We start from the raw sequence: 144,179 nt of genomic DNA on the forward strand, positions 1-144,179 counted from the left end.
GCATCCCTGACACTTACAGGGCCAGAAAGCCTTTTCCTGCTTTTTTGTGATCACCCAGTCTCTTCGTCGTCCTCTGGCCTGGCACTGATGGGATCACGGTACGAAGTCCTGCTATGTTGGCACTGGTAAGGTCAGGGAACCACCTCTTCCTTTCCTGGTGCAGCTAACATTACCGGGCATTCTACTGAACCGGCACAAATATCTCCATCACTTTCTGTTGTTCCAGCATCAATCGGTCCAAAGATGTATTCCTTGTCTGCTGCCGTCAGGCAACCGCCTTAGCGTGCTGAGACTTGTGACCGAGCGCCCCACTAGAAGCACAGAGCGCCCTGTTCCTCTTCTGGCATGTGTGAGGTCCCAGGTGTGTGCCACTCACCCTGGAGTCACGCTGCCTGCCATAGCACAGTGGGCGCGCTGCAGTCTTCCTCTGGTGGTTCACTTTTTGCGTCAGGCAAAGCCTTGATCTGACATTTTTATGGTGACCTTGCTTTCATGCCGGCACATGCCTTACAACAGCTTCGCCTCTGGCAGTGTCGAGGCCTTGCCTGGTTCCTCTGGGGTCACACGTCTGCTCCCTGCATTGCCACGGGTTAAAAAGGCACCTCCTACCCTGCAACAAAGGCAAGTGTTGCCTTCTCCTTCCTTGGCACAGGTTGGTGTCTTCACTTCGCTTTTCCTCGACACAGACTGGTGTGGTGTCCTGTCCTCTGTCAAGTGTGCAGCATGTCTTCGTTGTCGTGGTAGAAGTTCAGTTCAGGCTCCATGCTTAGCGTTGCTTCGTGTATTGCTTTATACCCTGGCACAGGTAGGAGAGGTGTCTCTTCCTGTCCTTGCACGAGTTATGTTGCCTTTTACTGCCCTAGCACATGTACGTGCGGCGCTTCTTGCTGTCCTGGAATGCGTCTTGCTGTCTCCTACTGCCCTGGCATAGGTGGGTGCAGTGTCGCTTCCAGTTCTGGTACAAGTCGGTGTGTTGTCTCCTTCTGTCCCGGCAAAGGATGGTGTCTTCTTGCGCCCCCCTGGCAAAGGATGCAGTTTGGGCTCGCTCCGCCCTGGCACACAAGAGTTTCCCCTCGCGGCTCTGGCACAGTTACTATTGCATTTCTTGCACTGAAATCCTTCTGTATTTTCTTTTGCCAGTCTGGTCCGGACAACATCACTGCTGTCCTCTCGTGCCGCAGTCGGGTGTTTGCTACTTCTCCGTGCTCTGGCACTGTTAGGGGAGTTGTCTCGTGCTTGCGGGATCCTCCTCTTGCTGAAGTCTTGACCTGCTCTGCCAGCACCCCAGTGTAAAGTCTATGAGCGCCTTCACTACAACAGCTGCTACCCCCCCCCCCCCCCCCCCGGTTTGCCCACCGCTGGCTCTCCGCTGCTGCCGGACCCTGGGCGGGCACAGAGAACGACCAACCAGAGGGAACGAGGGCTCCACGAACCGGCTGCTGAGGAGGCTCCCGCGGGGGAGGAGCTCGGGCTCTTTCCCGACTCTACAGGATGTGTAAGTGACATGGGAGGTCTGTGGATCGTCAGGAGCCGACTCTGCCCCTATGTCCTGCCCCCTCAGGCGTTCTCTCGGATTCTTCTGCCCCTCCCGGAATACAGCCCGAGTCCCCCCTTCTGCCTGTAATACAGCCTGCTCTTTATTTCTGCAGCCCCCTCCCCTTCTGCTGCCGTCCAGCTCCGAGACTGTTCTCTACTCACTCTCAGCATTCTGACTGTCCCACCTGCCTAAACCCCCCCACCCCCCCTTCTCCCCTCCCAGCAGCCCCCGCTTCCTCCTTCCCTGCGCCCAGCCCTCCACCGGAAGACTTTTTACTCTCATAATAAAGAAGCTTCACTTTTACACACACAGCGGACCGACCCTCGCGTCTCTGTCCCGTTCTCACTTCCTTCACTTTCTGCTTCCCCCTCTGATACCACCCGCCTCCTTACCCGCTTCCAGAACCCTCCTCTCCTTCCCCACCCTCCCCACCACCCTCATTCGCTGCTCCTTTTCCCCTTCATTCTCTCTCTTCCCTAACATCTTCCCCATCTCCTTCTTCACCCACAATGTAGCCATTTACTTTATGGCGCTCTGTGTTCCCTCACTCAACCCCCCACCCCCTTTCTTCCCTGCTCTCCCATTACCATTAGGGGTCTCTGCAGTTCACCCCCTCCTATTTCTGTAACAACCCCCTTTTGTCTCCCCTGACCCCGTTGCCACTGCCCTTACACCGCCCTCTCCAGTTTCTCTAGGTGCAGGCTCTCTCTCCTACCACTCTCTGGGAGCTCACCTTGCTGCTAACCTACCCCGTTCTTTCTCAAAAGTCACTCCCTTCGTTCACCGCCTCTTCCTCACATCCCGTCCTACCCATTCCCCTCTTTCTCACCATTCGAAGACAGCCCCTCTTTTTATGCCTCTTTCTTAGCCTAGCTTCGTTTCTCTTCCTTCGACTACCCCACCACCCCCCAGTGTCAGATTCCCATTCACACTCGCTGAAATGCATCGAATCCGTTCTCAGCACATTCGCCTGTCCCCTGAGATGCCCCCGTTCTCCCGCGTCTCTCAGAGGGACCGGCGCAAACTTTGCCTCAGCATCATTCTATTTTCTAAAAAAGTAGATTGAATACGAAATGAGTGCCGAGAACAGAGGCGGGCTCTTAAAGCGGGGTACTTTAAGTATGTCCGCAAAACGTTAAAAGTTGGCCATCACTAAATCTGAAGGAAAAGACTAAACTTTAGTCTTTTCCTTCAGATTTAGTGATGGCCAACTTTTAACGTTTTGCGGACATACTTCCCAACACTGTACCTGGAAACACACCGATTCAATGACGTGTTTAAACAATCACAAAACTCCGAAGCTTATCAGCCGGCCCAGCATTTCCCCATGTTTCCCCAACCGATCCTACCTGTGTGTCCTCAGTCCTCAGCCACCGTCCAGTCCACGAGTCACGACGACCACGAGGCTCAGGCGACGCGCACGAAGTGAACCCGACCGTTACCGGATCCAAGCAGCACGCTTACCTTACGTCAAGCTCGGCATCCAATCAGGATTGCCCCTGCTCATGCTGCGCGGTGACCGGCCAATCCTGGCGCAGTGGCGCTGCATGCAGCGCCAGGATTGGCTTGGAGGGCACAGTGACTGCTCGCCCTGTCGCCCTTTTGCTGCCAGCGCTGCCGCCAGCAGGTCCTGCACCCCCCCCCCCCCTACTAGCTAATGGGGCCGGCCTGGGTGCGCATGCTCGGGCAAGTTGCTGCCCGAAGCATACATGCGGGGAAAGGGGGGAAAAAAAACGTTTTTTAGACCTGTCAATCATCCGGCTTCAAATCAATCACCACACCAGCCAGCCCGCCCCCCTGCACACTCCCGATAAAGTCGGGTGCTGCCCGGCGCCGCCGGAATAATGTGCGCAGTAAATGGTAATTTGGACATATTTTAATTATTTAACGCGGGTATTATTTAACGCGGGTCCAAGCAGCAGGGCTGGTGGGGCTACGCCCCTACGCCCCAATGGACGCACCGCGGCTGGGAGATACCACCAGTGTAGGACATACGATTTGAGACGTTGAAGGGGCCCCAGCAGATTATGTTCATAGATTAGGCTAGTATCCGGGGTCACAAAAATACCCAAGTATCGAAATCCCTGAGACGCCACCAGTACATTGTAGCCCCGAGGACTGGAGGGCGGTCGCCCCATAGCACATACATCTGGGATTTAGACCAATTAATCTTGTATCCAGAATGGGCACCAAATATGTGGAATAAGTACACACCGCAAGGATCGCGAAGGGGAGGCCAGATAGAGAAGAATGTCATCCACGTATAGCGAGATGCGGTTTTTGTGATCTACCGTCCATTTCAGTCCCCGTAGTTCTGGTTCACCCCTAACCCCAGACGGCCAGTGGTTCTAACACAAGGGCGAAGAGCAGCGGCGACAGCGAACAACCTTGCCTCGTGCCCCGCCGGAGGGAAAGGTAGCTGAACGGTGGTTATTGACGGTGCCATGCGCAGTAGGTTGCGTGTAAAGCAGCCTGATCCATTTTTTTTTTTTTTTAACTATAGGTCCAAAGCCCATACGAGCCAATACAGCAAAGAGGAAATCCCATTCAATTGTGTCAAATGCCATGGTGGCATCTAATGACAGCCTCTACCCCAATAGTTCCGAGTCTACCAAGGGCCCCATTCAACCGCCACAGATTCCGGGCTGTGTTCCTCCCCGGCATAAATCCGGACTGGTCCGGGTGAATCAGTCCGGTGATTTATGGAAGGAGTCTGTTGGCCAGCAGCTTGGCCAGGATCTTTGCCTCGACGGTGAGGAGGGAAATAAGACAGGATTTGCAGTCGTCCGCCGGCTTATTTGGTTTGTGTATGACCACGATGGAGGCGGTCCGGATGTCAGCCAGAAGAAGAACCGATTCAAAACATTCAGTGTACATGTTTAACAGGTGAGGCGCTAACTTGGAAGCCATGGGTTTAAAAAGCTCGATAGGGAGGCCATTGGGGCTCATCGCTTTGCCAGAGCAGACATCCTGTATGGCCTTCTGAATCTCCGTTTTGAGTATGTCCACTTCCAGGGCGCCCCTAGCCTGTGGGGAGAGGCTCACTACATTTATAGTGACCAGGAGGTCAGCTGACAATGGGGCCTGAGATGTAGCCGATTTATTGTAAACCGCTTCGAAATGGGCAGCAAAGGTATCGGCAATTCATTGGGGGTCAGTGAGGAGTGTACCGTCGGGGCTAGAAATTGCATGGACCCATTTCGAGTCTTGCTCCCTCCGTTCCTGCCACACCAGGAGTTTACCCGTGCGTTCACCTTGCTCGTAGATTCTGTGACTGGTAGCCAGGGAGCGCGCTGTGGCACCTTCTGAGAGACGTTGCCTGTAGTCCTTCAGTAACATGTTTAAGGCATGTTGTGCTTCCGGATCAAGGGCACGCGCAATGGGCTCTTTCCCAATTAAAATATCTTCCATCTCGACCACTTTCTTGTAACGATTTATTTATTTTTACAGTATTTAGAGAGCGCAACACTCGGCCCAATGGGATATTACAACACTAGTATTACTCACAGCCGTTTGAGGGCATTCATTAGTGAGGACCCAAAAAGCATTATGTCGTAAACAGCCATGTATTTAGCTTCTTCCTTAACCCCAAATCATCTTTAGTGAGGCATAGGTCTAATGGTAATTTATGCTAACTACTCAGTCAGGAGTTCTCTACCTAGATTGATTAAATGCGCAACACGTCATTAATGTATAAACACCCATGAAGCTGGCCTAAAGACAAAGGCATGTCACAATCAGAAATTTAGAGCATGTCAAAATGTATTTATAGTTAATTCACATATTAGAGTTTAAATAGTCAATAAAAAGAAGAAACATAGCACATCCCACACCACACTCACGCATTCAAACCAACAAACTCATACCCACACATACTTGTACATCCTGGAAATCAGGAGTCCATGCATACTCACAGCAACAAAGGCAAAACATATGGACCACAGTGACTAAACAATAGTGACATTGATGATAATATTTTGCAAGTACATCAATACTTTTTCAAAATGGCACCAAGTGTATCAATAGCCTTCAAATTCAATTTAGTCTGTGATAGCAACCAAAAGCAATCGAACTTAATATGGTCCATGAAAGTGTAACAACGCGAACGCGCGTTTTGGTGTTAGACCGGATGTGGGTCTCACCTTTCTCAGGGCGAGTAGATCCGAGGAAGTGGCTGCGGGATGTGCCTAGAATAGACAACAGCAAAATGCAGAACATATCAAGATTGGGACGATACCAAACAACAATAATAAAATTAATTAAGTGCATGCTCATTGAGTCGAAAGGCACAGCTTCTTAATGGGTTGATTCAAAGAAAAGAAGCAAGGTACCCATGTGCACAAAGCAAACATGGAGCATAGGATTCACAACATGACAAAAGGAAAGTGCAAAATGATAGTAAAGCCAACACCTAGTCTCACAACATAGACAATGGAAGAAGGAAATACCGAAAGTGTGACAAGATGAAGAAAGAATGAAATGAGATTGTAATGTTGGGCCTGATGCCCACGTTGCATAAGGACTAGACACAAAGACCAAGTGAAGGTAGAACAGTAACTGGCCACGAGCACGTGCACCCGGGCCCTTTTATTGGCGGGGCCACGTCACTCGTGGCACCCGTGATGGATGGGTGTGGGGTGCAGTAGTGTCCAGCCCTCGAGGGAGTGGCTGGAAGTACAGCTTCCTGCGGGACACTAGAACGTGTCTCGCAGGACACTACATTCCTCCCCAACTTTATTGAAGGACAAACAAAGTGTCAGTCCAACCTGTGGGGAAGAAACAAACGGTTAACTAAATACCACAGGGTCCATCAGTCTCTCGAGTCAGGTGGCAGGACGACATCAGACATGGGCTGGTGAACTTGGCTAGCAGCCGGACCTTCTCGGCGGACACCCGTACTTTAACCTGTAGGACTCAGGACACGACTGCTGGCTTGGAGACGCCCGCTGCATACCGTCAGTTCGCTGACAATGACATGTCTTCCATTTTGCTGACGTCAGTGATGGTCTGTGGTGAGTTCTAACAGTTCTTTTTAGTGTGCTGCGTCGTGACCATGGATGGAGTCTCACGTGAGATTTCACGGAGGTGTTGCTGGACAGACTGTCCCTGTTGAACTACTTGGCTGTGACCGGTAACCTACCGATGGGGCAATGTCTCTCCTCGCTCTCCAGCCTGGGGAGGCCCGTCGTCTGGGTTGCTGCGAGACTGTAGGAAGGCTGTGCTGGAGCCGCTGCTTGTGTGCCGTCTGGGGGCAGCTGCAGGACCGCTGAGGAGCCGTTGCTTGGTCGCACGCACAACCCTTACAGGTGGATAAGTCTTGGTCAAGACTTGCACTCACTGTCGCGGTTCCGGTGTAGGACAGGTTCACAGGTGGCTTCTGAGTTCGTTTAGTCGGCTTGCGTGGCAACGGTTTCGGACTCCAGTCCATCGGTACCGTCTCGGGATGCAGAACAGGAGGCAGCTAAGGGAAACGGGAGGAAAAAGATAAATAATGGAGCACCACGCAATATAGAAGCGGCATGCGGGCAATGAAGCCATTGGATCGGGAGTCTCATCTGTAGCAGTGGGCCAACGCTCAGGCGGGGGCCAGTCACGAACGCCAGGTCGGTAACGCCACAAGTGTTGGAGATGCAGTATTTAAATGCTCAGCGAATCAAGGTAGAGACGAGGCCACACCTACAAGAGTAGAGGCCGGCAAGTTACACGGGTGAATCGAAAGAGCCTAAGGGCTCCTCCCAAAATTACAGGCTCAAGCAAATGAGAAGAAAAGACAAAAGGTGTAAATGCTATCAAGAGCTCACACAAAGAGTGGGAAACGTGAAGAGGGGGCGCGAGGGGAGCAGATCCTATCTCAGAAGCAAGATTCCAGTAGGCACAGGAGTGTCAATGCGGGCGGAGCCCCACACCGCAGATAGATTTCCGATTCATATAATGGCGTTCCCATGGAAGGTTCTCGTTCAGTCCCTTGTCTTTCGTATTGAGGGTGTAAATCCAATGCACCTCGTTTTTTAGGTCTCGCCTGAGCCAGCGCTTTAGAGCTGCTCTGGCGAGAGCTATAGAGAACAGGGATTTGGAAGTGCAAACGAGTGCTTTTCAGGCCCCCAACTTCAGTGCAATGCTCGCCGGGCGCACGCACCATTTGGCAGCCTGCGTGTACATTTCGCGGGAGCTTTGATGTTCTCAGTGAGCCGCGCAGCCACTGAGAACATCAAAGCGCCCGCGAAATGATTACTTTCACTTTGCGTGCGTTCTTGTTGTTCTGCCGTGGCTGCCTGGTGAGCACTTGTTTCTCTCTCTTATTCTGTCAGCGTCATGCAAATTTTCTCCATATTCCTGACTCTTGTCCTCCTTCTCTCTTTCTCATGCTCTTTCCTCTTCTTGGTACGTCTAATATTCTTGCCCAATTTACCGCTCCCGTTTTCCCGGTTTCTCTCTAATTTCCCATTTTTCGGACTCCTTTTTCATTCTTTCTACGTTTTTGATTCTCCTTTATTCCTCAGTTTTTTAATTATCTTTCTCTTTCCTCTTTCGGCATTGTTAGGATTTAAAGAAACACAACACTAAATAGTTGTCTTCAGTCTAAACTGTCACCAACTCATACCGAACAGGTGACTAGCGGGCATTAGCAGCACAGCACGACGCAATGCCTTTAAAATACGAGGCTGCTGGTATGACTCTACTTTATGTGATAAAAATGTATTTTCTACGAGTTTTCAAACATCTTCAATGTTATAAGAAGCCCTGTTTCTCTCATGTTATAAATGTCTTTGTGCGTTAACTCCTCAACCCCTAGTACAAGATGCAGAACTACAATTGCGCCTGGGGCTTTAGTTTCAGTCTCCGGCCTTTGCAGTTTTGATTCCGTATCCGAGAAAATAACTTTATCCCCCTGAGAAATGACAAACAATGAGCAGTTTTCCTCAAAACGAATGTGCGAGCAGCATAACACCGAAGAGGACAAGGAAAGATGTAGTCTAACTGCCAGCGCTGCAGACTTTAGAGCTTGGGAATCAGGTTCGAGTCTCGGCATCGACTTAAAATCATGCGATTCTGGGCAAATCACTTAATCTGCCCGTGCCTACCCAAACAAGCATTTACAATGCAATAGGTCTCGCATTTACGCGACTTTGAGCTATTCACATTGCAAATAACAATGCCTTTTATTTGGGTTTTCGTTTTTCAAACATAAATAAAAGGCATCGTCATTTACAATGCCAATAGCTTAAACTCGCGTAAATGCGAGACCTATTGCATTGCAAATGCTTGTTGTGTATGGCAGTACCATCAGTGCCATTGGGGGCATACATTTTCTCCAGTATGGTCCAACAGAGTTCGCCTTCTGTGTGTTGCGCCTCGATCCAATGATTGACTAGGGGAAGGCGGCTTGTTTCCGCAGCCTTATGTTGGATTTGTGTTCCCCAATACGTTTTCTGCATTCCCTGCTGGTTTCCCCGACATATGCTAGATCGCAGGGGCAAAGAATCATATAGATAATATTGGACGATCTGCAGTTGGTCATATCTGCAAGGAATACCATGCCAACATTGAAAAAAATCTGATAATTAACTATAGCGTTGGGTCAGGCTTGGCAAGTCCCACATTTGTGGTTGCCCTTGACATGTGCGTTCCCTGTGATGGATTTCTGGGTGAAACCATTTTCATTAGGCCTTTTGGCCCTCACTAGAAGATTAAGGTTCTTGTTCCTTTTAAATGCAAATAAGGGCTTCTGGATCATCGGTGTCTGTGGGCCCAAATTTAAGATATGCCATTGAGAATTAATAATTTGGCGTATTTTATGGTCATAGTTCGAATGTTTGGTAACGCATACAACTCGATCAGTCGGTTTCTTGTTTCTGGGTTGAAACATAGTCTCGCAATCGTAATACTTGGCTCTTTTGAGGGCATCTTTAATAAGCTTAGTTGGGGATCCCCTCAGCATAAGCTTATTTTTCAGGGTTTCAGCATGTATCAAATAGTTTTTGATAGTAGTACAGTTTCTGCTGACTACCTTTACCTGTTGGTAGAAGTCACCATCAAATTCGAAGAAGTTCGCCTAGAACAAGATCGAGGCATTGGAGAATAAACTGAATTGTTGCAGGCATCTTCAGCTTCAATATACTCCTCAATGGCACTAAGTGCTTCTGATTGTGTAATGTTAGTATACAAGGACTCTAGGTCGATAGTTACCAACAATTCGCTATTCTGGTCGCATGGAAGGCCTTCAATTTTAGATATAAAATGGCCGGTGTCTTTAACATACGAGGGCAGTTTAGCTACCAATGGTTGCAGGAATTGATCCACGTATTTGGATAATGGTTCGGTGGCAGCCCCTATGGTGGAGACGATGGGTCTCAGGAGGGGAGGGGGAATTTGTCTCATCTTTGTCACACCATAAGTGATGGGTATATGGGTATGGCTGGGAGTAAAGAAACTCCGTTATTTCTGGCAGATATCGCCTCTTTTGGCCGCTGCCTCTACCATCCTCAGGATTCGGTGTTTGAGATTAGGTTCAGGATTGGACAAAATCTTTCTATAATGACTCGGTGAAATTAAAAGGTCATACATCTTACTAACATAGGTGCTGGTGTCAAACAGGACAATGGTATTTGTATTAATGGTAATTTATTCCATTGTGCGCCTGCCTGATATTAGCGAGAGCGACCTCTTCCTCGGACTTTCAATATTGGCCTAGTTTTCGCTAATGCAAGATTACGGGCTCTCAGTTCTCCTGAAGGCAAATAGAATCCTACTTTGTCTTGCAAGATTATAGACCAGTCTTATGTAGTGATCTATGCCCATGGCACAGTAACTGAACATGTAACATCTCCATACATACTAATGCAGAAACTAAACTTGTCCTGGTTACCGATTAACTTGGCTGCTGCATTTTGAGTAACCTGCAGTCGTGAAAACAAGTAATCTGCCATACCTCCATACAAGGCATTCCCGTAGTCCAGTCTACTGGTTATTAGAGCCTGAACTATGGTTTTTCTCCAGTTGTCCAGACAACACTTAAAAAGTCTCCTTAACAATTTTAAAATGACAAAACACTTGCCACACGTTGCCTTTACTTTATCTTGCATGGATAATCGATTATCTACCAGGACGCCTGGCTTTTTGCTACCAGTTTGGGCTCTGGTGCAGGTCCCAATAGGGTAAGCCACCAAGATGAGTCCGAGATTAGGTTTGCTTCCCCAAATAATAGTATTTCTGATTTCTCAGAGTTTAGTTTGATACAATGCTTTGTCATCCACTTTGTGGCCTATGATAGATATTTAAACAATTTGTCTCTAGTGTCCTCATGTCCTTCCCCTATTGCTATCATCAACTGCATATCATCCTCATAAGAGCAGATGTTGAATGCCCATTTTTTCACAATCCTGACTAATGAAGACACATGCACATTAAAAAGTGTTGGGCTCAGCGATGAGCACTATGGGACTCCACAATTGACTTATTGGGCAAAATTTTAAAGTACCCAGTAGTACTGTCTGAGTTCCGCTTTCTAAAAAGGAGCTGTACCCTTGTAGAGTATTAGAGTGAAGTCCATTTTTGTGCAGTTTTTTCATCAGAAGACTATACAACAGTATCAAATGCTGCTGACATGTCTAGTAGGATCAGGGCAGCAGCTTTGCCCTGGTCCACTAACAGTCTGATGTCGGTACAGTACTTTAGAGTGCCTTTATTTCAGGAACTGAATGACAACTGGTCTTTGTCCTTTCAACCGATAATCAATCAGGGGGTTGTATAGCTCGCCTACTCACCTGTGAGGGTCTCAAGGCGTTGGGGGCTGCTGGTTGTACTGGGTGGAAGATCATTCGAAGCACCAGGTCTTGAGGTCCTTCTTGAATTGGGTCAGGGACTCGGATTGCCTGGGGCAGGGTGTTCCAGGTATTGGCGACAAGGTAGGAAAACAAACTTCTTCTGGATCTGGTCTTGTGGATCCTGGGAACGGAGGCTAGGGCGAGTTGTGAGCAGCGGAGTTGTCTGGCGGGTACTTGGAATGCACCGGTGGTTCAGGTATGCTGTTCCTTCATCGATTAGACCTTTCTAGGTGTGAGGAGCTTGGAGATTCTTATGTTGACTGGGTGCCAGTGGAGTGGTCGAAGGTGTTGCGTGATGTGGCTCCAGCAGGGGATGTTGAGGACCTGTCTGCCTGGGGCATTTTGAACCCTGTAGTTTGAGCTGTTTCCGGGCAACCCCAACATAAAATACATTGCTGCAGTAGAGTCTGCTGGTGATGCATGTGTGGGTGACAGTCTTTCTGGATTCTGTGGGTATCCATCAGAAAGTTTTTCGAAGCAGGCTGAGCGTGTGGAAGGAGGCTGAGGAAACTGCGTTGATTTGGCGGTTCACTGTGAGGGATTAGTGCAGTATAATGTAGAGCATGGTCCGTCAGGGGAAGGGTTGGGGGGATCCCAGAGCGGATGGCCAACAGGAGTCATCCCAGGCTGAAAGGGTGGGTCCCAGGAGGAGTACTTCGGTCTTGTCCGAGTAGAGTTTGAGGCAGCTGCCTTTCATTCAGGTAGCAACGTCTGTCATTCCACTGTGGAAGTTGGTTCCGACGGATGTGGGTTCGTTGGTGAGGGAGAGAATCAGCTAGGAGTCATCGGCATAGGAGACAATGGCTGCGAGTGGGGCCATGTAGACGTTGATGAGGGTGGGGCTCAGAAAGGAACCCTGGGACACTCCACAGTGGATCTTTGTGTTCTGCGCGGAGCAGTGGTAGTCTAACTTGCAGAGTCTGACCGGTGAGGAAGGAGTGGATCCAGTCCAGTGCCTTGTAGTGGGAGTCTCATGATTAAGGTGCAGTGGGAGATGGTGCAACTTATATGGTTACACTGCCAGCTGGCACACCATCAGCAACTTCTGACCAGGCTGGATATGACCAGGTTTATTCTTTGGAACTTGCAGTCCGGGCCACTGTGGAAACATCTACGGATGCGGGTTCCTTTATGCTTTCTATTGACTCTCTGAACACGGAAAACATTTCAGGAGCCTCCTAGATTTTACATCAGCACCAGGTTTTTGATTTCTCATTCTTTAACAATTGTTATTTTGATTGCCATTTTTATTGCATTATGGCTTTAATTCACTTTTATTATTAAAGTGCATTTTATAATAAATAAGCTTATATATTAAGTTTGATTGTTTTTAGACTAGCTTTTGCATCTTTAGTTTGAAGTAAAGTCTCCCTCTGGCCAGGGAATGGGTGCTGTGGGGTTCAACACGGCCCACGCACAAGTCTCCATTTTAGCTACACTAGACATTGTTGTCTAATGGGGACTTTTTACATGCCTGCACTTGCATGCATAATTTCTCAGTATATTATCCTGTAACACATTTCTTAGTAAGCATTTTATCCTGAGGTTCGGATGTCTGTCCAAAGCCAAGGAACAATGAACCCTTGCATTTGGTTGTTCCGTTTGGAGACAGCTCTGAGACTCAAGACAATCAATCACATTAGTACTGCACGTTTAGCACAGTGCAATTGGAGCAGAGCATTTATTATATAAACTGCCTCAAAGCCAAATTCAGCAGAGAACTACTTTGAATCATCCTGGAACACTGTGACCTAGATGTAGCCTTGCGGACTCTAGCCCTCATCCCGCTAAGGGCGGTACCCTGCTGTACACCAGATCGGCTTCCTGACACATCATACACAGGTATGTGGGGGTGGGGGGGGGGGGGGGGGTTTGGTTGGCTCAAAAGATCTGGCAGAGGGTACTCCCACTATGCTCTCGCTAGTGTAGGTATTAGATTGGAGAATAAATATTATATAATAAAACATCAATGTTTTAATGGTTGAACTGTTAACATTTTTCATTATTCTTGTAATGCTGGTTACAATGCTATGTTTCATTCTACTAATTGCAGCAAACACTTTTTACACAAGATTACAATTGTTTCAATGTTTGAAATCTAATTTGTGTCTCTTATGTCTCCTTTGGGCATGTCTGTGTAACAAAATGGTAGATCTTTTTCCTGGATTTCTTTGGGGGAATTAGAGCAGTCATGTTCTGAGGTTGCAGATACCATCTGGTACCCTGGAAGGTTGGGGGTTCAGGTAGTGAACTGTGAGCTAGCTTGGAAAAGGGCCAACATTCTTTGATGATGTGTGGACTCAGTTCCCATATTCTGACATGAATGTTGTCCCGACACAAAGTCCTACTAAATTCATAGGAACCGTATGACAGGGGTATTAGTAGGCCTGGGTGGGGAACTTCGCTCCGTTCAGAGTTTACTGCCCTCCGCGGAGTACAGAAAACTCTGCTTCGCGGTGTGCAGCGGAGTTTTTTCCCCGCTCGCGAAGGGTAAGTTTGCGAGCTGCCGGTCTGGTAGAGTTTCTACCCAAGTGGCAGAAATACCAGCACAAACTGCAGTTCGCACTGCACTCCACCACTCGTGGAACTTCGCGGAGTTTTTTTTGTAACTTTGCGGAGTTCCGCATAGCAAAACTCTGCGAACTAGGTATTAGACATTGGGGGGTGGGGGGTATATAATGAAAGTGCATGTGGTAGCAAAGATGCTTTAAAACTTTTCATCCTACCTTAGCCACTCTGCTAGCGTGGATATCCACTCAGTTTTGTGACAGTAAGGGTTGATGACCATGTGGCAGCCAAGCATATGTCATTGATGGAGACATTCACTAAGACAGCAAATGTAGCCCCTTTTTCCTGGTGGAATGTGCTCTTTGCTTGTTATCCAGTCTTTCTCGCTAGTATGTAGCAGGTTTGGATGGTTTATACTATCCATCCTGCAATAATAGTTCCTTTTGACATTAATATCCCCCCCCACCAAAAGAATTCTCTGAATGGGAGCCCAAAATCAGAACTGCCATCCTCACATTCTATGTGTGCAGTGCCTATTCTGTCTCTTTTTTCCAGAGCTGAAAATGTACTAGTAGTTGTAGTGATTAGTTCACATGGAAATGTGATACCACCTTTGGAGTGAAGTGGGGATTATTTCCATTACTACTCTATCCTTGTGTATCTGCTGGTATGGGCCCTGCAATTTGCTCACTGTGTGTAGGGATGTGATTGTAATTACGTTCATACTCACAGGTGTCATTTGACTTCAACCCCTGGGAGGTCTATGGTGACCCATCAATTGCAAGCTGAAAACGCCGTTTCAGGATCTTACATTTGAAAAATCTGTGGCTCAGTCCTACACAACCACTGTCACTGTGGTGTAAGCTGATTCGGTGCAGTTCCTTTAAATGCCTTTCCAGGGCACATCTGTCTCCAATGAAATGATCTGCAACAGCCCCCCCCCAACCCTCTATACTGGCCAGACCACCCCTCGCGCCCCCCCCCCCCCATCCCTTCCTAAACACTCTCTACTTGCTCAAGGACATCATCTACGTCAGACAACCTCAGGACCATTTGCTCCGATTTTCCATCTGCTTTTAAAGTACTGCTCATTTTTATCATAAATTGATAATGATGGCTAAAGGACTCCCATCTTTAGAGAAAGGGGGAGTCACAATGGGAAGTGGAGAAGACCACATTACTGGAAACCTGTTTGCCTTTTAGAGACTCATCTCTGTCCTATCTAGATAATTGACCTGGAGAGGGATTGTGTATGCAGGATTTACTTTCAGAATCTATAGTATTTGGCTGCTAAGGAAAACTTTCTCCTGTTGATGCCTATGGGTTCCCCCTCCAAATGTTTTTGCTAAAGCCATTCGAGAATAAACCACTTCATTTCAACACAAGTCAGCATGAAAATATACAGCTCTACACTAATAACCTATGAGAGAAAAGTACAAATTCAAAGTACTGGTGCTTATTCACACAGCAAGAATGCTCATGTGAATTTTATACTTCTTCACTCCTATCCAGACTGAGTCACAGATATCCTCAACCATTAACCAGTCACATCAGACAGGTCATAAAATCTCATCCAGCGAACCACAACTTTTTTCAAAGATTTTAGGGCAACACTTTGCTTTATTGATAGATTTTTCAGCGAGCAGCTACTAGTCCATTTTAGAATAACATTGCGAGCATCACTGAGATATTTAATTCACATTTTTGGGGTTGGGGCAAGCGGTCCTTGAAACGAAAGTAAACTAAAAATTGGAATAAAAACACAACTTTGTTAAAGGAGAAGTAAAAAGAAAAGCAATTTACCATTTGGGGAAAGGGGGTGGGATGTATGCACTGAAAATTACCACTGCACATCATAATTCTTTTATTTTACTGGTTGAAGAGCCATGTATCACTAGGAAAATGAATGACCAATATGAGCATTTTGGACCATTAGGGTGCTGTATCAAGCAGCCTTGTCCCAATAAAATAAAAAAAAGTATTGGTTGCCTGGAAAGTGTACAAGGGTGTGCATTTCCTTTTATGTTTAAATCTGTTTTTACTGTTGCGTAGTTGAATCAAAACAAGAGCATACATTGAGAGAGAACATCTTTCTAATTTGCACTATAATAATTCAACTTTTAAATCCTAATAAAAGGACAAAAAGAATGAATAATCTAACACCCTCCCCCCAACCCCCCCCCCCAACCCCCCCCCAAATACCTCCCCCACCCATCCTAGTACCATCAGCTATGTGAACTGTATTATCAGGGGAGATGTAGGACTCATTTATAAATGTACTGCTATTTAAGGTGTCAAGTTCAGCTAAGCAAAGTAGTCGCATATAACTGGAACATGTCAATTCTCTGAATTCCTTGGTCAACAAGGCTATGAAGGGCTGCCTGATTGTTCGGAAAGTTTTGTCCAGTGGCGTCAGTGACAGGGTGAGCTTTTCCATCCCCAGTATGACCCATAAGCGTCTAAGCCATGCCAGGTGAGTCAGGACAGTGGGAGAACCCCAGAGCGCCAAAATAGTTTGATGGGCAGCCCCCAGAGCTATGCTTATCTGCCGTCCCTTACGGGAGGCGAGTGTAAAGGTGAGTGGGTTAGGTAATCCCAGTAATGTATACGATGGGAATCTGGGAAGCTGAGTAGAGAAGTGGGTATCAATATCCTCCAAGACTGTGGTCCACAATGTAGCCAGTCCTGGGCAGTCCCAGAGCAGGTGTTTTAGCATGCCTTTAGCCCTACACTGTCGCCAACATGGGTCGCTGCATGCCGGGTTCCCCTTGAGTAATTGCACCAGGGTTAAGTACCAATAGGAGGTCATTTTGACCGCTGTTTCGTTGCTTGCCATGTTATATGTGGTGTGCCGAGCTCGATGGTAAATATCACACCATTCCTTTGAGGTGAGAGAACGGCAGAACTCAGACTCCCAACGCTTTTGCGAGGGGGATTTTTCATTGGTCTGAGGCGGCTGAAGGAGGACAAATAGCTCAGAAATTAGGCGAATATCTGTGTTTTTACCCACGAGCCACCTCTCGTACGGTGTCAGCAGCCTCTCCGCCCCTGGGCGGACCAACCGGTGTGTCACCCAATGCCTAAACTGGAGGTATCTGAACCGCTCTGCTCGGGGATGGAAAAGTCCTTTCTAAGGGTAGCGAAGGGTACTGGTCCTTCTTGGACAAAGAAGTGGCCTATCGCCCTGCAGGGGTGACTCCCGCCAGACCTGATACGAGGATCCCAGGACCAGGGTAAAATCTGAATTATCAGCAATTTGAGTCAAGGGGGAGGGCAGAGAGGTCAGTTTCCCTTTGCGAACACACCCATCCCAGAGTGCATTGCCTTTTAGGTATCTCTACAGCATGCTTCAGGTGCAAAACCTACACAAGACAAAACACAACCTCTGCAAACATTTATAGTAATACCAAAAGGGAAAATAGGGAATTCTTCAATATTCATGTGGTAATAAAGGCCTCAAATGTGTAGGTTCCAAACAATCTAGTAATAATGCAAATTGTTGAAAGATCAACTCACATGAACATTTTATTACATTAAAATAAATAGGAGCAATACAGTTCAAGACAAAGTAATGCAATATTTCAGATCATTGTATATAATTAACCTGTACGAAACATTACAAAGTAATCTTAAAACAGTGGTCATTCTTTTTCTGGTTTGCTATGACCATCACTCCTAGGTCACCGCAACTGGTGTAGTGGAAGGGGATCAAACAACTCATTGTCAACAAAAAATTACACAAAAATAAAAAGCACAATGTACAAAAATGTGCAGGTTTCAGTTTACACTATACAAAAATAGTTAAAATACATTCCAGGTAAACATGTTACATTGAGAATTAAATCTATTACAAAGTTGGCACGCAAGAAGAGGAGCAACTAAGTATTTTCAACATGAAAACACAAGACAGTGAACAGGAACCATTAAGGAAAAAAACTTCATGTAGCTTTGCTTTACTCATTTTACGCATCAAGTAGTTTAGTTGTAGGCTCATCCCAGCAACAGTACAGTAGGCCTTATGGTAGGTTTGTGCCTGTGCAATTATAATCAATCAGTCCTGAAGTAAACGATAAAAAAAACGGACAGCTGGTATGTCAAACATTGAAGGACTTCAGCATAAACAGGCTAAGATATGGCGCCCAGAATAAAAGGCATTTCACCATTCAATGATTACTGTACTTTCAAATACATAACATTACTCATAGAAGGGGCAGCCAAGCAGATGTCATTGATGGACATTCACAATGAATTTCACAAGTTACTTATGCTACCAGGACTTTAGCTTTGTGTATGAGCAAAACGTGGTGTATCAAAGTTTGTAAAAAATCGTTCCAAATACAGACAAAATAACATAGATCAAACTGTGCAATCAGTTTTAGCATGCCTCACAACTAATAAATAATAATGCAAATCTGCACTAAGCGTTGTGAAAGAGTTTAAACGGTGTGTTTGTGAATTGATTAGACACTACTATAGTACTTACTGTTGGTGCATATGAGAGCTTAAAGAAATGTGCATTGTAGACTCTGCATCATTTTTTCACCTTCTGTGATCTGATTATGTAGCTAACTTAAAAAGCCCCCTCCTCTTCTAATTACTAATCAAACCCTCTTACCCCACCAAAGAATGCTTTTTTTTTTTTACACACTGTCCTCCATACATTTTATTCCACGTTTCATGCACATACTATCTCTACTCCCTACCAAAGTGTCCGCTTTAACCAGATCCTGCTCCCCAGAACACAAAATACATGCTGTAATGGAATAACGAGGGTAGAGCTCCACAACTTTGCCGATGTTTAAACTCCTGTTTCAAGCAAAATACATTAAAAAAGGCACGACTGATTGTGGGAAAAAAAAGGAGTAAAGGTCAGTGTTTTATGCAGAGATAATCACTCCTTTATATTTTAGTCTAGCTGGTTGATCTGAAGAGGGCAGCGATCAGGAGCAAATACGCGTGTGTTTTCTTTGCGGTATCCGCCAAGTATTTAAAGCTACCAGCCACGAGGATAGCTTTTAATGTTAATAAATACAAATGGGAAATGGATAGGAGCGCGATCACCTCGTCCCTGAGACTGCACACACTACAAGCAGCATGTGCTTTAATTTACCTATGAATCAACGTTTTTTTTTTACTAAACTTATTTGTTTAAGCTCCTTTAATCAGGCTAAAGTGTCATTGGCCAATTGAGTGACTAGAAACTTCACTAAAACTATTAGAAAAACGATATTTTGGGCAACAATTAAAGGGACCTTGCCTTTCAAGGTCAATTAATCTAATGTTCAAAAACAGAAATCCCAGTCTGCAGTCACTCGAGAATGTGTCAGTGATGGCATTACAATCAGCTAGCCATTGAAATTCTTAAATGCGATTCTTGCAACACGGTGGTAACTGCAGTAGGACACCGTCTGCATTGCTCAGATCGCTGGACAGATGCCATCTTTAGGTACTCGAGTGCAAGTTACTAAAGGAAAAACAAGTACAACTTGTTTATAAAATACTTGGCAGAACTTTCAAAAAGCAGAATGTGAAATAGGCATTTAAACACTATGCAAACCTTTTCATATAGCTGTGTAATACAGATTTGAGCAATTTGCTAATTTTCTTTATTTCAAATGGCATCAATGGAGATGCCAGTGAGATGTTCAATGATTGAGTTATACCAACCCAGATTCAACATTTACACAGATTAATTTTTAGCGAAAAACAGGATGCTCACTGCTCTGTTCTGTGACTGCGGATTTCTAGTTTGCCACACTGCTTCATTAAAAATGTACATTTTTCCAAACAGATGGTGGTGATGTTAACATTAGAGGTGGGCTTAAAGGTAATAAGCAAATATTTGTCAATAATGGAGGACTGATGTAAAATATCTGGATAGTCCACATATTCGGAAACTAGGTTTGTGGGTGTTAGAAAGAAAAAACACTTTATTAAGGTAAGACTACCTTTGTATTGTCATTTTACATAACTTTTGTCAGTCAAATAGTACAGTAATTCTTTAAATTTCACTAGGGTGGGGCACTGAGACGGAGAAATGGTGTTTGAGTTTTTGTGTTTCCGAACATAATCATAGCTTTATCAGGTACTAAAGTATGCCTTTTTTACCTCTCCTGCGATGGAGAATGTGTATGTGTATGTATGTATGTATATATATATATATATATATATATATATATTAAAGGTGGCAGTTTGCATGTACAACTCATCTCAAGAGTGAGTGGCAAAATCAGCAATACACAACTGTAGCCTTATTAAAGGGAATTTAATAATCTTTTATCACTATGCAATAATAACATTAAAATATATATTAATGTGCCATAAGAAATAGGAGTCAATTCCTGCATACAATAACCTTAAAAGTCTCATTTGTGCCTTCTAACAGTCAAGATGGTCAAGCGATACCACGGAAGTGCCAAGTTTGTGTGAGCCAACGACAAACACGCAAAAATCCTTCTGGTTGACATTGCACCACTGCTACTAACTTGGAAAGTCAAACATTACGGACAGAATGCAGACGCCATGAGCAAAGGAAATAACCGAGCTTAGTTGTGCAGCATCACCTAACCTACATAAAGGCTAAAGAGAGACGGACTCTGCAACACTCTGGAACCATGCTATTCTACTTTATCTTCCCTTCCTTTCCACTAGGAGCTTGCATTTTTCACCTTTATGACCCAAGGGTACTATCTTTTTTCACATTTATTCTACTTTAAGAGTGTCATAAAAGAAACAGAAAACAGAGTTAAAGATTGGGTTATTTTAAACTCAGTCACAACTTCATGCAAAAGAAATGTGCAAAGCGCTGTGTGTGCACTTTGACTGTCATAAAAGTGCTATATCAGATATCCAGGGACACTCACTCCCAGAATCAACATCATATGGGAAGACTGTAAGGACTCTTAAACTACATACAAAGCTATCAGATCATAACAAACCCTGAATTCAGAATGGGAGTACTCTGGTACCAACTAATAATCCTTTCACTAGGCCATGGGCCGTAGTAAAGGGATATATACTTATATATATTTTTCTGTGTATAAAAGTTAGAGAAGTACTTTTGTTTATATACAGACAAAAGACATATTGTAAGTTAGCAACTGTGCATGCACCAACAAGACCCAAGAAAAAAACCTCAGGTATTTAGATTTATTCACAGGAGTTGCTAGTTTAGAAACCAACACGAAACGAATACTGGCACTTCTAGAGGAATACTGTTCTCAATGTTATCTTAAAGGAAGCACTGAGATAGAATTAACATTTCCCCAAGAAGCAGAAAGAAAATTAAGTAATGTTTAAAACAAAAGCTAATAATTTAGTGTAATGTACAAACAAAGTATCGATTTCACTTATGCAGGTCTAAGGTGAAGGATCAACAGTATTCACATAAGGAGACACTTGGGCTTAGACTTCTTTTTCTTCTTTTTGCCATCTTTGCTCATCTTCTCTTTGTGTTTCCGGATTTCTCGCACCAATGTATAGAAGGCATCATCAACACCCTGAAAAAAAAAATTCAAAACACCTTCATCATATGGAGTGTTCTTATTAAGATACTCAATTGTGTATAGTTCAACACATCATCAAGCTGATGAAAACCACCTTCTACTACTATTCTTAAAAAACAAACACCGCACCTTCACACTACTAAGGTCCATGTCCATTCGCACCTACATAATGGTCTACCATCTGCCCTGGCACCTCTTCAGTCCCTTCTACTTGCTCAAGCACTTCTCAAAAGAGCAAGGAAATCAAATCACTGCCCCCTCCCCCCACCCGTCCCCACACAACTTATCCCCCTTAATCTGAGATATTTTCATTGGCTTGCTCAGAAGTCAAAATCAACTCATCCTAACCAGAATTCATCCTTCAAATATACATATTCCTTATTCTTTTAAGTTGTAAAACTTGCCACTGCTTATGTTGTATGCCCTCATTTTTAAAAGAAAACCGAATAAATAAGTACGTTATTTGCTTCATGCTGAAATATCTTGACAAATCAGTTCCTTCGAATCAAGTATGACCCAACAGAAACTTTGAATATTGTTTTCTGTAATGCACTTGTTGCACCTTGATACTGATAACATGCATGGTCAAGCATAGTTAGCGATGACACAACTTTAGAAGGTGCTATGGTTACTGGTAATATGTTCTGAAAAAGAGGGCTTGTGTACCCTTTGCCTATCTTTCCATTCTGTCCACAACTAGAACTTGTTTCCTGTTAAATGGCAAGCATCTTCAAATAAAGGAAGCATTTGTAGTCTTCTTATAAGTTACTAATCTTTTTTTCTAATAAAACAGGTTTCCATGTACTATAAGAAATCTTACTTTTCACACTTTGTGCTGCATTGTTTCTTGTGCCCATTGTGCAACACCTGCAGCCATGCAGACACAGTAGTTAGCTAACAGCTACACATTTTCTGCTGGTCCTTCTGCTGATTGTGCTGTGATAAATGCTTTATCTGATAGGAATTTTTGCTAAATGTAATTTTTCGTTTTTCACACAATAACTGATTTGCTCCGGATCACTGAGGTGTTGTATGGGGACCTAGCACGCATTGGCAAGGCCAATAGGTCCCGCATTTTAGACTATTGGCTCTACCATGGCCTTCTGTTCATGCAGTACAGCATGGGCATTACCGACTTTTCCAAAGACTTGTAGTCATGCAGTATAGCAGTGTGAGCTATCACACTGCTATACTGCATGACTACAAGACTTTGGAAAAGTGCAGCATTGCTAAAAAAAAAAAAAGTAAAAAAAGGACTTTGATGCATCCAGTGCTCATGCACTGTAGAAAACAAAAAGCATTAGCCCTGGCCGTTTAGTATGAGCTACACTGCAAAGCACTGCCAAAGCAAATAACTCATGGGCAAGACCTACTGGCTTTGCCAATGCTTGTTTTGCATGACTTCAGCAAACTAATGTAGCAAGGATAGTGGGGTCAGGAGTTGTATGTTGAGCATTACCTGTGGTTTCCTGGTTAAAATATTCACATAAAACGTACAGGAGAGGAAAGTAAAAAAAGGGCCACCATGGGTTCTCATTTAATTTAAAAAAAACACTTAAACAAGATGAAAATTGAAGGAGTGGGAAAAAAGACGGAGAAAAAAAATAACATGAAGCACAATCCAATAAATGGTGCAACATAGCCAACAACAAATACACAATTTACAGATGCAGCACAAAATATTTATCCGAAATAAAATGCAACCCATATTAAAAATTGACACCAAAAAATAATTACTTTGATAATAATCTCCTGAGATTAAAGTTAAATAAATTTGCTCCAAATTAATCAAATTTAAAAGAATGGAGAGTGTCATAAGTTTGTTTTTGATTTTCCTAAAAAAGAGCTGATTTGCCTCTTGTATTTCTTCCATTCAGCCCAGAGTCATTTAATGTTTTGTTTTCATATAGGTGGGTGATCCGAAGCATTGTTTTATGCACCACACGGGCCATATTAAAGGTAATTTAAATTTCAAGCTGACGCAAAAAGGGTCCTTTTAGATTTCTTTACTTCTGGTATGAGTTAAGGTGAGCCATCATAGATACAGGAGGGAGGATGAGCTAGCATACAATCAATTACCTTTTTCTAGGTATGAAAGCACTAAAGATTGTACTAACTACTCTTCTTAAATCTGAGGAAGAAGTAGATAGATGCCTGAGATTTTTTTGTTAAAAAAAACGGCATCCTTTTACACTGGTTTATATTTTCAAAATATGTGGAATATATAGTTGGGTTCCGATCAATACTGATCCCTAGCAGTTTGACAAAGGCCTAGTGACAGACATTACCAGTCACATTACCATTTAATATTTTTGTATGTCTTTAGAGTAGAATAGACTAGCAGGAATTCTGTCTTAGCTAGCTAGGTTCAGACTGCAAGAAAAGGGACTCAACCAATTAATTCGTTTTTTAGGAGGTTTATTGGGGCCGAAATGCTTGCTGTGTCTGCTACTTTGAGATAGATTAGTTTATCATTAGCAGTTTGATTAATATAAACTTCATCCTGTAGCATACTGCCAAGTAATTCCATGGAACGATTAAATAGAATGACCATTCTGCCAAACTGGAGTTTAAGGGTATTGCTGCAGATCAGTAAAAGTCAATTTGTTTTATAAATTGGGACCTTAACTTTAAGAACAATAATTTGCAAAGCTGTCTTTTTCAATGGTTTTAGACCGGTTGCAAACAACACGACTTAAAGTAAATAAGCCTTCTGACATTATTGCGTTTTTTTCCTGACGGGCAGGGATAAAAAAAACAAAGGGGCAGGAGGGAAGGGCCAAGCAACAAAAGAAATGTTATAATGCAATTAGTGCTGGCTGCACGATAGCGCTTTTATTCTTGATGTCAGGGAGGCAAGGAAAAAGAAAGGAGATGGAAGGGACAGGGCAAGCACCAAGATAGCGAGAGACAGGGCAAGCAAAGACGAAGCAGGAGGTGGTGGAAGGAATAGGAGCCAGCAAGGACAGGAGAGTGTGGGGAGAGAAGGGCAGAGAGCATGCACTCCTATGGAGTGGTAGGTTAAATGGAAAAAAAGTAATATATATATATATATATATATATATATATATATATATATATATATATACACACACACACATATATACATATACACACACACACACACATTTGTAAAGGATTTAACTTTGTGCGCTGTTATTTGCAGAAACCAAACGTCCTTGGGCTCAAAGATTCAGCTCAAATGCCAGGATTGTGCGTGTGTGTATATATATATATTTTTTTTTATACACACACCTCTGCTAACGTGCAGCCATTGGAAGGACACTGGCTGCTAACAGGAAACTGTCCTTGGTCGCAAACAAAGTGGAAGCAGGAGGTGCTGACTAATGAGAAGCAAGGCAATAAGTGACATCGAAGTCAACAAATGGTCTGTAACAGTAAGTAAGGGGCAGGCTGCAAGCTCATTTTAAGATGTTTTTTGTTTACAAGAGATTTTGCAACAGCGCATGTGCCGTCTCATGCGAAACCTAAAATATATCAGTTAAAACGTTGCCTTCTTTTCCTTTGGCGGGAGAGAGGGTACTTTGAAAGAATGACAGGACCCTGGTAATTACTCCATCTTCCACCAAACGTGATACATACCATATGGCATTTGTTTCAGTGATGCAGACTTTGAAGAATATTAAGTAGCACTTATGTATTACAGGATACAGTGCTTCATCTGGGTTGTAAATCTTATATAATTATGGAAGTTTTGTAACTTGTCTTAAATTCTGGAAGTTTTTGGACCTAGCTTAGGTCCTGTTGAAATGTGATACATGGGCACATTCTTGCATAATTTCAAATTACTCTGGTTACACAAAATTCGGCTATTATGCCTTGCCATGTAATAACGTGAGACTGGTTGCAAAAAAGTTAGAACGTGTGCACAGGAACAACACGAAAGACTAGAACAAGGGTGGCTGCTGTATACGGCACTTCTGCTTTGGTGGCTTTTTTGGCGCAAAATGAGCTGACCTATCCAAAATGGTACAAAGACACTTCATGCTAACAGTGCCAAATGCCGATGTTATATTTTGGTGTACAATTATGCTAAATTTCACAAAATTGCAGAAGTTTTAAGGAATTAAGCAAAAATAATGGAAATTTTGCACAATGCTTATGAAAATCCGGGTTCTTTTTGTAAAACAAATAAAAATGGATGACGTGGGCAGATAAATTAAAAAAAAAAAAAAATTGTATGGTTTGCGATATTATGGACTAACCAAAATCAATTTGAAAAAATGAACAAAGGAAAAGGAGGATAAGAAAATACCTTCAACTGCGGAGCCGACTATTCTTTAAATTAGTGGGATCATGTTTTAGCACAAGATTTCATTAGGGCTGCCAATCTTTACTCATCAGCATATGTTGAGTGATTGGCAAAATATATTTTCAGTAGGTCTAAAGTATAGATGGTGACATGATGCTTATATCGGATGGTTGTTATCTGAATGCAAGGTGAAGTGGTATGTTGGAGACGTATTTTTTGAGCACTGACATTGTGCCAGAATGCAATTTAGGAATATTGCTAAAAATATCGGATGGTCGGGATATTTTTTAATTGTTGTGTGGGCTAGCGAGGCCTGGTTCCACTGATTGCCAAACATCCAGGGCTACTGGCCTTCTTTTGCGACTACTGGACCACAGTGTGTAGTATCAAGTACTCTCCTTTAGGCAGAGCAGTCCAAAACTTACTCTAGGAGGTGACAAGGGTTAGACTCTAAACACAGCAGAACATGCAATTGGATTATCAGTGCTTCACTGTTCAATACACATAAAACAAAACACTGTATATAAAATGAGGATTGGATAGGAAGCCAGGATATAAAGCTCTTTTTAAGCAAGAAATTATATTGCAAGCCATCAGTCCTATATTTTCCCATAAAACGGACGGACAAACTTAATTTATAGGAATGTTAGCCACCGCCTTCCTAATTTGAGAGCTCATAACCAACAATCACAGATTGGAGACAATTTACTTCAACGTAGGGGAGTTTACAGTATGCTCATGGGCTCCAAACTAGAGCAGTCAAAAGCACAATCTCAAGTCTTTCAGAAGAGTTCAATTGGCTGTGACCTCAGGTTGCTACACTTCGTACAATGCGAGGGGTGCACATGCTTCAAGGCCTAGGACTCCCTACAGCTTTCTCTCTCCTTTAGAGATAGCTGGTGACAACTGACAATACAGAAATCTCTGGAACCACCTGATAGATTTTCACAGGGTCCACACTAGAGGAGCAGAGGTGATCATGCATAGCTACTCAGCTGAATCTCTAACCATGTGGCGCCCTCTACAGCTACTCTTCCAATTACTCTAGGCCGGGATGCATGGTGCAGGTGGTAGGAAGGGTAGGTACGGAAATAGATCTTCAAGTCCCGACACCGGGTACCCTGCAGGATGGATGTGTCGGGTACTAGGCAAGCTCCCAACAAACATGGCAGAAGACCACTCTTCCCATGGGTCCTGGATGACAGAGAATGATTATGTAGGATTCTTCTACTAACACACAAATGATGATGGGAGAATTGCTTGCAATAAGGTTAACCACAGGTAATCACTCGGGTAGCATTCCAACCAATCATTTTGTGCCTGCCATGCCTACTCAGTTTGGACCCAGCATATGCAAATCAGTTTGCACTCTGCTCCAATAGAAACAGTCCTGCCTGAAATACTAGGACAAATCCTTACCGATCCAGAACAAAATCAAGCCAAGACAGGTTTTGTCCTGGTAAAAATCCACTGCTAGCAACTGGAGCGCAAATGAAGAACCAGACCAGACACCATGGATAAAGAGATTAAATCCAGCACAAGATGCCACCACAAGCAGATACGGAACACCCAGTGCACAGCTCCTGCTGACTGTATGGATGCTACGGGAGGAGCACCAAAACCTGTGCTAAACATTTCCAATCACATTCCAGGACACCAGAAATCATGCCAGTAACTCCCCTGCTGGAAAAACCATCCACGGACTTAGCCACACTCTCCAACTATGGCCCAATTTCCCACCCATCATACTCAGCCAAGGTCTTAGAGCAGCTAATCTACTGATGCCTCATGAGTTCCTCAGCAACCACCAGGTCCTCGACCAGCTGAGGCCGGTGCAGGTAAGAGCGGTGGGACATTTTGACAGACGACGGAAAATGTATTATGTATTTAATATTTCCCCATCGTCCCCCTCCTCCCCCAAATGCGGTTACCTGCACGGGCTGCAGCTGTCCTCGACACCACACAGTCCAGATTGAGGCACAACCACAGTACAGAAACACTACTCAGCGCGGCCACAGCAAACATCCACATGATCTTTGACTGAAAAGATATGGCAGCATTTGACATGGTCTCACACCTCATTCTAATCAAGGGCTGCTAGAGGGCTGCTCGAATTAGCATCCAAGGACCCGCTGAATGATGGATCTTCTTAACCGATGCAACACAAGCTTTCTGGAACCTTATTCTTCCGTAGGCCAAACTTATCTGCAGAGTGTGTCAAGGTTCATCGCTTAACCTTCCTAAACGCAAACATGAGCCCAGTGCCCTACGTTATCCACACACATCAACATCCTCTTACACCAACGACATGCATCGTCCTCTCCCATCTCAGACAAGGCCCCCAACAGAGGAAACAAGTTCACATCCTGCATGACCGATGTCACTAACCGAATGAAAGCCAACTCTCTCAACCTCAACACAGACAAGACAGAAGTAATGATCTTTGGCAAGAACACCTAGCCATGGGACTCCAACTGGTGACCAGCTGAACAGACCCAGGCCAGAAACCTCAGAATCATTATCAACAGCAAGCGGGACATGACCACACAAGTCAAACGTTCACAGCATCCTGGAGACGCTATAGAAGATCTTCAAATACCTCCCAAGCAACACCAGAAAAACTGCCACTTATGCCCTAGCCCCCAGCATGTTGGGCTACAGGAAAATACTCTAGGCCAGAATGACTAAGCAGTTCACCACAAGGCTAAAACCCATACAGAACTCAGCAGCCACTCATCCTCCCGCACAAAAATCGAGTGACATCTTAGGGTGCTTCACTGGCTCCTGATACACAAACCTACTCATTCTCACATGCATTCAAGGCTCTACACAACTTAAGCCCCAACCAAGCTGAACAGTCGCATCTCCTAACAACCACTGAGACACCGCCACTCTGCAGGATTCCAAAACGCACACATCCTACGCATAAACAGAATCAGATTAAGAGGACAGGAATTCTTACATTGCTACTAAAATGTGGAACGACCTTTCACTCTACATAAGTCTCCTCCTCTTTTCTTGAATTCTACAAGAAGCTGAAGAACTAGAATTTCAATTAAACAACCTACCCTACGCAGGGTTAGGGGCACACCTGCTCAGTGCCATGATACCCTCTCAGGTGACAGTGCACTATACAAATACACAACGCAACAGACTTTTTGTCAGCATTCCTACCATCAACTTTTGTTGGTTTAATGTACAACCCTATGGGGCAAGGGTATGCCCAGACATTGAATATCCTGTTCACTGTAACACTGGAACCAAGCTCACCTCAAATGACATGCCAAAATCAGGGAGAAAACGGTCTTGATTTGCTTGTGTTCCGGTTCGGGGAAGGAATGGCCCAGCAGTTCAGGTTGGACTGTTCAGTTTAGAGCAGGGTCAAGACAGATTTGAATATGGCTGTATCCAAGCTTAAGTGGCCTGGTGGCCAAAACAATACTGGAATGTTGGAAAGCTACCGAGCGATTGCCATTAGCTAGATTTATTGCATTCATTTAATAACCTTTTGGGTGCTGAATTTTTTTCTCCTAGACAGCAGCTCTGTGACCACATGTCCTGGAGTGAGACAGAACTCAGAGCAGGTACTAACAGGCTGCTCAACTGTTTAAGTTAGGCCCGCACACAAGTTCCCCACTGAAGTGTGGTGTACATCATCCTCTTCCTCAGGCTAGGTGCTCTAACAAGGAAACTCAGTAGAAATCCTGGTCCATGCTTAATCCCAGTCTTGCATGATGCAGCAGTTAGGCAGACTACCTCTGGATCTCAGTTCAACAGTAATGTGGTTCATCTCAGTCCTTGATTGATAAGAGATCCTGAACAAGGCATTGGTCAATGGTACCAGTAGGTACAGACCTGGCTCTCCTACAGTATTCATATATTGGAGTCCTGCCGATAAACTGCATAGACCTAGGGCTGATTTCATCCCACCCTGGTGAGATGTTTATTGGATCCGAAATAGGAGGCCACATTTCACAGAGTGGTAGATCAGGCTGGAATAGGGAAGGAAACCTGGGACCATTCTGACAGAGGTACTGGAAACATTTCAAACTGACTTACCTCCCCCACTAGACAATTAAACTTTACAATTTGGTTGTGGTGTGAAGAAAAGGTGGGGGAAGAGGCAAATTTTCAGACTCACAATTGAGAGAAAATAATGTATGAAAGTGGAATCTTATTGCACCCAGACTCGAGCAAAACTCTTCTTTCACAGGAACTTGGAAATGCACCTATTTAAATGTTTTCCTTCCATTCTACTCTCGCCAAAAAGGACGTGCTCCTAGTCTAGTGATATACATGTTCATAGTATATTAGGAAATGGTGCAGCTCTCTTGTTGAATGTTTAAATATTTAGGAATAGCAATACAAGAACTTTTAAATCAAATGCACACAGGAAGAGCAAGATCAAGAAATAATATGCTTCACAGACATATCCAGACTGAATAAGTTTGACAATTGTTGAATTCTGTATTTTGAGTACCTTGCAGAACTTACCTGGCTACATTACAATGCATTTTTTTATTTTCACGCATCCAGGGGTCTTTTCTTCTTTGCAGATTTTTTTCAATCTGTATTGCCGAATTTCTCTCACCAATGTATAAAAAGCATCCTCCACTCTCTGCATTGTAAAACATAACTCTTTAAAGTTTGTTTCATTACGAAATATGATGGGACGAGCCAAGGGCAAAACAGAATTAGTGTCATTTATTGTAAGGCGATAGAACATGTTCAGTTTGGCAACTTTTCCTAATGTATTTTGTGAAAGCGTGCTTACTCGCCATAGTAGAAAATTCTCTGTATGCCCTTTTTCAGGGATATTCTACTAAATGACTAACAATTTTTTACACTGTCAAGAATCAAATATTATATTAAGCAGACCTTTATCGATGTGTTTGTGTCTGATCCCTAACGTTCTTCTGTCATTTGAATGAAAATTTGAATCTCATGCATAGTTCTTGAAAAGGTGTGACAATGCCCGAGCCCGATTTTTAGAGTGATAGAGTGAGGCCACACGGCTTGTGCTTTTATTACTTAGCTAAAGTCCCAAAAGAAAGCATAAAACCATGTTCAGTTAACACTTCAGTTCACTTTTAAGACACAAGGAAGCATTCACATGGTCAATGACTTCAATAGGAGGCAAGAATCAGGTTCATCCATACCTAGAGAGTTTAGAGGACAAGTACATTCCTTCAGATTACTCAGTTCTTTGAGACTATGAATTTCCTCACATCAAGGAAAAGCAGTAGCTGAAGCATATTTAGTCTGTGTGCTGGGGTAAACCAGGTCACCTTTTCACTTTAGGGAAGAGAGCAACTTTCATACCTGGCTGTCCCTTCTGGAAGTGCCTTGCGGCATCTGCATGTATAGGCTAAGGGGGACATACAAACATGGAAGCAGGCTCAGAGGTGGTGTCTTTGTCTCTACTGAAATTACAACAGCATTACCGCCATATACTTCAGAATGGATACTAGTCCTCTCTGACCTACATGCAATGGATGCCACTATCATACTGTTTTTTTTTAACCTTTTTTTTTAAATTAAATATAAGGCGCACTGTGGCCTAAAGGGGAACTAGAAACTAAAACAGGCACAATTTGTAGCTTTTGCAATCAGCCTAGCTTTGTTTTTGGGAGGCGCTGGTCAAGAGAATTCTAGTAGTCTGGCTTTGGGTTTACCAGTCCTTTTCCCTTACCACTAACCTATGACCACAAAACAATGCAAAGTTGAAGAATTGTAAATCAACCATTCTTGGCAAAACTGCTAATGTAGGTTTTATGATCATATGTTCATCCCGGTAAAGCCAAGGCTATTCATATGATCTGCAAAGTGTGAGGGGAAGCCCAAAAAGGGTTAAGCGAAGTCCATAATAAAAAGGGGCTGCAAATATGCCTTGAACAAGTAAGAATCTTTGTTCACGGTGCTGAGTTTCAAACCACTGGATCCTAACCAGCCAGCAATCTTATTTAGGGTTTAGTCCCTTAAAAGGGGTCAGTTGGCCCTTCCATCTATTGTGTAAAAGGTGCTAGCATAACCTTGTAGCCTAGCCTCCAAGAAGGCTCTCTCGGAACCATTGTAAAATAGGTCTGTAACACCAGTCGTTGATCTAAGATGTCGGAGGAAAATGAAGTGAAAAGTGTTCAACCCTACCAAAATGTCCAACACCACCTCTCCCGAGGTTTCACAATCAATCAATTGTGCAAGTTGATGGTGATTTGTCATATATTGTCTCTTCTTCTGGTAGATCCTCTGATCCTACAAATGGATACCAATGTAAGTGGTTAATGGACACTGCAACTTCCAGTACCACTCATGTGCATTAGCTGCAGCAAAGACAGTGGAGTACTCGAACTGGAGCGAGTTCTCACGCAATGATCTTACAGATTTTGCTGTTCAGTTGGACAATAACAAAACTTTGGGCATATTATCAGTTGAGCATGACTATGTGAAACAGCAAAGGTCTCCAGATCGCATTACTTACATTATTCAAACATCTCTAAGATGCGGAGCTACCATGCCACAAACGTTTACATCACTTGACACTGTATTCAGGCCACTGGCAGTGGGTGACACTTTGTGGCCTTTAATGGATCACCTGCAAATGACCATTTTGGCACAGCTGGTTTTCAGGTTCACCTTTCCCAGCCAGACTGCCTTGTTTTGTTAATGTTTGGAAAACACAGGTCTTTCAATAAAAACAAATAAAAAAATAGAATCGGATTTAACACTTAGTCCATAATACCATGCTAGGACATCAGAGAAAAACAAAAATTCCAGACTTTCAATTTGCCATAATGTTAGGCTGTGCTAAATAAGATTTATTTCAAGGTTTCTGGCTTCGTTAGCTTAGAGAAAAATAAGTAGCTTAACAAAATTTAAGTTAGATTTGTAAATAAAAGAACAATTTTAAAAATCAGACAAAATTCCTATATACAGCTTCCAAACTGAAGATGATCTGCCAAAGCCTTTACACAAATCAGATGCAGTGTGGTTATCTTTGGTTGTCCCCGCCTTCACCCCATTGTGATTACATCTACTGAAAGTAAAATTAAGAATGAAGGTGTTACAGCATGTCAAGCACACGAATGATCATTTTATTGTTTGGCCATGATCATTTGATTTTATAATTTAATCTCAACCACCATCAACTGGAAGAGATTGTTTTAGCAATGCAGAGGAGGAGGGAAATGGTAACCATCACCAAAATCATAGGCCGTGCAGTGCAAGTCCATAAAATGTATTCCACCACAAGATTATGTAATTCAATAAACACACAGAAGGACCATAAGGAACATTTTATAAATTACAGTTTCTTTATTTTAATAAGAGATTTATCTTTCCAGACAATATTATTTGGTGGCTCTTGCAATGCAGGGCAGAGCGAGGTTTTTAAATGAAATAAGACATTATTAAGCATCATTGTAGATTTGAAGTTTCTAGAACCACCATAAATTTGAGTAAGCAGATAACAATATCAGTATTAAAACATGTATTCAAACAAAGCCAAATAGAGACTTTCTAAACATTTAAAACGGTCCAAATTAAAGTAAACCTGTTGTGACTGAAAAACTAGGTTCTCTTTATCTTTACTCTTTCCATTGTTCTTAAACAGAATGTTATCGTATTCCCAAAGGTCATCAAAATACCACCAAGTTTGCTACCGAATTAGAATTGTGATAAAAGCCAAGTAAGAAATTATATCGTAATACTGTGGATGGGCTAGGGCTCTACACAGAGTGGCATAGCTGCTAATTGACCAGGTAATCGTGTGTAAAATTCTGGGTAATTGCAACATCTAGCTTGCTAGCCAAATATCAGATGGAGGGTATACTCTGTGCATTTCAAATACTAATCGTCAAATGCTATTTAGGCTGCCATAATATATTTAGGGCCAGAAAAGTAAACTGCGTGGCTAATCCACGAGAAAAAAGTATGATACTGAACATAAATAGTAGTGCAAAATTAAGTTTTAAAATCTCAATTTGGATTCTTTGGAGGTGAGAAGTATCCAAAGCCCATGAAGATGGCAGAAAAATGATAGCAGATAAAGGAAAATGTGTCCTTGGATTGACTTTGTTGTACTCACTAGCCTGCTTGTGGTGCATCTCACTAGTGGCTTTTGGGGTGCTCTGCTTACTTAATTCCATGTTTTTCACACCCCAAGTTTAAATCTTCCGTTATCAGGTCTTCTAGTTCCTGGAAAGGGTGGGCGTGGAGGGTAAGGAGGTGGCGGTAAAGGGGGATACTCTTCACTGTAGCTCCGCAATTAGCTTTTTACTTTAAAATTCCACTAGACTTGTCGTTGCATAATTTAAAAAATAAAAGTTTTTGTTGTTGTTGGTTACACTGAACTCTGACCTCTTCTGCTTCTCCCCAAAAATGTACATGGATTTATCGGCTCTCTGCTTTCTCTTACCTGTCTTGTCTTTGCTGATGTTTCTATGAAAGGAATGCCATAACTTCGTGCCAAGTCCTGAGCTTGTTTGGTATCTACTGTTCTTGAAGGCAAGTCACATTTGTTTCCTACCAAGACCATGGGGACATCTTCAGAATCCTTCACTCTCTTTATTTGCTCTCTGTGGGAAATAAATAAAAGGTGGTAATGATTCCATTTTCATATTCAGAAAAAGATATGCAACAAAAGGATATCAGACAACAAAAATGGAGAAATAAAATTAACGCCCACCTATAGTGATGAATATCTTCAAATGATTTAGTATTGTTTATGGCAAACACACAAAGAAAACCCTCTCCTGTTCGCATATACTGGTCTCGCATTGCACTGTACTCTTCTTGACCTGCTGTGTCGAGAATGTCTAAAAGACATGTTTCGCCATCAATTACAACTTGTTTTCTGTAGGAGTCCTGGAAAAAAGAGAACATCACTGTGAACCTCTACACAATTATCTTTCGACTTTTAGAATATTTAGCAGTGCTCAGTTACTGATATTGCACAATTAACTTGTTGAAACATAACCTAGATATGATGATATGGCAGAGAGTCCATTTGCATCTCTATATTAATACCAGAGTTACACAGGAAAGGCTCTCTGCACTATCCCACCTTGACCATTCATCACCAAACACATTTAACCAGGCTCTCGTAAAAGTAGAGTGCACACTTGGATGCTCACAAATTTGTTGGAGAATTGGGGTGCAGTGGATTGGATCTTAAGTAACCTGTGTAAAGAATTTGCTCTGTGTCTAAATTAAAATCCACCAAATTCTGAATGCACACAGGGATTGGCCTCATATCGTGAAAGCAGCATACCCAATCTCCAGAGCTAGTTCTACTGTGGTAAAGTGCTCAGAAGATACCAGAGGCCATGGAGTTCCAGTACCACCAGGGAGTAGCAGTATAGGCTACCTCTTCTCTCTCTTCCTTTGCTACCAAACCTGAACACTTGCCTGTGTAAACGGAGGGCGTTCTGGAACACTAGCCTTCACCAACTCACTCATGAAAATAGTTCTAAAGCATCATCCACTCCTTTTTCTACCAGATGTTCATCAGTGGACACAATTATTTAGCTCTGTGAATAGACCTGAAACCAATATCTGAGTGCTGCAGGTGAAACATTCCAGTAGTTGACTACCTACTTGGTGTTTCGGATTAATTTGAAGCCTCAAAGCAGGTGCTTGATTACAGGTTTCCAGGCACTAGGATTCGGCGAGCCTCGGTCTGATGGCCTTGATAGTCCAAAATTCAAGCCTTGAGCTTGTTCCTAAAGTCCTCCACAGATGGGGTGGTGCATAGGTGTGGTGTATGTGGGAGGGGGGGGGGGGGGGGGGAGTGAATGGGTGGCGGCATAGTAGGAAATGGAGTGACATCTGCAGCTTCTTTGCATGATGAGAGAGAGCGAGGGTGGAGTAGCGGAGCTCCCGGTTTGATGGTTGTTGATGTAGGTGGGTCCAGATTTGTGGAGTGCTTTCTAGGCGTGAGACATCTTTCCCAGATGGGGAGCCAGTGGAGTGCCCAGAGGCAAGAAAATATGCTGGTTTTTCTGGGGAGGTCAAAGATGAGCCTTGCTGCAGAGTTCTGAATAGTCTGGAGGCTGTTCAGGAGATGTTTGGAGGTTCCAACGTAGAGTGTTGCCGTAGTCTAATCAGCTGGAGACAAGGATCCATCGGAAGAGCTTGAGGAGCATGCCGAGGGCATGGAAACAAGCAGATGAGACAGTGTTGATCTGCTACATGGTCAGTTGGCTGATCAGGACGGTTCCAAGGTTGAGTGCGTGACAGGAGGGGGGGGGGCGAGGATCAGAGTGTGATGGGCTACCAAGTGTCGTCCCAAGGGCAGGGTTGGTTTCTAAAGAGGAGGACCTCGTTTTGCCAGAGTTGGGTGTTAAGCAGTTGACCTTCATCTAGGTGGTGATGCCAGTCATGGTGTTCTCCAAGAGAGAGAATCGAAGTTGCTGTAAATGTCCGTGATCTTGAGGTGAAAGTAGTCTGCCAGAATGTCGGAGGGCTTGGGAGGGGTGGGTCGTGTTCTCGGGGGCAGAGGTGCAACCAAGAGTTCCTTGGTGTAGTTGGCGATCACTTTGATGCGGTTGGTGAGGGCTTCCTTCTTGGCTTCCCTGAGACTGTGATGGTAGCTGCTAAGGGCAGCTCCGAAGGTGGTGAGGGTCTTGCTGGAATGCCAGTGTCTCTAGATTCTTACAGTGTCGTTTGAGGGTCAGTATCGAAAGGAGTGAGCAAACTGGTGTGCTTGGCGGGTCTGCTTCAGGTGGTGTTCAAGGGTGGGATGGCATCGGCTGCTGTGAAGAGCCAGTTGGATAAATTCTGGACGCAGAGTTAGAGGGTGTCTGAGGGGATGGATCTTGTTTCTTGGAGGGCAGAGATCCAGAGGGGTGTGCGACTGCTCCAGTTACAGCGTGGGTGGGAGGTCTAGTCAGCGCTTCAAGTGGGCCATTGATGGTGAAGTGGATGATGCTGTGGTCTGTCCAGGTCAGCTCGTTGTGTGGGAGAACTGAACTGTCACTGGTGGAGAAGATGGAGCCTAATGTGCGTCTTGCGCTGCGCGTGGTCGTGGTGACCAGCTGTGAGAGGCCGATGTTGCTCATGTACTCTAGGAGGGTGGTGGCGTTGCGGTCGTTGGGGGTCTTCCAAGTCTTCTTGGTGTACGTTCAGGTCTCCAGGAAAGGTACTTAACTTACCAGACACTACACTGGTTTTTCGATGATTAGGACCCCAAAGAAACCTCTATTAAATGTTAATGGCGGACTTGAAGATGGTGATGTGGAAAACAAACAGACAAGATGAAACCAAGGCATGCAATGGACACATCTGAAATTAGGTATCTGGCAAGTGTGTCAAGAAAGTTCTTCAACATCAGAGCTGTTCACTAGCGTCTGGTTCTATCCGGGTATGAGCAAAAAAAAAATTCAAAATAAAGGCAGGTCTGCATATTTACATGTTTCTCATACATAAACACTACAGGTATAAAATATATATATGTTGCACTATAGCAAGGAACTTGTCACAGCTATTCTGTGAGAGATGAACAGGATGCTCAGTGTTTGCTGAGGCAAAGGAGGTTTTTTTGAACTATGCAGTTACTTCAGCCTGAATTTTTCCACACATCAGAATTCAGTCTCTTCCACGGTAAAGACACAATTAGGAGGTCAGAATATATCAAGGGAATACTAAATGAGCATTATTTTTCTCCCATTTAGGATATTCAGGGAGGTGGGGATATTCACAACTAACTTGCATTTGTGGGAGAATGAGAGCAGAAAAACGGCTTTGTAGGGTACAAAAGTATGTCCTTAACTTCTGTCCTTGAGTAAACTACTACAAATATTGGCATACTGGGTGCAGGGACAGGGCTTGCAGATTGTGATGGGGGGAGAGGGGGTGGGGAGGCAGTAAAGTGAGCCTACGTGAGTTGCACTGTTGAACAAAGTGAAATGGCTCAGAAGCAGGGTATTCTAGAAAGTGTGAGGCCATGAAAGTACAACTGAAATGTTAATTGCGAATGAGAAGACATGCTCAGTCGTGAGTGAATAAAGGCAAGGCTCATACTGGTGGTCTTCCACAAACCAAGGCCACAGGTGAAGATTAATAACCAGGGAGGAAGAAAAACCCTCTGCTTGTATTTACAGAATTATCAGACAGCAGAAGATGAAGATATAGTTATTGGTTACAGGGGAGAAGTAAAGCCTAAAAGCTCAATGAGAGAAAAGAAAGTGAAGTCTTGGACATTCCTTTTGAGCTGCAGGTACATACGATGCAGCACATGAAAATGTCACAAGAGCAGAGTACAGATGCAAAGCTCCATTCCACGAGTAGTGACCCTGGATTCAAAATTAAACTGCAAAAAAAAAAAGAAAAAAAAAAAAAAAAAGAAATGCAAGACTCTAGGATTGGTGCAAGAGTGAAGACCACCTACAAAAAGCAGTTTTCATAGGTGGAAATCGACCCAGCATTACTACCTTGAAACCGAATGCTCCATTCCAATACGCGGGTGAAAATTCAGACAAACAAAAAGAGTATCTTCAATGAAAATATAATTGAAGCAAATGACCTGAAGCAAGGGTGAATACTTACACCTTGCTTATTCGACCTAACATTATTCAGGTCCACTACTTAAAAGGCCCTACCACTTACTCTTGCATGTTTAAACTTGGAACCTACTAAAAGCATCAGGTTGGCGCAAGTGACAATAAGGACATCAACACTTGAACCGGTTAGACAGTGGGGTTAGTCTAAGGCTATGAATGGTTTTGTAGACCAAGTATATGTCCTTAACCAAGATATGCTGTTCCATTGGCAGTCAGTGAACAGTGGTCAACACAGTGGAAATATGGTCACCACTAGGTAGACCAAGATCATTCTGGCTGCAGCATTCCGAAGAAAGTGGAGAATGTAGGACTCGATGAGAAGCAAGTATCAGGCATTGTAATAATTTCAGGATGATTTGAAAACATTTCTGTTGCAGATTCTATGCCGAAAGGAAAAACAATGGAAAATCCTTTTAAATATTGACCGATGCAATAGCATTTTAGTGTTTTAATTTGTGCTATGAAGGTCGGCCGTTCCATTTCCACAGGATTTAGGATGGTTCATTGTCAGAAGGCACCTATTAGATTGTCTTAAGAGGAAACTAGGCCTCCGGTAATTTAACTGAATTTGTATCTCCTGCATACATGAAAAACCAAAAAGCCAAAAGAGAATCAGTGGGGCCACAAAGATTAAACAATAGAGTTGATATAATTGACACTGTGGACATTGTGCAGAAGAAGTTGAACCCCAAGCATCACATTAAGGGAGACACTGGGTTTGATCAGTAAAAAAACATAATTGCTTAACTAAATAAGCTCCACGCCATAGAAGTCTTGGTCTTTCAGTCTGTAAATAAAGACCAGGTAGACAAAGATTTCAAATGCCACAGACCGCTAATAAAATTAGGTCCGCTGGTATCAGAAAATGTTCTCGTATCAGTGTATTTTTTTTTTTTAAACCGGAATTTCGTTTCACAGGAATTGTTTTACACTATTCAATTTCGTATCACTGCTTATTCAAACATTTGAGACTAATGATATTGTACATAAAAGAAAGAAAGACCTTCAGCAACTTTTAGGAAAATAGTCTTGTGGAAAGAAATGGAGCCTGCGAAAGTGTACAGGCAGTTGGATGAATACACGTGAGGTCCTATTGCACCCACATAGAACTAGTGCTCTCTTCCTTTGAAATGCTGTATGAAGAGGGTTCCTTTGCCCAGCTTAATCTGGGGATATAAAAAATTAAAGAAAGGCGTTAAAGCAGCTCTAGGATACTCGCAGTAAAGCGGAGGTGGGGATGAAAGAGAGCGAAGCAGTTTATGGGGACAGGAGAAGGAATCCCCCCTTCTCAAACCCAAGTGATCTCGGAAATTAAAAATACAAACAAAAAAAATTAGAGAGCAGGACTATTTAAATGTAGGAAATACAGGGCGCACTTTAGGGTCTGCATGTGGAGGCTAACTGGCGATGGGGATGCGCTGCCCTGACCGCTGCTGCTCTGGTGGCTGGGCTGCGATATGACTGGATGGGCTGCCTGGTGTTTCCGCGGCTGCGGCACCGCGTTGGTAACGTGTTGGAGACTGCAGGAGTACTGATGATTAGCGTGTGCTACTGTTCCTCGACTGTCGCTTTCTGGTTGTTTGTTGTTATAAATCATGTATATTCTTATTTTGGATATTTTGCCCAGATGTACGATGTGGATAAGCTTTGGCGGCGCGCCGCCACGTCACTATGCTGCCTGCCTCCGGGTTGTTGGCTAAATAGCGGTGTACATTTTGAAGTGACAATAAAGGTTTTTAAAAACAAAAAAAAAAAAAAAGTAGGAAATACAGCCAGGATAAACTCTTATTATTCCCAGATAAATGTTTATCACAATTGTTTAGACATGGAGTACATCGGTATGCTATCGAAGGAACTGCCAAATCAAACAGTTGAAGGGAAAACAGAAGATTCAGATGTTCGGGGAAGATGAAGTGCAAGTGGAAACCCAACACATGTGATTTAAGCATGCGTGAACGAATTGGTATTAATCATTCCTGGTTCATGGTATCTGCCAATAGGCATCAATGGGAGAGAGTCATAGGCAAGACTAACAATTGATTCACAAACATTTTGGTACTACTTTCAAAGCCTCCAAATTCTACAATAGATGTTAGTGTAATGTATAGATGTAATGTTTAGAGATTTATATAGCGCTCCGACACCCTACGGGTATCCTGGCGCTGGAGATTATCCTGCATAAACTTATCCTGCCGGTAAGAGTGCGATAACTAGGTCAACTTAGTCCCTAGGAAAGAGCCAGGTTTTTAGCTTCTTCCTGAATTCTAACAAGTTCTCGGTTTGTCTGATAGCTGGCGGGAGTTTATTCCACAGACGTGATGCTGCAGTGCTAAAATGCCCTGTCTCCTAGTCGGGCTTTCTTGAATCTGGTTGTGCACACCAGTTTGGCAGACGATGAGCTGAGGTTTCTAGCTGGTGCATAACAGGAGAATTTGTTTTGTAGCGGTATAGGTCCCAGTCTGTGGACTGCTTTATGGACAATACAAAGTGATTTAAACTGAAATCATTGTGTGAAAGGCAGCCAGTGAAGGTCTTTCAATCATGAGGATGCAGAGGATCAGCAATGTCTTTTCAAGGCTAACTTGGCCGCTATTGTTCGAATCCTCTGCAATTTTTTTTTTATCATAGTCATTGGTGCTTCTAACAACAAGGAGTTACAGTAATCTAGTCTACTCATGACGCTTCTCACTACCTGTGCTCTAGTAGACAGTAGTAGCAATGGAATAATCTTTTGTAAGGCTCTAAACAGGGACCAGCAGGTACTGATTGTTCGGTTTACTTGCGAGTCTAGCTCAAATTGCTGTCAAAATGTACTCCAAGGATGCGTACGGTCTTTGATGGAATTAGTGGACTATTAGTTGGAAGAGGCCAGAAGTTAGCGGGGAGGTGGCAAGGTGTCTTATGAGGTGTAGCGTGTACAATCTCAGTTTTGCCTCCACTGAATTGCAGAGAGGTGTCTCCATGCCATTTTGTGGTTATTTGCATGCATTCATGGAATTCTGCCAAAGATACTGCCTGAGAGCCTTCTAGTGAGAAAATAAGCTGTGTATCATCGGCGTAGTTCACCACTTTAATTCTAAAAGATTTTATAATAGAAATGAGAGGGCGCATGTAAATATTAAATAGGATTGGGCTTATTGCTGATCCATGTGGGACTCCGTGTATCATGGCTTTGTTTTTGGAGAGAAACGGGGGAATTGCCACGGATTGCTGTATCTGACAGATATGATTGAAACCAGTTGAGGGCCGTCCCTCGGATTAGTTAATGTTTTGTTCAACACATCCTCCTGCCCACCATTTACACTAATTTCAATGTGACGAATAACCACGAGTTACAGTCAAAACATTAAAGAAGGGACTAAAATCGCTTTTAACAGGTGACTTCCAGCTAGAAAATTCATATTCCATGCCTTATATTTCTGGCCTCTTCTATGAAAAAAAGAAAGTTCATGATCATCTGCAATAGCTGGTTTACATATACAGCCTTGGCTAAGATTTATCCCTTCAACAGAATGCTACAATGTATTCCTTCACTTGTTGAAGGTTTCCTAAAACTCAACCTACCTACATGTTCAACCATGCCTGAAAGCGGAAGATAACTCCCTAGTTCTTCCTTTTTAGGTCTCACCTGGCGAACGCAGCACGAAAGTGCTGTCGCCAGCGAGATCTATTGTTGCTGACTTGCCTCGGAAGTGGGACAGGAGATGGGCACGCGCAGGGCGATTGGAGCCTGTGTACACGGTGTGCACATCTCCTGTCCCCCTTCCGTCCTCAGCAGCCTCATGCACTTTCACTTTCCATTCCCCCCGTCGGCTCCACGGAGACAGCTTGTTAAATGTCTAACCAGCAAACTATTGACTACTGAAAGTAAGTGATTGTTTAGCATCGGGAATTCCGGGACGATAGACTATACTAAGTTAATTAAGCATTCAGATATACGCGACCTAGTAGTCGCAGCGATCCAGAGGTTTGCCTCACAGCTCGGGCGGCCCGCAGTCTAGAACTGTCCAGAAGTGGACCACAAGCTCCCTCCCGGTACTCCTGGCCACTTGCATGAATCGCCCCCACTTCCCCCTAGGGATCTGTGTTTAACTTACCGAACCCGCACGCCGCCGCCATGTTGAAAACACTTCGGTCTACAGTACCCTGCGCGTGGACCCGCCTCCAGTGACGTCACTGGCTACCTGCAACCGTAGCACCGCCTCTACAAAAACATCACTGCGAGACGGCTGCACCCGTCCTCCCCTAGGACTGCACGTGCTCAATGGCATGCCCAGAGGCGTCCATGCTGTGGCCAGGCAATCGATTCTTGTTCATTAGGAGGGACATAAAGGCAGTGCTTTAAGTGTAATGAAAAACTTGGGGGGGGGGGGGGGGGGGGGATCTCTCAATGGGGCGTGGCTAATCTAATTAAGGGTGTACCTTAAAAACACGTAAACTAAAAATATGTGCTTTGCATTAGTGTGCTGCCCTACTGGTATTTTGTTGTTTCTGTCCTTGCATCCAGACAAGTGACATACCTACAAGTCACGACTATTGCCTTTGTCAATAGTTGTTAGTAGCATAAGATAAATAAGCAGCAACTAATACTTGTGACGGCTTGCCGGCTCATTGGCTGCGTCAACATCTTCATGTCTTCCCTCAGCTTCACGGCCGTCTTGCTTTGCTTGAAGGAACACAAGAAGAGAGAGCAGTCACTCTCTCACTACAGGCGGCTGCATGCTGCAAAACCTAAACGTTTCACATACAACCCACGTATCTCATGCAATGCCTTTAGTACTAATGTGGAGTTTAGTGCGCAAGCCCGCTGGCCCATTGTTCAAATTGGTGTGCGCTTTTATTTACTGAGGAAAAGGCGAGCGTGCGCAGGAGCGCTCGGGACAGAGTCGGTGTGTAGCTAGGTGATGGAGTGCTTTCACAGCTGGCATAGGAGGACTGTATCCAAGGAATGAGCGCTACAGCAACCGGAGGGTGTGACTCACCAGACATTGTGCAACCGCACGACAGACTATGGCGCACAAGGAATCCTGCGGAAGTTTACAGAACAAGTTGACAGCGGGAGCACTCTACGGCGAAATAATGCTGCTGCCGGGTTGTGAAAACTTGAAGCATCTCAGAACGGTACGACAACGTGAGAACATCAGTGTGATGAGCACGGGGCGTTTTCAGTCAGGAAGTGGGATACAACACTTGAAAGATAGGGACTGTGCATACCGTGCAGGTGCGTCCTGATGCAACTGTAAACAATTTAAGAATTTTGTTGTTTCAAACAAATGAGCCGGTCTCTGTTTTTTTCCCCAGCAGAAACTCAAAACTTTCTGTACAACGCTCAAATCTGCACGCAGCTTTGGGGCAGTGTCCATGTTTTTTTTACCACAACTGGGACTCGCCGAATTATGAGATACAATTGTTAAATTCGAAACAGCTGCAGGCAGCAACCGCCATAGTTAGACAATATAGGGTGACCAGATTCTTAAAACAAGCATTTGCAATGCAATAGGTCTCGCATTTACGAGAGTTTGAGCTGTTAGCATTGTAAATGACAATGTCTTTATTTATGTGTTGATTTTTAAAACATAAATAAAAGGCATTTAACAATGCCAATAGCTTAAACTCTCGCGAATGCGAGACCTATTGCATCGCAAATGCTTGTTTAATCCTGCCAGTGTGAATGGCGAAAACAGAATGCATTTTGTGTTGTCAGAAAAAGGATACAGGAGTGGGTTGAAAGAAAGCAGCACACTTTCTTGTAGGATCCACACTTGGTTATGGCAGAAGTTACAGATGTAGAGAAGGTGTGGGCAGTACTTGGAGAATTATACTATTTTACTTTGCCTCCTTCTGTGGGGAAACCATGAAGGCACCCATCCAGGATTAAGAGCACTTGCTGATAATCAGAGGGCTGGCACTATATTAACTCTTCTGGAAGAGTACTTGCCATGGGTTGGGTCAGCAGCAAGAAAATAAACATTTGCAGCATTGCAAGGGGATGCCAAAGGACGTGGAGGCGTAGCGGTGTTGCCATAAATCCTAGCTAGCATGCATGGACTACAATCAACACCTCCAAGGACTTGAAATCCAGAGTTGTACTGCTATGAAAACATTAAAAAATAAAGATTGCCCCCATATCCCTCCCCCCCCCCCCCCCCGAAAAAAAAAAAAGCAGGGTGGATGTTTGCAACAGGATGAAAAAATTGCAAGTGAAAACGTCTCCGTAGTCTATCTTAGGGAGAGGTTTCCAAATCAGTATGATCTTGTTTAGATAACTGTGTTCCAGTGCAGGGTTTTAGTTATATCAATTGTTTTAATGGACCCTTGCACTATTTGTGTAAAGTAGAATACATTTGGTAAGTCCATGACACACCAAAAACAGAGCATTGATAGAAGACTTTAGAACGTTTTTGCATTGCATGTTATTTATTTTTACAAAATCTAGTAATGCAACATTTAGAACGTGGTGGGAAATAAGAACTGTAACTAGAGTGACATCAACAGCTACATGTGTCTACAACTGTATTGCAGAACCAGTGCATTGTAAAAGTTAGGTGCTCTGATAGAAACATAAAACCCACGTAACTTTAGAAAACAAATATTATGGAATGTAGATTTTAATACCTGTGCTACTGAATAAGAACAATGTTTGTGGAAACAAACCTTTGACAAAACCTATAGAAATGCAAGTGAAAAAAAAGTCTCTACAATTTACCTCTATCGTAGGATCATATTCATCCACAAAATGATTCTGAATTAGTTGTATTGTTAAGGCACTCTTGCCAACGCCTCCAGCTCCAACAACTACAAGCTTGTACTCCGTCATTTCAGTATACCTGAGTGGGAAGAAAAGATTTCAATACATTAAAATAAACTCACTATTGCAAATTACATCATCATTTACAAAGGCAGCTAGAAACCAATTAAAGAATGTAGTCTGCTCTTAAAGGCTCAAGTATGGAGGTGTGAATCCTTCTTTCCTCAAAATGAGATTGGTTTGCCATTTCCATTATCCAGGTACAAAAAAAATCTCAGATGAATACAAATTGTTTAAAGATTTTAATTCACAATTTATTGCAATAATTACATAACAGACCACACCACGTGGGTAATGGCATGCTTCACATAACACAGTTGACTACAGAACTAGCAGCAGCGTACATACAGTTTGTATGTACGAAACAAAAGTACCCAATTCCACATCAGAAAAAAATTAGGCAATTAAACAAAGCATCAAGTACTTACAGTTGCTCGCAGGGAGTAGGACTTAATTCCCCGGTTTCAGGCAGCATTTGAAAAGGAGAGTTTTTGAATATGCTTTTGGAAGACTAGAATTTAAAATTACACCGGATACCTTTAGGGAGGCAATTTCCAGCTCTGGAAGCTTCACACAGGAATTCTTGGATGCAAGTTTTTGATTATTGCAATGGGAGTCAATTTGCCTCTGGTGTTTCTCTGACCTCCTGTGAAGTTGGTCTATGACATGGTGAGAACCATCAACCTCCTTACGACCCCTATTGCATTTTTAGTATTTTAATTTCCTCTACAGTTCCACAATAAAGGGAGACCTGGATCTGTAGGAGGAGTTTTTAATCTTTATACCCCCTGGCCACATTCTCAGAAGAGCTCCCCGATATACGGCAGAGCCCAGCCTGACCTTTAGGAGTCAGGGTGAACCCGATGATGAAGCATGACACTACTAGAGTGTGTGAGGGTTACATGAACAAAAGGAATGGCTTCCTTTCCCACATTTGAGTGGTGACATGAGACAGGCCTGCCGCATCCTATCCTAGGCATTTTTTGATGGTAGAATACCTAAAGTGATAATTAGTCTACCCGGAACCCCTCTCCTTCCCTTTGTGGCTCTACAGAGGTCCCCATCTCTGTGTAGCCTTTGTGTTAAGACAAGGTATTGTTGCCATCCGGATGAGAAATGACCAGCGAGTGGATCCCAGAACTGAAGTCTTATGGTGAAATTGAGTTTCCCGAGGAGAAGCAGTTCGAAGGAAGCAATGTCTGGCTGGATTTACTATGTGGTGTTACATCATTATAACCTGGTCAGTGGTAAATACAAGTGATGCTGTCAAAGGTACCAATCAATTAAATAGAAATGCTAACAGGTGAGAGTGTATGCAGCAAAGGCTGAACTGGGGAAGGGTGGTAGGTAAATAGGGGAACCACATGAATAAAAGGGGAAGAATGTCTTTTTGCTGGGTTTAGTTTGAACATAAACATGTTCATCTAGTCAGTTAGTTTTACTAGGTAGGACTTGAAAGACCGTTTAAAAATGTTAAGCCTTTAAATAGAAGACTATTACGAAGCCACCAGGCAGGGCAGGAACAATACCCACCCGAAGGATGCAACGCAGGAGAGATAACCATAGTGAACAGAACAAAGGAAAAAAGACCATGAGAGGAATGGACTGAAAAGAGACTTTTCTTTACTTGGAAAGGGTCAGGCTTTGATGGGGAGCGGTAATGGGAGGGAGGAGTGGTTTCATGTGTTTATCTGAGAAAATTGCCAAAATGCGAATAAAAAAAGTATTCAACCCTAAAGGTGTGTACATCAGTACACTCAATGAAGGTCTATCTCTTTTGTATCATAGAACCAGTGTATAGGGTGAAAATGTAGGTGGACAATATAGGGCCTTGTAGCACTCCACACTTTACTGGTAAAGTAGGGGTCTAAATGAATCCTTTTGAACACATTGAGATCTTGAAGGCAGGAGGGTGGAGAAACATTTCAGCACTTGACACTCATTACCAGGAGACAAGCATCTCCACTCGAAGTTCTAAGAAGGAGTTCTCAAATTGCTAGAGCAGCATTATCCGTACTGCATTCAGGGTGAGTTCCTGACTGCTAAGCATTCAGGGGGTTTCTTTTGAATAGGTAGGCCAGTAGTTGTCCTGAAACCGCATTTTCATTATTTTCCCCAAAAAGGGTAACTTGAATATGAGATTTTGGGAAGTCTAGGGGACTAGACCGGTTTTCCTTAGAACATGGGCAATTTAACCCGAAATGCAGGGAATATAATTTGTTCGAGTGAGGAGCAGACGATGGAGTATTGGAGGGGCATTGTATTTAGAGCATGCTTTTACTGAGCTGGCTAGCATGTGGTCATCCACATAGGTTGAAGATCTAGAATCGTTTTGCAATGGTGCATTTCGTTTTCTATCTTCTCAACTGTGTTTTTTTTTTTTTTTTTAAAGAAACCTTTATTTGACTTCAAGGAGTTACAGACATGGGCCTACAACCCTTTGGGCCGGCCGCTAATTAGCAAGAGACTTATCATTCACCGTTATACAGATTGGTCAATCCGGGGAGCCCGTCAGTTAATCATCGCTCCCAGTGAAGGCAGAAGCAATAGTTGAGTGACAATATTAAATACGGTTTCAGTTTTCAATTTAAAACTAAGAAACATTACACACAAGCAAGGCAATAGGCATTGTAAATGTCAGGACGCGCTCCCCGGGGTAGGGAATCAATGATCAGCGGCAGAGAGGGGAGGGGGGCCCGGGAACAGAGGAAAAATCAAACTGTAACTCACTCGTAACCTAACAGACGAGGAATGTTCGGCTAGGGGGACAAAGGGACATCCAATACAACAGCCAGAGGAGGGGCACAGATGTCTCCGCGATAAGCGTTCCACGGACCCCACACCCCAGTCCATTTCCTCGGCTTGCCTCTCGCTACATACACCGTCTTTTCTCTAAACATGCACCAATCCATATTCTCCTTCCACACCGAGACCGTGGGCGGCCTCTGGGAACCCCATAACTGGGCAATGTTACGTTTAGCCAACTTATTTCCCAAAGTCGCCCACCGCGTCTGTGCCACATTATAATCGTTTGGCTCCCACACGTTCAGCAAGCATCTCCTAGCTTCTGGAAGCAGAGCAACGTGAGTGACTTCTTCCATTACCGCATGCACCCGACGCCAAAAGAGCGCCACCTCAGGGCATTCCCATATAACGTGAAGGAAAGTACCCAGCGAACCACAGCCACGCTTACACATCCCATCCACGGAGAAACCCATGCGCATCAGGCGGGGACCAGTGACATACACTCTATGGAGTATCTTTAGTTGTACGAACCGAAGGCGGGCCGGAATTGCCACCTCCCGCGGGGAGGCTATTGCCGAGACCCAGTCCTCATCATCTAATTCCAAACCGTCAGCCACCCAGATCTCCCTCAAGCGGGTCAACAGATCCGCCCGATCGTTGATAAGCCTTTTATAGATCAAGGAGATTGTGCTGTCAGGCACGTAGCCATCGAGCACCCTGTCCTCCAGCGGGGAATTTTCCGGGATAGCAGTAGCATCAGGGAAAACCGAGCACAACGCATGACGGACCTGAGCATACCGGAAATACTCCCCATCGTTTAGCTTATATTCCGCTTTCAGCATTTCAAACGTTTTAAACTCCCCTTTCACCCAGAGGTCACTCACCTTACATATGCCAATCATATCCCATTTCTCAAACCCTTTAGTTTTACACAAACAGCCCAGCCTTTCCGAAGCATACAGTGGAGTCGCTCGAGTCAGGCAGTCCTTCCAACCCATCGCAGCATTAGCAGCATGCCACACACGTACCGCTATCTTTGTTGGGCCTATCAACTGCACACCAGGAGACTTCGCATAGAGTGCTCTACTATAATCCCCTCCAGGCAATAGCATTTTATCCATCTCGAACGCCGGGTTCAGGGCCGGTCCGTACATCCCGTGGTTCACCGCCGCCAATTGGGACGCCCAATAATATCGCTTGATATCGGGGAGTGCAATACCTCCATCATACCAAGGGAGTGTCAATTTTGTGAGAGCGATTCGAGATCGCCCGTCCCAAAACAACCGCCTCTGCAAGCTCTCCACCTCACGGAAATAGCGGGCCGGTATGACGGCGAGTGTATTTTGCAGTGCATATAGGAATCGTGGCAGCGACATCATTTTAAACAACGCCGCGCGTCCGAGCGGCGAAAGCGGAAGCCGTCGCCACCTCGAGACGTCGGCCCACAGTCGTTGGAGTGGCAGGGGGGGGGAGGCAGTTCCGCTCATAACGGGCCACAGGGTCCAAAGTTATGAACACTCCCAGGTATTTAAACCCAGACTGCGAAATCTGGATAGGGCAGCCACGCGGAAGGAGAGGAGCGTCCCCAGAGAGAACATAGACGCATGACTTAGCTCAGTTAATGACCAAGCCGGAGTTGCGACCAAATGAGGTCAGAACATCGACCAGTACTATCAAAGACTGCCGGGGAGATGTGAGGTACAGGAGAATGTCGTCCGCATAAAGAGATGCGGTCCTCAAATTCAGGCGTCCACCTAATGCCGCGCAATGAGGGCTCCCATCGTAACCAGGCAGCCAGAGGTTCCAAGGCAAGTGCAAAGAGGAGGGGCGACAGCGGACAACCCTGCCGCGTGCCTCTTCCCAACCCGAAGGGTGCCGACACTCTGCCATTCACAACTACCTGAGCCAACGGTTCCTCATACAGCAACTTCACCCAACCGATAAACCCGGGGCCAAAACCAAATTTCGCGAGCGCCGCCCAAAGATACGGCCAGTCTAGGGTATCAACCGCCATAGTGGCATCCAAGGACGCCAAAACGGCCGGTTCACGTATGTACTCCGTTCTGGCGAGCACTCCATGAAGACGCCTCAGGTTCAGAGCCGTATTACGGTGAGGTATGAAACCGGACTGGTCCGGATGGATCAAGTCGCCAACGACCCTAACCAGACGATTAGCTAAAACCTTAGCAAGAAGTTTAGGCTCAGCATTTAATAATGATGGGCCTGTTAGAAATACACCGATCCCGCGGCTTCCCCTCCTTGTGAATCACGACTATGGTAGCGAGACGCTGATCATAGGGGAGGGAGCCCACATCACGTGCCTCAAGAAACATGTCGCAGAGATGAGGCGCCATCTTGTCCGGGCGCAGTTTATACAGTTCAATGGGAAGGCCATTGGGACCCATGGCCTTGCCAGAAGCGACCGAGCGAATAGCCAAAGCAATCTCATCAGGCGACAACGTCGCATCCATCAGTACCCTATCCGCCTCTGACAAAGACGGCAACACTATATCTCTCAGCAACAGATGAGTCATCCTCAAGGCCATTAGAGACTGGAGAATATACGTCGCGGAAATAAGTCGCGAAACATTCAACAATTTCCACAGGGTCAGTCACACGCACGCCATCCGCTCTCTCAATAACCGGCACCACTAGACTCGCTATCTCCTTCTTGTCCAACCATGCAATCAATTTTCCAGCCTTATCCCCCACATCGTAGAAGCGCCCCTGTTGCTCTCTACTCATCACTTTGGCAGCATCAGTAACCAACGCCCTATAGTTAAGCTGCTTAAGACTGAGAACATGCAACTTATCATTCGTAACTCCCAGCTCCAGGTCACCCTCCAACTTGGAGTTTTATTTTTAAACAAAATATGCCAATTATTTAAATGAAATAAACAACTGGAATACTGCAATTATAACAGGATCCAACAAGGTGCATTATTTTATCTTAGAAAAACTGGGTGTTCAAATAAAAAACAAAGGAGTTTGATATATTGTGTACTGTTTGCGTGCCTAGCTCGAGTTGCAGAAATAAACTGGAACATATTCGTACCCCAGACAGCTTAACAAGGCAAGCCTGTACAGGTCCAAGGATACCCCTGTTGCCCTTTCCATTACACAGACCCGTGGCTAGTGGGGACAGCCTAACCTGCTTCGGCTGCCTCAAGCACCTACTTGTATCTCACCATCAGAAATACAAGGGAGGGACGGGGCAGTGGGATGAGGAGAGTTAGGGAGCCGATTGTGATTAGTACACTTTGAGATAGAGTTCACTGCTGCAAGAGGCACCAAAGGGAAAATAGTAGGAACTGGCCCACTATATTGCCATCTGTCCCCTTTATTGTAAGGGACCAGTTGGGCTCTTAACTGGTGCAAAGACTCCAGATTCTTTAACTGCAGCCACTACTGGACACTTGTGATCGTCCATCTAGATATTCTGACTAAGGACAGAAGTTTAGAGGATTTCTGAGGGTGGAAATTCTGCTTAGGCCACTAGGTTTTGGTAAGCCATTTTTAAGGCTAGATGTCTGAATTCACTTGGAGAGCCTGCTTTTATGAATGACATTCCTGGATAACTCATCTATAAAAAAAATGATCAATGAGGCCAAAAAGAATTTTTATGGGGAACAAATTGAAAATGCAAAAAATTCAAGTAGGCAACTGTATGAGGTGGTGAAATCTTTGGCTGGGAAATTACCTGACCAGGTTCCCCCGCCTTCTCAGGCACTCTGACGCTTTGGCAAGTTTCTTTTTCTCGAAAGTAAATGATATTTACTCTGAGTTTTCAGTGACTGATAAACCTATGACTCTGGTTCTTAGTCCCCTAAGTAAACACCTTGGCTGCTCACTAGCTCAATTTAAAGAGATAAATGAAGATCAAATAGTTGACATCATCAAACTTATCAAAACAGGCTCTGCCCTTGACCCCTGTCCCCCTAAGTTTTTTCCCCAATAATTGATTTGATCAGCGAAACCATCACGCAAATTTGTAATGCGATGTTTAAATCCGGGATTTTCCCGGACAGGCTAAAAAACACGCTATTAAAACAACTTCTTAAGAAGCCCGGTTTAGATAAAGATTTGCTGAAAAATTACAGGCCCATTGCTAGCCTGCCGTTTTTAGCCAAGGTGGCCGAGAAAGTAATGAACGATCAACTCTCAGAATACATTGAACAAAATGTCCTGCTTGATGACTCTCAGTTCGGCTTCCGGAAAATGAATAGCACGGAGACCGCGCTTATTAAAGCCGCTGATGACATTAGAACCATCAGAGACCAGGGGGGCACGGCGGTACTGGTTCTGTTGGATCTGTCTGCAGCCTTCGACACGGTCAATCATTCCCTCTTGATTTACCGTGTCAGAGAGTTGGGCATTCACTCTAAGGCTGGAGCCTTGCTTGCCTCCTTTCTGTCTGGCAGAACCCAGGCCGTAACACTGGGGCCATTTAAATCGGCAGATTTGGCTCTACCCTGTGGGGTTCCTCAAGGCTCATCCCTAAGTCCGACACTTTTTAATATCTATGTGTCGGACTTAGCTAGGGTCATCAAGACCCACCGTGTGAGCCTTACAACATACGCCGATGACACCCAGTTGGTGTTAGCTATCAATAATGACGGTGAAAGAGTAGCGGCCCAGTTTAAGGAAGGCATGCTGGCAATCAAGCAGTGGATGGCCTGTAATTGCTTAAGGCTGAACTCCGAGAAGACTGAGGTGATTATTTTCGGTAAACTATCACCTATGTGGTCATCTATTTGGTGGCCTCCATTACTTGGAGCTATACCAACTCCAGTTCAGAAGGTCAGGAATTTAGGTGTCATCTTTGATGAGAAATTAAATTTTGTTAATCACGCTAATCAAACAGCTTCCTCAGCATTTTACAAACTTAAACTCCTAAGAAAAATAATTCCATTTCTTCCAGAAAGTGCTAGGAAAACTATAGTGAGCTCATTGATATCGTCATCTCTTGATTACTGCAACGGTCTATTTGCAAATGCTCACGGTCGGGTGGTCGCCAAGCTACAACTGGTACAGAATGCGGCTGCAAGATTGCTATCAGGGACCCCCAAATTTAAACCAATTACGCAAGTAATCAGGAATTATCATTGGTTGACGGTCAAAAACCAGATCAGATTTAAAACCCTGTGTCACACTTTTAAGGCCCTCCATCAGTTAGGGCCGGAGTTTCTTAAACAGAAGCTCACTCTCTATTGCCCTACCCGACAACTAAGATCCAAAAATCTACACCAACTAGTGGTGCCACAGACCAAGACTGTCACCTGGGGAGATAGATGTTTCACTAACACCGCAGCCAGACTTTGGAACACTCTTCCATTGGTGATTAGATCTACACCCACACTGCTCCAATTCAGGAAATTGTTGAAGACCTGGCTCTTTGACCAGTAGCTGTTCTCTGTTACCTCATTATTTTTAATTCGCTTCCGTCATCAAGGAGGCATTAGCTGAGTCATAGAGCCAAGACGCCTACGGGCAGACGTTGCGCTTTATAAATCTTAAAAATAAATAACATAATTGGCTAGATGAAAAGGCATGGGTACCCATATCCTGCATGTATCTTGTAGCTCAAACTCATTTTTTGAGAAGTGATGCAGATGTATCATGAACCAACCTGAAGCACAACTCATGGTTCATACTGCCATAAGGCTCAACATTAAACAGATATCTAGTAACTAGATAGAGGTGCCGTGAAACCATTTAGAGCTCAACCTCTGGTTTACTTTGTGTATTGTATTTTAAGTGGACTGTTTTATTCAATAGTAATTTAAGTCAGTTTTTTTTTTATACGGTAAAGTAGCGACTGAACTTTGAAGTTAGTTGTCTGCGCTATGCTACTTTCTCAGCTTCTAATCCCATCAGAGTCTTCTAGTAAAACATGAATGGTCATCTCAACCACCTGAGATGGCCAATGGGTTGAAATAGTCGATATCCTGAAAACGGCATTTTTTTAAGCAAGTTTGACAAGTAAATAGTTTCCTCCCTTGTACCTTCTCAACATACTAAATTTCTCCCGTGCGCCCCCCCCCCCTTTTTAAAGAACAACATAAACCAATAGACAAACAAATTTCAGGCAAGTTGGTTCCGAGTTAACGCAGCCCAATTACTTCTAGAGTGGTGTGAAGGTCAAGGTTAAAACCTAGCAAGGCAGATCCAGGTTATCATTTTATGGTTACGAACACAATAAAACTGAATAATAAAAAGCTACTCAACAACCTTCCTCTAGAGTTGGTCTTTCATGATTTCCATTTGCTCTTAAAGGGACCAATTGGGATGTTTTCTAGGTCGAAGCTTACCAGACAGAGCATCTGCCTGGCTGCTAAAGACTTCTTGGGGACTATCTGAAAGCTTCCCTAGGAATGCATTTCACCCCTTGCTTACTATTGGCCTTGTGGTTTGTAACTCACATTTGCTTGCTTTCCATTTGCTGGTTTTGTTTGTTTTAGGCTGCCCAGCATGTATTTGTCCCTCCTATGGAGAATAGTCTGTTTACTGTATTTTTCCACAAGCACTCACTTTCTGTAAACATGCCTTTACGTTTTGCTCTCATCTGGTCACATTTGCTGTGCATTCAAATACAGATGTCTAATGTCAGGTTTCTGCCTTCCAAGGGAAGCTTGGCATTTACTTTTCTTTCTCTGACATCAAAGTGAGAGGATTTATCTGACAATATGGGGGTGTGAAAGGTAAGGGTCTTTTTCTAGCACACATTTAAATTAACTGTGCATCATTTCATAATAAATTAGAATTAAGAAAGCACAAATGAAAGACAAGTTTTGGTAATTCTGAAGTTTGGTGAAAACAAAAATTTGAATATGATCAAAAAACAAAATAGTAATAGTGTTACTTCTACAGCGCAAACTGCTACCTCAAACAGAGGTGTCCCGGCGCTTAGCGGTAATCTTGTGAGCAGATAAGGGACGCGACTAGCCTAGCCAAAGAGCCACATTTTCAGGTGCCTTCGAAAGCCGGATTCAGAGTCCAGTACGCAAAGATGAAGAAGTAGTGCATTCCATAGCATAGCTGTCCTGACCGAGAAGGCCCTTCCTCCCTTTCTACAGGAGGAGTCTCTTTCGGAGGTATCTAGGTCCTATGTTGTGCATTGCCCAAAAAGCAAGGGTCAAGGCCTTGAATTCGATGCGTTTTGCAACCGGGAGCCAATGAAGGAGATTGATGTGAGGCGAAATATGATGACGGAAAGGCACTCTGCGAATAAGTCTTGCTGCCGCGCTCTGAATCATCTGAAGTCTGTGAATCGGATACCTGGGAAGTCCCAGGTACAGACTGTTAGTAAAATCTAGATGAGATGTCACGGTCGCATGGACTACTGTCCTCCTGCTGTCCTCTGGCAAGAGGTACAGGAATTTTTTTTTAAAAGTTTTCAGCTTACCAAAGCAGACCGATGAGACATGGTGTATGTGCGTTTCAAAAGATAGAGCAGAGTCCCACTTGACGCCCATATTTCTAGCTTCCTTAGCCGGACAGGGAGGAGTTCCCAACTCAGCAGGCCACCAGAGTCCTGCGGGCAGGGGAGAGTGCTGACCAAAGAACATCGTCTCTGTCCTGTCTGCATTTAATTTCAGCTTGTTGTTCATCCAGATGGTGATGTCTTTCAGGCAGCCCGTTAATCTAGCAAATGAGTACCTTGACTGATCCTTAAAGGAGAATATCAGCTGTGTATCATCTGCGTACGAAACAGCCTTCAACTCCCAGGTGTCAATCAGATTGAAGAGTGGTACCAAGTAGATATTAAAGAGCAGGGGGCTTAGTGCCAAGCCCTGTAGTACCACACACCTTAATGGCGTAGGTGAGGATTGTTGTAGTGGGAGAAATAAACTTTGAGTGGGATTATGAAGGTAGGACTGGATACAAGCAAAGGCTTTGCCCTGGACACCAATCTGTTCAAGTCTATTAAGCAGTATAGAATGAGCAACCGTGTCAAAGGCCGTAGACAGATCCAACAGGAACATAGCAGAAGCTCCTGCGTCCATTGACATTCTTATGGACTCTGCCACCTCCACCAAGGCGGTTTCCGTGCTATATCCTGTCCAGAAGCCTGCCTGGGTGTCGTGAAGGATGTGATGGGAGTCAACATACTTTGCGAGTTGGCGCTGCATTATGTATGCCAACATTTTTGCCGGTGCCGGTAGCAGAGAAATAGGACGGTAATTCCCAAGCTCCTTGGGGTCGGCGTTAGGTTTTTTTCGAGAGGCAATTGGAGAGCCTGTTTCCAGACATGAGGAAAGATGCCAGTGGATGGTGACATTCCAGATGAAATTCAGTGCTGGATTAATCCAGGGAGCAAGTAATCTGAAAATCTTGAGAAGACACGGGGAAATCCCGATGTGCACCTCAAGATTTCAGCTAAGTATTCTTGCAGGGTTATACGGGCAAACTCCGTAAAGGTGCCATCAGTCTTGCAAGGTATTAGAGCCTGGGGAGCCAATAATGGCATTTCTGATGTGAAAGAAGAGTATACATTCTGAATCTTCTTCTCGAAGAAGTTGGATAGGTTAGAACATAACTTTAAAGAGGGCAAAAGTTACCCTTCAGCCACAACAGGGTTAGTAAAGGATGTAACAATCCTAAAAATCTCTTTGCTTGAGTGCTCCGCACCCTCAATCTGTAAGGAAGTACTCTTTCCTGGCCACTCCCATCATTTTACGCAGTTTTCTTTTAGAGCTTTCTTATACTCCTGTTTCACTTCTGGAGTATACTCCTTCCTCCATTGCCTTTCCAATCTCTTGCATCCACTTTTTTCCCTTCTGAGATCCTCCGAAAACCAGGGGGCTGAGGAGGTCCCTCTCTGAGATTTAAGTGTTTTTAATGGTGCCACTTCATCAAGTAAAGCCAAGATCCTAGCATTAATCAGTGTTGCGTCTGCGTTGGGATCCTCGGAGCGTGGCTGGTCACCGTTAATAATCAGTGCCCCCACAGTGTCTGCACTCACTCTCTTCCAGATCCTACCCACCTCTGATTGTTTTTGGCCCGACAACTGCGTTTTACCTATGTTGAACGAGAAAGATTAGAGTGGTCTGTCCACGTCATAATAGAATGGATGTTAGCGAAAATGAGGTCGAGAATATGGCCTGCTCTGTGTGTGGGCGCGAATACATGTTGCATGAGGTTCGCACGCTTGAGACTGCACTAACTGCGAGGCATGGGGACATGAGGTGTCGTCCACATGGAGGTTAAAATCACCTAACGCCATGAAATTCATACACTAGGTGATGTCATTTCCACACATTTTGTGCGCTGTGCAGTTTTATCAGTAAAACTGCAAGTCTGTGCAAATATAATGGTAATTTTGATTGGACATGTGTGGTCTATAACGGCAGTGCATTACCACATCCATGCATACTCTACACCATTACCGTCTACCCCACTCCATGACATGACCCTCAAAAACCCTCCACTCTAGTCTACACCACTCTACCCTACTACACTCTCCTCTATGCCACAAACGTTGAGCCATGCGGAATAGCAGCCAAAGGGGTGTGCACAATGGCTAAAACACATTGGCCAGCCAATAGCTTTTGTACAGGCAAGGCCTATTGGCATTGCCAATTCTTGTTATTTGCTTGCTGTGTCAATGGATTTAATTTCTTTCTGGACAAATAGATTTGGTTTATTTCTGGGTTGGTGTTGTCATTACTTGCCTGTTTAAGAAAGGCCAGAGCTACCGGGTTTTTGCCAACCATTGTTAGGTATCTTCCCTTCCACTAGAGACTCGTGATGTAAAAGAAGACCCATTTGTAGGTTGAGGTAAGTCGAGGAATTAGTTTTTCACAAAATAAGAGAAATATAGAATAATAAAATAAATAGATTGAAAGATAAATATGTGTTGAAAGAATGGGCTTTTGGCAAGCCCACTTTATTCAGCCACTAGCTTGCGACCAAGACAGTCACAATCTAGAGAAGCCCACAGGGGGTATTTTTAGTCTTATCGATTTTCTAATTGCTTTCTTGGCCTATCCACCTCCATTCAATGTATGAGTGACTGTGCTTTACATCGGAAAAATAGGTTTAACCAGCACTGTGTCAAATTCACCCATGTGACGAATGCCTTTTTTTTTCACACACCAATCATTTTCCATTGCAGCATCCGTTTTTCGAATGCCTTTGTCAGCACTTGAGTTTGCAGCTCTTCATCATTTGCACGGTTTTAAAACAGGTTGGCAGTCTTGGAACTGTATTGTGCACAGTGAATCATTGTTTTTCTGTTCATTTGGTGATCGTCGAGATTTACTAGTAGCACTGGTGCATATCCTGCATCCTTGACACGCGGCCACTCACTGGCCGATTTACTTCTTTTGCACATTTAGGTAATACGACACATTACGTATCTATTTTTATTATGTAGTTGTACAGCAAGGCATTCTTTTTGTAATACATTATGCAGTTACTGTAGTGTTGCCGAATTATTTTGTTTATATGGAAAGTTATGTATAGGGTATTTGCTTATGTTAATGTTTATGTAGCGGGCACCTAAAATGGCACTGCACATTACTAAGAACTAAAATGCACTCAAATGCGAAATATTGCTCTGCCCAATATTTTTAATGTGCAAAACACAACTGTTCTTAATGATAGATACTAAATGCACTGAAAGTAAATCAGTCATATTAATGTACCGACACAGGCATGCACAAATGAATACCATTTGTGGTTTGTCTTTGCAACCTACCTCCTTCTGTGACACAGGGCATAAGTGTTTCTTTTTTCCCCCACTCTACAAGTGTATGGTGTATGTTTTGGTACATTAAAGCTCGGTCTATTGGCTTTGCCAAGGCCTGCTATTTAATAATGGCTTCTTGAAATTATGTGGCAATCTATCGTACTTTCTAATTAGAAAATTGTACTAATAAAAGTTTAAAACAAGCTGGATATTGCAAACCTTGTATATAAGCTTACATTTTTAGGTTTGGCTTGACATTACAGCAGTTGACATACTGTTACCAATTCTTGAAAATATACAGTGGGCTTTACTACCATAGATGGGAGTACTAACCGCTTATTACATGCTATTGGCTATTTGTGAGTGTCTTTTTGACTCAGATTGCGAACTTGTATTTACATGGAGTATTTTACGTCTCAGAAGTACATAAAATTAATTATCTTGTAAATGCACAACACACAAAGCAATAATTTTTAGGATTCCCGTACAGAGATATGTTGTCTGTGTCAAGAACTCCATTATCAATACACATACATATGCTGCAGTAATCATCTTGTCAACTAAATAGAAGCAAGTGTCTAGACACTGGCTAGGTGTGGACGGTGTCCAGTGATGCTTTGCCAGACCCGATAGGCAACTCCCGGCAGGACAACCTGCTGGGGATAAAGGGGAGAGATGGGGTAAATACCCACTGTGTATGTGACCAAGTGACACTCGATGACGTATTTTTGCTGTTATTGCTTTTTAGGTCTCGCGCTTGCGTTGCAGTGCGCAGCACTGCTCGTGCAGCGAGAGACCTCTTGTAGGGGGTCTCAAAACGTACCTAGGAATCGCACACATACGTGTGCTTTTCCTTTTGTGGCACGCTATTGGCCTTTGCGTGCTTTTTTTTTTTTACTAAGAGCACGCAATAGGCCAAAGGCGGGCGCATTGCTCCACCCATGGCCTATTGATGTCTATTACGCGCACCAAAGGCCATGTGGTTTCGAATATTATGCCCAGACACAAGCGCGATAATGGAAAACACATGTTTCGCTGTGGCGCGCGCGCACCACTCGCGGGCGTGTTTTTTTTTTTACAATAGCAATCGCTATAGGGCTTTTCAGGTTAAGTTTGATGAAGTGTGTGAAAACAGATTAATGGACAGATCTTGCTACTTTTCATAATAATTACTAATCGTAATATACAGTATGAATTAGAAAGATAAATTTGATAAAACATACCATTAGGTTTAGAATTTAATTTATAAAATAAATATGTATCACAGGCAAATACAAATGTAAGAAATAACGATCTGCCTATTTCGTTTTGCCTTAAAAGAGGCTGTGAAAGTTAGGAAGCTTGAATCTTTCAAAATGGCAGCCACGTCTCCTCTTCCATACGCCAATGCACGTCACTGTGTCCCCATGTGATGACGAGATACCGTTGTCCAGTGCTCTCTTAATTTTCCCGAAATACTGTCCCCGGTGAAAGAACTACAACCCGGGAGAGAGAAAACCTGGGGAGGGTGGCGCGCGGGCTGGAGATGGCGCGGAGCCTGCAGCAGGAAGATGAATATAGGGTGGCTGGAGAGCGACCCTGGTGAGATGAGAGAGGAAATTGAACAGGGGATAGATAGTTGCTTGCTTTCAACACTGCACACATTTATTACCAATTCTTGACAGGTGCTGTAATCCATAAGAGTACCGCAGTTTTAGCAGCTCTCCCACAGTTGTGAAACTAAGCCTTGCTACAATACACTGCCTCCTTCTCAACACATTCACTTCAAATAGTGCTACCGCTTTCTCGCCGTGGCACACTCTGGCATCCTACCCTTTTTCTCCCTATCCCCTCTTACCACTACTAGACCATCATCTCTTCTCCCTCGTAGCTTAGAGTATCGCCTTTTGTTATCTCGTGTCCCCCTATTTGACTGAAGGCTTTTTTTAAAGTGCCTACCGTCCCAGTGGTCATCTGGCTTTGGTTTTAAAACTGCCTGATTAAACAAGTCTTCAGTTTCTGTCTGAAGTTTAAGAATTAGGCTGAGACCCAGGCGTCCAAGGGTAGTGTTCTTTTTTTAGATAAGTACTACACAGCAAAAGGACTACCTCCTCCCTTTCAGATGGAATTTAATGACATTAAAGCAGGAGTTATATTTGTGGCTCAAGTCACTGGTCTGAGCATGCTAATTAACCTAAGAAAGTAAATGGCTGGGTGCCTTTTGATGTCAGCTCTTGAAAGTAATGCACATGCCCTTACACATAAATATGGTCTGCCACCAGAAACCCGTGCAGAGCTCTTCAAGGTGATGGATGACACACGATTTCTTTACCCAACTGCGAAGATACTCGTACTGCTACATACAGAATTCTTAGATTCGTTCTATGAGATTTTTGGCAACAGTTATAAAGAGCAAATTGCATGAGTGCAGCCTCGAATTTATGGTCATGCCCATCAACGCTGCACTTTTTTTTTTTCTTTCTATGTTTGGGGCGAATATGTTTAAGTTTCAGAAGCTGGAAAAACGCAATTTGTTTCCATTTTATTACAATGTGGCTTAAGCAGCTCCAGATTTAGGCCAAGCATATTAAATATCATTAGCTGGTAAGGAGCAGCATTGTCCCCGGGATTGTGCTTATCCACCTCCACATTCCTCTCTTTGCACCCTCTTACTACAGTTTGTTTCCTGTGGCTTTTTGCTCCAGTTAGGTACCTAGACATGTTTAACCCGTTGCTTGCTGGTTGTTATAGTCGTTTAAGTGGCATTGTTCTTATCTTGTGCTTACGTTCTCAACTCCCTGTTCAAAGAGTGTAGTGTGTCATGCTACACAATATTGGCAGTTGGAGGTGACCTGAAAGTGGCTAAGCATGGTGATTACCTCTCTTTCTGGTAGGTTGTTCTTTGACTTCCACATAAACTGGCTGTTGAAAGTAATGTGTCCTTCTCGTTTTATTATGTATAGCAGTATCAGTCCTCCAGTGTCACTCGTTCCATTTTTTGGGTCTCGCTTAGGCAGTGATTGCGCGGTCTCTTCGAGACATGCTGAATCTTGGATATGGGCTTGAAAAAACGCCCATCATTTTCATTGGTTCCTCTTGCTGTCCTTCCTAAATGCCTGCTTTTCATTGGTGAATATGCTTACTAGTCCCTCCTTTTCTACTTTTGTAACCTCCCACAAGGACTGCCCTTGTTAAATGTGCTGTTACGCTTCATGTTAATTTATAGGACTTGGTGAGCACTCTTCTTTTTGTTGGCATGCCTCTGCTCGTGCGCTTTCTCTTTACTTGCGTAGGCTGAGAGGACCCCACACGAATCATTAGCCAGTGCTTCTGCGCTGATGCACATTCTGCACTTCGCTGAATATTATTTTTTTGTTTATTTAAACTTTTACAGGCTTCGCACAAGGTTCATTTTGTTCTTGGTGCTTCCCCAGTCATCAATCCTCCCACTCCCCCCACGTTCAGGGTTTCTTGTGGCCGGCCCAACTCTCAGCTGCTCCTGCTGGATGTTGTTTTTTTTTTTTTTTTTTAGTTAAACGGCGTTCCTGCCATTGTTTTAGTGACAACAAGCGTCACGTATTTACATTGCATTTTTTATTTTCACAGTTATACAGAGACTCAAACCCGGTTCCCCAGGTCCAATGTCGGCAGTTGTGGATGTGACACCAGTCTCTCTCCTGCTGGTTTACTTTTGCTTGTTTCATTTGTAATGCCAATAGCGCAAACAGTGACTAATGCGAGCCCTATTGCATTGCAAATGCTTGTTTCATTAGGAGGAGCAGAGGTTAGTGATTACAATCTGAAGGGGTAAAAATGTTGTTTGATGTTCATGCTTGGTTTATTCCTTATTACTTACAAGATTGCTACTTCATCGCTGGATGCAAAAGATGAACCGTGGGAAAACGTGACAGGAGGATACTTTCTATTTTACATCGTTGTGTATGTATGTGCTGCAACATGTCATCAAGCTACATTGCTAAAATAGGTCAAGAAATGGAAAATGAATAAAGAACTACTTATACATAATTTTGAAGAACGAGATATGTTTAGACTCCTTCAGCTAGTGCCTATTTACGTTTCTTAAGCTTTGCCACTGGCTTAATGGGCTTTCTCCTCCTAATGCAAAAACCAAGGACATGTGGGTCATGTTGCTTCCACACCAACAGTTCTTGCTATTAATTGGCGCCGGCTTTCTTCTATTATGACTTTGTCAATGCCTACTGAATTATTGCTCAACAAGCATTGGCAAACAAAATACAAGCAAGCTTATCGTCAATGCTTTCACTTCCAAGGACAGCCCAATTCTCTCCCAACACAGAAAACCCTTATTGAGCCCACTTCAAGACTGAATGCAGTCTTTACAGCAAGCTGTTCATTGTGGCTCTTGAACTTGGATTGGGACAGAACAGACATCTAGTTTTTAGGTCGAGCCTGGGCAGCACAAGCGCTGCACTGTGAGGCATGCTGTGCTGTATTCAGAGTATGTGCTTACAGCACCTTCCATTTTTTTCTATTGGCTCCTGTTTAGTGCCCTTCCTAAATGCCTACTTTTGTTTGGTGGATATGCTTAATTGGTCCCACCTTTTAGCGTTTCGGATCCACTCGTCCGACTGCCCCTGTTACGTTGGTCAGATCGCATGGATTTATCTGCCTCACCACGGTGTGGGTGCCCCCTTCTGAATACGATGAATCCCTCACCACACTCATCTCACACCACCCACCTCCCTTAAGTGTTAACTTATCCTGCTCTGCTGGCAGCTGCCCTCTCCCCCCAAACTCCCCCAATTCCTCTTATTCTCTCTCTGCCGGTCTCTCCTCTTCACTTGCCCGCTCTTTCTACTCCTTTCCTTTATTTGTTCTCCTGTGAAATTGATCCAAAAAAAGAAAAACACTTTGGCTGCAAATGTCTTCTTTTTCTGACATTTTACTATTCCAAAGTGCCACCTAGGGATAGCGGAAAAAAAATATTAAAGTTCAAAATACCCCCCAAAAATAAATAAAGCAAGACAGTTGTCGCAAGTGGCCAGATTGTTTTTATACACAACCACACACATAAGTGCAACTTTACAAAGTTTGCGAGTGAAGTGCTACTTTCGTTTTCCTGAACAATATTGTTTTTCCCCAGATGGCGAAGTGCACCATTCCTGGAGGTACTGCAATACCTGGTTTATGCACGGAGTGGAAAACGTATACAATTGCTCCTCAACTAGTCTTTGGTCCACTCGCAATAAATCAAACTGATCGCATGGATTTATCTGCCTCACCACGGTGTAGGGGCCCTTTACTGAATAGGATTCATCCCTTCCCCTCACCACACCTATATCGCACCATCCACCCCCTGCAGTGTTCAAGTCTGGTTGACTTATTCTTGCATTCCCTAGGAATGCTTGCTTGTTCCAAGAGGTTATTTATTTTTGAGCAGCACATTACTCGTCACCCCTTCCTCATAACCTAGTTTCCATTTTCTGGTTTTCCAGCACTGCAAGGTATATGAATAGCAATAGCGCTATGCAAATAACACCACTCCACTGCATACAAAAAAAAAAAAATATTGTCATTTTCAGCGGCAAGAGTTCAAACTTTCACAATGCGAGACCAATTGCATTGCAAGCTTTTGAAAAGATACTAAGTATTTTTTCCATCCATGTGCAAAGCTTTCTTTATGTACACATATTATAGACCTCCGGGAAATTTGTGGTTTTTATCCTAAATGGAGTGACAGGCTGGGAGCATGCAGTTGCTGCACAGCTCAACTTTCTGCTGCCTAGAGCACCCTCACATCCCCAGGGGCTATTCGGCATTTGGGCCTGGGCTCTCCCACTCTAGCTTGGGAATACCGCTTGCAGCAGCGGAGAAAAGGAAAGCCAGGTAGGCACCAGCAACCTCAACCACTTCATTCTCAAAGCCCAGTCCTTACTGTGCATGAAGACTGCGGGCCACTGCAAAGTTGCTTATAGCAGCGAAAACTGCCTGACCATGCCCACTGCTTCTGTTACTAGCCGCCCTCATGCTGGCCATCTGCCAGGCTCAGAATGGTGACTGTGTGCTACTGTAGAACCACCCTCTCAAACCTACAACAAAACACTGTTTGAGACTTTAGAGGTGCGTATGCCGAGTTTTTGTTACAAGCAAACAGGGGTATCTTGTTATAGTCACACATGCCTGTACTTTCTTAAAGTGTGTCCAACTTATTTCTGCTTAAGTTACCGATTACATTAACCTGCAAGCTGATTACATTCCAGTTAAATTTTATGATAGATCTCTTGAAAAGGGACACCTACCCAATGTTTAATTTCATTTGACTACAAAAAGTGTCAAATCTGGTTGCTTGTTTACATTTCAGAGACACTATAAATAGACACGGCTTGAGTGATGCACCAGCTTTGAACTAAAATCCCTTTTAAGTGTGGTATGTTTACTAAGGCAACGGTACCTTTGAATAACAGAAAAGAAAATATAGTAACTCTAAACCCCAATCTCATTTAGTTGGCAAGAAGTGAGCATGGTGTATGTTACTCCGAAATCCTACAGCCATTAAAGCTTGTTAACGGGACAGTGTTGCAGTCTTCGTTTCTAAATGCCCCGCCTTGGTAATTAGTCTATGTTGAAGACAGACCCCTTCTTTGCTGATCAATCAGTTTTATTTTGTTGACTGGACCTGCTGGTAATCGTGAACTCAAACACTGAAGCACTGCTGTTCAGTGTCCATTGTATGTGCTCTGACCACAGACCCCATACATAGAAAGTGAATTAAATGCCACTTAAGGACTGCAGCATCAATTGTGCCAACCGCTGTAGTGACAGTGAAAACTGCAGGCCTACCCTGTGTAGCCTGAAAGCAGCAGCCCGAGCCCATACTTGCCAAAATCACCCTCTTGACAGAGAAGAAAATCTGATTTGGAATATTACTTGTCACAAAGCACACCTTGCATAATATTTAAGGCTAGGACACAACAAGCTGCTGACCAAAGGCAAGTGACTTTGCTGTTAGCCTCGGCCTGACATCCAAAGAGGCTATAGGTGACCTCCCCTATAGAAGTAATCCTGTGATTGTTTGGGAACTAAAAGAAAGTGTGAAAGATTTGAAAAACTTGTCCTCCAGAGTTTCACGGGACCTGCAAAAACCTCAACAGTTAAGATGTCAGACTGAAGTTCAGTTTTGTCTGGTCACGGCTCCCAGTAACTCTAGAAAAAATAAACAAGTCCCAACGTTCAAGTACCCAGCCTTCAGTTCCACAGTGGTCGCCACAATTTCAGCGACTGCCTGCTCAAGGAAAATGTTTCTTCTCTTTAAGTTGCAAAATCCCTTTCTGCATCGGGACGTAGAAACTTTTTCCAACTTCAACTTAAAGACTTTCACTTGCACAAATCCACTTATTGCATCCAAACAGGGTTTCACTAGAATCTACCTCAAATCACACCTATGTCCCGGTCTACTGCTTCTATAGAAGGAGATTGGCGCTTTGCGTTTGTTTGGCCCAGTTTTCACTTTAATCTATCTCCGCTTCCCCTCATTGGAATTTTGCCATTTTGGTTTAAATTTATGCATACAAATTCTCCTAATTTTCAAATTGGCTGTGGAGCGTTATTTAAAAAAAAAAGTCCTGAAGTCACCCATGAACAAGCATTGACAAAGCAAACAGTTCTTGCCTTTGGGACCTGTTAGTTTCACCAATGCCTACAGGGGATGCTGTACAGCATGGGGGGGATGGGGGAAGCAGTGTTTGCTAATGTGGAGCAGCATCAGCTAAAGAGAAAAAAATTAAAGCCAGATTAAACCGCTGTGCCATTTCGTAGGTGCACATGCAAAAGGACCTTGCTGCCCCAGCTTCAGCCCACCCCTAAAAATAAACACATGTAGTAGTGAGAATGCCTTTTTGTAAAAGGCAGAAGGGCTGACAGTAATATGCTGGGGTACTGAGGAGCAATAGGAAAAGCAATGTGGGAAGTGTCGGGAGGCAGGAAAGGAAGGGGTGGGGGGGGGGGAGGGCAAAAGCAGCACACAATTGAGAGTGTAACAAAGGTGGAGAAGCACAAAAGAGACCAAGCAGCACACGAGGGAATGAGAGCAACGCGGAGCACAGAGAAGTGAATTTAATGTTATGTAAATGTAATGTAAATTGGAATTTGTAGAGCGCTGTCACTCCGCGAGGAGTATCCTGGCACTGGTAGATTGGAGGTGAGAGGGGGTCCTAAAGGTGCTAGATCCTAGACATGCTAAATCAGTGCAAGACAGAATGCATCTGAGGTGCTATATATCCAGGTCTTCAAAGCCTTCCTGAATTGAGTTTCGGTTTTCTGAAATCTTAAATTGATTGGTAGTGCGTTCCAGGCTTTGGTCCCCAGAGCGGCCACAGTTTTTCCTCCTTTTGTTATACATCTGAAAATGGGTGGTTTAAGGAGGTTGGCTGTCGAGGACGAGAGTCCTAGTAGTGGTGTAGGGGGAGAACCGTGCGGAGAGGTACTTGGGTCCCAATTTAAGCATGGCTCTATAGGCGATTAGAAGGATTTTAAAAAGGATTCTCTTGTGAATCAGAAGCCAATGGAGGGCAGGTGATGCTGAAGCTCTACGTGGGTGCTTCAGAACTAGACGCGCCACAGCGTTTGACAACTTGAAGTTTTTTTAATAGTAGATTTGTTGGCAAAAAGGCCCTTGCAGTAGTCCAGGCGCAAGAGAATCAGGGCCACTGCTACGGATTTCTTTGCAGGGAGTGGAATCAGATCAAAGAATTTTTTTAATGATTTGATGAGGCTGAAGCGAGTCCCAGCCGTGGCCGAAGCGCACGGAAGGAAAGAAAGCACAGTATCAAACTGTACCCCTAGATTTTTAGCTACCTTGGCCATGTCTAGCAGGGCTGTAGTTCCCTCTGGCCACCACATGTCCGGTTGGAAAGATGAATCTTTCCCAATGGGAAGGAATTCCGTTTAGTCTGTGTTACATCTAAGGTGGTTATTTTTCATCCACTGGATGCCTTTCGATAGGCAGCATCTGAAACTCAGTTAGGCATCTGTATTGTTAGAGAGATACGATCATTTGAGTATCGTCTGCATAGGACGTTACTTTAATCCCGAAGGAGCTTATGAGAGAGATGAGCGGGGTCATATAAATGTTGAACAACAGTGAGCTCAATGATGAACCATGTGGGACTCCTGTTATGTTTCTCTCCGTCAAGAGGAAGGTACCAAGGGTCACCGCTTGTCTGCGGTTGGTAAGAAATGATTTAATCCATTCCAGAGCAGTACTTGAGATGCCGCTGCGTTAGAGTCTCTTCAGAAAAATACCATTTGAGATGGTATCGAACGCGGCAGACAGAGTAGGATCAGGACTGCTTTCCTGCCTTTGTCGGCTAAAGTCTTTAGTTCGTCGGTAACTTCCAAAAGGGCTGATTCTGTTGAATGCCTTGGGCGAAGGCCGATTGTTGTGGGTGAAGAATATTAGCAACTTCAATGAACTTGGTTAGTTCATTATGTACCAATTTCTCTGTAATTGTGCCTATCAGGGGGAGTAATGAGATGGGCCACAGATTTGAAAGCACAGAGGGGTCGATGTTTTGTTTCTTTTTAAGTGGTTTTACCAGAGCCAGTTTCCACTTATCTGGTACTATGCCCATGCTTAAAGAAGAATGGACTATCTGATTTATGACTGGATTGACGTGTCAATGATTTTATGTAGAATCATGGGGAGGCAGGCATCTAATGGGGAACCCGATTTGCAGGCTCTGATGGATGGAATGAAGGAGAGAATCCATATGTCATGCACCGTCATGGAGTGGTCATTCTAAATGAAAAAATAGTAGTTCACTAAAAGTGAGCAGTGGAAGAATAAGTTAATACAAAGGAGGGAAAAGAGGTTATGCTCCAACAGAGCGATAAATACAAGACAGGGGACCAGGAAAGCTATTCAAAAAGAAGCAACCAGTGGTGACAAGAAAACCAACAAATGGTAAAAAATGGGCCAGCTGTAAACCTACTGAAATTTGTTAATCATGCAATAAGTCATATGCAACAAGACAGCTCACTTAGTCTTTTAGATGAGGTCTAAATGTGAGTGCTACATTACTTTAAGAATGCCTTAATTCTCCCAACCGAGTCTAGCACCCTGTGGCTTAGTAACAGCACAATTCAAAAACAAGCATTGGCATAGCCAATAGGTCTCGCCTTTGGGAGCTTAGAAGTCTTTGGTTATCCAGCACAATATCCTTGGTGCAACAACATCAACTGTTGCATGGCTAAACACTAATAAGGTCCCAAAGGCGAGACCTATTGGCTATGCCAATGCTCGTCTATTTTATTATTATGACTCTGCGGAAACCGTAACCAAAATAGGTTTATCCTGGAGTTGTGGGAATCTGAATATGGTTATACATTTAGGCTTACACTGGCTTCACCTTATTGATTAGACATTCTTGTGGGACATTAGTACAATTCCATCACCCCTGCTCCAAAAGAGACGCCGTCCATACATATCAAACAGTACCAGGAGACCATTACGTCCAGTAAGCAAATCGGTGTACCCTCTGACACTTTACTTATCTCAAAATTCGGCCAGTGATGCACTTCAAATTGACATCGTTGTGTGCATCAAATGGCGAGTGGCCTGTTATCAAACCAATACACACGCATTCCTCTGTTCTACGGTGCCTCATGGAGGTGCGAGAGTAACCTACTGCAAAACATGGTTTATGCAAGGCGGACACGAGTGATTTCTGACTGCCCAGATCTGGTGCCTAGCAACAAGTCTAGGGCCCTGCCTTGTGCTGCGCTTCTATATCCCACCTTATATAAGGAAGCGAAAGCAAGACGTAGTTATATGCCGCTCACCCCCCGGTCTTTTAAAACTACAAGTAGCTAGAATGATCGCGTGCCTCGAAAGTGAATGCGGAATTAATATAATCACATTACTGCCGGTGTCCTGTTCAAGACCCGCTCTCCAGACACAGCCATTTCACGTCAATTTTCGGGCAGCCGTGCCAAGCCGCAGCCAGAGTCTGACGCAATTTGGTAATTGTGTCTGCCATCTCTTTCACTCCGGTGATGAAGGCCCCGATATGAAAATGATGTGCGGTGTTGCATTTACGGTGAGGTTCAGTCACCCGGAGGAAAACGAAATAGTCTGTCCCGAGAAATCTGCCTTCATGCGCTGGATCCCGGGTTTATCAATGACTCAGCCGGATCCCGTGAATTATTCAGAGAGCCGGAGAGGGAAATGTATGTGTGAGAAATATGTGGCTGGCATTGCACAAATCCAAGAGGAGTCCTGGGGTTGCCTCCTGCGGTTGCTTTGATAACAGTTTCTCTTTACAAATGATAATTGCTCAAATCTAGCCTTCTTACAACTCCCCAACACACTGGACAATTTTCACATCACTTCCAGAACAAAGAGAAACTTTATTATATGCCATGTGCATACATACCAAAAAAGTAATGGACGACTGTAAGCCTCAGCAGTAACAAAAACAGCAGCGCGCGCCTCGTGCTGAAAGTAAAAAGCAGCAGGGGAAAGGGATAGAGGAGGCAGCCTGGGCCAGTTTCCCTTACGGAAGGGAGCGAGTGAATTACAAACATATGGTTTAGCGCGACCGCTAAAGTGAACACGGACTGCGCCGTAAATTAAATAAGCGCAGCCGCTATAGTAAGTGCAGACTGCTGCCAAATAAATACATTACTAAAAATATTAATGTGGGTGGCGTGCTGCGACGTCGTGGGTGGAATAGGGGAAGATCATTAAAGAAAATATTGGAAGGGTGGGGTTTCCATTCTTGATTTGGACAAATAGAACCTTTGTCGTCTGTTACCCAGGATGGAGTCTATTGTTTGTCCTCAGTCAGTTATTGGTGCTCGTTCTGCAACAGGCCCTGGGAGAGACATGACAAAATATGTGGACAGGTATCAATAAATCATATTGAATCACCTCTGGCATGTTGGGCTGAGGTCATGAGCATATGTGGTGGTCATCTTGGCATGAATCAGGTAATACTGAAAGACTGGCGACTAGGTGTGGAGGGTTGTGCATTAACATGAATCAGGAGGAAAGAATCTCACGTACCAGTGGAAAAGGGGGTCAGTTAGCAGTACTAATCCAAGGAGATACGGACACTTCTACTACATAAGGAAAAGTGCTGGAAACTCATTCGTAAACTACTACTACAGTGAGCATGTCTCCGCTCCATTATGTGACTCACATACACAACTGTTTTCCAACACAGAGTAGTAGGGTTTAAAAAATGATGGTAATTTACTTTGCGTCATTAGGAACTTTCTTTACAAGTGACTAAATTTTTATATGTAGCTCGATCTTGGACTGAATTAAACCATCAAATCAATTCACCATATTAACCTGGTCAGTAGAACTGGGTAATGTATAAATAAATATTTGGAAATCGAATATTAAAGTATTAAAAAAAAATTATTCAATAGGCAGTAACTTAGGTGGCAAGGACGAGGAATTTCTACAGCCAGATGTCGGAGACACGCTGATTTCTCTCAATGGCAAGAAGTTTTCATGCTTATTTTTTCTGATGGACAACTAGACATTAATTTACGAAGAAAGAACCCTGCCCCTGCTTTTCCTTAGAGCTTGAGATTGAAACACAGGGGTCAAGAGCACTGGAGAGGTTGCACACGAAGGAGCAGGACAATGACGATCCCTCCAGCATACTTAAACTAATCCCCGAGAAGAAGCTAGGGATAGGGCTCCTCACGCCGGTCTAGGCCGCTGTTGTGACCCCCTCAGCAGGGACCCCCTCCTATTAAAGTCTTCACTCTCCCAGGTGAAACTGGAAACGTTCTTTTGCTGAGAAGTCAACGACCCTTATCAATTCAAGTAGGGCAGTTTCCTGAGGATTAAGTAAGTTTGACTTTGCCCTGCACTGTTATGCACACCTCTCAGACTGATGCACCAGTGCATCGCATACCAGCAGGCATGTAGAATAGTAATGCAGCGCTGCCATGATTTTTTTTGTGCTGCACCGACACTTATCCTTGTTCCACATTCTTTCTGTACCATTAAAAAAAGTAGTGTTGTGAGAGCAGTACCACAGGCTGTCAATAGGTGTCCTTGGGGACATCTTTTGGGCACATAAGGTACTGCACCCTGCAACATGGACAGGGAAAGGATATGGAGCAGCTGTGAGAGCTGCCAACTGCTCAACATCCTGTGATTATGGGCCGATACTTTAATTTCCCCCGAGAGCCTTGTTAGCTGTGCTATATAAATAAAAGCTACTAATTTAAAACAATAAAAAAAAAAAAAATTCAATGTAGCAATCTCGGAGGTGGAGATGGGGAAACGGTTGTGCGAAGGGCGTGGGGATGGCAATGGGAGATTAAAAGAGTGCAATGCACTGCAAATCATACGTTAGTTAACCAAACGAAAAAACAAGCAGTGGCATCTTCGCGAGAGGTCTCAGTCAGCCCATCTGTTATGCACTGCTCTTACCAGAAGAAAGAACAGGGGCAGTTCGGCCGGCGCAGTATCAAGCCTCTGATTTCTGGTTCCTAAGCCTGCCGTCCAAGTAGGATGGGAGGTTCGTCATGCCAAACAATCTTCCCTTCTACTTCGTCTGAGATACCTGCCAAGAGAGTTTCCCACCGTGGTATGCCTGATATGAGCTCCTATCCAGCATTGCCAGAAGAGCCCCTGCCACAAGGACAACAGGCCAATAAGTGCTCCAAAGGAGGACTATTGCATCGTAATGAAAGCATCAATGAGCTCTCTCGGTTTTATGGCCCATCCCGCAGTCTGAAACCTCCTGTAACAAACCTACCCCTACTCATTAGGGCTATAAGGAAGGTGAGCCAGGTACTGCTCTAATGCCTCTAGGCTACTGTTAAAAGACCAGACATTTCATCTGGTACAACCGTTCCTTGCTGAAGCATAGATTTTGCCCCTCTCCTGTATCAGTCTTAACAGAGTAGCCTTTAATGTTCCAGTTTCTAATCGCCATGACCCTCTAGTAGTAGACTGACTCAAATAGTGGGAATGCGGATTGCACTGCCCCGTCCATATTATCCAGCTTGGGGGGTTATTGGGTAAAGCATTGTCAGGAGGCGGGTGGGTGAACAGTTCAATATCTCAGGGTGACAGTGTTGGAATTTAAGGAGAGGATCTGATCCTCTAGTTAACATTTAGTGGAGTGTTGGGGCAGATATTGAATTAGAAAACAGCCCTCACCTTCCTTAGGAGGGAGGGCTTGTACGAGTGGCGGACCACTCGTACAAGCCCCTGCTAAGTCCAGCCTTAGTGTAGCTGGCAGAGAATCTTGGAAGGTCTATGCGTCCAGAGCCAATTCATTCTCCGCCCAAGGGTTGCCCCCTGGGAAAGGAACTTTGATGTGCCAGGAGTTTCCCCACCCCATGTCTTTTGGTGGGATGTTGCTGGGCTGAGCTCTAAACTAGATCATGCTGACTAAGGATCTTTTTTTAAGATCTGCATGACCTTTGTCTGTTTAAAGAGAGGTGGTTAACTACGCAGGCCTATCGTGCGGGATATGCAAACTTCAGCAAGGAAGCAACTCGAAAGGGCAGATGTGGGAAAGTAGGATCTGCTTTCATGGTCACCCCCACTTTTTGCTGGCGTCATTATGTTTTACTGACTAGTCTGACTGAGATCCTGCTAATCTGGACCCCAGTCTCTGTGTTTCTTCCCTAAATTGAACATGGTGAGTACTTCGGTACACTCCAGATTGGCTACTGGTGTATCCTTGAAAGTCCCTAGTATGTGGTACTAAGGTACACCAGGGGTCCCCCATGGGCTGAAGCATGTACTATGCCACCCATGGAAGACCACTCAAATTGAGACTACGGACCTGCCATCGCAGCCTGTGTATGCATGTGCAAACACCACTTGCGACAGATAAGTTTCCTTATATCAGAGGTCACTGAACTTAAAACCTATATATAACCCCCAAGGCAGGCCTTTGAATCCAGAAAGCAGGGTGCTCGGTTATAAGAGGGAGGGTGCCACTGCATGAGCAGGTCACCCCTACAACCTACGGAGTCCATTCTCCCGGGTTGTAAGTGCATCAGCCTTTACGACAGAGTGGCCATGCGTCATTACGCGATGGCGGTCTCTAAACTGGACAGCAAACTTTGGCTGCTGCCGACCAGAGACACGATTCTGCCCTCTTGCTGCTGAACCAAAGTCGAGCAGGGGAAGGCAGGACAATAGGTTGCCTGTCACAGGGAGGTGTGACCAACTCCAAGGCAGTACTTAGTGTATTGGGACAGGGTGGGGGCGCTTGCCAATGCCACTAGACTGCTTTGAAGGGCACGTTTGGTGCCCTCCTTGCATACTCCAGTTGGAACCAGTGCAGGGATCAGTTGGCTCCCACGCAAAACTGGACAAAGGACATGGGAGTATCCTCCCCACCGTCCAGCCCCTCCTCCGGGAGGGACCCCTGAATCATCCCAACCCTTTGCTGAGGGTACTTCAGGGCTTAACTGTTGGTGGATCCCTAGATTTGTCATGGGACAAGATACAGATCAGAAACCACTTCAACCTCAACCGTCTGGGCACTTTGGACTTTGCTTTAGGAACTGACACTGCAACTGAGAAGACTCCTGCTGCTTCTGCTCTCGTCGTCCTGCAAGTCTTCTGCGCTCCATACATGTTCTTTACGAGGCACCCAAAGGAGTCTCCTTTGGAGTGAAGGAGCCACTCCCCTGCCTCTGCAGGCATCGCAAGGAAGCTGACCGGTCTGCGGTTTTAGAGCTCCTAAGGATTCCAAAATGTTCAGCAACACAGGTGGTGGTTTTGCAACTCCCTCGAGGCCTGCACTGTCTTCATGGCAAGTTTGAAGCCAGTATCACTCATCTGAATCGCTGGAGCAGCACCCCTGTGCACAGTGTCGACCTGCCGTTGCCAAGGTTTGTTGACTCTCTCCTCCAGAGATCTTCAGGCTCCAAGAAGCTCCAACCTCCAGCATCTCCTGCAGCAAAGATCTTTGCATGTACCGCATCCTTTGCACCTTGGGCCTGCATCCTTTGGTGAGCTGCTCAATGTCCTCTTGCTACTCCTGTGCCTTCAGCCCGTGGGTCCTCTCGAGGATGATCCTTGGCTCCAGTGCTCTCCCCAGCTTGCTTTGGCCTGCTCTGACTTACCTGCTCGTGGTGGGTCACTTGGACCTTGCTGGTCCCAACACTGCACCCTTTTCTACTACTACATTGGTTGCCATTCCCAAGGCTTGTTGATGACCCCTTGGCTCTTGACATCCGACGTGGGAGGCTCCAGCTCTATCACAGCAGCCAGGTCCGCACAGCTGCAACTTCAAGGGCACAGTCAACTTTCCTGTATCTCCGACATCGGTATGCAGTCGTCTTCGGTGTCTCCTTGTCACTCCTGAGTGGCATAGACTCTGTCCCCTCTGCTTGCAGGTACCTCTTCTTGAATCCACCTTCGGGTTCCACCGTACTCTTTCACCTTCATCGCCATCTTTACTGAAGTCCTCCATTGTGGTCTGCGGCAGTTTGACGTCACTTTGCACCAAGCTTCCCAGGTGTAGGTATCCACGGGTGGGGTGACTCTCCAACCTTCAATCTTCCACGGAGTTTCTGCAGGGTCTGCTGGGAAGGGTCTTTTTAGTTTAAAACTGCAACAGCGACTTACCCGTTGACTTGTGCTACTTATGTGCTCTATGATCAAAGTATTGTGGTTATATCCCTGGGTAGGAGACATTGCAAAGTGTTAATGAGTGTTTATAATAAATACATATTTTTATAACTACACGGTGTGGTTCTTTTTCACTTAACTTATACCATAAGATTAAGTACTGGTAACACAAGCTGCTTTATACACCTCCTGGACTGAGCCTGGAGGCTGCTCTCCACAGCTACCACTTAGAGAGCTTTCTAAGGTTGTCTAAGACCACTAAAATCACCATAAGGGTTGTCTGGATTAGTGCTACACTTACATAAGTGAGCACCATATACTAAGCCAGCATCCTACAGTAGACCATCTGGAGAACTTACTATTTGGGTCAGCTCTTCTCTTGGGTGTGTTGTCAAGGAGATCTCAATTGTTTCTGATGATATGTTATGTGTTTGTTTGACATTTCCCCCTAACACAGTCATTTATGCATATAATGTCCATCTCAGAACTGTGGGGACTAAATGGGAGCTACCCACCATTGAGTTACTATCTTCACACTAGGCCTCTCTGCCAGAAGGAGCATACAGAATTGTTGATGGGGACTTAAATTGTCCATTCGAGCCTTTGGACATTCATACCACTGACATTCCACAGGAGGAAGATAGATTATGAGTCATCCCTGATTTAGCAATTTCTCCTATCAGAAAATGCCCCCCTACTCTACAACTAAATGCTCTAGTTTTAAAACAGCATATTCACAAATGCAATGTTAGAACTCCCTGTGAGAGGGTGGGGAGGCACATCAATAATCTTATCAGTTGCACTAGCCTTATAGATTCCATAGTGATAAATGTTAGACTTTGGGCATTTCTCATGAACATGATAGTCACACCCAGACATGATAGCGATCATAACGCTTTAGTTCTTTTTGGATCTTGCAGACCATATGGGGCCATCCAGTTGCCTTGACCCTTTTGACAATAGGATTGGATTATTATCCAACCGGCGTAGAGTCAAATGGTACACTATGGTAAATTCCAAAGAGCAGGTCTGATCAACATATAGATTGGTGGAAGGATTCTTGGGAATACGGCTTTGTGATGACATGGGTCGGGATCAGGATGAGTTCCTCACATGGATCTGGGTCAGTCACAATTTATTGTTTGAGGGCTTCAAGAACTATTTTTATGTAGAATCAAAGCCGGTGGTAGGTAAGAGAAGCAAACCTTGATGGTTTAATTAAAACTGTAGAAGTGTAATGGTTGCATTAATTGCTTCCATCAAGCAACAGGAAGGAGGGATGATAGCCCTCAGGAGAGCGGCATATGAGAAAGATGTCATCTAGCAAAAATGGAATGGGACCAAGGGAGGAGGGAAGGCCTTTTGGCAGCTGCTAAAAAGGTTATCATCATGCTTTTTGGAATTTAGTAGCCACAAGGAGTAAACCAGGCTACAGCATTATTGAGAATAATATTGCTGCAGCCAACTGCTTAGCACACTTTTCTGGTCTATTTACTCTACTGGAAGGAAAAGGTGCATCCACCATAGCTGAAATGGGGCTCCTCACAATAGGATCTAGTAATGTGTCTGGACGTGTGGCGTACCCCACCATTATGAACCAGGAAGTGTGTCTAGCAAAGAAAATAGTTTCCAAAAATGAACCTAGGTTGGATAAGATCCTCGGCGACTTGTTCCTTGCTGAGATAGATGTTTGGGGTGCATACATCAAGCTATTTTTTTAATGCTAAAATGAGTGGGACACTAATCCCTACTTCCTGGGCGGGAGCTAGAATCACACCAATTTATAACAAGCATTGGCAATAGGTCTCACATGTGCAAGAGTTGGAGCTACTGGCACTGTAAATGACAATATATTTAAACCATGTGCTTTTTATTTTGGAGTGGAGGTGATGTATGTGGAGTGGAATTATGTGGCATGGCAGATAAATAGGGGTGAACGAGAATGATTTGTGCTGCGCACACCTAATTTATTTAATCAAGATCTGCTTTTAAACCTATGTTTAATCTGGGCGTGCTGGGGGGAAAACGGAGGTAGCTGTCCTCCCTAGTATTAATGAATCAAAATTATTTTTCAAGATTAACTGAACACTTGACCCTACCCGCATGGCGTGTGGCAAACAACTGATTTGCCAAATGTAAACCAACAAAATTTATGAAAACATTTATAAAATGCACATCATTTGTTGAAAACAATATCAAATATGATTTTTTTACATCAACATATTAAAAAGATTAGAAAAATAATGCATTCTTGTAATTCATTTGTTGTTTTATCCCAATGCATTTCGGGATGCAAGATCCCTTCTTCAGGGGCACTGTTGAAGCAAAACATAATAAACATGAATTTTCCTTGCTCTATTCAGCACAACTATCTAGTAGAATAATCACTTGTGACTGTATCTCAAAAATATAATGAGAATTTGAAATTCTATTAATAAATCAAAGAAACAAATCGAAGACAGACAACCTTCACCAACATAAAACATCCAGTTTATGTATCTCCACAGAACAAACATCAATTTCATATACCACTTACCAACTATAAATGAATGACCAATCTCTGGTGCTATCCAATTCAAAATGCCTATTGTGCTGTAATCATAAAGTAAATGAATGTATTCAACAATGCAAACCAATGTAGATCGCCATTTAAGTTATGTTCTTTGGTCGACATGACGAGTTACCTTAGGCGCAATGAAGTTAGACAAATCTGATGTAAAAGTATGCACAATCTGAATGAAACTGGTTCTCCCCTCAGCAGGTCGCTGCAAGACAAAAAAAACTCTATCGTAGACAGCTATAATGATTCTAAATCAGGGGACTGCCATCAACCATAAAGTACATTGCTATTTACCAGTGAACTGTGGAGTCTGTATTGCTGGACATTTTCCCGATGACCTCTTTAACTCCGCAATATAAACTTCAATAATTCTCTCAATACACTGAGTGAAACTCCCAGTGTCAACTGCAAAACAATAATAGTCGACTCAGTCAAGGCTGTCTATATAAATTCAGCTTGCGCTGATCAAAAACTGCTGTTCGCCTTCAGACAAATTTTACCTTGAATTATATGTGGATAATTCACCAAGGCTTGCGGTGATCTCCAGTACGTTAGAACGAGTCTATATGTTCAATGGTTTCCGTCAATCTACAATCAACCGTAAACCCGGCAATGAGAACGCTGTTATTTACACGTACCATAATGCAGTCCTTCATACACGCCCAAATAGACGAACGTACCTGTAAAACACCTATTCTTCTCCCGCGAAAACGTGTGTAGTATAACCGCTAACTTCCTGTATCCTCCTCTCTACCGCGTTAATTAAACTACAGGCATGCGCATAGAAATGGAAATAAGACTAACGCTCACGTCGATCAGCCTAAATCGGCGGCCATCTTTCCCTGAATATTTTCATTTCAGTGCCATTTAAAAGAATGGTGCTCGAAATTAAACAAAGATGAAAGAGTTTAAATGAAAGTTGAAATGAAAAAGTAGAAGAAGAATCTAACCATAAATATTATTAACCATGTATTGCTAACTTCCAAAGAGTTATCAATGTAGCGTAAAATGCATGTTATCGGCGTCAACATACCAAGAGTCAACATTGCAATCAATTTTGTTACAAAAAAACATATGTCAATTTTGTCATTTAATCCCTTTGGTAGCATTGTATCCAAAAATTTTATCCACCAAATTTCACTTTGAGAAAGCATTTTTGCATTATCGTAATCTGGACGTAATCTAAGTTTTTCTAATACTTGGAACCTTAATTGTGGAATTGTATGGTTTTGTTCAGCCCAATGTGATGCAAGACTGGAATTACTAACTTTATTTCTTTTTCGACTTTTGTGTTCTGTAATTCGTACTTTAAATTTTCTCTCGGTTTTCCCTACATATAATTTGCCACAAGGGCATTTAATGCTTAAATGACGTGTGTTGAGTTGCAATCTGCCTGATCTTTTAATTTAATATTCTTGCCTGTTAAGGGATGTTGAAAGGATGATCCAACTATTACATTATTGCAATGAATGCAATTCTGGCATCTTTTCATTCCTGGTTTAGTTGTGTTCCCCGTGTTACTTTGAGATTTGGCTGTCACCCTTTCTTTCAGATTCTTACTCCGGGTGTAGGCAAATAATGGTTTACTGTTGAATAATCCTTTGAAATCTTCCTCATGTTGTAACAACTCCCAACGATTGTTTAAGATCTGCTTGATTTTGTTCGATTCGGTCGAGAATTTAGACACAAATACGGTCCTTTCTGGTTTCTTCTTAGATTTAGACTGTAGTAATTCCTTCCTTGGTAAGTTTGCAATCCTGGTCTCAGCTATTTGTAAGATCTTCAACGGATATCCCCCGTCTTTAAATCTTTTCCTCTGTCTTTCCATTTCTTCTGAAAATGCTTGCTCAGTAGAAGAAATCCTTTTAATCCTCATCTGTGAGCAAGGCATGTTTTGTAAGAGAGCTTTCGGATGAAAACTAGTGTATAATAAAGTGTTATTCCGATCAGTAGGTTTATGATAAACCGCTGTCTCCAATGTGGATCCGCTGATAGTTACCATTGCATTCAAAAATGCTATCTCATTGTGATTAATCGAATGTGTAAATTGAATTAGACTGTTCTTCTTGTTCAGTTCTTCTAGTTTGGATCGCAATAATGCCTCAGTTCCAATCCATATTAAAAAGATATCGTCAATGAAAAGTTTGAAGAATATCGTGTTTTTATTCCATTCTTCGTCTGCCAAAATGTGATCATTTTCAAACTTTGCCATAAAAATATTGGCAAACGATGGGGCTCCTGGAAACCCCATTGAAGTGCCACTGATTTGTAAATAATAATTTTCCTTCTAACAAAAATATGAGTGACGTAAACAAAATTGTAATAGCTCCAATATGAACACTTTATGTGCCGCTATGTCTGTTAATTTTAATAGTCCATTCACAAGCTTCCATGCCTTCTGCTAATGGAATTGATGTGTACAGTGCTGTGACGTCTACTGTACACAATATTGCTTACTTATTTTCCAAATTCACCGTTTCAATTGTTTGTGAGCCGTATCTCGCACATATGTGGTCCATTTCTGAACAAATGGTTGAAAGAACTCATCTATATATTGGCCAAGCGGTTCAAAGAGTGACCCACAACCACTTACTATGGGTCTGAAAGGAGGATCTTGTATACTCTTATGAATCTTCGGTAACATGTACAGTTTAGGGCACCTGGGATACAAAGTAGTCAAAAATCTTTTAGTATTGGTATTGATCCATTCCATTTCTAGTGCTTTTTCCAAAATCTCAGACAAAGCTTGCAGTATTTCCGTGGTTGGATTGTGTGTTAATTTAAAATATGTGGAATCATTCACGTGTTCCGTGCAATTTTCGCATAGAATTTGGGGTCCATGATTACCAGAGCTCCGCCTTTGTCAGCTGTTTGACTGGTTAGTGAAGTATCATTAGCCAACTCCTTAATGAGGTTTAATTCATATTTAGAGATGTTGATTTTCACTCGAGTGTTCCTTTGGAGTTTATGCAAGTCTTGTTTGATCATTATTTCAAATGTATCAAGAATTTTGTGTTAGATTGGTGGCATGAAAGTACTGGAAGTTTTAAATTCTTTGTACTCAAGTGTTTCTCTGTTCTGTGCGTACTCTGTTGACTGATACGATGTTAGAAAAAAATTGGCGTAATCTTAATTGGCGCATGAATTTAAAAAAGTTGATCTCAATTTCGAAGCTATTGCTGTGATATGCATGCACGAAAGCAGTGCCTTTATTCAGCACTTGGATTTGTTGTTTATTCATACGTTTGGAGGAGATGTTGATCACTAAGGTAGAGTCTTGCTTCTCAGATTTTGACTGACTGTTCCTTTGTCCCCGCCGAGTTTTCTTAAATCGCTTTTCTCCGGTGTCTGCCAGTTACCAAACCGTTCTCTAAAAAAACCGATTGCTGTTGTGCGACCCCGCTCGTAGATGGTCTTTCCCTGTTATTTCCAACTGAAGAAGATGTTTGTGTTTAAAGGTCTTCTGGAAGTAGATAAATCTTGATCTGATACTACACTTTCCTGAGATGATGCAACTGTTTTAAAAGGTTGTCTTCTCTGAGCGTATACCTCAGCCCAAGAATAGACCTCATTCAACTTGTAATCTATAGTGTCTTTTATACTTCCTTAGTTTGCGATCTTGAGTCTCCTTCTCGTATTTTTCTAATTTGACATTTAGGTCTTTCAACATGGTCTCCCATTGCTCCGTATCAACTTGTTTAGACAGTTCACATTGCAAAGTGTTGATTTCTTCCTCCAGTTCCTTTATGGTTTTAGATAAAAAGCATCGTTTGATAGGCAGACGAAGACCTCGTGGAATCCTTTGTACTCTGTGGTATTGTATGAGCGTTGATGCATGCAATTTTTGGTTCAATGCTCTTCTCAATAGAAATTCCAATTGGCGTAACTGTGTGTGTGTGTATGTGCGTGCGCTTGAGTGTATGTATGTGCTTGAGAGAGCGAGACAGAAGCTAGAAAGAAATGAGTGAAAGAGGGGGGGGATGTTCTATTTATTCAACAATCTCCTCTGTGACAGAAATGCTCCAGAGAACATAAACTGACAATTGTCAAAGGCTAACCTCTTTACTTTTAATTAAAAAAATACATTAGTATATGGCAAGATCGGACTCTAGAACCATGCACGCAATCGGAAATGCATGCAAGCTTTATGTACGGTGCAGCAGGAAGGGGGAGTGCGTGGGTGCATCAAATAGTACCTCAAGTCGGTGGGGAGCAGCGGACGGGGGCAGATTAAACTTGAATTAACCTGTGCTTCGTCCCTGCTGCACAGCCATTGTCGGAAGTGACGTTTCAGCTGCACTGGCCAATTACAGAGCCAGTAAAGAAGAGTGATGTGAAGACAAATAGTAAGTCACAGGCGGGCTCTGAGCCCTTTACTGACTACAGCAGTGTCTCGCAGCGAGACGCATGTGCAAGCATTCGCAAGCTCAACCCTAAAAAGGAGGGACAAAGAGGAAGGATGGACCTCCAGCCAGCAAGGATTTTTAAAGGACACCGAAACAAGCAAATGAAATGCAGGGGGAACGGCTTCAAGTCCAAGAGACGTATACACTAAAGTATATGCAAGAGGTCGCAGATGCTAGACCTAAAAAAAGGGCTCTCCTACTTGTCAATTACAGGGGTCCATCAGCCTTATAGACAGCACAAAAGATCGGCAGAATTATCCAAGACAGACTTTAAGATTGGATGAGGCTAATGATATTCTCTCCCCTTTACAAGAAGGATTCTGTGTCTGCACCTCCACCAATGATCAGTTCAAAGAGCAGACGAACTGGAACACCTTATGGTGGCGGCAGGGGCTGCTAAAAGTGCATCAGGGCTCTTACTCCAGACCAACTTCCCCTATGATTCAAATGTACAATCTCTAGGCCCTGGGCACCACTCTTTATGGTACAGTTATGGGGGAATAAGGATTCAAAAGCCCTGGTTACTTCAGAGTTTTTCCTGTGGCAGCTGTTGGGACTACCCGTCAGTACTCCGTTGCTACCCCTTAGGTTGGATGTAGGGCTCAGACCCATCTGTGAGGTTTGGCGTCAGACCAATCCTATTTTGGAGAAGAATCTGGGCTACTCCAGAGCCGCTTCGCAACCGTCAATGTCTGGAGGAAATCCCTGGTATGCCCAGGTCCAGAGAAGTTCCCTGGATAACATATGTAAGAGAGACCATGGGGGATTAAAGGCTGTGGGAGGACCCTGGAGGGGAAGGGGGGTCCACCCTCACTCCCAAAGCAGTTCTTAAGAGAAACTTCATATTGTACAGAGTTCTCTTAACTAGGTCTTCCCTTGGTTCCAGCGGATCGCTTTCTCCTGAACAAGAATGAACTTAGGGCTGAGCAGTATCTTGACGAGATCCAACCAGCATTAGCCAGGAAGCTATTTATCCAATTTAGACATGGGTCACTGCCACTGTACTCCTTTACTGCCTTTAGGGCTCACCCTGTGAGACCAACCAAGTAGACTTGCCTGTCCTGTGGCTCTTCACCTGAAACAGCGGTTCATACCGTTTTCTTTTGCACTGCGTATTTGAAGCCTACGACCAAATGGTTAATATCGGTATGTCACAACCTTGGCATTAGATATGGAAGTATATATGATTTTTCTCTAGGTTCCAGTATTCCAAGTGGTGTATCAGGGAAAATCAGTCTGTAAATTACTAAGCCAAGTGAAGTTGAGGCAGAGCCAATTCATTGCTATTTCTCAACCATTTGGTACTGTGCCGCAATTTGCCATTCTCACTTGCCATTACTGCACTTTGCGTTTCTGCGAACAAGTTGGCACTTTGCTTTTATTTGCACTGTAATTTAACTTGTGTGACCCTAGACTATAGAGGCTCCCTGCCTGACAGACGATTTAGCATAGATGTGATCTGATACGCTTTTATTTTGCCTTTTTTTTATCTATTGTTTATGCCATAAAATAGATTTTTATAGGGATGGTTTTAGTATATATTGCATTTGTACTGCTTTTATTTGTTCTTTAATGGCATTTGCCGAAATAATGACTTGATTGATCTAGATTATATAAAATACAAAAACCGAAACGTTGCTCAAGAAAGGTCACTAAGAGTGCCCCGCAGGACTGCCTAGCCCCATGTTAACTACAAAAAAAATGAAAAGCACCAAATCGATGCAATTTAGTTTTAGTCATGGTAAGGGTGTGGGGAGCAGCATTAGATGTGGCTAAGGGACCGGGGACCCAACTCACAACAATCGGAGATTGACCCTTTAACTTGTGTCAGCTCTGTATGAAGAACATATTTACCTTGAACCATGTACAAGATAATTCTTTAGGAATGCCCTACCACCCCGTTTTGATTGCACTTACGCAAGAACGTAATAAATACTACTAAAGGGGAGCAGCTTCTAGCCATTTGGAAATAATCTTTGAGCTATTAAGTGTTTCACAAAAAGAAAGCTACATTTGTAGGACGTGAAGTTTTAAAACATGGTCTCTCCCAGGTATCTTCCTCTTATGGTCATAGCAATATATATGAAAAAGAGACCCCATTACGTCATCAAAGCAGGCTCAAAAGCCATTAAGACTTCAAACTGTATAGACGAAGTCAAAAGGATTGTTCGACATGAAACTGAAATTGGTCTTTCCATAGTCAAATGTACGCAATAGAGGTTACCGAGTGCATCACCGATCATTTCGTGCTGCTTCATTTTAGTGAAAGGAATCTTGGACGTGTGTTTAAATGGCCAAAATATTCCTAATGGACACAAAACAAAACTACTAAAGTTAAGAATGCGGAAGTACCCAGAGAAATATACCGCGGTGGTTCGTTTAACAATGCTCAATAAAAAATAAAAACACCCCACGCTGTCCGGCTGTTCGCCATCTTGCAAAGCACCAGGCATTCTTCAGTTCTATTCATAGGGAGAGACTTCATCAGTAGATTGCAACACACTTAATTATGCAAAAGTGGATATTAGGATTCAGCTTCTCCTGTCCTACATTAGCTTTCCTAGGCAGCAAACAAACAAGTAAACCCGATCTAAGGAAGACGAGCTTTTATTCCGAGCATTACTCTCGTTTCAGTAAACATGTGCTGGGGCAGGAATGCCGCCTGTATGGTGAATGGAGGTGTACTCTGACATTCCATAGATCTAGAGGGTGCGCAGAGGTGGACAAGACCCCGAAAGTTCGAGCCTGACGACTGGCTCTGGCATATGTTGATGTCCTGCTGGAACCTCGAGCCCATAACAAGCCAAGCCTTGATCTGCCTGCCACTCCCCCCTATACTCGGGATGTGGCGTTGCGGCTAGAGTTGCCCACTTTGCCACCAGGTGAAGCCTCGGCATCAGTTCCAACAACCTGTGATTCGGGCAAATCACTTCATCTCACTAAGTCCATATAAAACGAAGGTGACCTTGTGTAATGTAATTGGTTTTCATGTAAAGCACTCCAAAACCGCAAGGTTGAATTTGTGGTCTATGTAAAAATACACAGATATCAAAACAAAGACTCAACATACAGAAAGTCTTCTAGATACCCATTTAAGGGCTGATTTGTACAAAGTGAAACCAGAATACCTGGATTAATCGTGGATTAAGAGTTTAAATGTGTGCATTACCTTGCACATATGCTTAGTCTGGGGGAACTGCCAGAAAAGGACCCTAGAAAAAGAACCATCTGAAACCACTTAAAACCTTAGACAAAGAATCAACACCCCGTCTGTCAAATGTGTATACAAGGGAGATCTAAATAACCCCACTTTGCTTTAGTTCTTCATCACTAAGGAAGGGAATACTCTGCAGTGTACGGCTACATGATTAGGGCTAGTGTCCACATGACATCCTGTCTCCCATAAATCAGGTGACATCGCCTGAAGTCTGCAATTTGTGCTGTGGGGGTAGGGGTTGTGCTCAGTAGCCTTTCTGTGGAAAAAGATACATCAGTGTGTCGGGCTCTGCAGGAGGAGCAGAAGAGCAGAATGGTAAATAGCGAGAGAGCATGTCGTGAACTACATCAAGACTTTCTACCAATACCAATCAGCAGTACACCATGAATGAGAGACTGATGCAACCACTGCCAACGTTCGAACACTTAATTCAATGCAGGTGTGGGAGAACAGATGGGCTGGAACTGCTAAAGGCCTCCACAAGACCAGAATCAGCCTGGAGGCAGAACCAGCATCCCTTCTGCAAACGGTAGAGGGAAGGCACAACTGAAAACTACAAACATTGCTGTGGGAGCTGCCACGCAGAGCTCTCCAATTTGTCATGGCTGCAGCCCAATAGTAAAACATCAGCTGCTGCTGAAAGTGTGCTGCATGCGTCTGCCCGCACCATCCAGGACTACAAAAATAGCAAGCTGATAATTGTGGGGCCTAAGAACTGTGAGAGAAGGTGCCACAGACAGAGGTCTAAAGAGCGAATTTGACACACTGAGTGAAAAACCACAAAAAACTGAATGCAAACTTGAGCATATGTACACCATGGGAGTAATAGCTATGCACTCTACTAGTACCTTGTTCTGAATTATGCAATAAGGATTACAGGTGCTGGGGAATGCGATCAGTGAGCTAGGGTATAGAAGGGTGCAGCACCCTCAAGGAAGATCAACAGAATTTCCGCTTTGTGTACGATTCTCCAAATTGTACTGTGAAGTATTCGGTTATGGTGTGTGATTAAAGTATCTTCTTTTAAACAAAAAGATAAGCACTGGGCTAGATAATAAGTTAGTGTCTGTTGGTTGACTGAGGTCTGAGCTGTTACCCAACTGCCACTACTTCCCTGAGAAGCCTTCGACTGCTCAACCTCAATAGCTTGAAAATCAAATATGGGAAGAGTGTTTTTGACCCAATTGCAGGCCCATAGTAGGACAGACTCCTGAACTCCTGTGGCAAAATACCTTAACAACGATGGTTTGGGCCCAGTAGCCCACTGCCTGCCCGCTAATGGGTCTGACAGAATGCAAACCTTTACAACCACATTTCAATTTTGACAAGACATGTCCTATGAAATATTAAAATTATTACTTCAATAACATTGCTTTTAATCTTGGTGCTGTTCTTGGTCTTGTTCATCTTGTCGGCTTTACGTACTCGAGTCCACAAACCAAAACTACTGCTTTGGTTACAAACTACTCGTCCACTTCTTGTATTCTACACACACGAGCCCCAGAAAACTCCTCCAGAATTACAAGTTCCAGATCTTTGACGTATACCACAAGGATCCAGTCCCCTTCACTTTTCATTCAAATTTTTTTCATCATTGCCCTTATTTGGCAGCACGGAATGTTAGATCACATATTGCCGCCCTGAAATTTATGCTGACTTGAATGACAGCAGGGTCTGAATTAATGTTGCACTTTTTATCTTGAAAGCAATCAAGGCACGAAAAAGTAGTGTTTTAAATGTTGGAGGACTGTATAAATATTAATTTGATGTCTATTAAATGTATATAGTGAACAAGGATGAAGTTTTTTTTTTTTAAAGGTAGTGTGTAGGATTGGGCCTATAGGTTTTAATTGCTTGTACTTGTTTTTATTCTTGTGTCCAAATTTATGGCTGTTTATATATGCCGAATAAAGTTTTGAATCGAGTGCACAGTAAATTATAGCATGGAAGCAAATACGGAAGTGTCAAAACCTGTTTATACAGATCTGTAAACGCACAGTATGTTTGTGTAAAAAAAGCCTTGGAGGCTAGTGTTGGGTGGTGAATGTGCCCTGCATGGTATACAGGTCTGTTTCCGTGCCCATGTACCCAACTGCATATTCATTTGGTATCCTGATGTCATGCTAGTCTAAGCATGTCCCAGACTATGTGAGGTTCTGTACCTATACTTTGACCCGGAGAGGCGTATCAAGATGATCTCATTTTTTAAAGTAGACTACTGTCCCTGTCCTGGTATAGCACATGAAGCAGGGGTGGAAGTATATCATCATTTTCAAGAAAATATAAATGGCGTGACTAGATATATATATATATATATATATTTTTTTTTAAATCGGTCTCACGGGAAATTACATACTGGCCCACATGAGTATTGTTCTAATGTGTATCCCCAGAACCCTGCATTGGCATCCTGTGAATAAGTCATTTATATGTGCATGCTTATTGCATGTAACATGTATGGTTATAACCGCTGTGTGAGTGAACCTGAGCAGCCAAGGACAGCAGGATACATTCTGGATGCCCTGGCATAGCACAAGATGAGGGGGTGGGGGATGGGGGGGTGAAGAGTACTGTTCTGCCACACAGTAAACTGCATTGTATTCATTCATGTAACTGGAGGGAAGTAAACTGAACAGTGAAATGAGGAGGATGGAGAAAGGGCTTCCTTTAAAAACCCCATGTCGGGCCTCGAAAAATCATAGAATTTTGAATAGACCTGCAGATCTAGTAGCGTGATTAGTTGACTCCATTTAAGTGTAATGTACTTGACCCATAGCCTGGTCTCACTAGGTCATCCTAGGCAAATATTATATTTTTACCAAGCCACCTTTTCTTCTTTATCACATACAAGAGCACCTTCCAATATGTGAGGTCAATATTTCTGCTGTACAGAAAAAAACATATTGTTTGATTTAAACAGACTAAACGTCTGCTCCATGCAGAATACAAATCTAGGCCACATATAGGGTATAGATGACCCCTGACTTGCCTCTTAGTTCACTAATAGCATTGCTATCAGGGCAGGGTTGTTTCTCAGTTCAGCTTTAAAAACTCACTTTTAATAAACTTATCACTCAAGCATGATGTGGTAGTGCACTGTCATTTACAGAATGCACATTTTCTGATTAAATGGTCAAAACTTTCCCACTAACATGCAGCTTTGCTTATAAAACTATATAGCATATAAACAATCTGTGGAAATTGGGTTTCAGAAAACATTTATCATTTGCACATCACCAATTGAAGTGTTCTGATTTGTTTTCATCCTATGAAAATATTTTTTACCACCACACAGCATTACAAAACTTTTGATGGGGAGGGGAGGCGGGGGAGCTGTTTCTCTTGTGTGAGGTGAGGAAGATTCTAGGTAAGGACTTTCCTTTTGTCTGACCATCAGGACGGATGACAGCCAGGTGCAGAAACCTCACACTTCACTGTGGCTCTGTTGTAGGACCGACAGCTTGATGACAGCCCCAATGCTTTCTGCTACGAGAAGCATCAGTCTACACTAGTGTTCAATCTGTGGGGCGCACCCCCCTGAGGGGGCCCTACATCATCTCAAAGGGGGGGGGGGGGGAAGGAGGCGGCGCACTCCACCTTAAAATCTCACCTTGCCTTTACGTTTCCTTACTTTATTTCCTTCCCCCATTTCAAATCAGGCTGTTGGTTTGGAGACTCGTGCATGTGATGCCCATACTTTTGTAATTTAAAGAAAAACATTTGCCTATTGCCTTCAGCGCTCAACAACTCTGACAATGTGATGGGGTCTGGTCCTAACCAGTCTCTCATATAATGACGTGCAGGCATGCTGGCTGCACTCGTGTTGTTAAGACATGACAGCAATTACGAACGGTAAGAAAAGGTGCCATCTTCCACACAAAAACAGCACACGTGTATACACAGTGAGCCTGCCTGTTTTCTATTTAAGTAAAAGGAAAATGTGCCTCACCTCTCCCGATCAAATGGCTGAGATACAGAAATCTGTACATGCAGATCAGAGCCCAGTGGATAAACACTCAAGCGCTCACTAGTTTAACCGCTGCCATTAAACAAGTTCGTGCATTCTTTTGCAAACTATCTAATGTCAGTGTTTTTCAGAACTGTGACTAAAAACGTGCAGCTGTCCTAGTGCAATCACAGGATGAAAATTTGCTTCTCTATATTTTTTTTTCTGAATGGTGTGCCAGTCCCATTTTTTTATCTCAGAAATGTCTTTGATCCCATGATCACACGTTCGATTCCCTGTAGGTCCACTCAGCCATACATGTTTCTGAGGTCAATAAAATGATAACCATTTAGTTGGGTAGCAAAGACAAGATGTCACTTTGTTAAAGGCCATGTTATATCTCTTCCTATGTTGTCGCTGGGGTCAAAGTACTGGTGGCCTGACTTTTGCCCTCCAAAGCAGATCCAGAGGTTGAGATGTATGCCCAACAGCTGTGCAAAAAGTACACCCAATTCATTTTTAGCAGGGGACAATGGTAACTGCCAACCCATCTTTTCAATGAGGTATTTAAAATTGTGTACAAACTCTCAATCCAGCCAAAGCACCTATGTCTGCTGGATTTTTCTACTCCAGACGCAGGTAGTACAGCTGAAGGCTTGACAGAGCAAAATATGATTGTAGCCCTGGTAGTCACTGTCCTGCATTGCCCCTTTGGAAGCAGCAGAATACACTATATAAAGGTAGCAGAGGAAGGCTTAGAAATGGAGAGAGAGTGGGTCCACTACTAGTTGGTCACAGACATTGAGCACCTTGATGTATGTAGTTTCGGTCAGGAGTAGAGTGCAACCTTTACTTCAATGTGCATTCTCCGTGGTAGTAATTAAGAAAGGCTGGTCAGGAAGGAACTCCACAAGCGATACATTTAAGAAGTGACCTCTTGCTTTGTGCCATGAGAGAAGACATCTCCTTTTTTGTGATAAGCTAGTTTGAGGGTCACTCACCAAGTTAGTCTTCTTGCAATGGGAAGGGTGCTAATCCCTGTGTATTCAGCAGCTCTTCTCTTTTTAGGTAAAGAGAAAGAGAGCACAAAAATACCTGGTAGTACTGCTGTATTTGTTCTTTCAGAGGAATGTGCATTTGGAGGCATACCTTTTCAATAATGTTAGGGGCGTGCGAGTGAGATTTCTTAACGAGCATCAAGGTGTACCAAACTAAAAGGATAGGGTAGGCTGGAGCTCCTGGACAGTGGTAACAGACAGGATTCGGAGCATGCATTTTCAGTTATTTAGAAAAAGTAAGCCCAGTCACCATTGGGGCTCAATGAGATTGACAATGTTGTCGACTGTAGTCCAGTTCCTCTTCACAGCAATGAAGGGCAAAAAGGCCAAGGAGAGCAAGCTAGCATAACCCAAACTTATCAACAGAAGAGGCTTAGAGTGAGCAGCAGTTTTTAGTAGCCCAGGCCCAGCAGCAGCACATGTGTGGAAAACTCGAGGAATCAGGGAAAGCAGGCTAGATAAAAGCATCTATTTGTAGAAAATGTTGCAGAATACCGAACAACATGCAATAATAAGGCACCTTATTTTTAAGTTTGGACCTTCCGGAATCATAAAACCTGTGTACATCATGGTGATCTACATTGCAAGGAACCAGTGGTCTCTTTCTTTCTCCTTTTTAATAGAATATATAGAAATGGTTTCACAAATCTAATGATATGAACATTCTGTGCAAAGATTTAAAAAAAAAAAAAAAAATCTTGATTTTCTGATAACTGTACTTTACAACCATCACATCTAGGACAATTTTCCAGGCATTATACAGCGTGAGGATCTATAAATCTCAGTACCCAGTACTACACAGTTGAGCGGTCATCAGCACAATACCATCTTATAAACAATGCAAGAGACAAGTCAGCAATTATCTTGGAGTAAGGTAGGGTGATCACGTAGGTATTCTGTAAGAGGCTCCCAAATGTCCGATGGTTTCGACAGTCGGCAGCTCCTCAGCATACAATACAAAATTGTCTCTGCAGTATGCAGCATCTTGCATCCAGTTCCTCAAGGTAGGAGTTAGTTTACTGTCCCAGTTCATTGCCACTCTGCGTTTGGCCAAGAGCAGCATTATGGCAGTTAATTTCTTTTTTTGGGATTTCACAGGTATATTCAATCCCAGCAGGCATAACTGCGGTATACATGGCAATGTTGGTGACTCATCATCTGGGTATGATGATCTCAGCAATTCCCAATATTTTGTTATCCTATCACAGTTCCACGCTAAGTGCGCGAAGTCTGCCTGGTCAGCCCCACACCCCTTACATCGCGCATCTTCCCGTAGCCCATATTTATGTAATTTGGCTGGAGTGTGGTAGGCCTGATGTATATATTTGTAGTGAATAATACGGAGGTTACCACTCGGTGTAAGAAGCGTCGTTAGTGCACAGCATGACGCCCAGTCATCATCCGTCAGTGGGGAGTCTAAGAGTTTGTTCCAGCTGTCCCGAGCCTTATGTGTTTGTGTCCCTATTTCAGCTTGGACAAGCTTATACAGTCTTGATAAAACGTTAGTGTGAGTGGGTGTGGCTATTAACATCTGCAATGGCTTTAGCGTTGGAGGCTCCGCCGGGAATGTGGAGTACAGCTCCCACACCGCTGCCCTCAGCCTGTAATAAATAAAACTAAATAGCAAAGTCTGATTACTAACATAGGATAAGTCATCTAGTGAGATGAAAGTGCTATCTGGATACAAATCACCCATTCGTGTTATTCCCATTTGTTGTAGGATCTTCATGCTATTTTTTTCTCGTGTGACTGATAGCTCAGGGTGATGTTTGGAGCATATAGCATATATAGGGTTTTTGCCCGCCTTTTGGCTGATGCTGTGCCAAGCTTCCGACGTCGTTTGCACTGTATTGATTTCTCGCGGTGATAGGGGATGTCGAGTGTGCGTGATTATGCTAGTTAGTGGTATAGGATCTGCGTCTCCATCTTCAACTGCCAAGTGTGGTAAATAGCTCACCGGGTGATACCAATAATGTGCATATTGCGCCTGTGCGCATAGATAATATAAATGTATATCCGGAACTGCAAAACCTCCTGACTCATATGGAAGAGTCATGGTGCGAACACTTATGCGCGCGTGCTTCCCAGCCCATAACAGCCTACTGAAGTTAGAGCATATCTGTCTGACAATTGGAGCCGGTGGTTTTATTGGTATGTTAATGAAAAGGTATAATATTTTGGGTAGTAGTATCATCTTTATTAACGATATTCAGCTAGAGATAGAGGCAGCGCGATCCACCTGGTTATTTGTGTTTCCATGCAGCCTATCATGGTACCATACCGCAACACCAGTTCCACATCACGGTGCACCCAGATTCCTAGGTACTTAACCGGGTCATCATGCCAAACAAGGGGGTATTCCAGTTGTGGTGCCCTAGTACTTGCCGTCAATGGTGGTATAGATGATTTGCTCCAGTTAATTAGTAATCCCGAGATGCGCCCCTATTTTATATACTCCCGCAATATTGGTGATAGAGTTTCTTCCGGACTGCGCAAATAGAGTACCATATCATCTGCATATAATAATATGATGATAGGTCGCTGACTGAATCGCAGTGCCGCATGACGTATTTTACAAGCCAGCGGTTCTAATGCGATGGCGAAAAGCATTGGGGACAATGGGCAGCCCGGTCGGGTGCCACGCTGTATTTCCAATGCATCCGATATGTGCATGTTTACTTTGACTCGGGCAGTGGGCTTATTGTACAATAGAGCGACCCAGTCGATGAACCCGCGCGGCAGACCTATCGCTCGTAGCACCGCAAACAGCTATTGCCACTCGACAGAGTCGAAGGCTTTAGCATCCAGAAGCACCGCCACCGCCTACAGCTCCGGGTTCAGCTGATGCAGTAGAGCAAATATAGTGCATAGATAATGTGCTGTTGAGCGTGCCGGTATAAAACCAGATTGATCAGGTAAAATTATTGTGGGCATGAGCAGTTGCAACCTTGTGGCAAAGATTGTTGCCAGTATCTTCGCATCGGTGTTTATCAATGACAGAGGTCTATATGAGTCCACCTTATCTGGGCTTTTGTCTGGATTTAAGACGGCCACGATGAGTGCTTCGCGTAGCGGGGAGGATTTTATAATGATATGCCTCACCATACATCTCCAACAATGGTGGAATGAGCAGGTCAGGGAATGCCTTATAAAATTACGCCGTGTATCCGTCAGGACTGGGCGATTTACCATTAGGTAGCGATTTAATTGCGGTCAGTACCTCCTCCTCCGATATAGGTTTAGCGAGATATTCCCGGTGTGCGTCTGACAGCCACACCAAGGCAATATCTTCAATATACTCTAGGATCTCAGCTGTTCGCGTCGTAGACTGTGACCCATAGAAGTCCTGGTAGGTCTCTACAAATGTGTGTAAGATACCCTGTGTGTCGTAGTGCAGTTGTCCTCTGTCATCCTCTATCTGGGTAACCGTTTGTTGTTTGCGTTCCGGGCGCACCTTCTGACCTAGCACCCTGCCCAGCCTTCCCTCCTCCCCCAAGCTGCGCGCTACCTGACATCGGGAGATGTATTTTAGTTCCTCGTCTGCCAGCGCATTATATGTATTCAGCTCTTTCCGTATATCGCTACGGGCGAGTGCGTTATAGGACGTGTCATATTCTTTTTCTAGGCTTCTTATGCGATCCTCGCTTTTCTGTAACTGTTCTGATATCCTTGAGGATGCCTGAATTCGTGCTTATGCAAATTCCTCTCAGCGTGGCTTTAAAGGCTTCCCACAAGGTACCTGCGCTGTCTACTGATTTTGCATTGTCAGCAAAGCAGTTTTTAATCGCCTTTTGTATTGTGTCCTTATATATGGGGTCAAGAAGTGCCGCAGCACCAAATCGCCATATAAACGGGGGAAGGGGGTGATGGTGGGGGGGGGGGGGGGGTGTAAGTCTGGATTGTTAATACCAGTAGGACGAGTTTATGATCAGAAAGTGTTTTGGGAAGGTGCGTTATATCTATCGTCCATGTGGAGGCATGGCTCGTAAGAAGACAGTAGTCCAATCTCGACCAGCTATTATTTACTGTAGAGGAATGAGTACTTTTGCATGCTGTCTGGTTGCGTGTTCGCCACACATCTAACATGCAAAATTCTTTCATGCCATCGAGAATAGTAGAGGCTGCATTCGTGTGTCGCTCAGTGGTGTTTGAGGATCTGTCCAGTGTGTCATCCAGCACTACATTCATGTCTCCTCCCCATATCAACTCCATATCTGGTAGAGCGCGGATTTGCGCCCAAAGGTTCATGTAGAATGCAGGGTCGTCAGTTTTCGGCCCATATACATTAATGATGCCTATTTTGGTTCCTCTCAGTACCCCTATAACAATGACAAATCTACCCTGCGGGACGACTAGTGACTGTTGTAGATGAAAATTCATTCCTTTACGTATAAGTGTAGTTACTCCTCGAGCATATGAGGAATATGCCGCAGACACCACCACCTCTGCCCACCTGTTACCTAGCGTATCTGCCTTTCGCTGAAGTAGATGTGTCTCCTGCAGCAGCGCAATATCAAAGTGGTGCCTATCCAGGTAAGCAAAGACATGCCTAATCTTCTTAGGGTTATTTAGGCCTCTTACATTCCACGTTATGATTTGCAAAGGTGTTACTTTAGCCTTCGTGTATGCGCTTGACGTCGCCCTTTTGCTACTGTGGAACTGACTTCTTGCGCTCCCTTCATAATCAGTGGGTGCTCATGTGTGCCATCTTGGGTTGCATTACGCCTTCGTATACGTGAGTTTATTATCCTAGAATGTGTGCCACTTTCAACAGAACAAATTCCCGCCCCGTACCCCCCCTCCCACTCCACCATCCCAACTATGGCAAAGACAAGTCCCCATAACAGCTAACATAAATCCCATCCCTCTGTTCGTTCCCCAATTCAAATACAGTTCAAAAAAACGTAACGGTCGTGTTACACACAGAGGAGACGGTTGCCGCCGGCCATCAACCCCATCCAATGGACGAATGGGGGACCACGCCGCAGCTCCCTAGTTATTTAGGCATCAAACGATATCCTATAGCAACAGAGTTCTGAGAGTCAAGTAAACCTGTCTCAGGGTTTGTAATAAACAGAATCATGAACCTTGAGATATTGCATAAGGAATCGTATAACCACACTCACATATCCTGCAGTAAACAGAAGATTCCCAGGATGCCCCTCCAAGGGTCTACGAGTTCTTCAAGGTCGTTATCTACACCACCGGAAGATCAAGCACCATATTAATTGAGCAGTCTCTGTCATTCTATATCCGAGGTGGGGTCCTTTCCAGCGCTTTCACTTCTTGGAGGTTTACGACGTGACGTCTGTGGGTGGTGTAGCTGTAAGTATTTTAGAACTTCCTTAGGGTCGTTGCATATGGTGCTTTTGCCATCTTCCTTGAGTTTCAGACAAGCAGGATACAACATAGCATAGGGAATGTTCATGCCTCTTAGTTTTTTCTTAACTTCCATAAATTTCTTGCGTGCTTCCTGCACTTGCGACGTGAAGTCCGGATAAATGGAGATGTCCATTCCCTCATAGTTCAATGTGCCTATCTCTCGGGCTTTACGAAGGGCCGCATCCCTGTCCCTGTAATTTAGGATCTTTGCGATTATAGGTAGAGGCCGCGCACCAGGTATTGGCGGGGGCGGGGGCGCCAGGGATCTATGAGCTCGTTCTACGATGAAGACCTCGGAGAAGACCTCCCTGCCCAAGAGAGTGGTTAGGAGCATTTCAATGTATCTCTTCATGTTTCCCGTCCGGGTCGTCTCCGCCACTCCTGCGATGCGCAGATTGCATCGGCGCGAGCAGGCTTCGTAATCCTCGGCCTTCGCCAACAGAGATTGTATCGCTTTGTCAGCCTTGGCCTGTTTCAGTTCAGTTTGATGTTGCAATTCTTCTGCCTCGGATATTCGGCGCTCCGCCTCATCTATTCGCTCAGTATGTTTATCCTGCCTCTCCGACATGCGGTCCACCCGATAGGTCAAGGAGTCTATTTTCCCGTCAATGTTGGACAGGGTTGCCTGTATCATGGCGAACATTGCCTGGAAGTCCACTGTAGAGTCCGACCCCGTCGCCACAGTGTTCACAGGATCCGGGTCTGGCACCCCAGCGCCCATATCCCCGGTCTTCCGGTGCTGCTCGAAGTGTAGCTTGGGTTGGTGCTTATCCGGTTTCCCCATTTCTGCCACATGCTCTTTGCAGCGTATGATTGGAACAGTTCACTTGCAGCTGTATGGCTACCAGACAACAGCCGAGACCTAAAGGGCAAACCACCACGCTTGAGCCAGAAGACGCTCCTCAGCGCAAGCCCAGGGGTGGATCACTTCTGAATTAGAGCCTCAGCACTGACCCCACAGCAAGTGTGGATGCGGGTGGTAGTCACACAGCTCGGACCACGACCCATATAAAGGTGCCCAGCCGATCCGGTGCCGACACAATCTCCTCAGTGCAAAAGCTTGTTCGCCTTTCCAAATAGGGCTCTCCCCGATTTCCCAGGGTGATCTCCTTGATATTACACCAATTAGTGCGCCGATTGCTATGCGCGGTGAGAGGGGTATGCAGGATCGCGTGCAGTAGACCCTGTAGGCGTGCACTAATGGTAGAACTCAGAGCTCGGCCCTCCAGCAGAGTGAAAGATTCCCCTCGCTCTTGGCGGAATCTTTCACACCGCTGCGCAACCCTAGGTCTCCAAAACACACTGCGCAGTTCTATTAGCTTCAATAGGGCGCTTTCTCCCTAAATCCCCTCTCCGCCAGCAAGTCCGTCCATCAGGTTATCACTTATGACCCCCCTCCGCCCACAGCCCAGGTCTGTTCGTGCCTTTCTCCTGGGCCCCCCGGATATCAGGTCGGTTGTTAGGCAGAGGTTAGTCAGCCATGCACTCTGGGGCCTCCACTCTCACCGCAGGCTTGCCCAGTCAACATTTCCTCTCTTTGCGAAGTGGCACACCCAGGACACTGTAGGGTAGGGAGGGCAGCAGCAAGCTGGGGGGGCGCCTACCGTGCGCCGGAACACCAGGTCTCCTCAGGATCCATGATTCGCCTGCCCCGGGCCTGGGCCTCACCTTGCCTCCAGCGCGGCACTTTCCCCCTCCGATGTGTCACAGGGCCCGAGTCGCGGGCCGGCGCAGCAGTTCGTGGAGCGCAGTCACCAGCACTCGCGGTACGGTGCCATCCACTCGCCGCACGTTACTTTCTGCTCCGGCAGCGGCAAAGGCCTGTTCCAGGCCGCGGCGCCTCGGGCTCACGCTAAGCATGCAGCCCGACGCAGGCAGCCTTACTTCCAGCGTCTCCGCCCGGTCAAGCCAGCAGTCCGTCCCGCTCCAGTCCCACGTACTGCAGAGGGAATGAAGGCGCTCACATGTCCCGGCGGGTATTACAGCAGTACGATTCCTTCGCTTTCGGTAAGTTATTACAGTTGGATATCTAGGATAAATGCAGGATTGCGGCGTTGTCGGGAGAGCTCGCTTAGAGCGCGGCCATTTCCCAGCGCGGCAAGCTCTGCAAGGATTAATGTGCTGAGGGACATTGTAATTTGTTTTGTTCTACTGAGATGTAAAATGCCCACTGTTAAGCTTCAAGCAGTAAAGTTTTTACCGAATGGTTCTAAATGGCTGTGGATGTAGTGGGATCAATCCGTTAATGCCAGATATGGCATGGAATATGCGGATAGCGGTCGATTATGTAGTGTACCAGATTCCAGAAATTTGCCAGGTTGTGGGGGGCATGCCATCTAAAAAAATTCAGCTAGGGGGGCATAACCTAAAAAAGTTTGAAGACCTCTGGTCTACACAAAGGAAGAGTCTGAACATCACTGCCCAAACCTGTTCTGCAGTTTGAGAGAGTGACTCCACATCAACGTCTCAAAGTTGTGTATAAATGTGGGACCCAAATACCCATCAGGGTAAGTGAGTGCTCTACAGATTTCAACCAGGGTCTGCCTGGCAGCCTCTCTACCCGCATCTGCATTTTCTGCAAGAAGAGCAGTGAATTTGCCTAAAACACTTAGAATCCTGTCTGCATGCTTATAGAGGCAAAGAGTCTGTCTGGCCTTTTAAGGGGAGAGAGTCCAGCAGAATGCCACTGGTTGGAGAAGGGTATCCAGAAAGAACCGATTGCCCAAGAGAGTTAGGATGGACACGTGTGTTGTGTCGCCCCCACTGACCCCCAAATCTCAGATCTCACCCCAGTCTGACAGGAATCACAACTGCGTAATCATACACATTGACAGGGGCTGCAATTACCGTTATTGTCAAAGACTTGAACATAGATTGCAACTACTGTGATGACAAACCTGGAAAGGGGCTGCAACTACTTTTCAACCACATCCTGCTAGTGGGAGTTTTTCCCCGAGAGCTAGAAGGAAGACATCATCATTAGTCAACTTTCTAAAAAAAGCAAGATAGACCCTGATAAGTTGAAGAACCATCATCCGATCTAGTTAGTCCCCCACCTCTGTGAAAATTCTCTAGAAACAACTGAACGTCGAGTTAGTTAAATTCATTAACGATCGTGACCTTCTGGACCCCTCTCAAACAGGCTACAGAAGCAGCCACAGCACGGAGTCGGAACTCATTGCTGCAACAAACTATGAGAATGAGGGTAGATCAGGACAGGACTGCTTTCCTAATCCTATTGGACTGGACAGGAGTCTTTGATATGGTCTCACCCTCACACAGGGTCAAATGGTTACAGCAAGAAGGGGTGGGAGCGAAGGCACGTGAACTGCTTCACTCCTTCCTTGTTGGGAGACATCAGATTGTACATTTTGGTCAGTTTAGAGCCAGGGCCTTCAGTCTTTATGTGGGTGCCACAGAGCTCCTCACTCAGCCCTACGCTCTTTAACTTGTACCTCTCCCCCTTGGCAGCCTTAGTGAGCGCCTTAGGATTCCAGGTCATAACATAAGCCAACGACACACAAATTATTGTGTCCCTCACTGATAACCTACTTAAGACGGCTGAGAATTTCAAACTCTGTATGACTGGTGTGAGAAGCTGGATAAAAGATGACTTTAAGCTTAATGCTGATAAGACCGAAGTCATGGTCTTTGGAGCCAAGCACTATCAGGTCAGAGCTTTGGTGGCCGGAATGTTGTGTGCCCCTCCCTACTTCAGCAGAGTCACTAAAGAACTTAGGGGTTCTGCTTGATACATCACTCAACTTTGATCTGCAGGTAAATCGAACCACAAGCACCTGTTTTTCATTATGTGATTCCTCAGGAAGTTTTCCTTTTATTCTGGAGGCACTTAGTAAATTAGTGGCTACTGAGGTAGTCACCTTGCAATCTTGTTTCAACATAAACGGCTACTCCTTGAACAAACGTCAGATGGTACAAAATGCAGCTGCGCACCTCATTCTCAAAATATCTTTAAGTGAGAGAAGGAATCATTCAAAATCTCCACTGGTTCCCAAGCAAGAAGCAAGTGATCTTTAAGGCACATAGTACAGTCCACCTAGCTCTGCATGGCAAGGGTTCACTGGCAATTAAGTCATCCTTTCATTTATATAGGCCAACCAGACACTTAAGATCAGGTTCAAGCAGGAAAGTGTGTGACAAAATTTCGGAAAGGCAAGATATGGGGCGCACACTCCTCCGTTGCAGAGGCCAAATTATGGAATGCCCTGCAGAACAACATCGCAGAGACTGACTCCTATTCCTCCTTTCGAAAACACCTAAAAACCTGGCTCTTCTGCTTTTAGTCTGTGTCCTGAATGATTAGAGGCTCATCTTCTTCCGTGATTTTTTTTTTTTTTTTTTTTTAATCAGGTCATTGTTTTCTCTCCCTAGTCTCTGTCAGCTGTCTATCGAGGGGTTTTTGGAATTCCTAGATGCAGCGCCTTGATACCTGCTGGTTTATAGCAATATAGAAGTTTATTTTTCATTTCATTTTCAGTTTCATCAGGGCTGCAACTGCTGTGACCACCACTGGCCTGGCTCAGGGTGCGACTGTGCTCTGGACGGGAGGAGCCGCAACAGACACCGCTGTAGCCATGGGCGTCCGCAGGGGTGGGGCAAGGAGGGGCGCTTGCGGATCCCCCCCCCCCCCCGGAGCGCCCCTCCTTGCCCTCCCTGCAGACGCCCATGACCATCACCACGCGGCGTCTTCAATCCCTCGTTCACCCCTCTTTTAAACCTCACGCCAACTCCTCTCTCTCCTACCTCGACTTTAAACAGAGGCGCAACTAGAGTCAAATTTCAGGGAGTGGGGGGGGGGGGGGGGGGGGGGGGCTCGGGGGCTAATTCATCCAGCCATATGCAGAGTGGAGATGCAGGGGCTCTAAGAAGGGGTGAAAGCACAACAGAGCCTCATTAACAAGTAAATGGGCTTATAAAGACCTGTCTGAAGTACTCCGGTGCGGCTGTGTGCGCACCCGGGAAGCTGTCTCAGCCAGGCAGACAAAAAGGGGGGGGGGGGGGGGCTGGGGGAGCTGGCTGCTGAAGCCCTTTTGAGCTCAAAGGGGCGTTGCACGCCTGACTTTAAACACACTTGGTGCTGCTAAAGTCTGTGAATGTGTCTGTTGGTAGTTTAGTCTCCGATGGCAGCTTTGCTTTTGATAACAATTCAGGCACAAACTCTCATTTGCACCTGATACAGCATTATTATTTTGGTGCTGGCAATGGGGTATGTATTTGCACCCAATAACATGTGCCCTGAATTAAGGAATAACATGAGTAAACGTTTCCTGTGGCAAGTTTTGAATGTTATTACTCCTAGCGTACAGATTTGTACATCAAATATCCTCCTGGTAGGACCCTTTGACAATTGCTTGAGCAAACACAAGAGCAAACGGCATGTATGATCAGCTCATAACAGGAGTAAGAACAAACAATATAACCATTTGCCTTTGTGCTCTCCACCCACCTCAGAATTAGGCCTGTAAGGTGCGGTTTCCTCTTAAACCCTCGGCGTAAGAACCAGACCAAACTAATGTAACTGTTTGTGTAATTGCGTATTTGTTGGGCAACCTGTCCTGGCACACATTGTTAATAGATGGTAGAAAGCATTTACCACTTGCTTGTGAGCATTATTTAATTGAGGTAAACCCACGCCCTTCAGAGATTGGTGCACTTTAAAACGGGTGATTTACCACACACCTTTAGAGTATATTGAGAATGACCTCATGTGGGGTAATACTGACATGTGCTCAGTGCAGAACATGAGGGTGCTCCTGCCAGATCCCGGGGCTGTTATTAAGCATGGTCCAGGATCCAGGGTGCCCTCCATGAGGTAATGCTGATTTTGGCCTGGCGTACTTTGCCAACACCATGACACATTCAGCAGCACCCACCACTGACCGCTTTTTATTCTGAGCATCTGTGAGAAGTTGGCCTGGTATATGCTGTCCACTAGTTCTAGTGGGCACCCTGTACCAGTCCAAACAACCCCTTATGGATGATCGGTTAAAGACAACCTTTATTGAAAGCTATCCTAGTGGTAGCTATGGAGAGCAGCCTTCAGGCTAAGTCTTAAAGGAATGTAAAGCAGCTTGTTTTACCAGTCTATAATCTCTTGAATGACCAAATGAAAGGAGAACCACACCAGGTATATATAAAATATATGTATTTATTCTAAAACACACCCCTCTGGTCTCTTTATGAGGCTAGAAGTTGATGTACACAAGTTACAAGGCAAATATCAACAGTAAATAGCACATTATACAGTTAGCCCTAGGGGCGTACCAAACCATATACTAAAATAGTGATCTAAGAACCACGACTAGACACAAGGTCTAGAGCCTGTAGAATCGCTGGGCCCCTTCAGAACCACCCAAGGTAGTGACACAGGGGACCCACGGGGGACGCGTGCAGTATGGGAAGACAGCCGCGAGCGCCGTTCGCTTCTATGGGGAAAGTCGCGGTTGGAATTTTAAAGTTTAAGGACACTTAGGAGATGACTAGGAGCAAACCCTTTTGGGCTTAGAGGTGTCTAGGGTCAACACCCACGGGAGCGAGTTACCTAACCCAGGGGAGTCGGGTGCATAGGTGTCAAATGGTGTCAGGTCGCGTCGTCGTTTTCAATGGAAGCTGGCGAAGAAGTGCTGCTGCCGGGAAGATGCGAAGTGTCCGAAGAGATCCAAGCCTGGATGGAAGACGAGAAGAACCTGAAAGCAGACGGGACAGTGTCTGGGTCACTTGCCAGTGACCAGGGGCACGATAGTCGAATGCCCACCGATGTCGGGTGCTTCAGGTGAGTTGACGGGAAGCTGGACTCTTCAGCCACGAGGACCAGAAGGCGTAGAGGACAACCAGGAGCTGGATTCGAGCTGTCCCACGGAGGATGTCGAGTGCTGCAGTGTTGGGCTGGATTGGCCACACCAAGGCTTGGCAACACCAATCCACGCAGAAAGAGAACAATGGCTTTGGTGAGGACCAGCAAGGTCCGAGGAACTCACCCAGCAAGGGAAAGTGGGGGCACGTCTGGAGCAACCAGGAAAGCCCAAGGAATATCAGAGTTGCCTTCTCGGGGACCCACAAGTCGACAGACAAGGGATCGCGAAGGTACCTCGAACTGAATCACAAAATGGCGGCCCACGGGTCATTGGCAGCCCACGAGTCACTTGGAGTGGGTAGGCCAGTAATCTTCGTGGATTTTCTGCTCGGGGTCTAGGCTACAAGTAACCCAAAGCACAGCTTCGAGAGTCATCCGGAAGGTGATGCACTTGCAAATGTGCACGGAGTCCAGGGGTTTCCGGTTCCACGTTACCCATGATAGCAGCGGGTCTCAGCTTTGCTGGGGACTCAGGTCAGCCTCGGGGAAGTCTGGAAATCCACCTCTGGTGTTGCAAAGTCTTTCCCGTCCGGTGGGAGCTTCGGAGATGCAGACTGGACAGATGCGTCGTTGGTGCCTGCCAAGCAGGGGAGTCACTCCTTGAATCCAAGGGAGATTCTTCAGTCTTCTAGTCTTGAGTAGAAAGTCGAAGTTCCAGGATTCAGTTTCAGAGTTTCGTCCAGGGATATCTAAAGTTCTGGTTACAGAGGTTCCTTACATATACCCAAGGAAGAGGTTGGACTAACTCCGGGGACCCACCTATGGGAGGGTTTGGAAAGAGAGGTGGCTACACCCATTTCCTTTGTCCAGTTTCGCGCCAGAGCAGGGGCTGGTAGCCCCTGCAACCAGTTTGAGCTGGACTATGCACCGGGACACCAAATGTGCCCCCAGTGCAGGACTTCAAAGCACTCTGGGAGTGCTCCCGCCCAGCCCCAATACACATCAGCCTGTCTGAGAGGTGGTTACACCTCCCTGTGACAGGAAACCTATTGTCCAGGCCTCCCCTGCCAGAGTTTTAGTCAGCAGCAGGAGGCCAGACTTGTGTCTATGGCTGTAGCATCCATTTTGTGATGCCAGGGCACTGTTAAGTTGGTACCGGGTATACCGGTGCTGTCATGTCTCTCCCTCTAGAAGGGTGGGATCAGACACCCACACCAGTAGATTCCAAGGTGTTTGACACCAAACAAGACATGTTTCCGTGCAGCCATCCCAAAGTTAGCATTTACCGCGAGGTTATAATGCACTTAAGAGTATATGGTCAGGCTGCACCACAAACAGAATCAGAGAATAGACTCCGAACGCTTCAGAGGGGCTCTGCTTATGCAGGGGCACCCTCTCACATGAAAACCAAACACTGTGCCTTCAGGATTGATAAGGCCTGCCATAGGAGTGACATAGGTGTGTGTGTGTATGGGTAGTGATAGAGGTAACCTATGTCCCAGTAAGGGGGGCATGCACCACCTTACTCAGGCTGCAGTAGCGGTCCAGTTTTGTCATTTTGGAGGGCTTCCCAGGGGTGGCATAATACATGCTTCAGCCCCTGGTAGGCCTCTAAGGTACCTATGCCCTGGGTACATAGTATACCATATACTAGGGACTTAAAAGGGCACTCCAGAATCCAATCTGTAGGGTACCCAAGGTACCTGGAATCCATTTTAGATAGGAAGCAGCTAGGCTGGGGTCCTGAATAGCAGGTCCCCAGCCAGACTAAAGTCGAAAAACAGTGAACCATCAGCAAAAAGTGGGGGTAACCATAAGAAGCAGATCCTATTCTCCTACAGCATCAACCTGAAGGCGGTGAAGGGGCTTTTTTATCTTCACTTCCAGGTGGACCCAAAACAATGGGCTATTTTAAATGGTCATCAGCCCTCCTTTTGTTCGAGTATCACCTGGTGGAACCCCAAAACAAGGGCCTAATTTAAAGGACCATCAGCACTCCTTTTGTTTGAGTATCACCATGGTGGGAACTACCTGGAGCCTAACACCTAAATGCTAATGCAATCGAGGGAAACTAAGACACACAGCTTGTGATCTGTACAAGGAAAATTTGAGTTGGAGGCAGGTTTTTGACGTTGTTCAACCTCTGTGTATAAAAGATGAACACACACCGTAAGTATGTCAGATCTGGGTAATTACACAAATTATGATTTTTAAAATGTTCTCATTTTTTAATTTAATTGTTTCATAGCATTTCTCATACCAGTGTAGGGTGTCAGAGTATGTTACATCACACGCACATGTTAAAAAAAAGACAATAAATCATAAGTGTTCAAATCAATCTACAGTATGTTACAAAATACAATGAGGATTACAAATTGTCAAGAGTGCCTGGTCGGGAGAAACACAAAGTCATGATTTAAAACCCTGTTAAACTTTCTTACTTCTGAATGACCTCTTTTGGCAATCTTGCTAACAGACAGATTTTGAAAATCACAATAAGGTTCTAAACCCATGCCTTGACACTTGAATGTAGCTCCTTGATGCCAATCCATAGCTCTCTGCGATATATTAGAATTATTGCAAGTTATGAACAGCAAGTAACAAAAGGATGTCAAAAGCAGTAACCTGCTTACCTTGATATATAAAATACAAATTTTAAATTTGCATGTTAAACTTCATGATTCTTAACTGGGTGTAGACAAAACACAGATCTTTGCATTAACCACCAGAGAAATCTTACTTTATTAAAGAAAGATGGCTGTGGCACAACAACCCTATGGTGTATGAGATCATATGCAGCCTGCTTCCTGTCCCCCATGGCTCCTCCTGTGCCCCAGTGTTTCTTGTGCCCCACCTGGCACACATGTCGGAGGATGGCGAGGACGTGAACATTTTGCCCCCCCCCCCCCCCCTGGAAAAATTTCTGCGGACGCCCATGGCTGTAGCCGTGGTGCATCGTAAACCACCAGGCCGAAGGCACAATGGTTTGGAAATGGCCACAGAACCTAGAAATGGCAATATAGGGCCATGTTGCTCATTAAATATTTTTTATATTAAATCTTTATTTTGTGCCAGGTAACTTGAAAAGGCTGTTTCCTTCAAAGAGCATTAAACAATGGAAATGGATTAGAATTACAATGATTAGGTTTTGTTTACCTTTCATTAATAATTTGTTGATAGAACAGTGGTCAATGGTAAACACCTGTGGATTTACACAATCCTGTGGATGCAGTTTTTACTACATAATCATAGATTTACCACACAAATTGCATCATTTTTCAGCTTTTTCATCCCCCACAAAATGCATCTAGCTCAAATAGATGAAATTAGTGCAAGATATGGTACTCCATAATTTGTGTTTTTGCTGCAAAATGTTGTCCCCCATGACAAAATTCCAGTAGCCCTGACAACTAAAGTTCTGCATAGAAATTTGTGGGCTGTATGAATGGAATATATGTCGATACTTCGCAAACTAAAACAACGCATACTTTTACAACGTTGTTTTTAGTTCGCAAGTACCATTACAACGCATTTTTATATAATGCATACCATTACTTTGCATTTGCTTTAAAATACATATAAAATGTCTTTACAATGGATCCCAATTCCCGGCATACTTTCACAATGTATTTGTTTTTAAATAACCCCCCCCAACACTAAGCTAATTTCTACATCCATATACACTACCCTACATAACACATACTCCACAACACTACCGTAATCCCTCGAACATTAACCCCAGCACGATCCTCCCCCAATCCGGTCCCTACATGCAAACACTACCCTGCACGACCCCCCCCCCCCCCCCCAACACTACCCTAAACCCTAAAACACTACCCCCACACCACCCTCCCTACACGGAAACACTACCCTGCACGACCCCCCGACACTACCCTAAAACACTACCCTACACAAAACACCACAACACTACTCTACACAAAACACCACAACACTACCCTAAACCACTACCACCTGCACAACCCTGCCCCTACCCCCAGTCCAGTTTCTACACTGAAACACTACCCTACACGAACCCCCAACACTACCCTAAACCACTACCCCTCATTACACAAACACCACAACACTACCATAAACCCTAAAACACTAACCCCTGCACGACCCTGGTTAGAGCGGCAGACCCTGAAGCAGAGTTCTGACCAGGGTTCCATTCCCGCCTCGGCGGGGCTCATGTTCAATTTCCTCGGACCTGTCTATTCTCGCCTCGGTGCCTATTTTAATCATGGGCCCCATGCTGCAACTCTGGGCAATAGCTTGCTTAGCCTCCACACCGGCCCCAACAGCGCTAAGGATGCCTGGCTTCACCCTGGGGGTGCCCAGGAGTGGACACTTCACAGGGAAAGCCAGGAGGGGTTCCACAGCGGTATGAGTATCAGCGCCAGGAAACCGCAAAGGCGACACCGCAAGGTGGCCGTCTGGTGACAGTGCGCTCTATAAGTACCTTGACATTTACATTTGACCCTGCCCCAACCCCCAGTCCAGTCCCTACACCGAAGCACTACCCTACACGACCCCTCCGACACTACCCTAAACACTACTCCTCAAACACAAACCCTTTAAAAATACACAGCCCCTCTTACCTCTCTCTCTCCTCAGTGTATATCCCTTGTCCTCGGCTGCAAGCGTTCACAATCAAGAAAAAAAGGCGGTGAGGACAGCAGAAGTGCCCAAAAAGCCCCAAGCCAGCGCACAGGAGCCTATAGATCCGCCTCGGGCACCAGCGCTTGTCCCCTACTTGCTCCAGCTGCACCACTCAAGGCCCCACAGCTCACCGGTTGTCCAGTCTCACGCAGGACCGCCCCGGGCCCAACAGCACTCGGCGTCCGACAAACATGCCGGGACCAGGCTCACTCGCTACAGGCTTCAGAGGCCGCCTTCGCCCCACTGCCGTAATCGCTGCCTCCTCGGCTGCTCTGCCATCTGTGCGCCGGGATTGGTTACTGCACGCATTACAACGCTTGCGTTGTAACAGCGCATGCAATGTAATAACATGCATAGTAAAGGCTACGCGTTGTTACGCTAGCGTTGTAATGGTATGCGAAGTACATGTCGCGTACTAATGGCTGTTTACTGTATGAATGCCTTGGTTATAAAGAAGATTGTCCACTATTGAAAACAAACTTAGTACTATGGGGGCAAGTCAAATCCAAGAAGTGCACACCGATGCACCCTGCTCATCACAAACATTAGATACTGTCCAACATTTTTTAACAAAAATGTAAATGCCTATCCTGGAGGTTTAAGGAGAGAATCCAATTCAGCTCCCGCATAGCCTGAAGTACCTTGCACTTACAACCACTTTTATATTTATTCTTCAAACATAGATTGAGAAACTCAATGCTTAGATCTGACTTCAATTCCTATCTTCTTGGGATAAGGAAATTAGCTCAATTAGAGACCTTTCCCTCTCTACCACCTTGGCACCATTTGGATAGTTTCTTCAAAAAGAGAGAATACCCCTCTTTCAACAGTATTTACCAGAACATACTGATTTTGGTGCAGCAATTCCCTAGATCTGCAGGTTATTACCCAAAAGGCCATAAATGGATGGCATTTGACATACCGAAACTCCAGCTCGCATTTTATCAGGTACAATAAATATATCAACAGCTATCACACCACTCATAAGGAGGCCCTGATGCGCTGATTGCTTTAATCCATACTGGGCCCAACAGATTACATGGAAATTAGGTCCACATTTTGCATTTAACACCCACCTTTGGTACAAATGTCAACACTGAAAGCATTATACTCTCTTTCTCATCGCTCCAAATGAGCAGGTAAATTGCAATGGTATCTGATATAGGAATACCAGTGCTAACTGATTATTGCACTCAGTTTTCATACCAATACCACCAAGTTATCTACATACACATTGTGAAGCCCTACATTAATTTGCAGGCCCATGTACACAAATGATTCATAGATAATCAGCACGTTTGTCAATGACTCAAATTGGATAACAGGCCCCAGTTGTAGAGCAGATCACCATGCTAGCAAATACAGTCATCTCCACTATCGATGGCAGAGCATATTATGGTCTGCTTATGCACAATGTGTATCAGCCTAACAAGAAAGTAAACCCGTCGCAATACTCACCCTGGTTACTGCTCCAGAACGTGTTATGTTACTGTACAGTGCATTTCTACTACGTGTCCAGTCAAGTGAGGCTTTTAGAAGATGGAATTCAAATACAGTTCTGGAGTTGGGGACAATCGTCCATAACAAACATACACAAGCATAACAACCTAGCAGTGCCCAACATCATGGTTGCTGTCTGTATTGATGAGCACAGTCAATGCTTCACACACTAGCAGATAGTGATGTACGAGCCACTGAATGCTCGAGCCAGAATGCCTGGCTTTGGCGAAAGGGCATGTTCATTTAAGGGAAGTTAAAGTAGAACTTAACCCTCTCCCTCCCTCTTTTGATTCTTGAGATACGCTAAAAGGCCTCATGGAATATCAAGCCCAAAACAAGCAAGTTTTCACAGGTGGTGATGTGACCTACTGGCTACAGCTGCCAACAATGTAACAAAAACCAGGTTAGAATCCTGGCATCTGCTGTGCATCCTGTTAATGCCAGCATGTGTTGAAAAAAAGTTGCAATGTCTGTTGTGAAGCGCTCCTATGTTTATGGGCATAGCTTTTGCTATGTAAAGCTGCTGAAAATAATATGCAAAAATTCTTCTCTCACCCATGCTCTAATGTCATCTTCCATGGACTAAGTGTTAAGCAACTTTTGGTGTCAGAAACCCAAACCTAGTGGCTGAATTGCACAGCGTGAAACTGAAGAGGGGGGGGGAGGAATCAATTCAGACTCCCTGCATTATTGAATTATGTGATCCTAGGCGTATACTTTATTTTACAAGCCTACTTTTCATTTATCATGACATATGAGAGCATCTTCAAATATGTAAGTCCAGGACATTTACTGTACCAAGAAACTCTTGTGTTCGTTTACTGGAAGATAAATATCTGTGCAAAATATAGGGTAAGCAAACACAAGGAGATGGTGGACGGAGCGCCGAAACTTTTCAGACACTCACCCCCAGTCACATATAGGGTACACATGACAACAGAGTTGAGTTTTAGTTAACTAGTAGCATTGTCATCAAGGCAGTAATGTTTCTCAGCGTATGTTTGAAAACCCGAACATTTAATAAATACTCATCAATGCAAAGATAATATGATATAATAAGTTGAAGTGCTTCCGCGTGTGAAAAAAACACTTATTTCGGGGACAATCGTGCTCCAACGTTATGTTTGTTGCATGATTTATATGACGAATATTTTCAAGGATCGGCTCACGCAGAGCTCTCGGAGCCAGCACTGACCCTTGTACCGACTTTCCCTATTAATTTGGTAGGTCACCCACCTGTCTCAGCAGACCACAAGAAATCAAGCAGACGCAAGTTGCGATTTGTGAAACTTCTTTAAATACAGGGTATGCAGACAGGATATATGTGAACCAAAATAACTGAATAAGTTACGTGCGCCAATTTCATTTCTTGTGGCTTAAAAACTACCGCGTTTAAGTGCGTGAGGACAGTTTAGGTATCAGGACAGACTAGAGAGCGAATTCAGCAATGTACGGTCACAAAGGGGTACCACCACCAACTCCTACCAAATATTTATTTGTTCCACAGCAATGTTATTTGCAAGCGTCACTGGTGATGCAATGCACATAGCCTGCATCCCAACCTGTGAATCCCAACCTGTGACCAGCATTAACAGATACAGCACTTGGTACTGAACACTAACTCTTTGAGTTAGTCTGTTGGCTTGCACCTGACCGTTCGTTGTACTATTTTAGAGAGAGGACAATTGCTAAACCACTAGCGTGAGTTAATATGGCATTGGACTTGGTTATTACTCAGCACGAACAAAAGTCAGTATGAGCTACACTGTCTTTTGTAGGTACAGAAAGCGGCAAACATGGACCTGTGGGGTGCGAAGGATTAAAAGGTCGAACTGACCGGTCTCCGGATAAAGACTGGTAAGCGGCTCCTCTCCTAATCGACCTACTCCTGCGAAGCCCGAACAGGCAGTCGGGCGTCTCTTCGTTTCCTTGCCCCCCCCAAACCAACAGTTATCCGCTTACTGCCGATCACAACCGCCTCTGAACTCCCAAGGGCTCTTTAAATACGTTCTATAAATACTACCGGGCGCGATCTGATGACGTTGACGCAAATTTGGACAGGCGATTGGTTCATTCTGCTTCTCCCCGAAGCCTGCGGCAACTCTCTGTCAGCGCACAACGCCCATCCAACTCGAGAGCTAAAAAACGGACTAGAATTACGGTTTTTTCCTGGATACGCCCAAGTTACTCGTCTCTCTGCGCTCAAGAGGAATCGCTGCTTCAAAGGAAACACGGACAACATCATCTCAGTAAGCAGGGAACCAATAGCCTCACGTTATGTAACAGTATTACAAAAATGATTTACTGTACTTTTAATATAGTCGTTCCCACAAAGCGCTGCTTCAAAGGAAACACGGACAACATCATCTCAGTGAGCAGGGAACCAATAGCCTCACGTTATGTAACAGTATTACGAAAATGATTTGCTATACTTTTAATATAGTCGTTCCCACAATTTATCTACTTTTGTTTTGATATTCTACTTGCTATTGAATGACAAATACTGCATTGTAATTGACTCGTAAGATATTCAGGCCAGTCAAAGATGGCCACCAGTGTCAACCAAGACATCCTTTGTACGCACGTCTAGCCGTGTATTTAAATGATCATGTTTAATAAGTCCAAGTACCAAGAATGGCAAAGCAAACAGGCCAGCAAGTCTGTAGTCTGAAATGCGCATCTGCTCTCGCGCATGCGTGACAAATTCCTAGTGCAAGCGACTAGTTGATATCAGAGGAGCTGAAATGCCAGTGCTTTAACGTACTGGAGAGCCGTACCCCACGACTGTGTACCAATAGAGAACCCCGACTTCCAAGCCCCCGGTTCATGACCACAGTCTCTGTATTCTGGGTTTTGTTGTAGCTGAAGGGGCTTTTCGGCTCACCGTCATAGCTGCGAAGTTTTCAGTTTACATGGGTGTGACATTACCATATTTTTGGTCCCTTATGTGCATAGCTGCCAAGGTTTCAGATTGCTTATGTATGACATTTTCATAATTTCAGTGTAATTATGAGTGGCATTTCAACCATTATGAGTGACACTTTCTCGCTGTCAAAAGCAAGCAATGAAGACGAGGGAAACATATTAATATAAGAAATTACACCCGTTTGAGCAACAAGAAACTCTAAGAAGATCTTAATACTCATAGCTGGCAAAAAATGAAAATAAAAAATGATTGTGTCCTTGTGTAACATAATTGGTGCTAATGTAATTGCTCCAATACCTATATAAATATGCTCCCAAAAGAAGTTTCCAGACTGCTTATGTGTGATGTTTCTATGGTTTCAGCTGGCGTATGAGTAACACTAATGTCAAATTTGTGACACTTGTAATGACGCTTTATCTCGAATAAATGAGTATTTTAGTATCTTCCTGTGAATTATCCATTACTGCGTCTAGCAAGATCACACAACAAACATACGATTAACACAAGCCGGTCCTAGTGACTTTGCCAATGCCTTTTATGTACTATCAGTTCCATGAGTAAAAGCAATTATTTTGTTGTGAATAAATAGAATTGAAAATGTTTCAATTCTGACAATAGAAGAGTGATAATTATGTGTGATATTAGCATTTTAGTGCTGTTGTCCAGACAACAGCATTACAATGCATTAGGTGAACCCTAATTAGTGGTGAGTGGGGGATAGTTCCATTGAAAGACGGATGAAGGTGGGTCCTAAGTGAGTTGGGGGTCTGTGGTAAATATTTCATTACCGGTACTATTTTTTATGCGGTAAAGTCTAGTAAGAATAACTCAGTAACTATAAGATCGTCGCTTTTTAGTGGCTGCACCAAGACTCTGGAACCTTCTCCCACTAAATATCAAAAACGCCCCCAACCTGATGAGCTTTCGGAGGCTCGTAAAGACATGGCTGTTTGATCAGTGAACTCTACTATTATGATCCTGCTAGCTCACACATGCGCCGAGACACCTCCGGGTAATTGTTTGCGCAATAAAAATCTCAAAAATAAATAAATAAATAAATAAATAAATAAATAAATAAGAGGCAGAATCCGTGGTATTAGAGGTTCTAAAAGGCTTTATTCCTCTACAAAGGAATTACAGTTCGAACTGTAGGCTTCAAATTCCATCACCACGAAGGTTCAGGAAGGGAAGGCAATACATTATTGACAAGTAATGATATTTATATGAAAAGTATTACATTAAGACAGATGCAAGAGGCGTAACAGCTGATAATACAGATAATACTACACATACGTAATGAAAATAGGCGTAAACATAGGCGTAACTAAATACGTTATTAAACATGATGTCACAAGTGGGTGGATCCATAAGAGAATCCTGCAATGTCAGCAGAAATACTTGGCAGAGATGCGTGCGCAGCCGCATGACGTGTGATTGACGTGCAACTAGAGGGTGAAGGGGACTTGACATTTAGCTCTACATGTGGAGACAGAAGTCTGGGGGGTCATGTCAACCTAATCCCAAATCATATCTAATATCTTATGTTTAAAGAACTGTATTATCCAAAAGGAAAGGTCTCTCGGACGGAATCTATTCTATACTGACTGTTAGTGCGTGTACAAGCGTCTAAGTGTCTACATGAGATGCGAGGGGGCAGGAATCCTCCATAGTAACGGGGCTATGAATTATTTGCATGAGGACAGTGAGGCCTGGCCCTTTGCACGGTAGCTGGAAGAATGTTTACCTAAACTACTAGACAGGAATGCATCGGATGAGGAGCGGAGCAGATAATCTTGAAGGTGAAATACAGTTTTTGGCAGGCAACAGGCTGGATCAGGCACCGTTAGCCGCGCAGGGAGTAGGACAAAGTTCATGGATACAGATGCAGGTTCGGACTGGAGCTGTCAGAGGCAGAAGGCAGGAAAAGGCTTGATGGCAGAATTCAGGGCCTACACGCCTGAACTGTAAAATGTGGAAAGTGAACCACATAAAGTCGGTGGCCTTTCATACTTAGGAATGGAATATCTGACCCATTCATGGCGGATCTGAAAGAGGACATGTTGACGGTGGACGCACATGTATTTGCGTCTTCATAACTGGAACTGGAGGGAACATACATGTACTTGTAACATGCACATGGAGCTGTTGGGGTCTACGATAGGGGACATAACTGATCACAAAATTCATATTTCCTCATTCCCTCCTTGTCCCCTACGGACCCTCAGGAGATATCGATCTTCATTAATCCATCAATCTGTTCATATAGCATCATTTGTTCTTCTTTCTTCTTCCGGGATCTTGAACGAAAACTTGGATGCGGAATGCACGATGTGGCACACAAACCACAAATCGCTGGCCCACATTGTAGACATAAGCAGCAACTGAATAGTATGAGAAAGCCAATACCTAGGAAGGATAGGATCCTCCATCCCCAGGCTGACAACACGCTCCAGAACCAACCGGACCAAGTCCAGGTGCCGGGACTCTGGTGTATCTGGCTTATAATCTTATGAAGGCGAGTTATGGCTTTATATACTGACGGCGAGTTTTCTGGTATGAAAACACAGCAACTTGATCCGATGACCCTACAAGCTCCGCCCCTATCGGCCAGGATGACGTCAAGGACAAGACGATTTTGAAGAACAACAATCCGCATCGCAGACTGCTCCTCTGTTAGATTGCCTAGGGCGGAAGTAGTCTCATTCACTACTGCTTCAAGGGTTCTAGTTAATCTACGTATCAGTTTACTATTAGTGACTGTACCTATATAGGGAAAGAAACCTTTATTGAAATCTGTGTATTGCTCCCATGCCGTTTCAGTGTAATCGACAATCGGGAGATCTCTCTGCTGTCTATTGTGTACTAAATGGGTATTTCTGTGATAGTCAGGAGGGGCTAGGAAAACAGGTGGCAGAAGGAATGCTATGTAACAGGTACCATCCCAATCTAGAGGTAGACGTATATATGCGGTCTGGCCACATATGAAGTAGGAATGACGGGAAGCTCTAAATGTAGACTTGCCTTGATCACTGAATTTTATTACAGTGGTGCATTTACTATGGCCCATGTGTATGGAACCATTCTTTCTTACACATAATTCCCCTTTAACTGGGAATACTGACATAACGGATAAGATTGGCGTAGCTTCGGATTCAACATTCAGAATCAGGAGGTTAAGTGTAAAATTACCTAATCCATATACTTCATGTTCTAGATCAGTTCCTGTTCTTTTGGGAAGTCCCTCCTTGTTAGGGTAGCAGACTTTAAGCAAAACTAGGTTCAGGTTTCCCCATACCCAGTTGTCTTGATAAACTACGGAATTTGAATCTAGGGAATTAATCAAACTAAACCATGCTCCACAGGAGCCATTGTGTGTGAACGGATACGGAAAGAGGGGCAAAACTCCCTTATAGTTCTGATAGGGAGGGAGTCGGCCACATATCCAACAATTTGTAGCATTGCTGGTCTGATGGGAATGATGTAACATACTAATGAAAGTGTTGTTGCGCAGCGCAAATCTATAAGACAACTCATGCGGAGGTAGTTCGCTAAAAGAATGTTCTGCGGTAACATTGTAAGCATGCTTAGAAATAGGGTAATACATATGTAACAATACACTAGAAATGATGATCAGAAAACTTAGAAAAAACAAAATTAATAATGTAACTGTGCAGAGACTACGAAGCGATTTACAGTACGCATGTTTTTTAAGCTTTATCTGTCTATTTCTCTCTCTATTTCGGTCTAGAGGATACATGTCAGAGACAAATTCAACCGATTCACCTTGGAGAGGACTTAAACAATCAAATTGTCTGACTTGCTAGACCTTAATTTCAGTTTATAGAGTTCATTTTTTGTCTGTTCAACCAAGGGGAGCTTTGAGTCTGTCTGTGAGGGAATGCAGGGCTGAGTGTTCACATCAGACGGTAGTCCATAAAATTTCTTGATATGACTCGAGTGTAACCACCCTTTACGTCCCTCAACCTTCACGGCTGTCCTTGTTGTTAGCAAGACGAGTTTGGGCGATTTCCACCTGGGCTCCAACTGGGTCTTCCGGTCGAAGTTCCTCACAAGGACCAGATCACCTGGAACCACGTTATGGGGCTTCACCTCAGTGTTATCGGGAAAAGCTGCAGCTACCTGTGAACGACAAGATTGTAGTGCAGACATCAAGGAAGCCAGGTAATCTGTCAGCATATTACAGTCAACATCAGTGATTTTACGAGGTATAGGCGTCCCCCACATATTTGGTGGTCTACCGAAGATCACCTCGTACGGGGATAGCCCTGTTCGAGAATGTGCTACCATTCTCATGTAAAAGAGCGCAACTGGTAAGGCTACTATCCAATCGACACCTTTTTCTCTACATATTTTGGACAATCTGATTTTCAGAGTTTGATTATGACGTTCCACAAGACCTGCTGCCTCGGGATGTCGAACACAGTGGAATTTCCATTGGTAACCTAACAGAAGTGAAACGTGTTTCATTAGTTCGGATGAGAATGGCTGGCCGTTATCTGAGTATACAACACGTGGTAAACCGAATCGTGGGAAGAATTCTCGAACGAGCTGTTTGGCAGTAGTCGGGGCAGTGTAATCTGAAACCGGGTAGGCTTCTGTCCAACGGGAAAGAGCACAAACAACTACGAGAACATATTTGAATCCTCGACATCGTTCCATCTGGATATAATCCATCTGGAGGACTTCAAAAGCATGATCGGGAGGTTGAAATCCACCCTGCTCTACGGGGATGCTTTTACCTGGATTATACTGACAACATATCATACAGGTACGTACTTTCTGTTTGGCTGCTGCTCGCAAGTGTTTGTTGAACCAAATGTGTTGAATACTGTCTAGCATAGCTTTTTCTCCTAGGTGCGCTGGACTATGTATTGTGTTAATGATGACTTGAACCATGGAGTCGGGAAGAAACCATATAGATTTTTCCTTCGTCATCCATCCTTGATCCGTTTGGATCCCTCCTAATTCAGTCCATTTCTTTATTTCTTCTGGTGTAGCATGTGTCTGTATGTCAATTACATCAAGGGTGGGGTCCTTAACTGTCATGCAATGTGTTGGTGTCGAAACTATTGTCTTTGTCGTGTCAGTTGTATGAGTCTGGTTCTGAGCAGTCTGTTTAGCTGTTCTGTCAGCTAGGTCATTACCCTGAGAAATGATATCGGTAACTTTTGTATGAGCTTTGCATTTCATAATCGATATTGCAGTAGGTAGATGAATCGCGTCTAATAGAGCTTGAATGAGGGGTCCGTGTTGGATGTGGGCACCGTGAGAAGTTAAATAACCTCTCTCTCGCCACAGCACGCCGAAGTCATGGACGACTCCGAATGCATAACGTGAATCTGTGTATATGTTGACTTTCTTATTTTTGGCTTGAATACAGGCTTGTGTCAGAGCGATGAGCTCTGCTGCTTGAGCTGACAAAGTGTTAATACAATTTGTTTCAATGACTTCAGTGTCTGTTGTGACTGCGTAAGCGGCCACTAACTCTCCTGTACTTGTTCTCATACATGAACCATCTACATACAATGTCAGGTCTGGATCTGATAAAGGGATGTCTGTCAAGTCTTGTCTGGGTTTCGTCGTGATGGTAATGACTTCAATACAATCATGTGCTAATGGATCTGATCCATTTACGGGCAAAAGTGTGGCAGGATTTAACGTATTACAACGTCTGATTTCTATATGTGGCTGAAACAATGTTAATTCATAACCGGTGAGTCTTGCTATAGTCAAGTGTTGTGTTTGTGTGCGGTTCAAGAGAACCTCTACTGCGTGTGGTACTTGTACTGTCAATTGATGTCCTAACACTATGGCATCGCTTTGTCTGATTGCTAAAGCTGTTGCTGCCACTGATTTCAGGCACGCAGGAAGAGCCTGAGCTACGGGATCTAATGTACTAGAAAAATAAGCACATGGTTTGTGTGATCCTGCTTGTTCCTGAGTGAGTACTGACAAGGCAGTACCTTCGCGTTCTGTAACAAAGAGTGTAAAAGGCTTACTGTAACATGGTGTTGCTAAAACAGGTGCTTGGCATAAAGCTTTCTTTAAGCTTTCAAAGGCATGTGTATGTTCTTGAGTCCAAGGGAGGACAGTCGATGTGGCTGCCTCCTGTGTTGTCAACTGGATGAGTGGTTTTGCTAGAAATGCATATTGAGGGATCCACTGCCTACAGTATGAAGTGAGACCTATAAAAGCCCGCACCTCCTTTTGTGTCTTGGGTGGTGGCATGTTAGCGATTAACTGGATGCGATCAGGTGTAAGCTGTCTTCCCTCCTTGGACAGCGAGTGCCCAAGGTAAACAACTTGCTGGACACAGAATTGCAGCTTAGAAGGGGACACCTTGTGCCCCTTGTCGGCCAGAAATCTTAAAACCGTCAGTGACGCTTTTTCACATTCAGGTTCGCTTCGGGCGGTGATCAGCAGATCATCGACATATTGAAGCAAGGCAGTGTTAACTGGCATGTGGATACTGTCAAGTTCTCTTTTCAGTGCTTGGCTATAGATGCTGGGGCTTTCTGTGAATCCTTGAGGAGCGCGTGTGAATTTAAAACTTCGTCCATTTAAACTGAATCCGAACAAATATTGACTTTCCGGATCTATTGGGACGCTAAAGAAAGCATTCTTGAGATCAATTACAGTGAAGAACGTTGCTTCTGAGTCAATAGCTGTTAGTAATGAAGAGATATCTGGGACCACAGGGTATTGTGGTACAATACATTTATTTAATTCGCGCAGATCAATAACTAATCGATATACTGGTGATGCTTTTGGATCCGTTCTTTTAAGAATCGGAATTATCGGGGAATTACATACATTGGAGTCGGTTTCTACAACCACTCCTTGTGCAATGAGCTCGTCAATGATTTGCAGCAAAGCCACAACAGCATCTGGTGGTAACTTGTATTGTCGCATTCGTGGTAGTACTACTCCTGTTTTTAGTGTGACTCGATATGGTGTAATGTTCATGCAACCAACATCAGTCGGGCCTTGTGCCCATAAATGTGTAGGTAAATTCTGTAGCCGGTGATCCATGTCTCTAGACACGTAGTGACCTTTAAAGTCACGTAAAAATAATCGTACTCCTTCCGGAGAACAACATATTATAGCTCCTAGAGCTTTCAATGTTTTTATACCTAACAAGTTTTCTGGACATGATTTAGTAAGCAATAAATCTGTAGTTCGTGTCAATGGACCAACCGTAAGTGGTAGGGGTTGCGATACTTCATTAATGATAGGCTTTCCTGAGAATCCAAGGGAAATATTCTGTGAGCCTGAGAGGGGTGCCCCTGGAACTTCACTGCGTCGTATAGTTGTTCTGCTTGCCCCTGTATCAAGTAAAAACTTTCTGTCTTCCCCTAATAGTTCACTATGTACATAAGGTCCCTCTTGATCTACTGGAACCTCAATAAGGGGTAAGCCAACTTCCCTCTCTAGGCTATTTCATGTGTATCGTTGATAATCGGGATAGTCATTTTGTGCATACTGGTACATCTGTTGCGTTGTTGCTTGTGTGGCAGCAATAGGCTGCGCTTGTGGTGATGCTACGGTCTGTTGTAGAGCTGCCTGTTGCGGAGCTGGCTGTTGCGGAGCCGGCCTAGATTGTGCATGCTGAGGGATTTGTTGTTGATTCTGATCCTGTCTAGGTGGACGTGGTCTTTCCTGGGTTCTACCTGTGGCAATATTATGTTTCAAGACTGGACAATCGTGTATATAATGACCTTGTTGTTTACAATAGTTGCATGTCCCTTTCATCGGACCTGCGGAATCACCCTTTTTATGACCATCAGCTGGAACTGACTGGGCAACAAGCATTTTCATTTTCGTATCTTTCATACGTCTTTGTTCATGTTCTTGTTCTTCTCTAATTCTATTGTGGTGATATTGTAACATCTGTAACATCTGTGACGGGGTGTTACCTTGCCAGGTACTCTCAAATTTCAATACTCTATTCTTAACTTGCGGCAGGGAATTTTCAACTAATTTTGTCACAAACAGATGTGGATATCGCTACTTGCTTTTATGCCACTATTGATACCAAAACATTTTTCAAATCGGGAATAGAAATCACTAGTGTCTTCATCTTGCTTTTGTTTACAGGCTGAGATTGCACCCCAGTCCTCCTTTTTCGTAGTTAATAAACGTGGCAGTACCTGTACTAGTAATCCTGGTAGTGCTGTAGTCTTTTCCCCAAGCCCTGATCCTGCAGCTCGGGCCTTTTCTTCATTTTCTAATGCTGTCCAGTCTATCTTTTGGTCTCCCACCTCCCATTCCTTTTCTTTGAGTTTCTCGTAAACACCGGCAGGCATTAACACTTTCAATATTTTCATGATGTCGGGGTAGGTATACTCTCCCATGAGTAACATGTCTTTTATCTCACGGTGGAAACCTGCTGGATCCTTGTCATGGCTGGGTACTACTTTCTTCATTTCTAATAATTCAATTTTAGTTATAGGCGTGTACACAAACACGCGTTTAAAGGTATTATCTTCACCTCTGATTGGGTGTACTTCGCGTAAGGGATTCTGTCTATCTATGTGATATATTTTTCTTCCCATAGTGGGAACTGGAACATGTTCTGGGCATACGAAAACTATATACTGGTTTCGAATTTCTAGAATTTCTTTAATTAAATCAGTACCTGACCCTATCCATTTATTCGTGAGTAATTCGGTCAATATGTCAGGTAAGGGTCCTGGATCGGAGTGTTGGCTTTTATATAATATGAGGAGGTGTTGAATCATGTATATACCAGCTAAACGCTGTTCGTATGGGGTAAGATTCAAAAACGTGTGTGCCAACGCATCATCACTGTATTTTTCAGAACTGTCAGCCCATTGTACTGCTGACCTGGCTAATTCTTGTTCATCCATAGAATCGAGCATATGATACCCCCTTCGGTCTCGGAGTAATTTATCAGCAGCCTGGAATAAGTGTTCAGGGGACTTCGTATTTAACATAGGGGCTTGAAAATTTCTGTTACATTCTGGACGTATCGGATGTATCGGATCATTAAAGCATCTGGTATTATTAAAAGATCTTCCTTTACCTACATAAGCCATTGTCTCTAAGTGTCCAGTGGGCATTTCTGATTCTACGTCCTCCTCTCCCTCTGATTCATGTTGGTCTGTCTCTAATCTTTCTTTATGTATTCGTTCTACTTCTTTGCGGATCTTTCGGCACATAACTACTATACATGTCTGTTTATCGTGTTTCCCTTCTGATATATTCTGACCCCATCTGGTAAGTACTTGTATTTCCTTCTGCTCTACCTCAGGTCTGTCTTGGTTTCTGATCACACAGTTTATGAAGAAGCGTAACAGTTGTCTCTGTACATCCACTTTCTGGTATTCCATGGCTTCGTCAATACTTTCAGGGCTTCGCCCTGATTGGACAAAGTGGTATATATTATCTAAATGTGCCACCATTCCTGGTAGCGTCGCTAAATACCTTGAAGCTCGTCGTATACGTAATGATGACAGCAGCATACCGTCCCGTCTACCGGGCACAGGATCATATCTACAATCCACTAGATGCTCTTTAAACATGTCGGAAGTTGCTAGTTGGGGTGTACGCTCGTACGCTAAATCTCTAAGGGATAATTTATTTCCTCGGGGTGGCGTGGCAAAAATTTCTGTCGTACCTCCTGTCGCACCGTCTGAGGTGCTAGGCACGAAAGGATTTGTTGGATGTAAGATAGAAATTGTAGATGCGGGAAAAGCGGTAGAAACAGATGGGCCTGTAGGAAAGTGCGTAGGAGTTTGTTGTTGCGGGGATACAGACGGATGATCTTGGCGTTGAGCACCATCGGTGGGCGGTGCGTGTGTGTCAAGAATTCCTGTCATGCAAGGGAAACACGCCCTTATGCAAACAGGAGAGCTGTTACATAACTCAAGGGAAACACGCCCTTATGTAAACAGGAGAGCTGTTACATAACTCAAGGGAAACACGCCCTTATGTAAACAGGAGAGCTGTTACATAACTCAAGGGAAACACGCCCTTATGTAAACAGGAGAGCTGTTACATAACTCAAGGAAACACGCCCTTATGTAAACAGGAGAGCTGTTACATAACTCAAGGAAAACACGCCCTATAAAGGGAGGAACCGGGAGGTACAACGCTGTCGGATATTGTGTTCACACCGACGTACCTGCTTCGTGAAGAGCAGTGTTCCGGAGTGGTGCTCCAGTAAGGCAAGAACGGAGGTAGGTCGAGTCGTTACTCCCTGGGCCGTGTCTTGCCCCATCGTCACCTGTGAAGGACCCGGAAGCTCTACCGGTCAACCATTGAGCTTCGCTTTTTGACTCGGCTGAGTCCAAGCGCAGTGGCGCTTTTGCTGGTTGGAGTCGTAACTCCCAGCCCGACCAGAGACACAGGGACTGCCAGCTGTAACGCACACCAGGAGGTGTTTGCCGCGTTACAGACTCGGAAGTCCACAGGATCGATCGAGCGGCTGCTCTCGGTTCAGTCTTCTTGCTTGTGATTGGGGTATCGGTGACGCATCACCAGGAGGTGACTCCGCGTCCCGGTGCAGTCTGAGGAAGAGGTTGAGCGGCTGCTCCCTTCAGGTAGAGACCCCGGCTGGGTGTTTCCCTGACTCCTCGATTCTCCCCAACACTCTTCGTGCCCCTCACAGCCTACCGATTGGCATTGTCGGCCATTTCATTTCTGCCCTCTGTTGGCATACGCCGGGACCGGCGTATATGCAGAGGACGGTTAGGACCATCCGTGCTGTGGGCTGGTAACGTACTTAGCCTGGAGGATTCCAGTGACTATAACTTTTGTTTATTCTTTGTATTATATTTGCCTTCATTAAAACAACTAACCCTTCACTAGTGGTTGCGTCCTCATTGTCGTGTCTGTTAAACGATCCTGAGACGTTCAGGGCGTTACAAAATATCCGACCTTAATAACACTAACTGTCTCCCGGTCGATAACAGACATGGCAACGCTTGATGATGTGCTGGCTGCTTTAGCGGCCATGCAAGTTGAAGTGGCTGCCTCTAGGCAAGAAACAGCCGATGTAAAAGCCAGACTGGATGCTATCCAATTGGACCCGCTCACGCCCAGCACCTCCCTCACGAATCAGACCCCTGCGGTAGTAGTGGAAATGCCGGTAGCCATCCCCTTGGCGACACCAGAGAGGTACAGTGGGGATCCTAACACAGTGCAGGTATTCCTCACACAAGTGGCGCTACATTTATCGTGCAAACCAAAGGCGTTCCCCACGAGTCAGGCTCGTGTGGCTTTCCTTATATCCTATTTGGCTGGAAACGCGGCACAATGGGCCGTACCTCTGGTGAGCAGGGACGACCCCCTCTTATGTGATTGGGGTGCTTTTCGCGAGGAATTCCTGAAGGTATTCGACAGAAGGGCTGACTCGTACACGGCGGACCGTGAAATGCTTGAGTTGAGACAGGGATCCAACGACCTGGTGCAGTATCTCAACGCGTTCCGAAGGCTGGTTGCGGAAACCAAGTGGCCTGTTGCTAAACAGACGGCGCTCTTCCATCAAGGGCTGTGCGATGAGCTCAAGGACGCCGTGGCTCATATTGACCCTCAACCCAAGACATGTGAGGGCCTTATCAACCTGGTATTACGGCTGGAACATAGGCTAAGTGAAAGAAAGGGGGATCATGGGAGAAAAGGAAAATCCCTTCCATCCTATGTGACGGTGGGAAGTCCTGAAACTTCCACCGCATCCAAGGGAGAACCCATGGACATCGGCGCAATACGAGCGAGCCTCACAGCCACGGAGAAAGAGTCACGCCGTAAACAAGGATTGTGCCTATATTGTGGCAAAAAAGGCCACTACGTACGTGAATGCCCTGCCAAACCGAAGACGTCACGTTATCGGGCCAACCGGTCGGTAACAGCCGTGGTGGACATACCGGCGGAAAACTAGAGGACTCCAAGACCAGAGAAGGGGCATCTCGGAGTCACTCATCCATCCCTTCACTTTCCAACTCGGTCACTAAGGGACAACGACACCTGTTTATCACGGTGCACGTGGGAGTGCATGACCAGTGGATACCCGTTGTGGCCATGGTGGATTCAGGGGCCACTGGCATGTTTATGGACCACAACGAGGCATGCAGGCTAGGGCTAGTGCTTCTTCCCAAAGCTGTACCCGAAGACGTCTATGCTGTAGACGGAAGGCGATTGGTGACGGGGCCCATCGGGCAGCACACGGGGGTCCTTCCGATGAGATATGGGTGGAACCATTTGGAACAAATCGATTTTAACATCATCCGAGCGCCCCAATATGGCGTCATATTGGGATTGCCGTGGCTACAGAAACACAACCCCTTTGTGGATTGGCCAACACATCGCATCGAAATGACGTCACCGTATTGCATCCTGCATTGTGGAATAAGAACGGAATCCCTTGACGCAGATGAGAGCGGGAGTCAGACGGTGGCTACAGCGGCAAAAAAAGATGTGGCTCTCCCCCAGGCTTATCACAGTTTTGAGGATGTATTTGATGAGGTGAAGGCGGAAGTGCTACCACCACATAGACAGTTTGACTGCCAGATCGACCTGGTGCCAGGGGCCAGCGTTCCCAGCGGCAGGCTGTATGCCCTGACGGAGCCTGAAAACGTGCATCTCCGGGGGTACCTGGATAAACTCCTCAAGCTAGGATTCATCCGCCCGTCCAAGTCTCCGGCCGCCTCGCCACTCTTCTTCATCCCGAAGGCTAATGGGGAGCTGAGAGCCTGTGTGGACTTTAGGGCATTGAATGCGATAACCATAAAAAATCGGTACCCCTTGCCTCTCATCAGTGTACTTCTGGAACAGGTCAAGAAAGCTCGTATCTACACCAAGTTGGATTTGAAAGGGGCATACCATCTGGTGCGCATGAGGGACGGAGACGAGTGGAAGACCGCCTTTAAGACCAGGTTCGGCCTTTTTGAGTACCTCGTCATGCCGTTCGGTCTGTGCAACGCCCCGGCAGCCTTTCAGTACTTTTTGAATGAGTTATTCAGAGAGGAGTTGGATATCTACGTGGTCGTATATATCGACGACATCCTCATCTATTCGTCCAGTGTGGAGGAGCACGTACACCACGTCAAAGCTGTGCTCCAAAAGCTGAGGGAAAACATGCTGTTTTGTAAACTCAGCAAGTGTGACTTCCACGTCACATCCGTGGAATTCCTCGGAGTGATGCTGAGTCCAGAGGGACAGGAGATGGCAGAACGAAAGATCAAGGCGGTGAAAGAATGGCCGGTGCCCCAAAGCGTGAAGGACGTCCAAAGTTTCATTGGCTTCGCCAACTTTTACAGGCGGTTCATAGATGGATTTTCAGGAGTGGTGGCCCCAATCACACAGCTACTGAGGAAGTCCAAGGAGTTTGTCTGGTCCCCTGAAGCGAACAAAGCCTTTGAGGCCCTGAAAAGCGCCTTTGGTAAGGCGCCGGTGTTGGCTCACCCCGATCCGGATCTCCCCTACGTGGTGGAAGCGGACGCGTCGGATGTGGCACTGGGGGCTATCTTGTCCCAACGCAACCACGACACAGGGGTGCTTCATCCCGTTGCGTACATGTCCCGCAAACTCAACGACGCCGAACGCAACTACCATATTGCGGAGAAGGAGCTTCTCGCAATCAAGGACGCCTTCACCGAATGGAGGCATTGGTTGATGGGGGCAAGACATGTGGTATCGGTGTACACGGACCATCGGAACCTACAGTTCATGACGGCCACTAGACACCTTTCTCCCAGGCAGCTGCGGTGGATGATCTTCTTTGCGGGGTTCAACTTCCGCATCACATATCGGCCGGGGACGGAAAACCGAAAGGCGGACGCCCTGTCCCGTCAATCTGCAGTTAAGGAACCATTGCCTGCGACCGAGCGTTCCATCATTTCCCCGAGGATGGTATTGGGGGTTATCCAACCGGATACTTTCCTGAGGGGAATAAAGAGAGGGATCAGGTCATTCGCATGGCGGAGGTGGCTCCTCAGTCACAGAGAATGGCAGCTGAAGGACGGGATACCCCTGAAGGGCAGGTGCCTATTGATACCCACGCCTAGGCTAAGGAAACAAGCATTCATCTGGTGCCATGACTCTCCATGCGCAGGTCATTTGGGCTTTGAAAAAACGGTGGCTAGCATGGGACGGCATTTCTGGTGGCCAACCATGAGAGTGGATGTCAGGAGGTGGGGACAGGAGTGTCCTACGTGTGCTACCATGAAGGCCGACCATGGCCGAACCCAAGGGCTCTTACATCCACTTCCAACCCCGGATAGACCATGGGATAGCATATCACTGGACTTCGTGGTGGGCCTACCGGTAGACCAGGGGATGACGGCAATACTGGTGGTGGTGGATTACTTGACGAAAATGGGGCACTTCATCCCCTGCAAGAGAGTCCCTACGGCGGGGGAATTGGCGTCACTACTCCTAAAGAATGTGGTACGACTGCATGGATTACCTGGGGTGATCGTGTCGGACCGGGGGTCGCAGTTTACTGCGCAATTCTGGAAGACTTGGTGCACTGCGCTGCATGTTAAGACCGCCCTGTCCACCAGCTACCACCCTCAAACGGACGGCCAAACCGAGCGCCTGAACCAAACGCTCAAACAGTATCTGCGATGTTTTGTGGACCAGGGCAGGGAAGAATGGGTCGACTTGCTATGGGTTGCAGAGATAGCCTATAACAACGCCACTCACAGCTCCACACAGTCATCTCCGTTCTATAGCAACTATGGCCAACATCCCAGGTTCTTGCCATTTCTACATCCGTTCAGAGAGGACAGGATTCCCGCCACAGCGGACAGGGTGGCACACATAAAAGACACATTGATGCGCTCAAGGGCTGTCCTAATAGAGGCCAAGAGAAGATACAAGGCTGCGGCAGATAGGAAGAGAAGGCCCGGGCCACTGTACGGCACTGGAGACTACGTCTGGATATCCACAAGAAACATGAGGTTTCGAAAGAACAGTGTGTTCCATCCCAAGTACATGGGCCCCTATCGAATTACCAAGTGTATGGGTCCTGTGAACGTGAAGGTGTGCTTGCCCCAGTCATTGCGGATACACCCTGTCTTTCATGTATCATTGCTCAAACCAGCACCCTCCAAGCCGTCTGGGACACCTCGGCCGGTATGCGTGGAGTCGGAGGTGGAGTATGAAGTGTCGGGCATACGGGCGTCCAAATGGCGCAGGGGGAAGCTGTGGTACCTGGTTGCGTGGAAAGGCTATGGCCCGGAGGAGCATTCATGGGAACCGGCTGAAGGGGTTCATGCTCCGCGCTTGGTCTCCTTGTTCCATCGGCGTTTTCCTGCCAGCGCTGGACCCGTGGGGAGCCGCTGAGAGGGAGGATGTACTGTCAAGAATTCCTGTCATGCAAGGGAAACACGCCCTTATGCAAACAGGAGAGCTGTTACATAACTCAAGGGAAACACGCCCTTATGTAAACAGGAGAGCTGTTACATAACTCAAGGGAAACACGCCCTTATGTAAACAGGAGAGCTGTTACATAACTCAAGGGAAACACGCCCTTATGTAAACAGGAGAGCTGTTACATAACTCAAGGAAACGCGCCCTTATGTAAACAGGAGAGCTGTTACATAACTCAAGGAAAACACGCCCTATAAAGGGAGGAACCGGGAGGTACAACGCTGTCGGATATTGTGTTCACACCGACGTACCTGCTTCGTGAAGAGCAGTGTTCCGGAGTGGTGCTCCAGTAAGGCAAGAACGGAGGTAGGTCGAGTCGTTACTCCCTGGGCCGTGTCTTGCCCCATCGTCACCTGTGAAGGACCCGGAAGCTCTACCGGTCAACCATTGAGCTTCGCTTTTTGACTCGGCTGAGTCCAAGCGCAGTGGCGCTTTTGCTGGTTGGAGTCGTAACTCCCAGACCGACCAGAGACACAGGGACTGCCAGCTGTAACGCACACCAGGAGGTGTTTGCCGCGTTACAGACTCGGAAGTCCACAGGATCGATCGAGCGGCTGCTCTCGGTTCAGTCTTCTTGCTTGTGATTGGGGTATCGGTGACGCATCACCAGGAGGTGACTCCGCGTCCCGGTGCAGTCTGAGGAAGAGGTTGAGCGGCTGCTCCCTTCAGGTAGAGACCCCGGCTGGGTGTTTCCCTGACTCCTCGATTCTCCCCAACACTCTTCGTGCCCCTCACAGCCTACCGATTGGCATTGTCGGCCATTTCATTTCTGCCCTCTGTTGGCATACGCCGGGACCGGCGTATATGCAGAGGACGGTTAGGACCATCCGTGCTGTGGGCTGGTAACGTACTTAGCCTGGAGGATTCCAGTGACTATAACTTTTGTTTATTCTTTGTATTATATTTGCCTTCATTAAAACAACTAACCCTTCACTAGTGGTTGCGTCCTCATTGTCGTGTCTGTTAAACGATCCTGAGACGTTCAGGGCGTTACAGTGTGGCGGAGCATTAGCATATTCAGGAGCTACATCATCTAAGTAGGAAGAAAGGAAAACGTCTTTTGCTGTTTTGGGATGTGCTTTTATCGGGAGTAATGGAGGCGTCAAGTCTTTCGGTATTTCCGGGGTGGCCTGGGATAACCCTTCGGCCAGAAGAGGATACATACCATTCATAAGAGTGTTTCGTTGTCTATCTACTTGTTCTGCTTTTACTCGGGTACCTTCCTCAATTAATAAATTTTCTCGGGTTTTATTCGAATTCTCCCTACCTTTCTCTTCTTGTCTGAGCGCTTTTTCTGTACGTCTATATGATTCTTTACGCCATAATTCAATGGCATCTTTCTGTGACTGTCTGGCTTTATTTTTCCATAATACTTCTTCTACTCTCATGATGCAATCTGCATCCCAGGTCCCAGCTGCGGGCCATCTCTGACTTTCTGGTAAATCTTTGGTGTAGTCCACCCATAAATCAAGAAATAATACGGCATCTAGGCCATGTTTATGATACATAAAGTATCCTGGAGTGTCCCTAGGTGGAATGGGAACAGCTTCTTCGAGTACCCCTTTTCTGGTTTTGATCTGTCTTAGTTTTGAAAAGAGCGGCATTTTTAGACCTTATTATTTGAACACACTTAATACAATAAATACAATAATGAACAATCATTCACACCACAATATGTAGAACGTATTAAAACTTTTAACATTTAACAGTTAACGAACAATGATAATTAATAGAAAACTAGTTACTGACATAATACTGATACTAGATAATACTGAATTATATGCAAGACATACTAGATATACTGCTAAACAGTACAGATACACTGCTGAAACAGTGCAGACCGGATTTGTGTACCCAAACCCGTCTTGACCGGCACAACCTATGTGCACGTTTAAATGCCTCCCCGGCAATGGTACTCACCGGGTAGCGCGGAACGGAAGGCCTCGGAACTGAACTGAAACTGGACCGGACTGGACTCGACTCGACTGGACTCGGAACTTCGGAACCTGGTGGGCCTCTGTATACCTCGGATCTTGCTCTCTCAGCTAGGCTCTGGTCGGGATACTTCTCACTTCTCACCGCCTCGTCTGGGTGTTGATCGCAGCCTCAGTCACCCCCGCTTGGCCGGAGGGAGATACAGGAAATCCTGCAGGTACGCGTTTTTGTCCGTTCAGCTGTGGCAGGAGACCGGGCCTGCAACGCACCTCCGGCGCGTGAGATGAGAAAGTGTCCCTGTTCGGGCGCCAATTTATGTGGTAAATATTTCATTACCGGTACTATTTTTTATGCGGTAAAGTCTAGTAAGAATAACTCAGTAAATATAAGAGGCAGAATCCGTGGTATTAGAGGTTCTAAAAGGCTTTATTCCTCTACAAAGGAATTACAGTTCGAACTGTAGGCTTCAAATTCCATCACCACGAAGGTTCAGGAAGGGAAGGCAATACATTATTGACAAGTAATGATATTTATATGAAAAGTATTACATTAAGACAGATGCAAGAGGCGTAACAGCTGATAATACAGATAATACTACACATACGTAATGAAAATAGGCGTAAACATAGGCGTAACTAAATACGTTATTAAACATGATGTCACAAGTGGGTGGATCCATAAGAGAATCCTGCAATGTCAGCAGAAATACTTGGCAGAGATGCGTGCGCAGCCGCATGACGTGTGATTGACGTGCAACTAGAGGGTGAAGGGGACTTGACATTTAGCTCTACATGTGGAGACAGAAGTCTGGGGGGTCATGTCAACCTAATCCCAAATCATATCTAATATCTTATGTTTAAAGAACTGTATTATCCAAAAGGAAAGGTCTCTCGGACGGAATCTATTCTATACTGACTGTTAGTGCGTGTACAAGCGTCTAAGTGTCTACATGAGATGCGAGGGGGCAGGAATCCTCCATAGTAACGGGGCTATGAATTATTTGCATGAGGACAGTGAGGCCTGGCCCTTTGCACGGTAGCTGGAAGAATGTTTACCTAAACTACTAGACAGGAATGCATCGGATGAGGAGCGGAGCAGATAATCTTGAAGGTGAAATACAGTTTTTGGCAGGCAACAGGCTGGATCAGGCACCGTTAGCCGCGCAGGGAGTAGGACAAAGTTCATGGATACAGATGCAGGTTCGGACTGGAGCTGTCAGAGGCAGAAGGCAGGAAAAGGCTTGATGGCAGAATTCAGGGCCTACACGCCTGAACTGTAAAATGTGGAAAGTGAACCACATAAAGTCGGTGGCCTTTCATACTTAGGAATGGAATATCTGACCCATTCATGGCGGATCTGAAAGAGGACATGTTGACGGTGGACGCACATGTATTTGCGTCTTCATAACTGGAACCGGAGGGAACATACATGTACTTGTAACATGCACATGGAGCCGTTGGGGTCTACGATAGGGGACATAACTGATCACAAAATTCATATTTCCTCAGGTCAGATCTACTGCCTCTCAATAGGCTGCTCTATTCTTTTACACATGTGTCTGTTTTGTCTGGGTTGCCTCCTCTTACATGTCCTACCAAACTTTCAGCTTCCTCTGCCAGAAACTGTAATGATTCAGGGCAACGTTATACACCCACTCATCCATCCATTCATTCATTCATTTACCCACCCACTCATTCATCCATGCACTTATCTTTTCATGCACTCACTAACTCATATATAAGCATCCGTTCTCTCATCTACTTGCTCAATTATTTGTCCATTCATGTGCTCTTCTTATCTTATTCATCCATTGATCAGTTCATGCACTTAGTATTCACTGCACACACTTACTTACCCGTTCCTTGATCCATATATTCTTCTACTTCTCCACAAATTTATCTATGTAGCACTTATTCATATTGATGTGGTTTCAGGGTATTGGAAAAGCTTTGAACAAGCATAATCTGAAGCCTAAGGTCCTGACAGAATAAAATAATTTCTAGTTCTTGTGTCAACATTTTTCAGTTCCATTAGGGACTCGAAGGCGAGGATTGTACCACCCTGATATTTGGTCCACTCCGCATGCTGTTATTTGTGTACAAGTCGCAACCCACCTTGATATTGTAAAACGTTTATTATTACTTTAGTGTCTTAATGTTGAAATGCAAATTACGCACATCCTTTTGTTTTTCATTGAGGCAAGGACTAGAAACAGGAATGAAAAAAGCCGGAAGGGCTAATCACACCTTGATCTTCACATCCTCTGGACGGTCCTGGACAGTTCCAGTTTACGGATGTCACTTCCAGAGGGCAGTTTTTTCTACAGTTAAGATTTCAACAGTTGAAACTGGTTACAGATTCTGATTTTGTTTAGTGTTTGCTAAATTAAGCTATTGAGGCAAAGAAAGAGGATTCCAAAATGGTGTTGAGACATTTTATAGCACTGTGTACAATCTGAATGGTGTAGGAGGGGTGACATCATGAAAGGAATGATAGAAAATGTAGTTTTGTAAAAGTTTTATTTTGATTGGCTGCTGTAAAGTGCATTAATAAACAGCAAAGAAGATAAAGCATTATACTAGCTTCTGAGTGCTTAATACAATTGAGAAAACCTTTTTTGACACGCCATCAAGATTGGACCAAATTAGCGCTGGTCCCGTATCAGAATGAATAAAGAAATTACCCACTAGTTTAATGTAATTATTTAGAAATGGAAATAAAAAGGCACAGCTTTCAATGAGATGTTGGATAAAAAGTGAGAATGGACCTAGGCGTATGGGCCACTTGGCGGCTACATCGAAAGCTCGTCACTATCCCCTACAGAGAGAGTAATATATATGCACACATACGCAAACACATTTTTACATACTGCAAATTGTTCTTTCTAATATGTTTTTGTAAAATGTATACCATGCAAGCATTTTCTTATCAGCAAAGCATTTTAATCTGATAACATTAATAGACCTATTGAAGTACATCACAACTACAATTGCCAGAATGCATAATTAAGCAAATGAATGCTCAGGACTGCACCATCCATTCCCCAATATCATACTGCAACTCATTATTAATAGAATTAAGCGTACTACAGATGCTTTAATACAGTAATAATGATGTAATTGTAGTCAGATTGTTGAACGGCTCAGATTGTTGCAAGGCAGTAGGCCCTGCGGCGATTTAAACTTGTTACCTCCATTTTGTGGACAGGTATTGACAGCTGTGGCTTACACTACTGAGCTCTTTTTTATAAATGGATATCATGACATGACATTAAATCTCAACGATACTACACATCCCATCTCTCAATCAAGCAAAAACAATCAAAATCAATCTCTATGAAATAGACACTGTAAATTTACAGAGAACGACATAAAAGAACCAACACATGATGCAGGTATGCAATAATCCTGCTCTGAATAAAACAATATTTAAAAACTCTAGTGCAACATCGGTCTGTTTGATCTTGCCTGGTCTCAAAGACTCACTGTACGTTAATCAACCAATCAATGAGGATTTGTAGAGTGCGGCTGCTTTATATGTGAGGGTCTCGAGGCGTGGTGGGATCGTTCTACGGGATCACGCTACCTGTTCCTATTGGTTGAACTCTCACTTCTGACATTTTTCTGCCAGCAGCACTTTGGATTCTGGGACATGTAGTTTTTGCCATTAAATACATGGTCATGTCAGTCTTAGCATGCAAGTAATGTTGCTTTAAAAAGGCAGATTTGTCCATCCGGGTCAGACATATATGAGTAGAAAATGAGATTGTGCTTGTAACACAGGATATTATACCTATAGACTTTAAATCTGGAAAGGAGCACAGACACTATATTATTCCACCTAACACATCTGCACAATCTGGGAAGTCATGAAAGCTACTGCAGGATTCTGATATTTTGTCATATTCGTGCTGGAAATATTATATTGCATAATATTTGTTGGTTATGTCCCATGTTTAAAAAATGCGGACGTCTGCATAAGTCATTACCTCCTCGTCAGACCTCCCCATCACAGTGATTAGCACATGAGTAATAACTTCTCCCACAGCAAATCCAAGCAAAAACTCCCTTAGCCCTATCCTTACCCTCCAGGCCACTCCCACATCCTATTGCTCATAACTCCCGACCCACTGCAGCAAATCCTGTTGTTTTTGTCTGCGGACGTGATCGAGCGAGGCTCTCTACTGGAGGTGACTGCTGCCGTTGTGTGGGGTTGTGCTTCAAGTCCCTGCTGTAGCGGGACTTTGCTTTCGTTGTCGGGTTGCCTGTTCGCCCACAATTTTTGCCTACCCGGGCTTCTTATTTGAGTTTCACCCTTCCGGGTACAGTCCCTGCTTCAGCGGGACCACCTGGGGTTTTTTTTTGGGCTGCGGCTGTGGTCTAACGGCACGCCTGAGGTGTGGTGGGAAGGCCCCTACTCTGGGGAGTGGGCACACGGCATTGGCATTCTTTCTGTTGGGGGCGCGGGTCCCGTCGGAGAGGAATCGCGTTACCTCATTTTTGGGGCATTGAGTCTCGGCGGCAGTTGCACTTGGGAGCCGCGAGCTCTGGTAAGGTATGTCTGGCCTCTGATAAATGTGGTCGGGCTCTCAGGGCTGGTCCGCGGGGCCGGTTGTGCTCTCTCGGGCTTGCGGGAAGGCTGCGGACAGCATTTTCTGCTGGGCCTGGTTGAATGGCTATGGGCTGTTTGTTAGATACCGCGGGGGCCGGGTTGCGTTGCGGCGTCTCTTGTATAGGGCGTTTTTACTTACATATGGCTCCCGGTGTTGGTGGTTGGCCTGTATGGGTGGTTCGTCTGGTGCTCTGCCTCGGGCGCATTGGCCTGGACCTAGTTCTGTTGTTGGTTTTTAGTTAGGTTTGGGTCTCTCTGATTGGCTGCCTTCGGGGGTTGACCACCTGTCCTGTTGGGATTGGCTGGTTTAACTATGGGCTTCCTCCGATTGGCCTTTGAGGGGTCTGATGTTGATTGGCTGGCCTATAGGGGTTATGAGTGTTCCTCTGACCATAGCTCGTCATAGATGGCAAACGGTCAGATAAGTGTAGGCAGCTGGAGGAGGCGGTGCAGGTTGCTGGGCCCTCTTCTGCTCCGTCCTTATCTGAGGTGCCGAAGATAATTGAAGCAGCTGTGGCTGCAGCATTTCTGGCTAGGGAATCCAAGGAGCCTAAAAGGCAGACGATGCCCTGGTAGTCCTTGATCCTGATGAAGCGTCGTATGAGGAGGTGGAGGGTCGGTTTGTCCAAGGGGCAGACCTTCACAGTATCCCGCAATATGTGCGGGACAATATGAGGTTCCCTGATCCCTCAGAGGGTGATGAGTCAGAGGACTTTTTCACCAATTATCAGAGGAGGGAGCCTGAGTGCCTTCCTGTTTATAAGTCAGTGCAGAATGTGCTGGAGGAGGAATAGAAGGATATTGACAAACATACCTTTTCTTGGTTTCTGGCTAAGACATACCCTTTACAGGGGTTCTCGGAGGAATTTCCTTATGTGGTGAAGGTGGATTCACTGCTGGCGGGACTGGCGTCTCAGAGCATGATGGTTTACGAGGATGCAGTTCCTTCTGATCCTGTGGACAAGCAAGTTGAAGAGGCTGTGAAAAGGTCCTTTGCTGCTTTTTGGAGCAGCTGATACAGGAGAAGGATTCCTTTGAGTCTTTGACAATGTTGGAGCAGCAGTTGCATTTCCTGGCTGACGTCATTTGATTCCCTTTGTGTTGCGGCGCCGGTGGCTTGTGCCTCGTGGCGGCTACGAGACAGTTGTGGCTTAAGCGTTGGAAAGCAGAGGCAGCACAGAAGGCTGCTCTCATGAAGATTCCTTTCACAGGCTCCAAACTGTTTGGAAAACCGTTGGAGGCTTTGATAAAAAAAGACAGCGGAGGACAAAAAGTTGTTGGCTCCGGCCCGCTCGTCGCAGAAGGGGAAGTTTGCTGGTCATAAACGGGCTTTTGGGCAAGCTTTTCAATCGAAGATGGCCGCCCAGCCCTTACATGGTAGGGGACATGGCTGGGGTGCCCCTTCCTTCCACAAGTCCCCGGGTCAGCAGGGTGCCTCCGGTGCTTCAGGTCCTTCCAAATAATGACTATGGGAGGGGTTCGGAGGGGGCTCCGGTTGGGGAGGAGTTTGTCAGTGATCAAGGGTGTCTACGGATTGTCACACTTGGATATCAGATTGAATTTGGGGAGCTGCCGGGGGACGTGCTCCGGGCTACCCCTGTTCCCAGATCTCTGGTCAAGTGTTGTGCTCTTTTGGAGGGGGTTTAGGACCTGGTTTCCAAAGAGGCCATGGTGAGGGTGCCTGTGAGTCAGCAGGGCCGAGGGGTTTACTTGATCCTGTTTCCCATCCAAAAACCCAATGGGGACTTCCATCCTGTTCTGGATCTGAAGGCTGTGAATTTGTGCATCCCTCATCAGTCCTTCAAAATGGTGTCTCTATAGATGATTTTGCCCTTCCTGTCCGTGGGGTATTACCTGGATTCTCTGGATCTCAGGGACACCTATTTTCATGTGCTGGTGCATGTGACATCCCAGAGGTTTCTGCGGTTTTGTGTGGGCTTCGATCATTACCAATTCCAGGTATTGCCCTTTGGCCACTCTGCCTCACCTAGTGTGTTTACTAAGGTGTTAGCGCCCTTGGTTGGGTTATTACAGGCTCAGGGGATCCAGGTGTTTCCTTAATTAGATGACTGGTTGATCTCTTCCTCTTCTTTTCTTAAGGTTCAATCACATACCCAGGATGTCTGCCGGCTCCTGCAGAAGTTTGGATGGATTCTGAACTTGGAGGAATCTCATCTGTGCCCCACTCAGGAACTGCTGTTCATTGCAGGTGTCTTCCACATGAGGCTGGGGAAGGTTTTCCTGTTTTTGCCTCGCAGACTAACCTTGGTTCAAGAGCCGAGGAAGGTGTTGGTCTCCCCTTCTTCCACGGCTTGGCAGTGGTTAAGGGTTCAGGGGTTGATGTCTGCTACAGTGATGATTGTGTCTTAGGTCCGAATGCACCTGTACCCTCTGGTGAATCATGTTCTGGGGCATTGGGGTCCGGGGTCTCAGGATTTCGAACAGTTGATTCCGTGGGGTGTGGAAATTGCCCTGGAATTGTCCTGGTGGATGGAGGATCAGAACCTCTTGTAGTGCTCTCCCTATTTGTCCCAGGAGAGGTTGGTGTTGACAATGGATGCCAGCTATCTGTGTTGGGGGGGGCTATGTTGGGCCAGGAGTCTGTTCAAGGTATTTGGTTGGTCCGGGAGGTTGGGATGTCTTCAAATTTGAGGCAATTGAAGGCGGTTCATTTGTCCTTAGCACATTTTCTTCCTCGGGTCCTACAGCGAGATGGACTGGTGAGGACGGACAACACAGTGGTGGTGTGTTATGTCAACTGCCAGGGGAGTGCGAAGGTGGCTTCCCTCAACTTGTTAGTGCAGCAGATTTGCGGGTGAGCAGAGTTCGACTTGCTGTCTCTGTTGCATCTACTGGGTGTTTTGAACTCGGAGGCGGATCACTTGAGCAGGTTATTTCCCTCGCTGACGGAGATCTGCTTGACGCTGGAGGGCTTTGGGGGCTGATGGGAAGGCTCCTTGGTGAACCTGTTTGATGCCCCGGGAAAAGCCTTGAGGAAGATGTTTTGCTCTCTGGTTCAGTCGGACTCAGTTTGGAGGGTGGATGCTCTGTCCTTTCGGTGGAAGGGGGGCTTGATGTATGCCTTTCCTCTGACTGCCTTGATTCTGAGGGTCCTGCAGAAGGTCAAGTTGGACCAGGCTTCTGTAATCCTGGTGGCGCCTGCCTGGAGGCAGAGGCCTTGGTTTCCTCTGTTGTTGAGGTTGGCAGTGGGCCCTTCCTGGCTGTTACCAGTGGTTCCTTGTCTCATGTTGTTTCCTCCTCTGTTCCGGGATTGTCTCGTCCGCTCGCATCTGGCGGGCTGGCTGTTGAGAGGATGACCCTAGTGGCTTTGGGCTGTTCTCCTGAGGTGGCTTAGTTTATCCAGCAGTCCCTGCGTACTTCGACTCTTAAGTCCTATGCTCGGCATAGGGTTTCTTTTCAGGGTTGGTGTACGGATCGGGGCTGGTCTGCTAAGAAGGTCGATCCTGTGCGTATCTTGGATTTCCTGAAGGCTGGCTTCGAATTGGGTCTGGCTGTGTCCTCCTTGTGGGCTCAGTGAACGGCGGTACAGGCCTTTCGGGGTCCGGCCTTTGAGCCTGTTGTTCCTTTGGTGTCCCGCTTGTTGAGTTGTTTCCTCAAAAAGCCTGTGGTTAAGTCCTTTACTCCAGGTTCGGATCTTTCGTTGGTTCTGAGGGCTTTACAGTCTGCTCCCTTTGAGCCTCTGGGAGAGGTGTCTCTGCTTTTTCTAACGAACAAGATGGTTTTCCTTGTAGGTATTACTTCGGCCCAGAGGGTTGAGGAGTTGGGCTCTTGCTTTGCTCTGAGCCCTTTTTGAGGTTTTTTCCTGATTGGGTCATTCTACGGCCTGATCCTTCCTTTGTTTCCTAGGTCCCTTCCTTGTTTCACTGTTCGACAGATCTGGTTCTGCCCGTGTTCTATCCTGATCCTCGTTTGGAGGATGAGGAGCGGCTGCACTGTTTGGATGTTAAATAGGCTCTTGGGGTGTACTTGGTTCGTACTAAACCTTTTCGTAAGGTGGATTCTCTGGAGGGTAGGGATGGGGCTAAGGGAGGTTTTGCTTGGAAGTTCTGTGGGAGGAGCTATTGCTTATGCGTTAATGACTGTGACGGGGAGGTCTACGACTCAGAGTAATAAATATTACTGGTAAGTAACCAGTCATTACCAAATACACATTTTGCAAATGGACATACTCACTTGTGCGGCAGGGCAGAAGGTGCACAACAAAACACTTTTTAAAGGTTGGTAATCTTAATTTTTTTAAAGAATCTTAACAGTTTAATCACTGTTATGTACATAAAAAATGCTCTATGCTGTCATATATTGTCACATACCTCACCTCAAACAGCAGTTGCAAAACCTCCAGACAAATGCAACACAAAGAAGTGTTAAATCCTGACAAACAAATGGGAGCATGATAAGCCTGACCACTTAATCAAAATGACAGTTCCTGTCAACTCCTTGTTTAGTACCATGCTGATAGCAATTTAGAAAATCATGTGATTTGCTACAGGTTTAATAGGGTTCCATCATCCATGACCCCCACCCATCGTGTTCACTAAATGTTGCCTTACCTGTCTGGGCTGGAGGGCTCACGTGCAGAGGGGAGAGGGAGGGAAGAAGGCTAAGGCGGGTCAGCTCTCCTGTAGTAAGTACAGTGCAGAGATCTGAGAGATGACGCTGTTTAGAAGAGACTTAACGACTCTATGTGCTCTGACACTGTTTTTGCTTTGCATCGATTTTATTATTTTGAATTGGCCTGTCTAGAAAAAAAATCCCTCACACAAAATTGTGAGCCAATGAACAATGACGTGTTGGGTATTTTCTTCTCTGAATCTTGATTTCAAATAATGATGTCCAATTTACATACCTACCAAAATTATATGTCCCCTATGTGCTTATTCATCTCTTCACGTAGAAGATCCACTATTGTTTCACACACATTCACATGCAATAATCCCAAATTCTCAGTCCTGTTTTTTGTAAAAAGTTTCTCCTCCTTTATTAAAAATATCATACAAATACAACAATAAAGTCTATTTAAATTTCATCATTTTTGATCACTTATAAAAAAGTAGTCACAGCAGATTATTCTAATATGTAGAGTCTTAAATGCATAACCACAATAATCCCTTTTTTCCAATTTATTTTCAGTCTGCTACCATCTAGATTTGCATTGTAAATAGGGAACCTTGTATTATTATGTTCTAATATGGATTTGTTTTGTATAAAATTACTTAGTAACAAATGCAAGTGTTTTTCATAAGTAGCGATATTGCAATAGTTACTTTGGCTGTGAATAACAACTCATTAGGAACAATACAATAACAATAAAAATAAATACAAAACTATACAATGAAGAACACGTTGTTGACGTAGAGTTTCCGTGGACTTGCATTGATGACCACCACCTTCTTCAGGACAAGCGTATTTTAAAAAAGACATAATGTTTTTCATTCTATAAATAAAACACAAACTAGATTCAAAAAAAGAGGCTCTCGTACGCGTAGCGGATGTATCCACGGAATCAAACGGGTGACGCGTATATATTTGACCGTGTCATGCCCGCACATTACCACTAAGAGGATGTTCAGCGTTTGAACTAAAGAAACCTCAGAGACGGTAAGAGCGGGGAGAGACGGTAAGAGCGGCATTGGATGATATCAGTGGATTTTGAGGTATAAACCTCTGATCTGTACATCAACTGAAAACAGCATTGGGGATAAATTTACCAGCCACCACCTCTGATACCAGAGAATAGACAGTTTACGAGACAGATTCAATCACGAAGAATGAGTAGAGCCCATTATGAGAGTACACAAATTTCCCAGGGAGAGAAAATGGACACTGCCTCCACTGGGATGCAGGTAAAAAAGGTCCTGTAGGCGACTATTACAGTCATCTGCCAATGACTGTTAGCAGCATCACAGCCTGGTGGAAGGGACAGCGGCCACCAACCTTAACATGAGTAGCCTTATAGTTGGATGCCGGTCTCCTGTTTCATAAACTTATCATGTAATAAAGTTGCCAGGAGACTTGTGAAATTGGTTTCTTAAGCTAGAAAGTATACCAAGTCTACCAGAATATTAAAATAAGGATCAGGTTCTTGCATTGTTAGAGACTTTAACTCTACATCCTGCTCTACCCAAATCAGACTACCAGAGACTATAGCACCTGTTAAAGGGATTCTCTGTCATCTGATGGAGTAACCCTGCCTTGTGCTAAACAGTGAAGTCCAATCCATGCAAGGAAATGAACCACTGATGGAGCACATGGCTTTTACCTTATAATGACCATCAGCCACATTAAGGGCTTACAAACCATCTGAATGGTTAAGACGGACCCAAACACATAGAAATTGACATTCTTCAACACCTACATTATGGCATGCATTTCTTTTTCAATCATCTCTCAGTACAGCTCCGTAAATTTAGATTGCATCTGATAAAGATCACTGGATATTCTTTCCCTATGATGTTTTGCTGTACCAAGATGACACTGAAATCCTCTTTTGAGGCATCCATCTGTACTATGAAGTGCCTTAAATACAGGAGCTGTACTGAGAGCCTTCTTCATCCTCAAATTCAAAGTATTTGAATATAGTTAAATTAAGTGAGAGAAAGAGAGAGAGTGTTCATACATTCTATCTATTATTTAAGCAATGGCAAGGATAATATCGCCATGAACAGAAAATGAGCAAATCAGGTAAACAGTGCACACAGCACGAAATCTCATTTTTAGCTACTTGCTCTCTATTCTCTCTTCAAATAAAGCTTTGAAAAAAGGCTTAATAGGCTCCACTCATATCAGAGATCACATCTTGAATCAGATGTGTTCAACCAATTTCAGGTTTATTCAGTTTAGTAATCATGTAGGTCATTTGGCGTGACTATTATTATTAATATTATTTTCTTTCTTTCAAAATACACAATAATTTTCACTAACGCAGTGTGTAGGAAAGTACAGTTACAAAACTGGTGATAGTTTGTACTACCTCCACCTGTTGATTCCTCAGCCAGTCTCACAGATACTTATGAGTCATATGCAAATTGGTTATCTAAGTGAATTAATTAGATAGCTTCATCAATAGAAAATATTTTTTATATTCAACCTAAACCCACAAAAGTTCAGGCCCGCAAAGCTGAATGCCTGTGGTGCCAAAAAAATGATAACCATTCTTGAGCGAATTATAGAGTACTACTTAAAGAATATAAACAGCAATTGAGAACCACTGAAATGAACTATTACACAGCTAGGATACCTTCTTCATATCACCCTCTAAAAAGAGTTTTTAAACTGTTTCAGAATTAGCTTATTATTCTGGTCATCAACTAATGGTCCCTATCACAAATTGTTTTTGAGTTGATTCAATACTTCAAAAATTAAATTATTAAAAATTGTATGAAAGAGGAAAATGTTCCTCCTCTAGACAAGGCATATTTTAGATCCCCTTTCCAAAGAAAATGTTAAGACTGCTCTTTCAATTTAAATCAGCCTCTTCAAATGATCCATGCCCAACTGCAATTTCAAAATCTTTGGATTGAAATGTTTTAGAACCAATATGCCAAATATTTAATATCTTCTCATTAACTTGCATGGTCTCAAAACGATTCATATGTGTTATGTTACCCCTATCTCAATAAATATGGAAGCAGACCCAGCAGTATTAAATATCTACTGCCCTTGTGCTCTACTTCCAATAGTAGTCAAACATCTGGAGACTCGTGGAGTAAAAGTACTCCACGAGTAAAAATCCAATTTTATACAGAACTCTAAAATTCAAGCTCAGGCAGGATTTAGGCCAGGACACAATAAAGAGTCCCTGTTGGTTCCAGCACCTGATGTACTTTGGATGACATCTGACTCAGAAAATGTAATTGTGCTGAAATTATGTAGATCTTTTGACTATGTTGGATGCAGTCAGCCATACCATCCTGTTGGAATGTCTTAGCACTGTGGGCTCTGGTCACAGATGGTCCTGCTCCTTTAGTTTCAATTGGTCCCAGTCCGTTCATATATCTATCTTACACCACTTCTCCGCTTGAAGTTTAATGTGGTGCAACACACGTTTCCTTACTTTCACCCTATGTTTTCAGTTTATAGGTCTGGCCACTGGCTGTCTTAATCTACTCATTAAATTTTTAACAGTTACACATGCTTACCATACTCAAATCATGTTCCAATCAAAACAGTTCATAATTTATGGCTTACGTTTGATTGCCAATTTTCCAGGCTATACCCACGCAATAGATACAATTCATGTGTTTTGGAAGGTGCATACATTCAGGCTGTCCCCAAGACTGGCAGGAAGGAGTTAGGTGTGCACCATGATTCATGACAGAGTTCCTTTGAGAACTATATACTATATAGTTACAATTTGTAATGGGTTTTGCGCAGCGTTGATAAAATATCATGACGAGCGGAAAAAACACATATTCAATGTGAAACTAAGCTTGGAATATAATCTAACTATAATGCAATTTCTAAACAAGAAATTGTAAGTATTTAATGGTAAAGATATGAGTAAGATGTATTGTACGCCCACCGCATCCAATATTATCTTTCATAGAGCATCTGGGCATTTGACCAGACAGACCAGACAGAAAAATAATTTCCCTAATGGGAAATTCTCAAGAACAAAAAAGGAAATACAGTAAAAACTCTGAATATCCAAAAAAGGTCATCGAGAAATTTCTCAACAGAGACTATGATTTCAAACTTCTACATAAAGCATGTCAGAGTGGAAAATGTTGAGAGACCTAATCGACAAGCCCAAAAAGAACAAGGCATATGTCTAGAAGATTAGGTTTATCACAGCCGTCAGTGTAAAAAGATTATTTTCTATTCCGAAGTCTTTGTAAACATTGGGATATACTTAGATTTCACAAACATACATTTGCATTCCCTTTTTACAAACCTCTGATGTCCTTCAAGGAAGATGCTACATTAAAACACATTCTTAGACCCAGGGATATCATTAAGTACCAGAAGAATGCAACATCTGCTGACTGGCTTCCTAAGTATCAGCTGGGAGCTCCACATATGTTATACGTGTATTCTGTAAATATTTCATTTATAACTGCGGAGAATGTTCTAGCTTTGATGGCAAAAACAAATACTCTATAACCTCATTCATGAATTATAGCACAAGGTTGTGTGTATGACTCATTCAGTTGCTAGATTCCCCTATTAGAAAACTGAAACAAAAGTGAAAGGGAGTCATTTGGTTGTTTAAAAATAAGAATTTTATGTATTCTATCATTGTTCATTTCTCTGAAAAACACCTAGACAGCATTAAAGATCAGATTTATGGGAATCCAAGAGACCAAAATTCATAGGAGTTGAGGAATTCAGGGGCAAAAAGGATAAGAATTTGAAAAAATGTGGGTAAATAAATTGAATACTGTGAGATGTAGTCTTAAATACAGAGAGGTAAATCCTCGATAAATACTGTTATTTTTGGGTCTTTTTGATGCTGAGATATCTAAATATGGGGGTATGAGGCTATGTTATGCTACCTTAAAGCACACAATTACCCAGAAAAGTCTTGGTGCTAACTCTGCTAAATAGGATCAGAAAAATGCTAATTACAGAAAAGTTTTTTATGCTTTCCTAAAAGTTTTCATTGAAAACAAGTAATATTTCAATATGCAGAATTAGTTTTATTTAAATGTTTCAGTATTTTTATAGATGCCACTTGACACTGCTTCTATCACACATTATAAGAACCAACACAGTAATTTCTGAATTTCTTCTAGAGGCTATATGTGGACTGCAACTGAGTGGATGGATAATGGTTCTTGTAAATGGTTCAATGAGAAGTTATTCCCCTTTGTTATACATTACTCGATTAGAACTATAATATGCGTTAAGTTGAAATGTTTGTCAAAACCTATACTTTTTCTTCACCAAGTTTCTATACATTGTGTTTAAATCTAATAATAATAATAATAATAATAATATATTAATAGACTGTAGACATGTCATTTACAGACATGCCCAGTAGACACAACAAGTTTACATACCTGTAATCTTCATTGCTTTCTCGTCCTGTTCCCTGTCACACTCGTAATTAATGAGAATGCAGGGAGCATGGACCAGATTAGGTAGCCTTCACACTTCTGGATACATGTAGGCTAATAAGGTTTGAACACCTTGGTGTACAAGTAGGATTAAGTGATTTGTATATACCTCAGAGGAAGTTTGATTCCTGAATAGTACTTTTGTATTTCTGTATATTTAATCTAAAGTAAAAAAACAAGTAGTCCTAGTTATTTTCTGCTTTTTCAATGATAGTTTGGGAGTCATTCGATCTTAGACCCTGTGTTACGGATTCAGTGGAGATGTGGCTGGGTGCGATCGCATCAGAGGCATCCTATTTTCAGCCCATTTTTTTGCTGCTGGGGAGGACAGTGCAGCAAGGCTATCTTAAGTTACAGACTCTGAGCTGTCGGGCTAGCCCTCTTCAATAATAAAGATGGTAGTTTTTGCAGGATACAATACATGTTGGGCAGCAGAAGCAAAAGTTCTTCAGGCATGCAGCAAGTGCGTTGGACAGCACACTGTTCTGGCCTGTAGTTTCTTCTTGCAGTTAACCGCATGAACTGTGCCAGAAGATCGGTGACTTCACATGGCTCGAGTCAGCACCAGCTACACTCCCTATGTCAGTCAGCTTCTGAGTGTTCCAAACATGTGGGCTTTTCCTCCTGGACA

The 144,179-nt window shown here is 44.4% G+C and overlaps 1 protein-coding gene across 3 annotated transcripts; it reads right to left on the reverse strand.

Moving 5' to 3' along the window:
• Nucleotides 1-20,553: 20,553 nt before the first annotated feature.
• KRAS (KRas proto-oncogene, GTPase) lies at nt 20,554-110,615 on the reverse strand. 3 transcript variants are annotated; one of them, XM_085652772.1, is made up of 7 exons: nt 110,418-110,562; nt 44,911-45,031; nt 34,331-34,509; nt 34,061-34,220; nt 30,150-30,265; nt 29,578; nt 20,554-21,368 (listed from the first exon to the last, which is right to left on the reverse strand). In XM_085652772.1, the coding sequence occupies exons 2-7, from the start codon at nt 45,019-45,021 to the stop codon at nt 21,252-21,254; spliced, it is 684 nt and encodes a 227-aa protein (XP_085508898.1). In that variant the 5' UTR covers nt 45,022-45,031; nt 110,418-110,562; the 3' UTR covers nt 20,554-21,251. The 3 variants fall into 3 exon arrangements, with proteins under 3 accessions (XP_085508898.1, XP_085508896.1, XP_085508897.1); XM_085652770.1 differs by lacking the exon at nt 29,578 and having other exon boundaries at nt 30,142-30,265; nt 110,418-110,615; XM_085652771.1 differs by lacking the exons at nt 29,578; nt 30,150-30,265 and having other exon boundaries at nt 110,418-110,570.
• Between the last annotated feature and the right edge of the window lie 33,564 nt (nt 110,616-144,179).

The sequence above is a fragment of the Triturus cristatus genome, chromosome 4_1 (assembly GCF_964204655.1).
Source record: "Triturus cristatus chromosome 4_1, aTriCri1.1, whole genome shotgun sequence".
Lineage (NCBI taxonomy): Eukaryota > Metazoa > Chordata > Amphibia > Caudata > Salamandridae > Triturus > Triturus cristatus.

Bases quoted from the DNA above. Each gene is read 5' to 3' on its own strand.
- KRAS (XM_085652772.1), bottom strand. From the start codon at position 45,021: ATGACGGAGTACAAGCTTGTAGTTGTTGGAGCTGGAGGCGTTGGCAAG. The intron at 34,221-34,330 runs GTGGGCGTTAAT...TATTTCCCACAG, and splicing joins GAAGATATTCATCACTATAG to AGAGCAAATAAAGAGAGTGA. The intron at 30,266-34,060 runs GTAAGAGAAAGC...TTTACAATGCAG, and splicing joins CATCAGCAAAGACAAGACAG to AGAGTGGAGGATGCTTTTTA.